This window comes from Dermacentor andersoni, chromosome 11 (assembly GCF_023375885.2).
Source record: "Dermacentor andersoni chromosome 11, qqDerAnde1_hic_scaffold, whole genome shotgun sequence".
NCBI lineage: Eukaryota > Metazoa > Arthropoda > Arachnida > Ixodida > Ixodidae > Dermacentor > Dermacentor andersoni.
In genome coordinates, this window is record NC_092824.1 from 76615251 (window position 1) to 76759429 (window position 144179).

Genomic DNA, 144179 nt, shown 5'->3' on the forward strand with positions numbered 1-144179 from the left:
TATTGTTGTTTCTTCAACTTCTCCGTCATCATCTGATCAAAGCGACGTCTTCGGGTCACAAGAATTGCATTGCTCTATAGGCGGCACTTGCCCTGCATATCAGTCCTTCTGATTCGCAGTTCAGCTGCAGGCTCAGGAAGAACCGCGATGTCCACACTACTTCACAGCGACAAAGCAGTAACTCATCTTTCCAAGCGCCGATACAGAATTGATCACGTGCCTCTCTGAGCACCGAGTTATGTCGGCCGTTGAAGCTATGCGGTCCACGCCTCGCTATCTGGGCGAGTTGGCGCCACGTCAGCTGTGCCGATGACGTAATTCGCAGCACTGCTCGCCTACTCTTATTTAGGTCACCCATCATGCGACGTGACAGCTGCGCCACTCATCTCATTCTTTGTGCTGGGCCAACTTTTATCGCCGAGCTTCATGCACACGCATTGAGAAAGTTCAAAAGTGGGGCTTATACGTTCACCTGTAAAATGCCTGGTGGCAACCTGTGTTCGGTCAAAGTCCTTCAATAGTTTCAATAGAAAACGGTATTCGGAGACTTTGGTTCGGTTAAGAGTACACGTGAAAAGTGAAAGAGCATGCATGCACATACGTTTAAAAAAAAGTTGTGATTAAGGGCTACTAGGTACATTTGTGTGATTAGTACAGCGAATGGATTCAATACGGTCCTCGGAAACGTTTATACATGTTGGCTGGAGCGTACTAAACGCGTGAACGAGATATACCTCTGTATATTTTCTATCTCTGGGAGGCCATAAGTTTCGAAATTCATCGGAAGCGTCGAAATTGTGACTGCACAATAATAAAGGGCTGTTCCACTTCACTAGGAAGGATTTTGGCTGTGTCAGCACCGTCCCCACTTTGTCTAACATTACCTGGCGCTCCTGGTTTGTCTGCGTCTGTCGCACGGTCCCTAAGACTTTTCTGCGCTAAAAGGCCAAAGGGGAATACGAAAATGACCAAAATTACGTTTTTTTATATGGCACACCAGGAAAAGACGTCTAACTTGGAAACATACTTCCCGCCCGTGTTCTGTTCGTCTGCATGTCCTGAAGAACTACATGCCTTTAATACCTCTTTCTTTTTACACTTGCTAATTCTGCAGGCCTCCTTAAGCTGACGGAAGAGGGCGCTTCAAGGGTCCGCCTCCAAACCGGGCGTCGGAACGAATACGGTGGTGACGTGATGTCAAGTCTACTGTACATGCGGCAGTGACTGCGCTGGCATCGATGTCCACAGGTAAGGTGTGATGAGGCGTCTCTAAGTAGGCCGGTTTTACGCGATGCCGACTGACGACCTCTTCGCGACCATTCTGAAGAATCGTTGCCGACTTAACTGTTCGTCGTAGGTAGCTGCATCCGTTTCGACGACCCGTCTAGGCGTGAGGCCCTGTAGCGCCCTCTGCCGACAGCTTTGCCGAATGAACAAGCATAAGAGGATCAAGACAAAGTTGAAAGACACTTTAGCATACGCTAGAAAAGGTGAAGGTGAAAGCCCGCGGGTTCACGAGACATTCATTACAGTACTTGACATCTTAATTCGAATGCGTTAGTTCCTGTTTTCTCCCACCGAAGGTCGAGGGTGCGACTCCCAGCAGAGGCAGTGTGGTCGACGCTCGTCCTCTGCAATGTCAATTGGAATCCGACTTGGCGATGTGGCCAGTTCGGCCATATCTCCAAGTGAGTTCGAGTCCCACCAAAGGTCGTGGGTTCAATTCCCTATGAATTCTGGTGCCATAACGCCGGACGGCGTACCGCCGGACATCGGATTTTTCTTCCCATGAGCCATCTTAGCCTTTCGCCTTAATAAAGATCCGCGCATCATGGTGTGCGGATTAATACGACAAGTGCCTCTTCATTGTCTTCTTTTGCAATGACTGCTAATTCTGCAAGCCTCGTTTAGCTGTTGGAGCATGGCGCTACATGTGCATTCAAAGTTAATTTCATTATTTCAATCGCATCACAGCTGGCCTTTCCATCTTATGCAGCTCAGCCTAATCTGACTCTACTTTCGTTGCTACTGCCTGTGGCAGTAGCAGAGAGGATCCGTAATTTCCAGTTGTTTTCTTTAAGAAAACGCTTTTTATTAATTGTAGCACAGAAGTACCTGGAACACCATTGCAGTTCATCGGACACTTTCAAAATTAACATCTCGACGTTAGTGCAGTCCAGAGAATTCGTCCTAAGTGAACACGCCTTGTGAACTCACCGGCTATATTTCGTAGATTGATATAGGGGCCGTAATGGTAATAATTAAAAAGTTTATTAACGTAATTATGTTCATTATTTAATTAGGTATTTTGATTTCTCGTAGAAGTAATGGCTGCCTGATCGAGTAATTTAGATCAAGGAATAGAATTGTGCTATCTCCCGCAAGTAATTTTCTATTGTTTTTTACAGCTAAAGAAAAACTATGTTCATTAAACTGTGATGTGTGCTTATTCGTACCGTAAATAAAAGAAACAGGAAATGCTTAAAACCCTATACGCTGCACTATTGCAAACTATGGAGTAATTTTGGCACATCCTGGGCGGCTTTTTTTTTTCTCTTCGGCTTGCTATAGTTGCACGGGCGTACAGCAGTTTATCGGCGCCACTCGTGTTGGTTGAATCTGCAGATTTTCGGCCGGCCGACAACTAACAAGAGTAATATTTTTGTTCACTTACTTGAGAATTTGCGGGGCAATGAGGGAATGTCATCCTTGTGTGTAACCTTGCCCAGCCCAAAGTCGATGAAATGAGCGGCGCTCGTCATACTAGGCAAAAAGATTGGGTCGATCGAACGATGCTTAACTAACTGAGCGCGCCGACTGAAAGCACTGCAGAGACGCATGCATCGTAGCTAGCGAGAATGACTTCCGAAATCTCTGTACCTTTCTCCAACTGTTGCCGAGGTATGGCACTTGAGATCGCACGCCTTCCGTGCCTCTCCGAGAGACGATCGTGAATGGGACAGACTAGAACTCATTGCCAAACAGTTTCCGCCATCCTGCAACATTTCAGGCTTGAAAGAACCAACTTCCCCCGCATCACTCGCGTGCGATGAGGCAGTCTCAAAGAGGCAATTACGAGCAAGCACACTCCCACATCGCACGCTATATCGTGCGACGAATGCCACGCAACTCCAACACACTTGTCCCGGTTGCATCGCACCGGCCATGCGTTACCATGTAACATGGGCATGTCAGTTAACAGAATCGGCACTTCGTAACTTGCCCCAAGCTGCACAGCAGTGGGAATTGCTTTGCTGTCCAGCGTCGATTCGAGGGACCAGCTTGATCTGGTCAGGAAAGCGCGTCGGGTGGCTACGGCTCCTCATGGGGTCCTGGACTGCATGAGGGTTGCCCAGGGTCCCACAGCCCCACATTCTGACAGGCTGTTATTTTCAGTTCATTTCCTCCGTTGCTTCAAATTGACGCTAAACATAATGCACATTTTAGCTGCATTAGTAAATTAACTTGCCAGGATACTGAACAAGCCAATTCTAGCGTGGAGAGCGGTTTGGTAAGTCTAAGCAACCTAAAACAACAACCAATCTTTAGGCCGAGATTTTGGCCAGGTTTCATTAAGGCTAAGCCTTGCGTAGGATGTGCTGCATTTTAGCACATAACCCCTTACTGATATTGTTCATATATACACTTAGAGTACATTTTGCATTTCTGGATTGGGGCGGGGAGGGAGGGTATGTGAGGTGTCACGATGAACCTTTCTGTAGGTTTCATTTGTGTTCCCCTACGGTGCACGTCACTGGTTCCGCTGTAAGAAAATGACGATGAAAAGGCTTCTGAATGAAGGTCGCTCACAGTTGCGTATTGCGTATTTACCTTTCATTTTTTGTTTCTCTTGTGGTTAGCTTGTCAGCCATGTCACAGACATTATGACGACTCACGGTAATCACGCTGCATATTCTCTTCGTGCACTAAATACGTTGAACTTGCGTTAAATGTATCAAACATACGCATTTTCATCGTTGAGGCGCTGGAACATCCAATCGACGAAGGACAACAAGTGATGCATGGCGCTTAATCTAGTGAGTCCTCATAATTTAAGAGCCTTTTAATATGGGCCTGATACAGTCAGGTATTTGCGTTTCTTAAATATCAAAATGACGGAATCGAGTAAGTGCGATTCCATGATTCAGTCATTTTCTCAAGGACCGCGAACAAGCTGATTACTGGTTTCAGGCATTACGAGTTAGTAAATACTTTCCTTTGCCGCCGTTTCCGCCGAAACAGTCCACATCGCCAGCGCTTGTCAAGCATACGTCTAGTAAAGTAGTCGTGCGCATAACGACGCTGTATACGTTCAAGTGAAGTGGCGGCACGTTAACTATTCGCAGAGTTCAATTCACCTGAAGATGGATGCTGTGGTTCTCCTCTCACTTGGCACCAGTGCTGGACAGAACTGACACAAACCAAATGACATACAGAAATGTGCATACACCGCTGAGTGAAGGGAATGCCTTTCTTTTACTGGAAGCTTCTCCGACTACGATGTAGGAGCGCACGCCAATAACGGCGATAATAATTTATTGAAACAGGAGTATTCGTTTGCTTTAAATTTTGCTAATTACGGGAACTCTGGATACGTGTGAATGCAGAGAGTAAATTCGTCTTCTACGTGTATGGTATGTCCTGCGAAAAAAAGAAGAAAAGGATCATAAGTTACCGTCGAGAACATACAAAACTGTTTAGACTTGCACAAAGTAATAGATTGCACTGCCCAAGTGCAAACTTGACTCATACTAACCATATCGCAAGGTAGCTTAACCGGCAGTTAGTATGGTTAGTGCATGTATTTCCACAAACTTCGTTCTTTCGGATTCAAACTGCTTTGTGACTGCAAATGCATGATTTTCCAAAAAGCATTTTTGTGTTATATGCAAAACAATTGGGCATAATATTGTGCGCCTCCGCAGACATATATTGCCCTCATGCAATCAAACAAATTATTGTAATAAAGCGCGGTTAGTCACCCAGCAATGACATCCGAAGCCACCATGCACTAGAACACACGGAACGGTTTGTACTTGTTCGACTTGTACATAACCGTTCCTTCAGCAATGGATCCCAAAGCAAGCAGGGCTGCAATTTTGTAGCGATGCATTCGTTCGATTCTATGCCATTATTGTAACCAAAGCGGCCAGAACATCGTTCTGTTGCCTCACGAAGCGCGAAAATGAATAGCATCGGAAAGGGCGCCGCTACAAAATCGTGGCTCTAGGTTTTCTTTGACCGCCTGAATTGTTGGGCGCAGGGACATGGAAGGCATGCTTAGCCAACCGGGAATTCGATTCAGGTTCTATGCGCTTACGTTGCTAAATTCAGACTATAGGAATTCTTTGCTCTTCGGCTAAACTGAGTTTTCATTCTGACTTTACTTTTTTTTTTCGTTTCGTTATTTATTGATTTACATTCACCAACTCCTACTACCCGGTTCTCGACTTCACCACATGGGAAGCACCATTTCCACAAAGACGACTCTCGCTAGAGTTATCACCATTTGTTTATGTTTTATTCTTTTCACTTGGTCAATCTTCCAGAATAGGTACGTTCCATTGAGAAGTGAGGTACCAGAGCTGTTTAATAATAGAACTAATGTTTTTTTTTTTTCGCGAAATGCATTGTTGTTGTTGTTGTTATCGTTGTTGGTGATGTCATTGTTGTTGTCGTCGCTGATGTCATTGTTGTTGTTGTTGTTGTCGTCGCAGATGTGTTTGTTGTTGTAGCTGATGTCGTTGTTGTTGTCGTCGCTGATGTCGTTGTTGTTGTTGTTGTCGTCGCAGATGTGTTTGTTGTTGTCGCTGATTTCGTTGTTGTTAACGAAATGATGGTATCCGGAGACATTTGACCACCGCAGGCCCAGGTGTCCAAATCATCAAATAAACACTACAGCGGCTAAAGAAAGACACAACAGCGCTATCAGCCGAATTCATACAAATATTTTTGTTATTGTTATATTGAACTACCGGTTCATGGCATGGCCGACCCCCAGAGTCGGTATGTGCCACTAACATCTGGGCTCTACATCTACATATATATGAATGATAGGAGACTAAATATGGGCCAGAGGCTGCAGCCTCGGGGCCTTCCAGGAGTTCGCGTCGCCACTGCCATTGTTACATATACGCGCGTAACCTGCTGAATTACAACCTTCGTCAAAAATTAGAGGCCACACCGCGCTTTCTCCACGTGGTCGTTTGGCTAGGCTGTATGATGCGGTACCCGTGGGGCTCTTGAAACTCCATACCTCAAGATGGCAAGCGCGATAGTTCTTTGCATTTGCCTGGGCACCGGAACTTTTGCCATAACACGGAATCTCCATCGCACAGCCTGTAGTCGTAATGACCATCGTATAGGTAACGTAAACGGTGCACTTTTGACAAAGAATACGATGGGCCTTCCATGCTACACTTTAGTACGCAGACCTGTAACTTTATTACAGCTATATTTATTATTTTAGTGTGCGTTTATAAAAAAGAATGCCTGCCAGATCCATGCAATCTTCAGTAAGCGCATGCCATAGGTAGTGTAAACTGTTAGGCGGCCCTTTGCCCAAGTTGCCCCAATATCCCCAAATCTCCCCCGACATCCGTGAAACTGCATGGAGTTCTGCTTACACACCGCATGCTGACCTTTTGTTCTTCGGTTCTTCGGGTTCAGGCTTCGGTGCCGCAGCCGTAAGGCGTATAAGCTGTTCACTTTATTGGTTCCCGTAAGCCCTTAAAGAAACCTTGACTTTTACTATACCCTTATCAAGGACAGATGCTGCGAGGGGTCTTCGTTTCCGTGCTCAAACCAAGACTGAAACCTTGTGCGACGCCCCGATTTTCTCCAACTGCCGTCTCCACTGGCTGGATCCTACATTGAAGCTGCCGATTCAATCGAATTTCTCCCGCCGTGATGCAACTTTGCAACTTTATTGTGCCGCCGCTGGTTAGGGGCGGCTTTTACGAAATCCTACTCATTTCTTATTGGAATGTCCGACACTGCGATGTCTGACTCGCGCAACTGTGAGCAGACGATCGAGCACGTGTTGTGTTTTTGTAATCTTTATGACAACGAACGCATCGTTCTTCGGAAGGTGTTAGAGCGATTAGATAACAGACCATTTTCAGAGGCGAAGATTCTCGGACCATGGCCCCACGTGTCGCAGGTTTACAAAACGGCGCGGGTACTGCTACGTTTCATGAAAGCGACTGGCCTTAGTGACTGATTATAGGCGTAAATTTATGGACATCCGCACGCATTCACACCAATAGTAGCTTCTTCTCTCCCTTTCCTTTCTTTTCGTCCCTTAAACCCATTCCCCTGTGTAGGGTAGAAAACCGGACGAGCGTCTGGTTGACCTCCCTACCTCACGAAGCGTTTTCGCTGATGCAAAGCATTCTTTTTTTGCTTTTATGTTTTAAGTGCCAGTGCTCCACTGTAGCACTGTGTCTTCATCAAGGGAACGCAGTGTGTGTACGTGTATCTCTGGGGTAGCGGCGTAGAGGGGGGGGGGGGGGATGGCTCAGTCATGTTAATATGAGCTGCAACGCCGTGCGCGTTGTTGAAGGGGCTCCGATAAAGATGATAATGACGATTGTGATGATGATTTCTTGGCATACATCTCGATCTGGCCGGTTACAAATGGTAACCCATCCTGATTGAGCTAATCATGCGTGCTATGCATGCTTTTCATTCTAGCAGTTTTGTACACGTCCTCTTTATCTTCCTCAAAACTTCTCTATCTTGTGTCGCTTGCTAAGCCTGCAATGGATCCGGCAGCACTAATCTCCTCCCTGCTTTCTTTTTTTTTTCACCTATGCTCTAAACGACTCTTACATTTATCGATGGTTCATCGGTTGATGCTTCTGGCCACTTTAAATGTAACTGTTTCTAGAAGATCTACGTTACCTACGGGTCTGACTGGGTGAATACTTGAGCAAGATTTCCGGATGGATGGATGGATGGATGGATGGATGGATGGATGGATGGACGGATGGATGGATGGATGGATGGACGGATGGATGGATGGACGGATGGACGCATGGACGGATGGATGGATGGATGCTGTCAACATCCTCTTTGGAAAGGGGGGGGGGGGCTGTAGCGCAGCCAAGCAATAATTATTATATTGCCTAATGCTCTACCTATATAAAAAAATTAAAAAAAATACACGAAGAATTCCCATTATTAAACTTTTTGAACCCCTATTGGGAACTTCGTTTTTGTACCCCTCCGTTGTTTGTCGTTTCCCTACGTATGTTCCAACAATCTTCCAATCGCCTCTTATTACTCTTTACTCCGGACATGTTTACCTTCCCCCTGCTCTCGCTGAACCCACGGGCTTCAAAGAGGCCAGAGGTGCCTAAATCGACCGCTCGGCAGATACCTTCTAATAACACATGCTCCATCGTTTGCATTTCGTTTTTGTCCTGTTAATCGGTTAGTCATGGCAGGTTTATTTGCCATTGCCGCCAACCATGAGTCTGTTTCAGCCTCTCTGACTTTCCGTTTGCCGTTCTTTGTTGCTGGGTTGCTCACCCTACAGGCTGCATACTGACTGGTAAGCTTCCTAGGTCTTTTTCTCCACTGTGAATCAATGTCTTTCCTGTACAATTACCTCAACACTGTCCCAGCCCATTTACTTTTGTCCATATTCCTCAGTCGTTCTTCATAATAAATTTTACTGTGAGCTTCACTCACTTCAAAGCTTGTCCATCCCATACAACCCTGCACACTTTCTTTTGCAGTCTCCCCGTGAGCGCCCAATGTGAGGCGTCCCACTGACATTTGGTTGTCATCCAGTATTTTTTGTACCCCTGACTTCAAGCGAACAACACCATTTCCAAATGTAGCTCCTCAAACCATTACATCTTTCCATGTACCACAGAGCACCTCGTACCTTTTGTATCCCCATAGCGCTCTGCGCTTAATTATGGCCGCATTTCTCTTCCCTTTGACGCCTAATGCTTTTTCCTGTGTTTCCATCTATCTATTGCCTTCGTTCATCCATATAGCAAGGCATTTATATTATTTTACCCGAGGTATTTTTTGGCCGTGAATTGACACTGTCTGTTCACTGTCTAATTGAAAACTTTAACGCCGTATATTTTACCGCCGAATCTCAGACCTAAATTCTCGCCTTCCTGTCCACAGATATTAGCCAGAGGTTGCATATCACTTTGCATGTTAGCTAGCAACATAATGCCGTCCGCATAAATAAAACTTACAAGCTGCTGCTCTACAATTGTACACGCCTGTTTTAATTAGATAATAAACCCAATATTACTTCCATTTGGCGCCCTTCCGATCTTTACCATGCCCATACATAATAAACATCAGTGGGGATAAAGGGCACACCAACCACAGTCCCTTGTTGATTTCAACTTTCTCCTCGATCCTCATCTTTTCCCATTCAATAAAAACGGTATCTTCTAGGTAAATCTCTCTTAACAGCTATAACCCCTTCGAGAACATATCATAAAATGTTGCTGTGAACGTTGTCATATGCTCTTCTTATGTCTAAAAAAAAGCCACAGATGTGTGCGTAAAGAGACAAAGCCGGCAATATCGTTACTAATATGGATGAGATAGTTCAAGTGGCTGAGGAGTTCTGTAGAGATTTATACAGTACCAGTGGCACCCACGACGATAGTGGAAGAGAGAATAGCCTAGAGGAATTCGAAATTCCACAGGTAACGCCAGAAGAAGTAAAGAAAGCCTTAGGAGCTATGCAAAGGGGGAAGGCAGCTGGGGAGGATCAGGTAACAGCAGATTTGTTGAAGGATGGTGGTCAGATTGTTCTAGAGAAACTGGCCACCCTGTATACGCAATGCCTCATAACCTCGAGTGTACCGGAATCTTGGAAGAACGCTAACATAATCCTAATCCATAAGAAAGGGGACGCCAAAGACTTGAAAAATTATAGACCGATCAGCTTACTGTCCGTTGCCTACAAAGTATTTACTAAGGTAATCGCAAATAGAATCAGGAACACCTTAGGCTTCTGTCAACCAAAGGACCAGGCAGGATTCCGTAAAGGCTACTCAACAATAGACCATATTCACACTATCAATCAAGTGATAGAGAAATGTGCAGAATATAACCAACCCTTATATATAGCTTTCATTGATTACGAGAAAGCGTTTGATTCAGTCGAAACCTCAGCAGTCATGGAGGCATTACGGAATCAGGGTGTAGATGAGCCATATGTAAAAATACTGGAAGATATCTATAGCGGCTCCACAGCCACCGTAGTCCTCCACAAAGAAAGCAACAAAATCCCTATAAAGAAAGGCGTCAGATAGGGAGATACGATATCTCCAATGCTATTCACAGCATGTTTACAGGAGGTATTCAGAGGCTTGGAGTGGGAAGAATTGGGGATAAAATTTGATGGAGAATACCTTAGCAACTTGCGATTCGCTGATGATATTGCCTTGCTTAGTAACTCAGGAGACCAATTGCAATGCATGCTCACTGACCTGGAGAGGCAAAGCAGAAGAGTGGGTCTGAAAATTAATCTGCAGAAAACTAAAGTACTGTTTAACAGTCTCGGAAGAGAACAGCAGTTTACGATAGGTAGCGAAGCACTGGAAGTGGAAGGGAATACATCTACTTAGGGCAGGTAGTGACCATTGATCCGGATCATGAGACTGAAATAACCAGAAGAGTAAGAATGGGCCGGGGTGCGTTTGGCAGGCATTCTCAAATCGTGAACAGCAGGTTGCCACTATCCCTCAAGAGGAAAGTGTATAACAGCTGTGTCTTACCAGTACTCACCTACGGGGCAGAAACCTGGAGGCTTACGAAAAGGGTTCTGCTGAAATTGAGGACGACGCAACGAGCTATGGAAAGAAGAATGATGGGTGTAACGTTAAGGGATAAGAAAAGAGCAGATTGGGTGAGGCAACAAACGCGGGTAAACGACATCTTAGTTGAAATCAAGAAAAAGAAATGGGCATGGGCCGGACATGTAATGAGGAGGGAAGATAACCGATGGTCACTAAGAGTTACGGACTGGATTCCAAGGGAAGGGAAGCGTAGCAGGGGGCGGCAGAAAGTTAGGTGGGCGGATGACATTAAGACGTTTGCAGGGACAACATGGCCACAATTAGTACATGACCGGGGTAGTTGGAGAAGTATGGGAGAGGCCTTTGCCCTGCAGTGGGCGTAACTAGGCTGATGATGATGATGATTGCTACGGAACAGCCGCCACAGTGTGGCTGCACTGAGGAGAAGGAAGACGACGCGTTGACGCGCTGACGTGGCCTGGTTCCTGAGCTCCCGAACACTGGTTCTGGTCAAGTAGCTGGCGGTTTTCTGTTAATCTGTGTATTTTACGTATTTGTTTTTACCTTTTCTTTCAATATCTGCTAACCTTACAGAGTAATTTCCTGTTTTTTTTTTTTGCAATGTCACTCTCATCGCCAGGCCAGGAGGCTTCCTCCTGGTCGGCTTCTGTTCCGAACTCTGATTTGCCTGTGGAGCTCTTCTTACGCAGTGGGACGAGCAGCGTACCTGTGGCTTTGGTTCCGAGTGATGGCGGTGCGATTCGCATGAAGAATCCCAAAGCGATTCAAAGCGAACTCCGGATGGCCTCGGCCAATTTTCAACAAATCCCCGAGGTTCGACAGTTCGGCCGAGGGGGGATTCTTTGCTGCTCGTCAGACCAGGCTTGTGTCCAAGATTTACTGAAGTGCGATGTTTTCGCGACACATCCGGTGAGCAGTTTCATTCCTCATCACCTTGCATGTACCAAAGGCCTAGTCCGTGGTGTCGACATAAGTCTATGTCCGGCAGAAATTTTGGAAATGTTTTCAGCAGCAGGCGTGATTTCTGTGTATCGTTGCAGCCGTGTCGTTGACAATAAGCGCATGCCCACTGAAACAGTCATTGCTACTTTCGCTGGAATTAACCGCCCATCGGAAATCAAGGCATGGCCACTGATATACCGAGTTGAGCCTCTATCACCTCGCGTCCTTCAGTGTCTAAAGTGCTGGCGGTTCGGGCACTCGATAAAAGGCTGCAGATCCAACACACGATGCCGAATTTGTGGAGAAGGCCATCACTCAAATGACTGTTCTTCCCGAAATGAGTCCTGCTGCCTTTGCAGTGGTCCCCACCCCGCAAATGAACCTAATTGCGCTGCAAGGGCAAAAGAAATGCAAATCCTCGAAATAATTGACAGACGTCGATGCTCTCGTCGTGAGGCCATTGGAGAAATTCAGAGCAGATCTCAAGGGTATGCTGGTATAACGGCCCGCCAAACATTGTCTATGGAAAACTCAATCTCTGAGGCTGTGGCTGCTTCCGTAGAAAAGGCATTGGAGAAAGCAATGGAGCGTATCATGACAAATCTCACCGACTCCCTTGTTCAGGTGCTGTCCTCCCAACTAACTCAGTGGCTTCAACTAACTAATAAAGCCAATAGTGAGGATCCGGTGTCAGATCTACCGCGGAGTCCACCAATTGGAATATCGACCGCGCAGACATCCACAATAAACGAGCCATCTAAGCCATCAACTTCTAAGAAAATCGATCAGATCTGTCTTTCTGACACAGACGGGATGGAAAATCAAGATGTAGATATAGACCCCCGATCTCTTAAATGAACAAGGTCACCGACACAGAAAAAACCTAGCTCTCCCACCAAGTCCAAGGCAAAGAAGTACGATAGAGAGATTCCTACGAATAAGGACTTTTTAAAAGAGAGCGTTTTAGACCAAGCAGTTTCTACTGCTCGGATTTATTCACCATAGGAACTTTAACAGTAATTCAGTGGAACTGTCGTTCCATACTTTCCGCTGCAACAGATTTGTTATATCTTATTTCTAAATATTCTCCAGATATTATTATTTTACAGGAAACTTGGCTTGTTGCAGGTCAGGCTTATCATTTAAAAAATTTCCGATGTTTTCGATTGGATCGCCTATACCGAGGCGGTGGTTTAGTTTTGTTTATCTCATCAAAAATCTGTCATAGAGCTACTATAACATACCAGATAATGTCCCCAGACTGTGAAATCTTAGCACTGGATATAATACTCCCTGGTTGCACACCTTTTTCTATAATTAACACGTACTTCCCCGCTGGAGTGCAAGATACCCGCTATCTGGATACCTGTATTGCACGTAGTCAGAAAAACATCCTACTGGTGGGAGACTTCAATTCTCATCATGTATCGTGGGGTTTCCGAACGGACACTTGTGTCAAACGCTTGTGGGATTGGGTCTTAACGAATCAATTCTCTTGTTTAAATTCGAGAGCACATACTTTCGTACGGGGTCAGTCGCGATCTGCCCTAGATCTTACGTTTGCTACCTCGAGCATGTCTGTCACCTCCTGGAAGACTGTAGACTCCGGAACTAACAGTGATCACCTCCCTATAATTTTTGAACGGCTTACCCCGTTAACTAGTTTAGATAGTAATGTGCGCACTTTTGTTAATTACGAAAAATTTAAAAATGCACTAAAATCAGCTTTACACGCTCAGGAGGGCATGGAGAGGGATATCAAAGCAATGAGCCTATGTTCCATTCTAAAACAGTCATCAAAAAAAGCTCAGTTTGTTGTGCAATCCACTAAGGGTGGATCATATTGTCCCTGGTGGAATTCTGACTGCGAACGAGATTTTAGACGTAGAAAAGCAGCGTGGAAGAAACTTTTATTCAACCAAAGTCCTGTTAATTGGGCTGATTATACATATATAGCTACTACATTTAAACGAACAGTCTCAAAAGCTAAGGAGGATTATGATTCCAAGCACTACACATACCTTTCAAAGTCTTGCAATAAAAAGGCCCTGTTTAAATTTCTTAGATCTCGTAAAGTTATACCGGCGCCCGTCAATGTCGATTCTGTCGTTTTAACTACAAAAGAAGTATCGGAATCACTTGAACAAATCGCTCAAGGACTTGCGCAACGTTTCAAACATAAATTGCCCTTAAACCTAAAGAAACCTCCCTTGGCAGACGACTTTGAGATAATAACAGCGACAGAGATAGAACGCATCATTAGTTCGCTGCCAGCGTCATCCCCCGGTCCAGATGGAATTACAACAGGAATGCTAAAAGTCTTATTTGATAATGCACCTCAGGACCTCCTAAACATAATAAATTTCTCTCTCAAGAATGCATGGGTTCCAAGAGAGTGGAGAGTAGCCAAAGTTATTCCACTATTAAAGAAAAAATCAGCTGGACTTGACTTAGACAACATACGACCAATTTCTCTTACTTCCAATGTCGTCAAATTAATAGAAAGAGTTCTTCACGGCCGTATAACAAATTTTATGGAGAATGACACCCTTCTCAGTCCTTGCCAAATCGGATTTCGTCCCGGTGTTACGTTTCGCCTACAACGCGCGGTAATGCCGGCGCGGATGCAACGGACGCCGGGGCTTTGTTCAAAGCGGCGGACATTTTGGCCCGTTCGACGCCGCCGCAACGCCTACCCGCCAAGCGTGTCCAGGCGTGTTTCAGTGCCACGTGTCTTCGTGTGTGCGTGTGTGTGTGTGTGCCCACGCTTGTCAAAGCGCGGCAGCCGGGGAGCGGAGCTCCCCAAGTGAAGGTTGGCGATGCGTCACTACACTCGGTTCAGCAGGTCTCTCGGCTCGGCCGTGCGCGCCGTCGTGGGCTCATGCTCCGCCGTCCCGTGACCTTCATCCCGTGACCTTCATCCCGTGACCTTCCCTTTTGGACCGCGACGCCGAGAGTATAAGAGCAGCTGCCCCCGGACGCCAGGAGAGAGACTCCGATTTCTTCTGTTGAGTTACGTGCTCTCCCGTCTCTCCACTACGGTCGACCTGACCGGCCGCTCTTTTGCTATGTTAGAATAAACAAGTTGTTCTGTTACCAGTCTTCTCATGCTTTGCCGGGACCTTCGGATGCTTCCAGTGCCCCAGGCCGCCAGGCCAATGCTACCCTTGGGGCTTGCGACCCATTGGCAATAACGGGCGTCAGCACCGAGACTCCAACAACTCGTGCCAGCGGTGCGATTCCTACATCTGGTTGCCAGCGGTGAGATCGCGACAACGGAGGCCAACAGCGAAGAGATGCGGTTGACTGTATGCTGAGCAGCACAACGACCATCCGGGAGCAGCGCAACGAGCCCTGTGTGATGACTGGTTGCCTGCAGCGGAACGACTGCGCTGAATTCTTGGCTGCGAGGTTTGGTGAGTGCGGGACTTTCTTTTTCTGAGTTTTGCCAGGCTTTTGTTAGTGTCAGAAACAGAGCTGGTAATTGTGGTTGTCGTTGCTGCCGGGTTAGTTTGCGGCAAGACAATAGTAGGCAGTAGAGAAAGCAGCATTCAGAGCAGCCATGGATTTGAAGTCGTTGCGCAAACCGAAATTGCTGGAGCTTGCAAGAGAGTTGGGTCTGGATGTCTCAGACAAACTCAGAAAACCAGAACTGCTAAGGGCTATTCTTGAGTTAGAAGCTGAGGATGACGAGCTGTCGGAATGCCTTGAGACCATTGAGGAGAGGGAGACGGCAAAAAGACAGGAGCGCGAACTTAAAGAACAAAAAGAGAAAGAAAAAGAAGAGCGCGACCGTCAACACGCTTTGGAAATGAAGCGTCTCGAGTTAGAGATGGAACGCGCTCGTAATGGAAGTCAGGCACACGGTGCAGGAGAACGAGTATTGTTCAAAATGACTGACCTGATGCGGCCGTTTAAGCTTGGAGAGGACATTGGTTTGTTCCTGGTTAACTTTGAGCGAACGTGCGAGAAGCAGGGGTTCTCTCGGGAAACGTGGCCACAGCGCTTGCTCACTTTGCTACCCGGCGAGGCGGCCGACGTAGTCGCTCGCTTGGAGAGAGAGGAGGCAGAGGATTTCGACAAAGTGAAATCGAGTCTGCTAAAAAAGTACCGGCTGTCAGCGGAGGCGTTCCGTCGGAAGTTTCGGGAAAATGAGAAAGGCAGAAGTGAGTCATATACAGAGTTTGCGTACAGGCTTATGTCAAACATGCAGGAGTGGCTCAAAGAAGAGAAAGCGTTTGGTGACCACGAGAAAGTTCTGCAGTGTTTCGGGCTAGAACAGTTTTATAGTCGGTTACCTGAGAACGTGCGGTACTGGGTCTTGGATAGGCCAGACGTTAGTACGGTGGCTAGAGCCGCTGAGTTAGCCGAGGAGTTTGTGACGCGTCGGGCTCGTGGAGCTAAGGACGGTCAAAAGGGTGAATTTGGCTCCAAGTTTGAGAGGCCAAAGTTCACGCCCATGAGAGCAAAGGGGGACACACGCAGTTCGGATGCGAGTGAAAGCAGTCCGACCGAACGTAAGGAGACGGCGGCAACCGAAGCCGAACGCAGAAAGCGGTTCGAGACGAGGCAAGCGCGCGTTTGTTATACGTGCCAGAAACCGGGTCACTTTTCGGCGCAGTGTCCAGAAACAAAACCAAAAGTCGTGTTTTTGTCATTATGCAGCACTGACGAGAACATCAAGCTTCTCGAGCCTTACATGCGAGACCTCCTCGTGAACGGGAAAGAGTGCCGAGTGCTTCGCGATACCGCAGCTACGATGGATGTCGTTCACCCCTCTTACGTAGAACCCGATATGTTCACGGGCGAGTGCGCATGGATCAAGCAAGCAGTGGAAGCTCATAGCGTGTGTCTGCCGGTAGCAAAAGTGCTTATTGAAGGACCTTTCGGAGCACTTGAGACGGAGGCCGCAGTGTCATCTATGCTGCCCCCCCAGTACCCGTACCTATTTTCGAACAGGTCCGATCACCTCCTGCGCGAGAAGGGGCTTTTGTTTGGTGAGGCTAGCGTTCAGGCCTTAACCAGATCGAAGGTTCGGGAGCTCGCTGCAAAGGCGGTAGTTGCGGGGCCGACGTTGTTGAATGATGAGAAAGGGTCAGAGGCGCAGCAAGCTGGTATTCAGGGCACGCCCGAACGGGATAAAATTGAGCCTGTAGCGTTAAAGGCACCAGATACTGGAGAGGAAATTCCCGATGCGGGAAAGTTAGAAGAGCTTCCGGTCGAGCTTCCGGGACTAGGCTCAGTGACGAACAGGAAAGACACCGATCAAGTCATTAGTGACTTAATAAGTAAAGCATCGCTGTCGCCTGAGCAGAAAACCGAACTACACCAGCTCTTACAAGAGTTTCAAGGTCTGTTCTCTGAGAGGCCTGGTAGGACTTCTGTCCTTACTCATGACATAGAACTTACCTCCCCAGAGCCAGTACGATCCAAGGCGTACCGGGTGTCACCCCGCCAGAGCGATATTATGGAGGCTGAGGTAAAGAAAATGCTACAGCTCGGTGTTATTGAAGCGGGTGAGAGTGATTATACCTCCCCTTTGATTTTAGTTGAGGTACCGGGCAAGGAACCTCGTCCTTGCGTCGACTACCGCAGGCTTAATTCCATCACTAAGGATCAAATTTATCCGATCCATAACATCGAGGAGCGCCTTGAGAGAGTGAGTAGCGCTCAGTTTATTTCCACCCTAGATCTTGTCAGGGGTTATTGGCAGGTTCCACTTACAGAAGAGGCTAGTAGGTATGCGGCATTCATTTCACCAATGGGGACATTCCGTCCTAAAGTTTTGAGTTTTGGTTTGAAGAACGCGCCATACTGCTTTTCAAGCCTCATGGATAAAGTGTTGCGGGGACAGCAAGAATTCGCTTTACCGTATCTAGACGACGTAGCGATATTCTCCGCATCCTGGCCTGAGCATATGGCGCACTTGCGGGCAGTGCTAACCCGCCTGCGCGATGCGGGCTTGACAGTCAAGGCTCCCAAGTGCCAGTTAGCACAGGCCGAGGTTGTCTACCTCGGACACGTGATTGGTCGGGGTCGACGCCGCCCCTCTGAAATAAAGGTGGCCGCTGTGCGAGACTTCCCGCAACCGCGCACGAAGACCGATATTCGGTCGTTCTTAGGTGTCGCCGGCTACTATCAGAGGTACATCCCCAGGTACTCTGATATCGCGGCTCCCCTAACGGATGCTCTAAGAAAGACAGAGCCGCAAACAGTCGTCTGGGATGAGACAAAGGAAAGAGCTTTTAGCGCCCTAAAGAGCGCCCTAACAAGCCAGCCTGTGCTACGATCGCCCGACTACACAAAAGGGTTCGTTGTTCAGTGTGATGCTAGTGAGCGAGGCATGGGCGTTGTACTGTGCCAACGGGAAAATGGAGAAGTAGAACACCCCGTCCTGTATGCTAGTCGTAAGCTGACCAGTCGTGAGCAGGCGTATAGCGCCACCGAGAAAGAGTGTGCGTGTATCGTGTGGGCCGTTCAGAAATTGTCATGTTACCTAGCCGGCTCGAGGTTTATCATTGAAACGGATCACTGCCCTCTCCAATGGCGCTGCAGACCATCTCTCCCAAAAATGGCCGCCTCCTGCGCTGGAGCCTCGCTTTGCAACAATATTCCTTTAAGGTGCGTTACAAAAAGGGGAGTCTCAACGGTAACGCCGATGGCTTAAGTCGAAGCCCCTAACGTGGGAATCAGCCTCAAAATTGCTTGTTACTGATGTTTTTCTTCCTGAGGCAGGATTTTTTTTAACTTATTGCTTTTGTGTAGTGTTTCAAAGTGATGATGTGCTTTCTAGTGCAATTTTCCGATTTGTGGACGCGTTCTGAGTGCTGCTAAACTACTGTAAGGAACTAGGCAGCAGTATAAAAAGGGAAAGAGCCTGGCAGGGCTTAGTGAGGGTTGTGCCGTGCTTGCTGACTGAGCGGTTGACTTTCGGCGTAGTTCTAACGCTTGCCGGAAACGAGAACAAAAATGTCAACTCTCCCGAAGTCACTTTGCAGTGTCCTGTGTGAACCTGAACGTGAGAACGAGGCCTTCTCTGTGCGCTGCGCTCAAGAAACGCCAACGGACGCCCGACTTCGGTTATGAGCATCATCGAGCGACATCCCTCCGGACAGCGGATGCAGTCCCCTGACCATCGGGATCTCCTTCCCCCGGCGGGGCGGTCTGTTACGTTTCGCCTACAACGCGCGGTAATGCCGGCGCGGATGCAACGGACGCCGGGGCTTTGTTCAAAGCGGCGGACATTTTGGCCCGTTCGACGCCGCCGCAACGCCTACCCGCCAAGCGTGTCCAGGCGTGTTTCAGTGCCACGTGTCTTCGTGTGTGCGTGTGTGTGTGTGTGCCCACGCTTGTCAAAGCGCGGCAGCCGGGGAGCGGAGCTCCCCAAGTGAAGGTTGGCGATGCGTCACTACACTCGGTTCAGCAGGTCTCTCGGCTCGGCCGTGCGCGCCGTCGTGGGCTCATGCTCCGCCGTCCCGTGACCTTCATCCCGTGACCTTCATCCCGTGACCTTCCCTTTTGGACCGCGACGCCGAGAGTATAAGAGCAGCTGCCCCCGGACGCCAGGAGAGAGACTCCGATTTCTTCTGTTGAGTTACGTGCTCTCCCGTCTCTCCACTACGGTCGACCTGACCGGCCGCTCTTTTGCTATGTTAGAATAAACAAGTTGTTCTGTTACCAGTCTTCTCATGCTTTGCCGGGACCTTCGGATGCTTCCAGTGCCCCAGGCCGCCAGGCCAACGCTACCCTTGGGGCTTGCGACCCATTGGCAATAACGGGCGTCAGCACCGAGACTCCAACAACTCGTGCCAGCGGTGCGATTCCTACACCGGCCACTCCATATGGTGCGCCCATGTAGACTTAGAGAGCCGCGTTAAACTGGCTCGCCGCAAACGAGAGTACGCAGCTTTGGTGACGCTAGATGTAGCAAAAGCATACGACTCTGTAGAACATTGTATTCTATTCGATAAACTTCAGTCTACGAATATCCCAAAATATATAACCGCTTGGATCTATGAATTTATAAGAGATAGAGAGTTTTATTGTTACCAACGCGGTATTTCGACGTCCAAACACAAGCAGACAAGAGGTGTACCACAGGGTTCCGTTCTTTCCCCTATATTATTTAATATTTTGCTAAGCACAATTCCTTTGTGTCCGGAAGTACATGTTTATGTTTACGCGGACGATATCGCATTTTTTACGTCCGCAAATAATATACATTCACTACAACAGTCGTTGCAGAATTACTTAGGAATGCTGGAGACATGGCTAGAGGGGTTATGCATGTCGTTAAATATTAGCAAAAGTGCAGTATTGGTATTCCCATTAACTGCACAGGTGCAAATTACTTTACAATACCGACAGGAAATCATTCCTCAAGTTGACGAAGTCAAGTACCTTGGTGTCATTTACGATGGCAAACTCACCTGGCGCAGTCACATTGAACATATTAAAACAAAGGCAGAACGAGCCGTAGCTATGCTCCGCCGGCTCAGCCACCGTCGCTCTGGACTACTCAGGGATACCTTACTGATGATCTATAAAATGTATGTTCGGCCCATATTAGAATTCGGCTGCGTGATACTTTCCGGTGGCCCCGCCTACAAAATTAAACCTCTCATACTTTTGGAAAGAGAAGCGCTACGGTCATGCCTCGGGCTTCCTAGATTTGTTGCCAATGCTGTTTTATATCAGGAAGCTCATATACCCACCCTAGATTGCAGATTCCGCATGCTTACGGTTCAGACATTTTTAAAAATTTATGAGTTTTCAAAACGACGTACGCAATATGCCTTTATCACTGAACCTGCTGAGTTTTTCCAAGTATCGTGGTCGAGATTGCACAGCCCTCAGATAGTATTCGTACAAGCACAGTTACAAAAACTGGATGTATCCATACGCCAAGTTTACCATTCAAATGATGCCTTTACAGACCTCAAAATTGAGTTCGAGGACATATTTCCTAATCATGCAAAACTATTACCAAGGCAATGTTTAATTAATATCTTACACGGCCACCTGCACCAGCTAACCACTGACAACGTAGTAGCTACTGACGCTTCTGTTTGCAATGAGAAGGCAGGAGTGGGGATCTTCTCTGAATCTCTTCAATGGTCCTACTCCCTTCGCCTTCCCGACTTCACACCTATATTTCAGGCAGAACTATTAGCGATTATATTAGCATTACGAAAACTCCCCCAAAAAGACCCATTAGCTGTTATCATGACCGACTCGCTATCTGTATGCACCGCACTAACTGCATCATTAAATTCAGCAATTCAAAGAACATTTCGTTCCATGATACCTCCGTACTTACGAAAAGTATGTTTGCTTTGGGTACCGGGACATCGTGGGTTGCACTTGAATGAAATGGCAGATTCACTCGCACGAGCATCCCTTAACGGCCCTATCATACCTGTTTTGCCGACATCAGCTTATGTCACCGCGGCAAGGTACAGAAATTTCGCTATATCTCAAAATTCTGCAATATCCATGCTAACACCGTGTTCTGAATTCCACCATCTTGGCTTCCCATGGAATATTAATTGGTGTCCTTCAAGGCAATTGGAAGTATCTTTTACAAAATTGAGATGCCGTATACCTCCTCTAAATTTTTACTTACACAGGTCTGGTCTCGCGACGTCCCCTCTATGTTCTTATTGCAGTGCACCTGAAACTATCGAACATTATTTTCTCTCATGCCGCCGCTTTCTAAGACAAAGAAGAATATTAGAATACTCATTTACCAAACTTGGCCTATCACTAACCTCGACAAACATTCTTTCTTTTGGGGCAACTTCACTGGGAACCAGCCACAGGGATGCTTTTCTTGCTGTTTACAATTTTATTAGAGAGACAAAAAGAGTACCTTGCTGATTTTCTACAATTATCCATAGTTTCTATTACTTAATTCCTTTACGTTAAATTATTTTAGCAAAATTCTTACCAATACTTTCATTGCAAGTCTAAATTACAGTTCTATCGTCCCACGCTCCACTATTCAAATCTAGTTTCTCTATACTTCTAACCTTACGGAAAACCGCCTGCTTCTTGGCCAATCCCCCATAGTGGGTACGCGCCACTGTCTGGGACACAAGACAAGACAAGACAAGCGTCGCCATCATTGCCACCGTTTGTCTAAGTGTAAATATATTGTAAATAGACTCGTACGTCAGCTACACGTAACATTAATTTGGTGGAGGTGGACGTTCCCCGTACCCGTCATGGAGCTTCGCAGCGGTCGCAACGGCGACAGTGCAACTTCGGCTCCTGCTGGCGGCACTTCATCTACGCAACTGTCTTCGCCTGCAGCCCCGACCTACGTCGCCATTTCCGCACCTCGGGATCCTGGTGTTTTCAACGGAGTCGGCAGTCCTGATGTTGACGACTGGCTCCGCTTATACGAACGTGTCAGCACCAGTCACAGGTGCGATTCGACTATTATGCTCGCGAACGTTCTTTTCTACCTCGACGGAGCTCCACTTGCATGGTTCCAGACTCACGAAGAGGAGATCTCGAGCTGGGATCTCTTCAAAGAGAAGCTCCGCGACCTTTTTGGCAATCCCTTCGGTCGTCAAGTCAATGCCAAGAAAGCCCTAGCCACACGTGTACAGACGTCGACCGAGTCGTACGTGTCCTACATTCTCGACGTCTTGGCCCTTTGTGCCAAGGCTGACCCGACCATGTCTGAGGACGATAAGGTAAATCAGGTCCTCAAAGGGATTGCTGACGACGCCTTCAATTTACTGGTGTTTACCAACGTCACCAGCATCGATACGATCCTCAAGGAGTGCCGCCGTCTTGAGCATGCTAAAAGCCGCCGGGTATCCCAGCACATCACGCGACTTCCCAACACGGCTGCTACATCTTCCTGTGACGACCTCTTCCACCAGCACTCCTTTCTTCATCGCATATTTCAATACACTGAGAACAAACAAGTTATCAACCAGACGCCTACAGATTCTGTAGCCATTCTGAAGTTCTGCCAATATGCCGTTATTCTCCGCCTATGCTGGCAGCTTTCCTTCAATCACCTACATCGCTAACCTGTATATTACCGATGTCAACGTTCTATATGAGGGAATTCTACCTTTAATATGAGTGACTCCTTAACACGAGCGAATTCTCTCTAATGCAGCGTGGTGGCGCCGCCGTGCAGAAAATTTGAAAACTAGACACCGTTTTAATTACCGCTATTGAATATCCAACTACATTGGTGGTATGCCGGGCTGCCGTGCAGTCTTGGAGTTCTTCCGACCATGCTGCAGCTCATCATGATCGCGACTGCACACCTGCGTCCTACATGTATCCTATATATATATATATATATATATATATATATATATATATCGCGACGTGATGCTGGCACCAGGATTCAGGCGGCTGCGCGCTTGTAGTACCTATCGCAATAAAATGGCGCCGAGTGTCACGTGAGGCCCTCTTCGAAATGAGTGCGCTTTCTAATTTTTTTGCGTAAGTTACAGCGTGAAATGCACAGGCATTTCTCTCTTTCTTTCTTCCTTTCTTTCTTTCTTTCTTTCTTTCTTTCTTCCTTCCTACGAGGTGTCGCACACACCACAGCAGGCAGTTTGGATTTTGTGGCGAATGGACGTGCTTTTCATGGCTCCGTGGCGGCTACGAAAGTAGTAGTTTTTGTGCACGCTTTGAGCTTGCTTCTCTTTTTTATTTGCAGATTTTTTGCCGTTAAATAGAAATTGGGTGGTTTTCTTTTTCTTTGCTTTTTTTGTCTCTCGTATTTCAGGTGCGTGGGTGTGCTTCGTGTACATTTGTTTTGCTGGATGGTTAGAGCGTCCTTTCGTGCCACGTGCTCCAACACGTGCAGCCGGGTGGGACGTTTAGTGTTTGTAGTCTTTAACTGGTAGCTTGGAAGTGGCAAGACAAATAGCTATTAGTGGTTTTACTGTGCAGGTTTTGGTAGGAAAGTGAGAGCATGGCCGCGTGGTTGAGCGCGTGCGAGAGCGTGTCATACCTTCGGTCTCCACGGCATTGATTATTTTTGAAACAGTGGTAAGAGTTGCTTGGCGACATATTGAGGATTTGGATCCTGTGCGTATCGGTCGTTGCTAAAAGGCACGCGCTCTGCATTGTATATAGTATTATAGTATTATAGTATTCGCATCAGTAGTAGCATTATTATAGTATTGTAGTATTTGCAAGAAGCCGTGCAATAACTGGCGAGAAAGACGGGAAAGCAAGAAGTGCGCGGGGGGTCCCTCAAGGCAGATGAGGAGACGCATGAGAATCGAGAGGGCGTCGAATCAACCGGCACACAGTGTGATGTCGATACTAGGCTGCAGAAAATGGAGGCTTTTCAGGAAGAGCTTCTCAAACAGGTGCAAGAGCTCAAAAATGAGCTAAACAGGGAGCATGATGCACGGAAGGTAACTGAAAAGAGACTTGAAGCAGCCGAGGAAAAGCTGAACAGGGCCACCATTGTCACCGAGAATGTGCGTGACAATGGAACGCAGACCCCCAAAGCGACAGGCGAGGGAGGGTCAATGAAATACGTGGAACGCATGCAGGGTGATGAAGGGTTAGCTGGAGAGAGCGGCGCCTTCCTTAAGGCCGCCACGCAGAAAAAGCAGGAGCCTAGGGGACAATGGCCCTTGTCGAGTCCGAATCACGCGGAAAAGGACAAATGGAAGCAGGGAGAGGTAGGAGAGAGTGAAAGGGTGATTATCACTTGCGACTCAACCTGGCTGGGTGCTCAAAAGCAATTGTGGAGAGGGTGAAAGGCGACAAAAGAGTGGCGGTAGGGACATTTCCAGGGCGGACACTGGGTTCTGTCATGGAGCGAGCAAAAGAAAAGCTCGCGGAAAATGCCCACGTGCGCAACCTTGTCATAGTAGCAGGTGGGCTAAATGACGTCCTAAACAGGAAAGGGCCAGGACTAGCCAAGCGCTTGGCGAAGGGGGTGGACGACTTGCGCGAGCTATCCCCTCAGGTGCAGATTGTGGTGTGCACGGTGCCGGAGGTTCCTGTGCGTGACAGTCACGTACAAAGAGCCGTAGTGGCTGCTAATGAGGCAATATGGAAAATGAGCCGAGAGAAAGGCTTCGAGGTTGTCGGAGAAAACAGGGAAGTGAGAAGTTGTGGTGGTTTTAAACGAGATGAGATCCACTTCAATTACAGGCTGGCACGAGAAGTGCGCTGGCGACTTGGTGGTCGCGCTGTTGCTTTTTAGGAGGCCCGCGGGCGCTCAGGAGGTCAGAGTAGATATTAATGAAGAAGGTCCACTAGGGGAACATCAGAAGAGCATCGCGGTTGATAACAGAAAAAGGAGGAAAGCAAGAAAAAGAGCTCGTCATACAACAGGATACATTAACATGCAAGGCGGCAGAAGACAGGAAAAGTGGGCAGAGATTGAGGAACAAATAGGGGTGTATGCTGTTACAGAAACGCACCTTAGAGACTCAGAACAGCCGCCAGTTATTGAGAATTATGTTTGGGAAGGGTGCAACAGAACTAAGTCGGAAAGAAAGGGAGGGGGAGTCGGAATGCTCATCCATCAGGGAGCCAAATGGAAAAGAGTAAATTCACAATGTCAAGGGCATCTTTGGTTATCAGGTACAATGAGTGGGAAAGAAACTTGGCTGGGCGTTACGTATTTGTGGACCGAAAAAAATTGCACGGAGAAGAAAAAAGAGTTAGTGGAATGCATAAGCGCTGATATTAAGGGTTTCGGGAACGGCGCTGAAATTGCCGTATTAGGTGACATGAATGCCCACATACAGGATTTAGATGGCCATACCGGCAATAACGGGAAGTCAATGCCAGACCTTTGTGAGCAACATAACCTCGTTATCATGAATACAGGGCCTAAGTGTGCAGGACAGATCACGTGGGAAGTGGGAAATCGGCAATCGACCATTCATTACTGTCTGATGACAGAAGGAATTCATGATAATTTGAGAGAAATGGTAATCGATGAGGAAGTAATTAGCAGCATAGGGAGTGACCGTAAAAGCATCCTTTTGAAAATAGGATATGTAGTTGGGAAAAAGAGCAAGGAGAGCAAAATAGCCAGTCCAAATTTGAACGCTGAACAAATAGCTAATATAGTCACTAGAGTTGAGGAAGAACTTGGCAAATGGCCAAGTAATGAGTGGGAATATGATGAGCTTCTAAGTGTAATAACGACAGAAATACGGAAAGAGAAACAACATGTACGTTGTAAAGGAAGAAGGAAACCGGAAAGCTAGTGGAACAAGGAGATACGAGAAGCGATCGTCGAACGACAAAAAGCATCCCGAGAGCATAGGCTGGCAAAGAAGGCGCAGTAGCCGAAGGTGAAGTAACCAGTAAATGGGAAATATACCGGGAGAAAAAGTCTATGGTTCAAATACTGGTGCAAGCAAAATTAAAAGGTGAAAGTGAACGTTGGTTGTCAGAAATGCGTGAGAAAAAGAAGGCCGCATCTAGAATATTTTGGAACCACATAAAATTATTAGGCAGGAAGTCAACAATACAACAACATATCCTAGACGAAGATGAACACATACTGGAAGGAGAAGCGGCAATAAATTACATCCGAAAAGTAACAGGCGAATGTTTCCAAGGCAATGACGAGGTTGTATTTGAAGAAAAAAAGCATGAAAGAGACCGAAGTGGAAAAGGAGCTGGTGCTGACATATTTAAACTGGAAGAAAGCCGAAGAGAAAATTCCTAAGCGCACAGCCACAGGGCTAGAGGAGGTTCGCGTTAGGCTGATAACTGAACTAGGACCAAAAAAGAAAGGAAGCTCTAGTTAAAGCAGTGGAAAAAAACTTTAAAAGATAGACGAATGCCAGACAGTTTGCGACAAAGTAGAATGAATTTAATTTATAAAGGTAAGGGGGAGAAAGACAGAATTCACTCGTATAGACCGTTGACTAACATCGGTAATATACAGGCTAGCAATGCAGGCAATCAAATTAAAGCTTCAAGCATGGGCAGAGCATAATGGCATTTTGGAGAAGCCTCAGAATGGCTTCAGAATAGGCAGGCGTTTGGATGATAACTTGTTTGTTCTTACTCAGTGTATTGAAATATCAAAAGCAGAAAGCAGACCGTTGTAGGTGGCCTTTTTAGACATTGAAGGAGCCTACGACAACGTAGAACGCAACTTTTTGTCGAGTATTCTGGAAGGAGACGGCTTAGGTAACGATTGTCTACAGCTTTTGAGAGAGATTCACCTAGAAAGTACCGTTTGCGTAGAATGGGAAGGGATAAGGAGCGAGGAGAAAGTTAATATCAACAGGGGACTGACGCAGGGGTGGCCTTTATCCCCGCTGCTCTTTATGATGTACATGGTGAGGATGGATAGGGCGCTAGAAGGAATTAATATTGGGTTTAATCTCTCATACAAACAGGCGGGTGCAGTAATAGAGCAGCAACTCCCAGGTTTATTTTATGCGGACGACTTTCTTTTGCTAGCTAACAAGCAAAGTGATTTGCAACGTCTGGCTAATATCCGTTGACAGGAAGGCAACTCTTTAGGTTTGAAATTTAGTGTTAGAAAATCAGGTGTTATGGTATTCATTGAAAACGGTGAACCGACAGTGGACATACAGGGCCAATAAATACCTCGGGTAACAGAATATAAATTCCTTGGTATATGGATAAACGAAGGCAATAGATATATGGAAACACAGGAAAAAACCATAACAGTAAAGGGGAAGAGAAACGCAGCCATAATGAAGCACAGAGCTCGATGGGGATACAATAGGTACGAGGTCCTCAGAGGTATGTCGAAAGGTGTAATGGTTCCAGGACTTACTTTAAGAAATGCGGTTGTTTGCTTTAAATCAGGGGTACAATCAGGACTCGACGGGAGCCAAAGGTCAGTGGGTCGCCTCGCATTGGGCGCTCACGGGAAGACTACAAATGAAGCTGTGCAGGGTGATATGGGCTGGACTAGTTTTGAAGTGAGGGAAGCTCACAGTAAAATTGAGTATGAAGAACGGCTGAGGAATATGGTGGAAAGTGAATGGGCTGGGAGAGTGTTCAGGTGTCTGTACAGAAAAAAAAATTGATTCACACTGGAGGAAAAGAACTAGGAAGCTTACCAGCAAGTATGCGGCTTGTATGGTGGGCAACACAGCAACAAAGAAGGTCAAGCGGAAACTCAGCGATGCTGAAATAATCTCATGGGTGGCGGCAATGGAAAAGAAACCTGCCATGAGTATCTACTTAAGAGGGAAAAACGAAACCAGGAAAGAAACCATTTATGATAACTCAAAGGAGAGCTGACTACTTTTTGAAGCGAGATCGGGGTGCCTTAGAACACGCACCTATAAAGCGAGATATAAGAAGGAAGAAGCATGTGCTTGCTGCAGTAAAGCTAGGGAAACGACGGAGCATGTTTTATCAGAATGTGAAGATGTCTACCCAGCGGTCGATTTAGGCACCACTGGTCTCCTTAAAGCCCTTGGGTTCAGCGGGAGCAGTCGTAAAGCAAACATGCCCGCAATAGGCATTAGTAAGAGGCGATTCGAGGATTGGTGGAAGAAAAGTGGGGAAGTGACAAAAGACGGAGATGTACAAAAGCACAGTTGCAATAGAGGATCAGAAAATTTGGGCGTGGTAGTTCATAGTGTTCTTTATTTCTTTTTTCATTTTTTAACCAAGGTAGGACAATAGGCAGTATAATAGCAAGAGCTTGATGGCGCAACCCACCGCCTGTTTTCAAAGGGGACGCTCATAATATCCATCCATCCATCCATCCATCCATCTAGCCATACGTATCAATGATGGCGCCTTTTTTAATGCTAATCAGTACAAACGCATTTACTTCGACTCGAGGAAGCAAAGTAAGAAAGCAAGAAAGGAAAGAAAGAAGGACGGAAAGAAGAAAGAAAAGAAGAAAGGAAAGAAGGAATGAAAGAAGGAAAAAACAAGGTGAGAAAGAAGGAAGAAAGGAAAAAAAATGAAAAATTTTGCTCAAAAACTTACTAGCGGGAATCCGGGGGCCGGCGTTTACAGAAGTTGCATGCATGCCGGATGAGCCGGCATGCAGTACATGTTGCATGCAAGCAGCCGCACATGGATTTCCGCAAAATTTCCTTCTTTTGTCTTCAGATCGGCTTGGGAATTTCAAATTCATAATTCGTCAAAGAATATATATTCTGTCATAACTACAACGATTTGCTGCGATTATGCGCGCGCGTCGACATACACATTGCCTTAGTGTCCTTAAAAAAATGATAGCAATAAAACACTGCAGGTTACGCCAAAGTAACGCCCGAAGCCTCGAACACTAAGATGGGAGAAATCAATGTTCTCACTACATCGAAACTTACTAGAAAAACAACTTACCACATCGAAGTTGATGATGTTCAGTGCTTTTGAAAAGTATGCGTTAATGTAGTTCGGTGCGTCGGAGTCTTGCGGAGCAATTTTCGGGTCGAAATCGGTGCTTACGATGTACTCCGAGAATGAGATGCGAATGGTGTAATGCAGTAGCGTACCATTCGGAAGGCTTCCATGGCTAAAATAATGGGAAGTTATTGTACCATTCCCGTCTGTCAATTTGATCCAGTTTCTGCATAAAAAAAGAAAGACAGAATAAGAAGTAAGCGTAAAATGTGACCCAGCAAGGCGTACTGCCGACTATTATTTCGTATGTCATTGCGTATATTATTTTGCTATGAATTTGAGACCCAGAGCTAATGCAAAAGTAATCGCAATTTGTGTTACATGCAGTCGAGGTCTCTTCAATGTCGAAATTGACAATAAATGCCTATGACTAGAGCATCCCCCCCCCCCCATTTCTGAATGCGTACCGGAGGCTTACACATCAAGGTGTCCTTATCACCATGCCAGGTGGAAAACTTGGACCACTGACTGGCGTTCATTGTCCTTTCCTCACCGTATGTATGTGCGTGTGTATGTGTGTGCGTGGATGCGTGCATGTGCTTGTGTAAACGCAGGAGCGACGAAGCGTTGTCGAAGAGGTGAGGTTTAATTTGCCAACAACACTTTCGAAAGTGATTGATCGATTGAAAACGCTTTCGTCTGACGCGAAAATTTTACGAGTCGAACGGGAAGGCATAATTGTCCTGCCGCCCTCTGGTTACCTCCGCTGCCAGGGCCCGACTGATGATCTGTTGCAGCGGGTCCGGGTCATTTCTCCGGAGGATGGCCTCACTTGCTCGAAACTAGGGAGGGGGTTCTACCTTAACCCATGTTTGGTGGTGCTTGTCCGTGAACTCTCCACGTTGAGAGCATTGCGGTCTGTAATTCAAGGGCGGAACTTTCTTCGACGGGCATACTGGTTTCTGTGCTTCTTGCTCATAGCGGTGACGTTAAGGAATGTCAACTGCGGTGTCAGACACTAGCTTCTCGAGAGAGACAGAACTGTGCGACGGCTCTTTATTAACATCTTTCGTGCCCAAATATGGTGACTGCGTGCCACTCTCCGATGAACATCTTTGCCGCCCCCTTGGGTAACTAGGTTTGTGCCACTGTCAATGTGCCACTCTACAATAACAAAAAAAAGATCCCTTAAACTTATCTGGTGCTTAGCGGAAACGGGCCCACGTCACAAGGGTTCCTCAAGACAGCGATTAGCAAGCCTCGCATTAGCAAGCGCCGCCACGAATTAACTAGGTATTTGCCGCTCTTCAGTCAACCTATCGCCAACTTGGGTTGCTGAGTATGTGCCACTAATATTGCGGCAAGCGAGGGAACAGTTCACATTGTTCCCATGCAGCAGCGCGCCACGCTACTCGTCTCGTACGCCGCTCGCTGACTTCAGGGCAGTGCTAGTAGATTGTGCAGCGTGTCGAGAAGAAGGGTGAGCGACGAGTCCGGTTCCCACTTTACGCGTTTCCCAGCGTTCACGCGCCGCAGCGCGCAATGCACTTCGGAGGGCACACGAAGATTTCGCGACCGCTTTGCTAGATGGCGTTGGGTGTTGTTAGAGAAACGTGAAGGAGGTGCCCCACTGCAGTACAAGTCTCATACATACCTCGTTCGACGGTGGCAAAGCGCTGTGTCGCTGTATAGACCCAATGCTAACGCATCACCGCCGTCAATCATTGTGTTCTGCAACTTTTTATTTCTATTTTAAAACGCCTATCGCCAACGCATTAAAAGGCTACTGGGGCTCCTATAGCTACGAGGACCCGAGGTGACGAACACGTGTCGTTCCATTAACGCTGCTTCAGCATCGCTGTGGAGAGTCGAGGGGAAGCAGCCCTTACAGGTGGCAGAAGCGGTGTGAGACGCCATGGCTGGTGTCTCCTAATGATAGGCAGCGTCCATGATATTTTTATGTTGTTGGATTTTGTTGCCTTTATTTGAGGCCATCGTAAGTGGCTTTGATCCCGCGCCAGTCTCTAAAGAAGACTGCCGTTGCCATATGTGAGGGCGTCTATCATTCACTCCTGCGCTGACGCCACCCGCATGAGTTTTGCTCGCCTTCACAACCCGTGCGATCACAATGAACCGGCAGAGGCACCTGGAAGACCAAGATGGCGTCCGCCCACCTACTCGGCATCGTTCGACGCTGTTGCACATCTCAGACGCGGGCGTGAACTCTGCATCAAACACAGGTTCCTCGCTGTATTCCGTGGCGGACCACGTCATTGCGATGGGCGGTGTCTCGTCAACCTTGATTGTGAATGCACGCGAATAGCCCGAGCGAATGAACGACCAAATGAACGATGAAATGAAAGAGCGAACGAACGAATGACCGACCGAGAAGGCGAGTTCACAAGAGAAAGTGAACAAACGAACGTTTTCCTTTCTGAGTGCGAGCGCCTACCATGGACCAACCGCGAAATCGGCCGAAAGGTCCAAAGTAAGCGATTAGCTTTAAGAGGAAGCTTTACCTCGGGTCCGCTTCCGATGGTGCCTGTTAAGATACATGGAAAACTCATAAGCGCTTTTCTAAGATCTCTACTGGGCCGCTTTTAATGAAATTTGTTGCATTTGAGAGACAGTGAGTACTGGAGGCTGCCTTTTGATTAGGACCTGAATATTTGAAAGGTAATTTCAACACATGGTAAGCTTGTAAAAAATATAGAAGCACGAAGTTTTGGTTTTGTAAACGGGGTCCGTTAAAGCGTCCAAAGCGGCCAAATTTTACATAATTTATATTTTACATGAATTTGTTACATTATTTACAAGGGTGTTGCAGATGTTCGGCTAACACATTGAGCAAAACGAGAACAACGTGGGAGCAGGAGCCAACGTTTCTGCAAGTGGACTTGTCTTTTTCAAGGTGACATATGCTCTCCTCGGCAGAGCATATACAAGGTGTCCTACAAACCTTAAGCCAAGAATTTAAAAATGAAAGGCACGTCGGAAGCGAATTGAACCGAACGCATACTATTCAGAATAGCCTATAGTATCTCAGACAATCTTTTGTTTTCCCCATAACACTCTAAGTTTAATTGCCCAACTTTCTAATTATTGGCGGAGGACCCCAAACATGATACGCAGACTTGTAGAGCACCTTCAGAGACCACCACTCTGGTTGTTTCCTTTACTATAAGTCTCACGCAGTCCTTTTTTCCGGGTTGCAAAGAAAGCCCGCGAAATATAAAGAAAGCCGCTTGGCGGAGTGCTTGCGCAGAGGTATTGTGCTGATCTCAAGCGTCCGCTCGGTGAACAAGGTCGGCTCCCGTCGGATGGCGGCGAAAATGCGTGCTGGTGGCCGAGCGCTGCCGATGAGGTAAAGAACGCCCTGCCGCTTCCTCCTCGCTCTCCGACGCGCCTTCCATTTTTAAATTCTTAGCTCAAGTTATGTGGGAAACCCTGTATATGTAAGCTTCGCGGCGTGTGCCAAGGAAAGCCGAGGGTGCTCATCTTCTCTCTTCACCTTGAGTCGGTAGAAATCCAGGGAAAACACGGGGAATGCGGGAAACGGAAGCGCATTAGTGGTTTATTTTAGAGCCATATCTAATACATCAATGATATCAGCTTTATCAGCTTTAGATGTACTGTACGTTGCAATTTACAGAATTGTGATATCGGTTTTTATTGCTGAGTGATAGAATTGTAAACTTTATGGGATTCTTTTTTCTGAATATTTGCAATTTTAAACAATTTTTATGAAATATATTGAAGCCCTAAATCGAAAATGCGCTACCGGCAGTCACTAGAGTTCATCGTTTTTTTTTTAAATGCTGCAAACCGCATCAAATGTAGTGCAGTTGTTGCCGAGAAAAACGATTTCTCCGTTCCCATGTATTTAGGTAGGAGCCCCCGAGCTCAAGCTTCCTCTAAATAGGAGAATGATGATATTGCCTGCTACCACTGAAAGGCACTGCACAATGCCTGTCTTCACTTTAGGGAGAAAGAAATTTCAGTTCACAGACTCTCCGCTAGGGAGCCGTGGAGTACTGACGTGCCTCACATGGGCTCCTGCGTCTTGCGCTCATTTCTACAGAAAGGCCACTCAGCCCTTTCATTTTGCACCGACAGAATCGGCAAGCTGCAAGGAACAAACGGATACCATCTACACTAAAGGTGAGTGCATTTTGGTCAAGATTTCGAGCTTCATCTTTACCGACCATCCCGCGCCTTGCTAAGCCTAAAGCCGCGCGAGACCCCACCGGCCCGGCGGGGGGAACCACCGTCGCACGTGCAACAGGCACACGGTGCGCGTGAAAGGAGGCCGACAGGGCTCGCTGCCGCACGTGCGTTGCACGTGCACTGTGTGTCGAAGAGGAGGCTCGGCGCTCGCAGGCGCTCCGGCTGACAAGCAGACTTGGAGATGAGCCAAGAAACACCCGCGACGGACGCAACGTCAAGCGAACGACAAGAAGAAACAAGCGCCATGCATACAGACTCAGCGGAAGAAGCCGACGTCGCGCAATCTTGGACCTACGATAATAACAGTGGCAGAACTATAGACTTCAACGACCAATGGCTGACATGGGAAAGGAAAGGCAAGAAGGAAATCACGCACATCAAAGCCCCCACAGTGACCCAATCCACACAACAGCCAGCCATGCCGCCGCCGCCGCGCAAATCCAGAATGCCACCACTACCTTTGGACAACATCAAGATTATCTACCGCCCACAAGCTGGCCTTGAATTCGCCAAATGGTCGCTCGTCGCAGTCACTCACGCAGTCGGAAGATCCAGCGGAATATTGCAAAAAGAATTTCACGACAACGTGCGAGTACAAATGCAAAAAGAAGAAAACCTCATCATTGCAAGCACAGCAAACAAGAACTACGCTCAAAACTTAGCCAAGGTCACTAACATACAGCTTGGAGGCAACATTTACAACGTAAAAGCCAACTCTCGTCTACCCGAAGATGTCAGCAAAGGTGTTATCTACGGTATCACGCCAGGGACTTGCAGTGCGGAACTAATGGATGGAATTCGAGTGCCAGCACGCTATACAGTCCTCAACGCCCGCATGCTACCGATGCAAGCCCTACCGCAAATCAGTTCAGTATTGCCGAACCTGTTGCAACCTCGGACATGTACCGTCAAGACGTTTGCCCAAAACCAACCCCAAATTTCTGCTACAAATGTGGCAAACAAACCAACCCCCGAACCATGACTGCCATCCCACGTGCAAGATTTGCGGAGAAGGACACGAAACGGCTGGGAAAGAATGCAAGAAAAAGCTCAAGCCCAACCCACCGCCTTACCAAGTAAGACGGCAATGGCAAAATAGGATCCAAGAGCAAGACAGTCGATGGAGCTCCAACCGCGATGAGTTCCCTCAACTAGGGGCTGCCAATGAATGCGCCGCCAACTCAAGTGATGCCTCCAGTAGTACCGCAAGAACTAGCAGACCCACGTCAAGATCACGATCAAGATCGCGGTCGCGTTCCCGAAAACGCGTGAATTACGCTGAAGTGGCCAGTAGTGCATGCGCCGCAAACTCAAGTAACGCCTCCAGTAGCACCGCAAGAAATAACAGACCCACGTCAAGATCACGATCGCGATCGCGTTCCCGAAAACGCCTGAATTACGCTGAAGTGGCCAGCAGCTCAGGCAGTGCAGGCGTCAGATCGGCGGAAGTGGTAACCGTAAGAGCCCTCGACAGCAAGCTACAAAATAAACAATATCTCATAGACAGACTATTCCAAAGATGCAAAGAATATGAACAGGGAAGCAAACAATCATTTACAGAGCTAACCACGGAGGCAGTTGATTCCGCTATCAAAGCTAGAGTTCAAAAGCACCTCCAGGCTTTCGAGGACGTCTTCACAAAGAACATCCTTGCCCTTATTGAAAACATCACCAAGCCTATTGTTGAGAAGATTGCGACCCTTAACACCCAAGTGACCACCCTCGCAAATCAAGTCACCACTGTCACAAGCCAGATTACCGGCCTAGCAGCCCAGGTCAACAATCTTATAGCACACGCAAAGAACAATTATGTCACCAAGTCCTATATCGACAGCCTTCTCAACACGACCGAGCAGGGTAGAAAGAAGGCTCGCACGAACAGTCGTAATGCCTCCCGCTCGATCTCACCCAACCATGAAGATGCCTGTGAAGCTGAAGATCCTCATGATGGCGACACCTAAAACCACAACAAAGAACCCGCAAAATACTCTGCGCATCTGGCAATGGAACTATCGATCCTTCCGTCCCGGTATGCAAACCTACAAGAGCTCGTCAAACTGCACCACCCTGATGTAATTGCCCTGCAGGAAACCAATACCCACAACGTCCGACTTCAAGGATACATCGCTCATGCACAAACTCAACGCACAGCCATCCTTACCAAGAAAACTCTCACAACGCAGGAACACGAAATAGAAGACATCCCCATCGAGAACACCCTAGTGGAGATCATACCAGACAGAAAAACGTAGCAAAGTCTCTTTATCGCCAGCATATACAGCCCTCCTCGTGATCAACTTACGGAATTCAACCACTTTGTCCGTGAACTGAGGAAACGCACGAAAGGCCATCAAGTTGTTATAATGGGTGATTTCAACGCCCCACATACAGCATGGGCTTATCCAAACACCACCAAGAAGGGCGCACGAGTGCACGACACTGCTCAACACCACAGGCTGACCCTCTGCAACGACCTATTACAGGCCACGAGAGTCGGGAACAGTGTCTCCAGGGACACAAACCCGGACCTTACGTTCACAGCGACCGTCCACTGGGCCGAGTGAAGTCGACTCTCGGAGACGCTCGAAAGCGACCACCACATTATCCAACTTGACATCGCGCATAACCGGAAACCAACCAAGACTGCAGTTGCTCGACTAACAGACTGGAAATCCTTCAGAGACAACCTCAGCGGCAACACAACAATCGACGACATCGACCACTGGCTCAAGAGCCTTCTCATCACCGCAGAAAACCACACCAAGAGCATCCAGCTATGCACCAACACACCCGCAGTCGACTCGCATCTCCTTCATCTCTGGAAGGTCAAAAGAAGCCTCCTGGGGAGGTGGAAGAGACAAAAGCTCAATAGAAAATTTAAGCAACGAATCGCCCTTCTCACCATACAGGCCCAAGATTACGCGGAGCAACTTAGCAGGGAAAATTGGCACACCTTTTGTGACAGCATACAAGGGAGACTCAGCACCAAGAAAACCTGGTATCTCCTACGCGGTTTCTTAGCTACCGATCGCACCAAAACGCAACAGAGGAAAGATCTGCGCAGACTGTTCCACAATCATGCTGGATTGGAGGATGATCTCCTTCGTGAGCTTGAGCAAAAACTTAGCAGCGACAAGCCCACTTCATCAGCGAGCAGAAAGACGTACGGTGGTGCACCAAACCCAGATCTCGATCGACCATTCACCCAGACAGAGCTCCACGCAGCATTAGCCAAACTCACTAGAAACACCAGTCCCGGCAAGGACATAATAACTAATAAGCTCTTACGCAACCTCCCGCAATATTCCACTACAGCACTGCTACACTACTACAACGACTGCTGGGAAAAGGGGGACCTACCAGCAGCCTGGAAGCATTCGGAGGTCACCATGATCCCCAAACCCAAAAAACCCCTTCGCATCGAAAACCTACGTCCCATTTCCCTCACATCTTGCGTGGGCAAACTCCTCGAGCACATGGTGCACGACCGGTTAACAACATACCTCGAGGACGACGGACACTTGCCGCACACCATGTTCGGATTCCGACAGCATCTGTTCACGCAGTACGTACTCCTGCTCCTCAAAGGAGACTTGCTTGATTACCTCGATCACAGACGCAAATCATTAATCCTGGCAATCGACGTAACGGGCGCATTCGACAACGTGAGCTACGAAGCCATTCTCCGCAACCTCGAAGATACAGGCTGCGGAGCGCGGATCTATACTTATATCAGCAGCTTTTTCACACACCGAACAGCAACAGTAGGCGTCCGCAACCTCCGCAGCGATAAATTTCGGCTACCCAACAAAGGAACCCCACAAGGATCAGTTATTTCACCCCTCCTTTTCAATATCGCAATGATCAACCTACCGAAACAACTGAACGCCATCCCAAACCTATGCCATGCCCTTTACGCCGACGACGTAACGCTCTGGACCAAAGCACTTACTACTGGACAAAAGAACGCAATCTACAAGAAGCCGTCGATACTATCGCAAGATACCTCCGAAACTGCGGTCTCCAATGCGCACACAAAAAGTCGGAGCTTCTCGTCATGGGAGCACGGACACGAGGAAGACCACCTAACTATATCGAACCCGATCCTAGCGTCTAGCTCAATGGAACCAAGATCCCTACAGTCGACTCTCTTTGCGTACTCGGACTTCACATCCACAAGGACGGATCAGAGGCGGCCACTCTCCCGCGTCTCCAACGCACACTGTCACAAGTTACGCACCTCGTCAAGAGGATCACAAACCAAAGAAGCGGACTGAAGTAGCACGACACACTAAGCATAATTCAAGCTCTCCTAACTAGCCGTATCACCTACGAAACTCCCTACTTGACGCTCAAGCCGGCAGAAATAAAAAACTCAATGTTGTCATTCGAAAGGCAATCAAAGTAGCCTTGACGCTCCCACCCATGGCACCAACTGAGAAACTCATCAAGCTTGGCCTCCACAATACGTGGGAAGAGCTTGTGGATGATCATAAGATAAGCTAACTAGAGCGGCTCAAGCTCACACCCACCGGACGCGCAGTTTTGCACTACCTCAAATACAGTGAAAGCTTCATTGCAGACACACACCAGAAAGCAAGAATCCCACCTGCAGTCCGGGGCTGCATCAGCGTTGCAAGTATACCGCGCAATATGCATCCAACTTATCATAAGGAGCGTCGGCAAAGCAGAATCCACGCACTCAGCAAGAGATACGGGAGAAACCCTGATACGAGGTACACCGATGCTGCCCGGTCTATTAAACGAAACGCCTTTGCCCTAAGCGTCACGAATCACCAAGGCAAAGAACTTGCCGCTGTCACCATCCAAGCAAGAGCCCCTGAGACTGCAGAGGAACCGGCAATTGCTCTGGCAATAACAACTTGCCCGGAAGTAGCAGTAATATAACAGACTTCCAAGCAGCAGCGCGCAACTATCAAAAAGGCCGCGTATCAGAAACAGCGCTCAAAATCCTAAATCAGATCGCACACGCCCCGCTCCCCGACACCTACATCAACTGGGTTCCAGGCCATCAGGGCATGACAGGAAATGAGGCGGCACACGCTGCTGCCCGCGAGCATACCAGCCGGGCTTTCCTGCCATCCCACACTAGGCCGGCCACCAACGTTGATGACATCGCCCTAGAGTACTCGGAGCTTCTGCAACACCACCGACTCAGCAGAAGAACGTATGCTTTACCACACAAGAATCTGAGCAAAGAGGAAGAAGTCATCCTGCGCCGCCTACAGGCGAACACCTACGTGCACGGAATAATGATGCACAGACTGCATCCTACGCAGTACTCGTACGTATGCCCCCATTGCGACGTTCCAGACACCCTGCAACACATGGTCCAGGATTGCCCACTTCGTAACACATCCACAGACCCTACCTCACAAGCTCCACAAGACGACTCCAAAGAAAGCCGCCCCATAGAGGCACAAGAAGAGCGCCCCAACGCACCGCAGATCCATACGATAACTGAAACGCGGGAGGCCAAGCTTTCCTCCGATGACCTGGACGACCAACGCAGTCTCGTCGCCCGGGCCAAAGAGGCAGCCCAAGCCAAAGGGTTCTTGGAATAAGGAATCCTCCCACCTAGGGTGAACCGGGTTCTGACTCGGTTTACCGTTTCGGAAAATAAAAGTTTAGTTCTCTCTCTCTCACGGTTAAATGATGAAGACGACAACGATGTGGGCGTGACTGAACACTTTAGCTACGCGGAGGAATCCGGTGTGTTGTGCTTTGTAGCTTTACGAGCACAAACTAGCTACTGCCGATTGGATACTTCCCGTAACAGAACAAACATAAACTGAAGGAAGTGCGAGAAAGAGTGCTATGAGGAAGTATCAGCACGGCTTCACGAATGTGTTGCGCATGCGAGGAGACATTTTTTTAGTGCACTAGTCGTATTGCAACAAAACGTGAATGCCAATGTGTAACACTTTGTTCTTCTGGAGTGTTATTGCATCCTTTAGAATATTTCCGAAAGGTTGGAGACGCTATATCGACAACCTCGGAACACATCACAAAAACATATTCAAAATCCTATGTGAGAAAGAAAGCCGCCAGCAAAACCGAGATGTGGTCGCGTCCCGTTTAGCGCGGAAATGTAACGAAAAAAGAAAGCGAAGACAGAGAAACGCCGAAGGAAAGCAGCTTGAATTGGGGTTATCACAATTAAATCTAATTCCACGAATTCGCCAGGTTCGCGGACTCAAAACACTTTATCTTAAAAGCGTGCATCGCTAGCGCAGTTGCCTTAAGATAGAAAAGGGCCTAAAAAACAGCCCATAAAACCACCATGACAGGAGAAACGATAACGCGCACCACGAGTCGCTCCGTGGCGCGCGTTATCGTTTATTCTGTCGTGGTAGTTTTCCGCGGTGTTGTTACCCCCTTTTACAGTTTTATCCTTATCGAGATCGCCAGATGTATAACCTATCGCCGAAAACGATAAAAAGCGCGGGCAGCGCCACTACCTTACAGACTGCAACTCTTGAAAGAGAATATCGTCAACCAATCGAGCGTGGCAGGCAGCTGCAATGGAAACGCAATACCAGGTCAGCGAATCGAAGCCGGTACCAACTCACAGATGGGTGAAATTTCTTTTTCTTCCCATAAAAAAGCCTTCCTTTTGCTTTGCCAATTTCTGCAGAACTGATCTGACCATATTTTGGGCCCGCTGCGATTCGACCTTGGCAAATATACTTGCCTCCGTGTTTTATTTCGTAACGTCGGGCGATGCCTCCCGAAACGGTTTTGTTCGTGGGTCCAGTCCCCAGATCAGGACGAATCGTTTATCCTAGCGCGAGGATTCTTTCTTTCGGAGAAGTACGTATTTGGTTCTCTTCCTAGTTTCGCGCGATCCTATAGCGTCGATGACTGTCTTCTCTGTGACGCAAATTGCTTCGCACTATCCATTACTGCAAAACTGATCCTCAAGAATACAACACACGAGGGCGAACCAGAAAGTCTACGTCTCTATTTTTGATTAGCCAGAGTTAGGTACCATAGAGGTGATTAGAAATATGCGTACTGTTCTACGTATCTTACACTACATTTCCATATAGTCCCCACACCGATTCAGGCATATGTCCTGTCGCGGCACCAAATCTGTGGTACCCCTGTCGCAGACGTTGGAACCACCGTCGGACTGCAGTCTTTGCTTCATCGTTGCACGTGAATGGCTGTCCTGCCGGGAGCTTCTTCAGCTGACCGAAAACGTAGAAATCACTAGGGGCGAGGTCCTGACTGCATATGATGGGTGGTCCAGACTCTCCCAGGGAAATTACCCGGAGTTTGTGGGCGGTTCTGATTGCCACACTTCGTAGCTCGTACGCCATGGACGTGTGAGCCACAACCGCCATTTTCAACAACTGACAGCAGCGGCAACGATGTCAGGAAGCGGCGCTACTCCATTTGTCATTGTTTAACGAGCGGTACCCAATCTTGCCGAAGTACCGTGACTGAAGATCTTTCTTTGAAAGTTAGCGATACAACGCTGGCGCATGAGCAAATTTCTGTACGCTCGAAGAAAGCCGCCCATAACGAAATGCGCCGGTAACACGTAAGGACAGTTGCAGCAACGGTCCGCGAACTTGGCCACACAGCTTCATTCCCATTCCTTTAATATGCCATTCACTACACTTTTGAAGCCTGCACACGTCTTCAGTCCACATGATTCAATCCAGCATGATGGGAGCGCAGTGCGTTAGCGACAACTCAGTTGCATTTCCGACAGCTGATCGCACTGATGTAACATGGAAGCGGTGATGGTTTCGTATTCGTGCGCTGCCGCTGAGGTGACCTGCGGGGCGGGCGAAAGCGCCATCTCGTTTCTCTAGAACGAACTGCTCCGCGAAAAGAGTCAATAGTTTCCAATCTAACCACGGCGCTCGTTCGCAAATTCGGCGCACGATTTTCCTGAAACTCCAAAGTTTCTTTTGCTGTGCCACTGACGCATAAGACACGCTAATCCTCATTTATCATTATCATTTTTTATGCTTTTAAACGGCCCTTCTGCGGGACGGGGGGGGGGGGGAGGTGTCGGAAATATTCATTCATCAGTACAGCAAGTTTTTGAGTAATATTGTCACCCAGCTATTACAACTAAAACAGTTTGGCAAAATACAGATTGGCAAAAAACATCTGCCTTTAGCGATGGCTGGTCCTCGGAGAGCCCGCGCGCAACCACGAACTCCGTAGTTCTCGCCTTAAGGGTCCTGTGTCAACACGTGCAAACTTATTTCGCGTCATTGCTCCCCTCTCAAAAGCGACCGGCCCGGTCGCTTCGAGGGCAGCGGGCGCGCACTATGGGCAAGAGTGCCAACATGAAAAGACAAAAAAAACCATGGAGGAATGTACACAATGCTGAAGCGGTTTGTGAGGGTCGATTAGCCCTGGCGTGCGTAGTACGGCTTCATCCGTACTACGTGGACGACTTCAGTACGGGGACGGCGTCGGTTCGAACCAGGATCAGAGCTGTGAGGCACCACCTCGTAGTTCACATCACTAGGCGGCGTACAACTTCGTAGGGGCTGAAGTAGCGGCGCAACAATTTTTCTGAGAGCCCACGGCGTCGGATAGGTGTCCACACCCACACGTGGTCGCCTGGTAAGTACTGGACATTCCGTCGGGTCCGGTTGTAACGGTAGGCGTCGGTATTCTGCTGAGTGCGGATGCGATTCCGAGCAAGCTGGCGAGCTTCCTCGGCTTTCTCGACGAAATCTTCACTGGTGTGATTCCCTGTGGTTCCGAGGTCTACTGGGAGCGTGGCGTCTAAGGGGGTTGTAACGCGACGTCCGTAAACAAGCTCGAATGGTGTAACCTCAGTGGTCTCTTGCACAGCGGTATTGTAAGCAAACGTGACGTATGGCAAAATTTCATCCCATGTTTTGTGTTTCACATCAATGTACATGGAGAGCATGTCGGCTAATGTTCTGTTTAGGCGCTCTGTTAAGCCGTTAGTTTGGGGATGATAGGCTGTGGTCTCTCGGTGGTCGGTGTGCGTCAGTGTGACGACTTGTTGCAATAACTCCGCTGTAAACGCTGCACCGCGTTCAGTAATGAGTACAGCGGGTGCACCGTGGCGAAGCACGATGTTGTGGACGAAGAAGCTGGCGATTCCAAGAATTACGGCGTGCGGTCCTTGCTGTGGTGCTTCGTACTGTCTGGGAACATGGGCGGCCTGTCGGACCTCGGCGCGTACCATTTCCGCAATGGAAAGTTGTCCCACAGGGGCAGTGGTCGTCTGCATCTTCTGCAGTTCTTACTTGACGACAGCCCTGATGACTTCTCGCAAGGGGCCAACGTCGTTACCGAGGGTAACGGCAGAGAGCTCCCTTGAAGTCACGGTGTCGCGGTTGTTTTGCCTGGCCCGCTGTTGAAGGGCCTTTTCCATAGTAGTGGCTTCGTCATGGAACTCTGCAAGTGTCGACCGCGGATTTCGAGTGAGGCCAGTAAAGATTTCTTTTTTGACGCCGCGCATGAGATGGCGCACCCTCTTTGTTTCAGTCATAGAAGGGTCCGCACGTCTGAAAAGCCGATTGATGTCTTCAACGTACGCCGTCACTCGCTCATTCGGGCCTTGTTCGAATACAGCATAAGTGCTCGCAAGTTTTGTTGACAAACTTCAGCAATGAGTATCAGCACGTCCTTCAAGGTACAGCTGTGGCCTTCCTGAACGACATTGCTGACATCTCCGATATCGGCACGTTACAAGTGACTTCACCGGATGCAACAACTCACGGCAGCCTGAATACCCGCGTCCACATTAATGCTGACTTAGCAGATGTGCAGAAGGATCATCTGCTGGCAGTGGGGCAGTGGTCGTCTGCATCTTCTGCAGTTCCTCCTTGACGACAGCCCTGATGAGTTCTCGCAAGGGGCCAACGTCGTTACCGAGGGTAACGGCAGAGAGCTCCCTTGAAATCACGGCGTCGTGCTTGTTTTGCCTGGCCCGCTGTTGAAGGGCCTTTTACATAGTAGTGGCTTCGTCATGGAACTCTGTAAGTGTCGTCGGCGGATTTCGAATGAGGCCAGCAAAGATTTCCTCTTTGACGCCGCGCATGAGATAGCGCACCTTCTTTGTTTCAGTCATAGAAGGGTCCGCACTTCTGAAAAGCCGATTCATGTCTTCTACGTACGCCGTCACTCGCTCATTCGGGCCTTGAATTCTTGCCTCCAACGCTAACTCCGCCCTCTCCTTCCTCTCCGCCCTGGCGAAGGCATTGAGGAACTGCCTACGAAATTCTTCCCATGACGTCAGTGTCGCCTCGTGGTTCTCAAACCATGTTTTCGCGGAATCCTCAAGAGCGAAGTACACGTAGCGTAGCTTACGCTCGTGGTTCCAGTCGTTGAGGTTGGGAACCCGGCCAAAATGGTCAAGCCAGTTGTCGGCGTCGCCTGAAGCACTTCCGTGGAACAGATGCGGCGTCCGGATGTGATTGACGACTACGTGCGATGCTGCAGGAGTGGCCGGAGGTGGTTGGTTCGTCATTGTAGTTCGTTCGGGTAGCAGACCGGGCTGTGGCTGGACTCCCTGGAGACGTTGGCTGGCACGTACGTGCACAGGGGTAAGCTCGGCTGAAGTACTCGCCGGGCTTAGGCCTGGGGTATGCTCCGGAGATCTTAACATCGACCGTACCCCACACGTCCACCAGAAATGTCACCCAGCTATTACAACTAAAACAGTTTGGCAAAATACAGATTCGCAAAAAACGTCTGCCTTTAGCGATGGCTGGTGATGATGATGATGATGATGATGATGATGTCCTTGATGAGATTGGCGCTTACCCACTCGCGGGGATTGGCCAAGAGTCGGGCAGACTTTGCTTATGTGTTCAGAAAATGGAGGTAAAGATCTAAAATTTTGTTACATGAATTTAGGCGAGGGAAAGTCGAAACGGTTCAGTAGATTGTCATGCTACGTAGAGGAAAAAAAAAAAGAATTATCTATAATATGTCAATGAGGCAATAGAGGAGGAATGAATAGAATAATACGGTCATCAATGAAATCGGTTTGATTCAATAATAAATTTCCTCGGAGAGCCCGCGCGCAACCACGAACTTCGTCGTTCTCGCCTTAAGGGTCCCGTGTCAACACGTGCAAACTTATTTCGCCTAAATATGATGCATTTGGAAACAAGTTCTTACACGGAAATGAAAAAAGGTATGCGAACTGTACAAAATAAAAATGCAGGTAGCCAAACAGCACCATAAATAAAATAGGTATCAGTTGTTAGTACAATGCGTATTTATTTAGCAGGTCTTAAGCTTCGTTCTTCTTTTTTTGACCAGGAAAACGTGACGGTCCCTGAAATGTGGTGACGGAGAGAATGAACTCAAATGTTAGCCTTGCAAAAAAAGTATAAGTAAAATAAATAAATAAATAAATGATAAAATAAGTAAACTCGCTGCCTTTCAGAGTTGCGAAAGGGTGAGTTCAATTTCTTTTTCACCATGTCTTCTTGCTGTTATATGACGAGAATCGGACTAGTACAACAAAGCTATTACTCACTCCTGAGTGTTGTCCACCAGAGCGCATGTGTAAACACCTATGGTTCCCACTGGCATCCACAGATTCCTTAGACAACACTGTCTTCCCTGTAACAAACCGGTTAGACATGTTTAAAAAATGTTTGTTTGCATTTTTCGTATTGTCATTGTATAAGCTTCTAAGAGTCACGGTAAATGTCGTAACTCTTTCTTTCTTTTTTTGTTCTTGAGAAGGTCGCTGTTTCTTATGCAAATTTTGCTTGTAGTGTGTACAAAAGACTCATAAATTACTAGTAAACTTTAAAAAATCTATAATAACAAAACATCCGTCCAAATGTTCCAAGACTGACGACGTGATAGTAGGCTACAGGCAATCTTCTTTTTTTAAACGGGGAGCATGTCTCGTACCCAGCAGAACTCCTACCGAGCACGTCTCGAACCCAGCTCCTACCGCTGGGTGACGCTGGCGCCAACCGCAGCCGACCGCACCACTACATATCGACAAGTGTGATTCACATCGTACGAGAAAATTTGAAAAAAAAAATTCAGTTTACCACAACTCTGTGCATGTCTCGCGAAGCGTGAATCATGGTGCCCAAGCAAGCTATTAAAGCTGGTACGTCGGTGCTACAGACGTCATCTGCAACTCGTTTCTTCATTTTTTTTTATTCTCCCTCCCCTATAGTAAACAAACACTGCCAGCAGGGTTCACTTCTGACACGCGTCGGCACACGCGAATCGGTCGTGGTGCGTAATTCCAAGCTGACCTTTGGACGGTGATTTCGACTATATCCTAATAATGAGAGCGAGAGGGAGAGAGGGTTCTTGAGCTTAGTGCACTCTGCAAGGATGTGGGCTAGAGTGCCTTTTGATCGTCTGCGAAACGGGCATGAAGTGTGATGCTCTGTTGGGAACTCCTTGTGCAAGAGCACGGGATGCGCTAGCGACCCCGCTTGCGTGCGTCGCACGATCGTTTGCTGCATTCGGCTGAGTTGCGGATGCGGACGTGGAAGCCTACATCTGCCGCTTCTGTACATTTGGATGATTTCTTTGTAAACGATCACGGGGTGCGGTAGCTCTGGCTCGTCCTCGGCCAAGATTGACAGTTCTCGGGAATAGTGGTCGGCGAGTGCGTTGCCTTCCACTTGCGAGTGAGCCGGGACCCACACGAGCTCAACGGCCCGTCCCGGTGATTTGCGCTTGGTGAGGATCGCTTGTGCCGCGGGAAAGATGTTCCCCTTGCGGTAGCTTACGTAGGCGGTTTGGGAGTCTGTGACCACGGTCCTCACTCCCGGTTGTGCGAATGCGAGGGATACGGCCACTTCTTCTGCTTCGGCTGTATTCGTCTTCCATATCGACGCGCCTGTGACCAGTTTATCGATGGTGGTGACAACCGCCGTTGCTCTGGTTCCGTGCTTGGGAAGCGAGGCGTCCGCGTAGAGAACCTCGGGGTCCTCTTCCAGCTGTCGAGCCAGTGCATTGGCCCGCGCAGAGCGTCTGTCGTCGTTCCTCCCCGGCTGCATGTTCCGGGGGAGGTGCTTGGTATTAATAATGTCTCTCTACGTTGTGGGCAGCGGCTCCGTTGTCGGTTGCTGTTCAATTTGCCATCCTATCTTGCGTAGGACGGCCCGACCGTACTCTCTTCGGCTCCGCCTTACTCTCTGGTGGGATAGGTGTGCTTCCACCATCTCTTCCACCGTGTTGTGGGCACCCATGTCCAGCAGCTTCTGCGCTGGCGAATAGACTGGGATGCCCATGGTGAGCTTGACTGCTTTCCTTATCGTCGTGTTCAGCGTCTCGCGGTTCACCTTCGCAAGCTGGAGGTACGGGGCGGAGTACGTTATGCTTGACGCGACAAATGCGTGCACCAGGCGTAGTGCGTCTTCTTCTTTGATTCCTCTGTTCCGGTTGGTGACTTTCCGGATCATGCTCAGGACCTGCTCTGATGTGGTCTTGATTTTGTTGACGGCTGCGTGCGCCTTGCCGTCTCTGCGCAACAGCAGGCCCAGTATCCCGATCTGCTGCTGCTGCTGCTGCTTGATCTCTGTGCTGTCGATGGTGATAATTATGTTCGGCGGCGGCTCTTTCTTGGGTCTTGCGGGCCGTACCATGAACAGCTCCGATTTCTGTGGAGCGCAGCTCCGGCCACAGGTCATGGCATACTCGTGGACGGTCGTTGCCGCTCTCTTCAGGGCTTCCTCCCCCCAGGCACCGGACCCCGCGCGGTTCGTCCACACCGTTATATCGTCGGCACAGAACGCGTGGTCCACGCCTTCGATTTGATTGAGTAGTTCGGGCAGGGGCAGTAGTGCCAGGTTGAAAAGCAGAGGTGACAGGACCGACCCCTGTGGGTTACCCCTGTCTCCGAGCTCCACAGGCTCTGACGTTCCTTTCCTATCCGGATAGTTGCCGTTCTATTGGTTAAGAAATCATTAATATAGCTGTAGGTCTTGCGGCCACACCCCGTCTTGCGCAGGTTCTCGAGCACGCTGGCGTGGGATACGTTGTCAACGGCCGCGAGCACAGTACCCCTCTATCTGCTTCGCTGGATACCGTACATACGGTGTGAATTTATGACATATGAGTTGGCATACTTTCATACATATGCCCTTCCGGGAATACGCAATAAAATCTCAGACATGTTCGCTCCAACATTAAAAAGTCGCAGTTTCGCCAAAAAGGCAAAGCAATCGCCTGCTATAGCAAATTGCTAGATAGCTATACCAATTAAGGATAGTAGGTTTAGCCGCAGTATAAACTTAGATACATTCGCTTACCAAATGAATTAACAAGCATGATGTCAGTGCACACAAGTAAACGTGAGCACATCACAGTCGATGAGCGCAGACACTCGCTGCCAAAACGCTGGTGTGAGCAAGCACGGCAGCAGCAGCGAGCGAAGTCACCCTCATGCGGTCGGTCGCTTCAGGCCAAGAGCGGTCAGAACACAACGCGCGCAATCATGCCTCTGCAGATCCCTTTCAACATAGGGCGCGCGCCATGGCACGCGGCCATGCAATGTTGGCACTTGTTATCGGAGTCGAAGCCGCGCCACCCCCTTTCCTTCTTCGCTGCATCCCCGCTTTCCTCAATGTATGACGCTCGAGATTGAGCCTTGATCGTTAGTTTCCCTCGCGTGCTTACACTTACGTACACATAAAGCATACGACGGGCTGCGACGGTCTCATCGCCTTTGGGCTTTATACGGAACATCACAGCGACGCCGACGCCGACGACAAAAATGCGCCTGGAGTGTCCACATAATTGTCATCGCAATAAAAGTAAGTGTTCTTGGCGCGTTACGTGTGAAAACCAGAATGTGATTATGACGTAGAAATTTGGGCGAGCTGGATGATTCGGAGGCACGCCTTCGCGAGGAGTCCAGGATAATTCTGACAGCCTGGGGTTCGCCAATGTGCACCGAATGCGCAATATACGGGCTTTCTTGTTTTCCACCCACGTCGCAACGTGGCAACCAGCGCCGGGGTCTCACCCCCTACTCTGCTTCAGCAGCGCATCCCCGTAGCCGTTGGGCTTATAGAAGATTTCACCAGAGAGGAGAAACGAAACAGCATAAGTACCTAACGTCAAACTGTTATAACGAGCACTAGACTTTCCTATACATTGCGAAGCAAAGCAAATCGTTTGTCAGTACCACCAAAAAACAAACTTGAACGGTGGCCGTACAGAACAGACGTTACATTTTCCTCCCAGCGTAGCCTACGTGTCATTTTGTTTTTCATTTGTGTTTGCATTAGTTAGTGTGCCATTTATTATAACATAATTATACATGTATATATATATGCGCCCTGTCCACGTGAGTAGTGTATGCCTCACAGAGCCATTGTTAGGCAGAGATTATCTACCTTGTAGCCCTGTCATCCAAAACAAAGTGCCATCTGAAACAGTGTTGGAAATAAATAAAATAAAACATTTCTCTGCATCGCAATATTTCTGTGTAGACGGTGTGCTGAAGTGTTTAATTGTAATGTCATTCTTGCGTGGCATGACAGCCTGACTAATTCAGGCTGTCTTTCGTGATTTCATCTCAGCCGCATTTTTTTACACCTATATTTCTTTCGGTCACTTGCACCATTTGCCAATGTTGGGCAAGGTATTGGTTTATGACACAACGCCATCTTACACAATGACTCACCCAGAGATCATCCGTGCGTGCAACAGTGTCACTAGTCGTGCTCATTCCAAGCAGTATTTGGCCCTGGACTTTGATGCGGAAAGTCCACCTGTAGTCTGGGAAATGGGAAAGAAATTTAGAATTGGCAATATAAAGCCATCTCAAGAGGATCAGAATGCTCGTGGCAAGCATGTTTTATGCTAGGCAACAGCCTGCAATCGAATAGGGTATTAGCGAAGATCATTATCTATCTATCTATCTATCTATCTATCTATCTATCTATCTATCTATCTATCTATCTATCTATCTATCTATCTATCTATCTATCTATCTATCTATCTATCTATCTATCTATCTATCTATCTATCTATCTATCTATATCTATATATATATATATATATATCTTCGCAAAAACCGTATTCGATTACAGGCTGTTGTCTAGCATACAACAAGCTTGCCGGGAGCATTCTGATTCTTTTGTCAATAATAACATCGACATACGAATCAGCGTTAAGTATGCTCTAGGCGGATTCGTGCTGTGGCTTTGGCACTGTCACCAGAGTTCCGTCACGCTACCGACTGGTGCTTCCGAATAACCGTCAAACCGGCTATCCGGTTTAACTGGAGGGAAGTGAATCTAGTCTCGAAATCTGGTTATTCGGTTGTCCGACTTTGAAGAAACGGATACTTAGGATAAACGGCTTAAATACCTGGTCAGCCGGATGTTCCAATATACGGATACAGCAATTCCCAAAGAAAAATTTAAAAAGAAAGAAAGGTAAGCAGGCTAACGAGAGCAGATATCGGATTTGCACGAGCGGTAGCAAAAGTAATTGCAAATATATAAGAACAAGAGAGGGACGGAGAGGCAATTTCGGCACAAATACAGAAGAACAAGTTGTCCGGCTATCTGAATATCCCGACACTATTAAGCGAAAAAAAAACGATAGAATAACCAATCACTTCGGTTATGCGGTTTGACCAGCCTATGCATAGACTGGTCTGAACGGAGCGGGCGTGGTAACCGCAACCTTAAATCCATTGAATCGTTTGTTTGGGCGCTGGAAAAGAGCGACGGTTTTTCCTTCGGTCTCAGTGGCGATACCATGGGCGGCGAACCACACCATGCGGGTGTCCTGACATGTATTCAGCGTACCGCTAAACCAGTCTGTCTTTCATTGTTTCGCCTTGGGGTAGAGAGTTCCAGCTTTCTTTTTTGCCCTTCATTTTGTCAAAAAGAAGAAAAATGCTGAGCACGAACAGGCTTTTTTAAAAAAGGTCAAGCATTCTATATACCGACGATGCGGAAGGTTGAGTTGGAATTTGGCTGTGAACTTTTCTTCAAATCCCAGAGGCATTGGTCTACATGCTTGGTCGCTGTTTCGATGCACGCTATATATTTAGGGTTCTGAACGATGCCAGGTGAATTTTTTTGTTACAACACCTGAATATTTCTACTAAGGTGCCGGATGTTGTCTGCAATCACCGCTATCTGATACACAGTTTATTTTTTCCACGGGTTAACCTGTCAGTGTTCGGCAAGAACTGATTCCTTGCCAAATTTAGGCTGCATTTGTATGGAAAATTTGGAGTCCCATATAAGGCCGTCCAAAATTCTGAGGTTGACGCCAGTGATAAGGGGACCTCCACAATCGTTATCGCTCAACGACGCCGTGCGCCGGCGTGCTCGGTATGGAATGTCAGTCAAGGAACAGGCTGCAACGCAACCTGTGTCGGAGTCCCAGATTTTCGCTCTGAAACTACTTATCGGTTATTATGAAATAAAGGTCACCTTAGGTATGAAGCAGTCGAGGGTACAATCATCTCGCGTGACTTTTTCAGCCAGTTATCCGTTTTTTTCTCATGTCGCGTTTTCCTCACTCCACGATTCAGGTAGGCTAAGAGTGCGTGGGGCTAAGGCCCCTTAGAGATGGGGCTCGTGTTGGGCTGCAACGATGGAAGCTGGCGACGTGGTCCAGCAACGACGCTGACGTGAGAGCTCGAAATTGAGTGTGTGACTGGACCATCGGCGATCATTTATCACTAATACCACCCATGAATCCGACACCTGAAATCGGTGACAGCCTAAGGATTACAAAAAAAAAAAAAAAACTCAGACCACAAAAATTCAGTGGACCTGCCCTTCACCTTTGCAAGAGAGTCTAGCCGCACAGGCACTGGCTACTCACAGCTGCTGGAGAGCATGGATTTATTTGTGTATAATAAAACTGTATTCCAGTATGTATTCTTGTATTCCGGAACGGTAGTGCCGCGGGCTCTTGAGTGCGTCTTTCGACCCCGATCAAAGGCGCATGTTTCCTTCGTTCCAAAGGAAGCTAGCTGATCGAAAGGTTCCCCGATCGCGTGAAGCGCCTCCTTCTCGCCCTCTTTTGTCGTGGCAGCTCCGTGCCTAGGGGTCGCTGTGTTAGACTGCGCCGTCTCCGGGATTGGCCCACATTCCTCGGATCTTCGCTCGAACTGCTTTAATAACGCCATGTTGGTAGCGCGCGACGTTGTACCGCCCTCGCAACAGGCCTGATTTATGGTGTTTTAACATTTCTTCGCCAGAGTACAGATGTCATTTTAACGTAGACTACATAACCTAGAGATTCGCGCGTAAGGAATGTAAAACACTTTGTCGCAGATCACGGTAAAATCCGCGTTCCTTTCGATAACCCCCGTGCACAGCGTATGCAGAATCTAAAGAGCGGCATCTCGTTTGATTGGCGTCGAACAACCGCGGTAGAAGCCATGCCATCGCGGCCGTACGATCATCTTCACCGTCGTCATCTTTATTCTGATGTTAAATGCGCCCAAGCTCGCGTCGCACACACACAGACACTGCGTGTACTGGTAACTCTATGCAAAACGTGAAAGGATGCTCAGCAGCCAGTTACTGCGATATGTGTCGGCGTAACATCTATTCTAGCAGTGTGTGACATCAGCGAGCTTTTTGTTTTGTTCCGTATTGGTTCAGGTACCCTGGAACATCGTGTGAAAGATTACTTACTTACGGTGTCTTCCACGTCGATCTGGTAGAAAGGCTGTTCATTCAGGAGTGCCTGAAAAAGACGAATGATAACCAAAAGTACAATATTTCGGGAAATAAAGGTGCCAGAGCCTTTTAAGCAATTTCAATGCATATCTTTCGCTCGAAACAGGTATGAATGAGGTCACGCAACATTTCGTTTCTTCAAATAGCTATCGCAGAAAGCGGCATAGTTCAGTACGGCTCAAAAGCGCTGTTGAATCTTTGCCAGCTCCTGGCTTAAGGCCTTACGATGATTCATGCATGGCATTTGCCTTCCTGTGTAAATATGGCAGAGCTGGGGACAAATTGCAGCCACCTGGGACTATTATGTCGTGTACGAAAAGCTCGTTATGGTAACGTTTTTTTTTTTTTCTTCCTTTCTTTTTCTTGTATTATTTTTTTAATTCATGGCCAGCCGAATACGGTGATCTCGACCGGAAGTTGAATGCACGACCTTCTTTCAGGAAAATAAATTATTCGATTTGATTTCATTTGATTCTACTAAGCAGCAGCACGTTGTAGACGCGGAGAAATAGCGTCTGTTACAACTGTTACAATAGCGCCTGTCGATATTACAACTATATATAGTGCGAGCGTAACATCGCAGATTGCTGCGAAGATATCAGGGTGACTGGACGGGTTGAAAATAATTACTGATTACTCTTGTGCCATTCACGCCTTATAGAGGTCCTCTAGTTGGTCTTCCTGTTTACCTTTCGTGGAATTAGGAAGACTGTTGTGCTGTAACGAACGATATGCGTTTCATCTGTGTAGGGTAATTACCAACTGCGTAAGAAGTTCTTCATAAACTCGTTCCACGGTGTCATGCTGCCATTGTCCGCAATGTTTCCAGGAGTCCTGAATAATTCGACAAGACACCAAGTTCTAATTCTGTGAAAAAAATTGGGGCATGTATAATGCGTGGTGAAACTATCACACTCCTGGCTTAAATTAAAACGTTGCAAATAATTACGGAACCCTCGTGTCTTCCTATTTTCGTACGTTATACAAGGTTTGCTTTTCGTTTTTGCGTTTTTCTCTGTGAATTAAACACTGCACCTTATATATATTCACCGAACACAATGGGAACGGTATGGATGTGTACGCAAAGCTTAAGATGTGGGATTTTTATGCGGCCTTTGCAAGGTGTCACGTATTCGTGTGCTTCGGAGAGGTATGAGTGTTTTTTTTTTTTTTGTATACTCAGCGCAATATTTACCCAGCTTCCATGAGATAACTGCAAATGCCACCAAACGTCCAATTGATCGAATTTTCCAGGAACACTGTGCCATATTTACGTGCGAAATTCAATGCGGGTGCACTAAATACAGCTTTTGCGAAAACATTCCTTTGGTAAGTGCTCTAAAGCGTTATGTGGCCATATTGCAATATGCTTTTCAGTGCTCCGAGGGTACAATAAGTTCTATGAAGTATATACTCAGATAAAATAAAAATTATGTTATTCGGTTCACGTACGCAAAGGCCATAGCGTGAAAGTAAATTGCAGCGTTTGCAGTAAATCACAAATATTAGAGCGATCCAACGCGTTGTAACAAAATTTCTCAAGAGGCGCCTAATTTAGCCCGCTCACCTCGAATAAACACATCTGCCCTTAAGAACGAGTGTAAAGAACGTGTGGGAACTCTGAGAAAATTACGTACGAAGTTAAATGCGCTTAATGCGCTTCCGTGGTTTTTTTCGCGCTAGGCTACTACTTCAAAGTTAAATGCACATGCATCAAATAGTGTCATTGCAAAAAAAAATATTTAATGAAGTGCTGGAACGTGTTATACCACCACATTACAGTATATTTTCTTTTACGTTACGTCAAGTCTATAATTGGCAAAACCGAAGTCACAAACTGTGGGTTACGTGTGCAACAAGTTGAGTTTGCGTATGGTAATGGCGTCCTTAGTAATAGGTTTCGCACTGAAGCGCTCCGAAGTGTCCTAGACTTTTACAAGCGCTGCATAACTTATCCCGCTACCGTGGCTCTAATACATATGCCAGCCAGATCAGATTTAGGAAACAATGTTTAATTCTTGTGGATATATACAGCATTTGTAAAACATTCCCTTCGTAAGTGCTTGAAAGCGTTAATTACCATATTACGCTTTGGTTCTTCATGTGTTATGGTTAAATCTCTTTTATATTACGCTTTTATTCGGTAGAAATGACGGGCTGTTCGTGGGTTACGTGTAGCCACAATTCATTGACGTACGCATTGAAGTGCTCAAGAGCCTCGTGACTGTGCTTTACGAGTGGTGCCACATTTAGCATGCGGCCTTGTCATAACTACAAGTGCACCAAATAACAAGCTTAGCATAAGTGAGGAAACCACTACGGTAAATCCGTATGCGAAAGTAAATGGGCGTGAATCAAATACAGGGTGTGCAAAAACTTTTCCTAAGCAAAAGTAAGCAAGCAAATGTTGCCTAGAAATAAGTACATTACACAAAGCTTATATGTGGGGGCAAAGGGGGACATTTTAACTTTAGTGTTTGACAAAACGTTTGCATTTCTAGGGTAATAAGCACTGCAAATTATTATTGAATCCTCCTTTTTTTGCATTTTCGTGCATTAAACGTGGTTTGTGGTACCTTTTCTCGGTATCCTCAGTGAACTAGACTAGGCTCCTTGATTATATTAGGTGAAAGTAAAATTCAGGTTATGGGGGTTATCTAGGCAAAATTCAAAGAGCGAGGGAGGGTGGGGGGGAGGAGAGCGGCTGACTGCTACCTTTGCTATAGTTAAGTATGCAAAGGCCGCTGCGCGTAATGAATGTTTTACGAGAGGTGCAGAATTCCGAGCGGTTCGATGAGAAGTCTATCAGCTCAACGGACATCAACTTTTGCCACGATGGCAAGCGGTTGGGGAAGAGGACACAGGAGGGAGACATTATTCACCAACGCTTCTGCGAAGTAAAGTGTGCGTGGGTGAATTGGAACCTTCATCGGAAGAAAAAAAAAAAAAAAAAAAAGACTCCTTGACGAGTGCTCCAAAGCCGAAGTTGTGTGTAAGGCTTAAATCTTGCAGCAGCAGTGAAGAAGACGTGCCTCGCGGCACAGCCGCATCGCCGACGCGCGGCTTGGCTCGCGCTTTTGATTGCTGGCGTCTTTTTGGACAGTGCTTCGGGCTGTCTCGCCGTTCACGGTCGCTGTGCCTTTGCAATTGGTTGAGGTGCTGGGACTGAAACCATAGAGTTTCTTACTATAACACCTAAAGGGAAATCTGGCGCCGCCGTCTATGGGAGTTTCTTAAGGGGGCACCGTGCCGTCATGGGAATGACGGTATATGTGTCTGCGAGGCTCGCGTTGGCTGATGTTGCAAGAGGCTTCGTCTAAAACGTGGATATGGCTATAACAATAACGCGTTCCTCAAGTAAAATCTTCATAAAATGTTCTCATTCACGCGTGTTACATCTGCCAGTGACGTTTACTCACCTAAAATTCATAACCAAGCGAAGAAAAGCAAGATCAGGCGACAAACTTTTCCAAAGCGAGCGCGAATCTTGCCTCTGTCCTCCAGCTTTAGTGGGCCGCTGATACTTTTTACGTTTCACATAATTGCACATGCAATAACAAGTTCTCATATTTAAACAAAGCATGTTTCTGTGTAAAAAAGTAAGAGCTTTTTGCGTGCTGATTTAGCAGGAATGAATATCGTGACAGGCGGAACGGTGCTTGTCAGGCATGCGTTCGAATTCTTGTCTGTCTCCGAGAACGATGCCAACCCGAAGTCACAATATGCTGGCACTCCCATGCATACCACAGTGCAGCAGCGCTAGATTTCCCTCTAGGCAATACAATAAGAAGCTCTATGCTCGTACCCTGCCTTTTACAGCGAAGCTGTATACCTTTACCATCCAAGGATATTGTGTGGTAAGCAGAAAAACTCCCCATACGTGGGCCGATCCCGCAGATAGTGCAATAATGGCCCGACCCGCGGTCGAGATGAAGTAAGGCGTTAAGCACTCCCCATACGTGGGGCGATACCGAAGATAGTGCGATGACGGCCCGACCCGAGGCTGAGGTGAAGCAGGCGTTAAGCACTCCCCAAACGTGGGCTGATCCCGAAGATATTGCAATGCCGGGCCGACCCGCGGCAGAGGTGAAGCACGCGTTAAGCACTCTCCATACGTAGGCCGATCGCGAAGATAGTGCAATGCCGAGCCGACAGGCGGCTAATGTGCAGTTCGCCATTAAGGGGCCCACATACTGGCCCACTTCGCTGGTCATCCTTCTTCACAGAGTGAAGGGCAAAGAGATTTTTTTAGAAAATGAACCTTCCATTGCTGTTTGGTGCTTGTGCGGTCTCTTCTCTCTAGGTTCCAGTAGTGTAGTGCGCGCTACTACGTGTATTGCGGGGACGCCGCCACAGGCGAGTGCAGACAGAGACGAGGTGACGCGTAAATAATGCTGGGTAAGCTGTATATCCGGTTGCATGGTGCACGCGAGCGTCTTCTCGCTCTGGTGGCAGAGCATGTGGTACAATTGCGGATTTGGGGCGTCTCTCCGCACCTTAGAGGCATGCTCGCTCACGGAACCTGTCACCCACTGATATTCTATGTTTGGAATTCCAGATTAGAGCAACTGAAATTGTTATTGCAAGAGCTCCCCAAAAACAGCTCCGCTGGAAATTGGGTTACGATTCTGGAAGGTCGCACAAGTCTGCAGTTCTTTTTCATTTATTGTTCAACCCGTAAATAAACCACTCTGCAACGTTTGCTACATACCACCTTTATTATTTCCCGCATTCCCACGAAAATGTTCACACTGCGACTGATATTTTTTTTTTTTTTAAATACGTCATAACCAGCATATGACGGTTCTAAACCTTGTAGTGGTATTGACGGCTTCCCTTTAAAATACTTGAACTCGCACAGAAGAAACACGATGTAACTAAGGATGTAGTAATTTTTTTGTTCTAAAGCACTTTTCGCCCGCTCAAAGCAATTTCAAAACGGAAACTCACTCATTGTTAAAGCGCCACCTGTTTCCATATTAACAAGAGAACTCTCACCTGAAATACTTTGTCCGTTAAAACTCTGATGGAAAGCGTGTAGACGGAGTCGTCCGGCAGTGTACCAACAGATTTGCTATCGTCCCTTATTGTGAAACGTCTTCTTCCCGCGTACCATATGCTTTTGTCGCGAAATTCTGTCACAAGATGCCATGTCTGGCCAACGGAACTCTTCCACTCTGTCGCTAATTTTGCATAGCCTCTGAGGAAGAAAGAAAGAAAGCAAAAGATATAGAGACAATAAAAGATGCACAAATTAAGATTCAATTTCTTTAGTTTCGTTATGTCGCTGTAACAGGAACACATACAGTATATGTTCAAACCTCTATATGCGTGTTAGAAGAGAAACTTCGGCGAGTCGGTGGTGATTCATGTTTCGGAAATTAACAGCGTTAAACCGACAAAGTCATGTTCTTCTTCTCCTTCTTCCTTGTCGGTCTTGAGCTGCTAATTTCCGAAACAATAATCTATCTGCGTTATTTCATGGTAAGAAGTTAATTACCAGAAAAATCGGGCGAAACCCAACTCATGATGAATGTCCACCCACTTTCATTGAAGCAACATTTATTGAAGCAGTGTGGCGACATACCGATTGCCACCTCCAAAACGCAGCTGTGGGCTCCAGTCTCGCGCTTCTCACTAGACACGTTACGCAAGCTAGCGGCGCTGCCACGAAGTATGACATTGGCGTGTGTGCAAAGATGTGTTCACGCAGAATTTTGACGCGTGTTCTATTTCACCATGTGTGTCTCTAACCGATTTCCTGGCAGCCTAGCATACTGGGTAGTCCCTGGTCTGCTGGGTAGAGCATCGGGCTGCTGCGCTGAGAGAACCGGGTACGAAACCACCCATCAAGCCAACTTGGGTTGTGAACATGTGACATTATGTGTGTGCTGCTCTTCAATGGTCGTCTTTCCCAAGCACACACACACACGCACACACACACAAACGAACTTGGGTCACTGGGCGTAGGCAACTGATTATATGTCGCTCTTCGATGAAATTCTGCCGCTTCCTCGGGGCACTCGGTATATGCCGCTGGGTATGTGCTCCTCTTCTCTAAACCTAATTGACGCCAACTTGGGTGGCTCTTTATGTGCCACTCTTCAGTTAACTGCTTGGAGCATAACTTGGGGCGCTCGGTTTTTGTTAGTGGGCATGTGCCACTCTCGAATGAACATCGTTGAGGCTACCTTGGGGCACTCGGTGTGTGCAACTCGGTATTTGCCACGCTTCAATTAAACTCCTTGACGCCAACTTCGGTCACTCGGTATGTGCTAGTGGGCCGTGCCGCTCTTCAGCGAACAGTCTGAGGCTACCTTGCGGCACTCGATATTTGCTACTGGGTATGTACCGCGCTTCAATTAAACACTTTGACGCCAACTTCGGTCACTCGGTATGTGCTATTGGGTCGTGCCGCTTGTCAGCGAACCGTTTGAGGCTACCTTGGAGCACTCGGTATGTGCTGCACTTCAATTAAACCCTTTGACGCCAACTTCGGTCACTCGGTATGTGCTACTGGGTCGTGCCGCTTTTCAGCAAACCGTTTGAGGCTACCTTGGGGCGCTCGTTATGTGCCAGTGGGTATGGGGGGCGCTTCAAATAAACTCTCTCATGCCAACTTCGGTCACTCGGAATGTGACACTGGGTCGTGCAGCTCTTCAGCGAACCGTTTCAGGCTACCTTGGAGCACTCGGTATGTACTACAGGGTATGTGCCGCGCTTAAATTAAATACTTTGACGCCAACTTTGGTCACTCGATATGTGCTACTGAGTCGTGCCCCTTTTCGGCGAACCGTTTGAGGCTACCTTGAGGCATTCGGCATGTTTTACCGGGTGTGTGCCACGCTTCAATTAAACTGTTTGACGCCAACTTCGCTCACTCGTTATGTGCTACTTGGTCGTGCCGCTCTTCAGCGAACCTTTTGAGGGTGCCTTGGGGCATTCGGTATATTCTACTGGGTACGTGCAACGCTTCAATTAAGCTCTTTCCCGCCAACTTCGGTCACTCGGTATCTGCTACTGGGTTGTGCCGCTCTTCAGGGAACCGTCTGAGGCTACATTGGGGCACTGGCTATGGGCTACTGGGTATGTACCACGTTTCAATTAAAATTTTTGACCCCAACTTCGGACACTCGGTATGTGCTATTGGGTCGTGCCGCTTGTCCGCGAACCAGTTGAGGCTACCTTGGGGCACTCGGTATGCGCTACTGGGTCCTGCCGCCCTTCAGCCAACTGTTTGAAGCTAAGTTGGTTCGCTCGGTATTGTGCTACAAGGTATGTGCTGCACTTCAATTAAACTGTTCGACTCCAACTTCAGTCACTCGGTATGTGCTACTGGCTCATCGCGCTCATCAGCGAACCGTTTGAGGCTACCAGAGGGCACTCGATATGTGCTTCGGGGTATGTGCCGCGCTTCAATTAAACTTTTTGACGCCAACTTCCGTCACTCGATATGTGCTACTGGGTCGTGCCGCTCTTCAGCAAACCGTTCGAGGCTACCTTGGGGCACTCGGCATGTGATACTGGGTATGTGCCGCGCTTCAAATTAACTTTTTGACGCCGACTTCGGTCACTCGGTATGTGCTACTGGGTCATCCCGCTCATCAGTGTACCGTTTGAGGCTACCTTGGGGCACTCGGTATGTGCTATGGGGTATGTGCTTCGTTTCAATTAAACATTTTGACGCCAGCTTCGGTCACCCGGTATGTGCTACTGTGTCGTGCCACTCTTCAGCGAACCGTTTGAGTATACCTTGGTGCGCTCTGTGTTTAATACTGGGTATGTACCGCGCTACAATTAAACTCTTTGACGCCAAGTTTGTCACTCGGTATGTGCTATTCATTCGTGCCGCTCTTTAGCGGACCGCTTGAGGCTACCTTGGGGCACTCGGTATGTGCTATGGGGTATGTGCTTCGTTTCAATTAAACATTTTGACGCCAGCTTCGGTCACCCGGTATGTGCTACTGTGTCGTGCCACTCTTCAGTGAACCGTTTGAGTATACCTTGGTGCGCTCTGTGTTTAATACTGGGTATGTACCGCGCTACAATTAAACTCTTTGACGCCAAGTTTGTCACTCGGTATGTGCTATTCATTCGTGCCGCTCTTTAGCGGACCGCTTGAGGCTACCTTGGGGCACTCGGTATATGCTGCACTTCAATTAAACTCTTTGACACCAGATTCGGTCACTCGGTATGCGCTAATGGGTCGTGCCGCCCTTCAGCGAACCGTTTGAAGCCAATTTGGTGCGCTCGATATTGTGCTACAAGGTATGTGCTGCACTTCAATTAAACTGTTCGACTCCAACTTCAGTCACTCGGTATGTGCTACTGGGTCATCCCGCTCATCAGCGAACCGTTTGAGGCTACCAGAGGGCACTCGGTATGTGCTTCGGGGTATGTGCCGCGCTTCAATTAAACATTTTGACGCCAACTTCGGTCACTCGGTATGTGCTACTGGGTCGTGCCGCTCTTCAGCAAACCGTTTGAGGCTACCTTGGGGCACTCTGCATGTGCTACTGGGTCATCCCACTCATCAGCGCACCGTTTGAGGCTACCTTGCGGCAGTCGGTATGTGTTATGGGGAAAGTGCCGCGCTTCAATTAAACTCTTTCACGCATACTTCGATCTGTCGGTATGTGCTACTGGCTCGTGCCGCTCTTCAGCGAACTGTTTGAGGCTACCTTGGGGCATTCCGTATTTGTTAAAGCGTATGTGCCGCGCTTCAGTTAAACTTTTTGACGCCAACTTCCGTCACTCGGTATGTGCTACTGGGTCGTTCCGCTCTTCAGCGAACCGTTTGAGGCTAACTTGGTGCGCTCTGTATGTGCTACAGGGTATGTGCTGCACTTGGATTAAACTCTTTGACGTCAACTTCGGTCATTCGGAATGTGCTACTGGGTTGGGCCGCCCTTCAGCAAACCGTTTGAGGCTACCTTGGGGCACTCGGTATGTGCCAGTGGGTATGTGCGGCGCTTCAAATAAGCTCTCTCACGCGAACTTCGGTCACTCAGAATGTGATACTTGGTCGTGCGGCTCTTCACCGAACCGTTTGAGGCTAATTTGGGGCACTCGGTATGTGCTACTGGGTATGTGCCGCGCTTCAATGAAATGCTTTGGCGCCAACTTTGGTCATTCGATATGTGCTACTGGGTCGTGCCACTCTTCGGCGAACCGTTTGAGCCTACCAAGGGGCATTCGGTATGTGTTACAGGGCATGCGCCGCACGTCAATTAAACAGTTTTACGCCAACTTCGGTCACTCGGTATGGGCTACTGGGTCGTGGCGCTCTTCAGCGAACCGCTTGAGCCTACCTTGGGGCATTCGGCATGTTTTACAGGCTATGTGCCGCGCTTCAATAAACTGTTTGACGCCAACTTCGCTCACTCGTTATTTGCTACTTGGTCGTGCCGCTCTTCAGCGAACCGTTTGAGGGTACCTTGGGGCACTCGGTATGTTCTATTGGGTATGTGCCCTGCTTCAATTAAACTCTTTCACGCCGATTTCGGTCTGTTGGTATGTGCTACTGAGTCGTGCCGCTCTTCAGCGAACAATTTGAGGATACCTTGGGGCATTCGGTATGTGTTACAGGGTATGTGCCGCGCTTCAAATTTACTTTCTGGCGCCAACTTCGGTCACTCGGTATGTGCTACTGGGTCGTGCCGCTCTTCAGCGAACCGTCTGAGGCTACATTGGGGCACTGGCTATGTGCTACTGGGTATCTGCCACGCTTCAATTAAACTTTTTGACGCCGACTTCGGTCAGTCGGTATGTGCTACTGGGTCATCCCACTCATCAGCGCACCGTTTGAGGCTACCTTGCGGCAGTCGGTATGCGCTATGGGGAAAGTGCCGCGCTTTAATTAAACTCTTTCACGCATACTTCGATCTCTCGGTATGTGCTACTGGCTCGTGCCGCTCTTCAGCGAACCGTTTGAGGCTACCTTGGGGCATCCCGTATTTGTTAAAGCGTATGTGCCGCGCTTCAATTAAACTTTTTGACGCCAACTTCGGTCACTCAGTATGTGTTACTGGGTCGTGCCGCTCTGCAGCGAACCTTTTGAGGCTACCTTGGGGCACCTGGTGCGTTCTACTAGGTATGTGCCGCGCTTCAATTAAACTTTTTGACGCCAACTTCTGTCACTCGGTATGTGCTACTGGGTCGTGCCGCTCTTCATCGAACCGTCTGAGGCTACCTTGGGGCACTCGTTATGTGCTACTGAGTATGTGCCGAGCTTCAATTAAACTATTTGACGCGAACTTCGGTAACTCGTTATGTGCTACTGCGTCGTAGCGCTCTTCAGCGAACCGTTTGAGGCAACCTTGGGGCATTCGGCATGTTTTACAGGGTATGTGCCGCGCTTCAATTAAACATTTTGACGCCAACTTCGGTCACTCGGTATGTGCTACTGGGTCGTGCCGCTCTTCAGCAAACCGTTTGAGGCTACCTTGGGGCACTCGGCATGTGCTACTGGGTCATCCAACTCATCAGCGCACCGTTTGAGGCTACCTTGCGACACTCGGTATGTGCTATGGGGAAAGTGCCGCGCTTCAATTAAACTCTTTCACGCATACTTCGATCTCTCGGTATGTGCTACTGGCTCGTGCCGCTCTTCAGCGAACCGTTTGAGGCTACCTTGGGGCATTCGGTATTTGTTACAGGGTATGTGCCGCGCTTCAATTAAAATTTTTGACGCCAACTTCGGTCACTCAGGTTGTGCTGCTGGGTCGTGCGGCTCTGCAGCGAACCGTTTGAGGCTACCTTGGGGCACCTGGTATGTTCTACTTGGTATGTGCCGCGCTTCAATTAAACTCTTTCACGCCGACTTCGGTCTCTGGGTATGTGCTACGGCTCTCATAAATTACTAAAAGGCATTTATTCAGCACATATACCAGCAGTCCTAGGTATTGTGTAATCAAGGAGTACAAGAGGCATACATGAATATCTTGCGAAATATCTACAAAGACAACTACGCAAATTGTGCACACAGTGAAAGAATAAACAGGTTTTTCAACGGCACCGTCTGCCTCCATAGCGAACTGACTACAACAGTATTCGGGCTTCCTCCTTTTGCCAGAATGAGTGCTGCAGTGTTGTGCGGTCATCATTTTCTGTCATCTGCTAGCCGCGTTGCTTGCCTGTCAACACAGCTTCCATGTCCGGTGACAAGCCTTCACAGCGATCCTTCTGAACGGCAAAGGTGAAGCCTTGAACTCGGTTTCCACGTACACTACACGAACAGAAACTACAGAACAGGTAGACATTGCAATGGTACTTTTACACCCAAATAGACCAAAGATCCACAGTGATTCTAGAGCAGCCGTCCGAGCACTTTCCAAAAGAGTCATCTCTCGACTGGCCCTGGCAATTCTCGGCAGAAAGATCGTCAAGCCCCGCGCGATCATCTGGTTTCCTGCTCATATGGGAGAAATCACCGGTGCTCCCCGAACCTCAACGAATCTGCCCACACTGCTGCACGAGGACTTGCCAACCGTGCAGGGACAAGGCAAGAAGGCACTGAGTTTCCAGACTGCAGAAGCCACCTCCTCACGTACAACGAGCTAGCTAACGGCTTCTACCTAGGGCGCACGGTCTTCCCCCCTCCGCACAGTAAACCAAATAGAGCTCAGGCCATTACACCAAGGCTCCTGCAAACAAGAACCTATCCGAACCCGCTATTATTCAAAAATACCTATCCGCAGTTCTCTACACCCAAAACATGCGATAAATGTAATGACACCATAGATCTTAGTGTTATGCTCTGGCGTTGCTCCATGTTACGCAGTGGCAAAGACAACATTGAAGAACGGTGGGACGCAACTCTACGCAGTCTCACATTAGAACAGCTATGGGCAGTCCAAGGGGATTGCGAGGCGGCCGAAAGGCTGGGCTTTTTGGGCCCCAACGTGGGAGTGACCCGTTTCGGGATAGGAAACTAGCGCGACCTAATGACCTTATTAAAGTTTTTCCATCCATCCCCAGTGATGAATAGTCTCTACAGTGGACTTTCACGAGTTGCGAAGCCTGTTTAGGTGTCGCTAGCAATACTAAGCTTAGGTATTCAAGAGGATATATACCTAACTTCGCTTCCGAAAGGTTCGCCAGGCGCTTAGACTAGTGCACAAACATATACGACACAATTGCCTAGCGCTACCTTTATTCGCGCGCATGTTCGAGGAGCCCAGCGCGCCGGGCCTGCTGCTCTGGTCGACGATGGATGGATGAATGGATGGATGTTATGAGCATCCCCTTTGGAACGGGGCGGTGGGTTGCGCCACCAAGCTCTTGCTATTATACTGCCTAAAGTCCTACCGAAGTTAAAAAAGAGAAAAAAGAAAAAAAGAAAAAAAAAACCTACGAACTCTTACAACCTCATTGCGAACTTTGCTTTTGTACGTCTCCGTTTTTTGTCGTTTCCCTACTTTTCATCCACCAATCTTCCAATCGCCTCTCACTAATCTCTATAGCGGACATGTTTACTTTGCCCCTGCTTTCGCTGAACCCAAGCGCTTCAAGGAGGCCAGTGGTGCCAAAATCGACCGCTCGGCAGATGTCTTCACATTCTAATGAAACATGCTCCATGGTTTGCCTAGCTTTACTGCAGCAAGCACATGCTTATTCTTCCTTTTTATATCTCGCTTTATAGGTGCGTGTTCTAAGGCATCCTGATCTCGCCTCGTAAAGTATTGAGCTTCCCTTTGAGTTATCATAAACTGTTTCTTTCCTGATTTCGTTTTTTCCTCTTAAGTAGTTACTCATGGCAGGTTCCTTTTTAATTGCCGCCACCCATGAGATTATTTCAGCGTCTCCGACTTTCCTCTGGACGTTCTCTGTTGCTGTGTTGACCACTCTACAGGCCGCATACTTGCTGGTAAGCTTTCTAGTTCTTTTCCTCCACTGTGAATCAATGTTTTTCCTGTACAGATACGTCAACGCTCTCCCAGCCAATTTACTTTCTTCCATATTCCTCAGTCGTTCTTCATATTGAATTTTACTGCGAGCTTCCCTCACTTCAAGACTACTCCAGCCCATATCAGCCTGCACAGCTTCATTTGTAGTCTTCCCGTGACCACCCAATGCGAGGCGACCCACTGACCTATGATTCCCGTCGGGTCCTGATTGTACCCCTGATTTAAAGCAAACAACCGCATTTCCGAATGTAAGTCCTGGAACCACTACACCTTTCCACATACCTCGGAGCACCTCGTACCTATTGTATCCCCATAGCACTCTGTGCTTCATTATGGCTGCATTTCTCTTCCCCTTCACTGTTATTGTCCCCCCCCCTATTACCCACGCCGTCTGCCGAGAGAGACGTGAACCACGACCGGAAAAATCGTCGGCGCGGCAGCCTCGTTCTGACACGTTGTCTATTTTTCCACCCTGATTCTGCGAAATATGCAGGAGACAAAAATAGTGTGCAATAGCCTGGCAAGTAAACAAGAATCCATGATCGTCAGCCGGTCTCAGTCTGTGCCAGAGTACGTTTATCTAGGTCTTTATCTCACAGGGGACCGTGATCAATAGAAGGAAAATTATAGAAGAATAAAAATGACTTGGAGTGCGTACGGCAGGCATTGCAGCATCATGACTGGGAGCTTACCACTGTCATTGAAAAGAGAAGTGCATGCAATCATTGCATTCTACCCTTGCTAACATATGAGGTAGATACTTGGTGTTTAAAAAGGGAGCTTGAAAACGAGTTATAGGACTGCGCAGAGAGTTATGGAACGCAAAATGTTAAGCGTAACGTTAAGAGACAGTAAGAAAGAGATGCGGATCAGTAAGAAAACGGGGACAGCCGACATTCAAGTTAACATTAAAAGAAAATATAGGAGCTGGGCAATCTATGTGATGTGTAAGGCAGATAACCAGAAGGTTATTAGTTTTATAGAGTGGTTTCGCAGGAAAGGGAACCGCAGTCCAGGATGGCAAAGAGTTAGGTGAGGTGATGAAATTAGGAAATTTGCAGGTGCAAGTTGGAGCCAGCTAGCGTGACAGGTATAAATGGAGATCGTTAGAAGATGCCTTCGTATTGCAACTGAGATAAATGTAGGATGATTTGACAATGATGATGATGATGATGATGAGATAATTAAGCAGGCTCGAAGCGCGTGCTTCATGATAACGCTGTTAGGTGGAAGCGTGTCCAACGGGAAGCACGAGGCGGGAGCCCAGCTGCTTACACGCTTCATGCATGACGCGTTTTGGCGGTGGCAAACTGTAGCGCTGCATTGCTCAATGTCAAACGCATTAACGTTCGGCACTCATCGTGAGGTGGGTTCTGCCGAACTTTTCGTTGTCACTGGGGAGTGGCGCATACCCAGTAGCACATGCGGAGTGACCCAAATTGGCAGTAGATGTACTCACTGAAGAGCTACACATGTCCGGTGGCCCATATCCAGCGGAACGTACATGAATGGGACGCATGCGGTGACCCAAGTTGGCGTGAAACACGTTCACTCAAAAGCGGCACATTCCAAGTGGCACATAGCCAGTGACTAACCTAGCGGGAAAGCGGTTACAGACAGACACAGACAGACACAGACAGACACACAGACAGACGTGTTTTCATTTCGCAGTATATTGGCTGGCGCGGACAATCTGTATCACGTGGCACGTTGCAAACGCACTGGCTCTCGCTAATCTGGAGCTCGCGAGAGGCGGCGCGTTGGTAACGCGTGGACGCGCTTCACACCAGCTGCCGCCGATAGGTCTCCCAGACGACGCGCGCTACTCTGGCGCCATCTCGTAGCCATTGTCGCCGCACTTCTTCTCACGCTTTCACCATACCCTCCTCCTCCACCTTCCTCCTCGCATCTTTTATCCCCAGCTGCGCTTCGGGTTCGCTCTTTCATTCTTCGTTGTGCTCGTTCGCTCGGTTACGCCGACGCTCGCCACTGGAAGGGGCGCCTAAGAGCTGCGCTCTAAAACTGCGCTGATCTCGGAAGCTGTGTAACGAAAGCTGGTGACTTCGTGGGCCTATTCCTGACATCAGCGGAGCATGTGTGTCGAAGCGCCAATATGAATTTGGTTTAGACCGTAAGCGGATCCGGAAAGCAGTGCAATTCTTGTTCTCTTAAGACAGCGGTATCGCAGTCGCTCGAGTGTGGCCTGTGGACAAAGTATATTTAACAGGGAGAGGCAGGCTAGTTGGTAGATCCAGGTGCATATCCATTGGCCGAAGAGCCGAGGCCTAGGTCGTTGTGGTGCCGACGTCGAACGACATTGCGCTGAGTGAACGTGGACACTGAAATGCTCACAAATTCGGCATTCTTTCATGATTCTGTGTGTCTTTTCTTAACGAGCGACTTCTCTGTGACATCACTGGGAATTTCGGGGAGCGGCATTCCTTATGGCGGCTTGTGTTGTTCATCTCTCCCTCTCATCGCTGGCGCAATGAGTAAGGTGTACGCGCTTCCTCTTTCCGCGAGCATCTCAAATCGTGAATGTACAGCACGAAGGTTAAACATGTACGAAACTAGAAACAAGAACAAGTATGAATTCGGCGCATTGATAATAGAACTTCATTTGGCAGTCGGCGCTTGCCCTTGTCACTTGTCTTGTCCACGTGTAACCTTCACGCTGTACACTTACGATTATCAGTCACCAAGATGTCCAATTATCCATCCTACTAAGCATCTCAAAGCCATCATTTTGCTCAATAAAGTTGTTTTCAATATCTCAAAGGCGGCGCGATTGCTTTATGTTGACCTACTCCTCCTCGCCGTCTGCATGAACACCGTAGTGGCCGATTATGACGAGAACTGTTTCCTTAGCAAGTGATCGCCGGAAGATGGAGGGTCTTTAAGAGACATCCTCTGTGTGCGGTTCATGCTTTTCCAGAAATATTTAGCGTGCGCTGTACTCATGTAGAAGAGCTCCGAGGGCGATGTAGCTGCAGGCTACGCTGTTGATATGTAGAGTGCTCAACATAACTAGTTAGCTCGCTATATCTATACTCCGACAAATAGGGTCACAACAACACGAGCCGACTACGAACAGCATGCCGTTGGCTTCTTTCGCCTACGATGTAGCACTTTTTCTCAAATCTGGCATCATATTTGAGGAAAACATCTGGCACCTGGTACAGAAAACGATCATTCGAAGTAAATGTTACGCAGAAACCATCCATGATGACTGTCGGAGTAAGCGAACAGCTTTCTGAATACCCTGAATTATTTGCGAAAGTTGTTTTCGCACGTTTCTTGTCCTTCCTCGGCGGTCATTGTTGCATCCCGTTGATGCGGAGCCCGCGTTGCATTTCCAATTTCTGTTCCTATTCTGCCAGCCGTGGCAGCAGCATGCACGGCCACTGCATCACCGACACAGAGAGTTAAAGCTCTCCTGTGACGTCGGCGCCTCTTTGCCCAATCAGGGAGCTGCAAAAACATCGCCATCATTCCTTCTATCCCGTTGACCCAAATTATCCCCGCTGGCTCCACCTGCGCGACAGCCCTCTTCTCCACACCTCGCTATACTCTCTTGTTATTCTATCAGAGCAGACAGTCCGCCCGCCGGCATTGGGGAAACGGTGTAAAAATCAAAGAAAGCTATTCGCTTTTGTTTAAAGGTCCCTCGGTTCACCAAGAGCTTCCGCTGGTGCGAAACATTAACGGGCGCTTACGATTGGTCCTTGTTGTAGAGGAAAAGGCGGATTGTGAAGCCCACGAACAACTGGTCTGGCCCAATCACCACCTGCTCGTCGTTATATTGCGCGTCGTCCTGGACAAAATAGGAACGATTCATCAGAACACAAGCATACCACAATATAAGAAGCAATGCCTTGTAATAATAGACAGCTTTAGTACTGCGTACGTTGCGTACGTAACAGCGTTGCGTACGCAAGATCGCTACGTCCTGCAAAGTGCGCATATGCCGAACGCAACACGCACGGTGTGTGAGGCAAACGCGGCCGCTGCGTATACGCGTGCATCCTATTCTTGCTTGCGTACGTGGGGAGCCATGCGTGCTGCTCTCATGATTCTCGTTTGTTCGGGAGTGCACGAGACAAAAGAGTTTGCTATGTCGCGTGGATAGGCGACAAGACGTCACAGCTAGGCATGCGCCGTGGTAGCGGCGCAAGCGTTATCAGTCTCTGTTTGGTTGTGCTTAAAAGCGCCGGCATTCAAGCTGGCGCGCGCTTTCATTCCTGTTACATAGAACCGGGCAGTTCGTCCACCGCTGTTAAGTTGATGGCTAAATAAAGCCTTATTGTTTTCGCTCCACCGTTGCGCTGTCCTTCCGTCAGTCACGACAAGTTTCGCAAAATGTCGGCGTTGAAGGCGACCAACGGAAGGCTGTACTTTTGAATGGCCTACGATTTGGCTTTGCTGCGAGAAGTGAACGCTCCGAAGCCATTCCCGGATCCAGCAGGGTGGGAATTCATAGCGAAAAAAAAATATGAACTTTGTTTTTGAGAAAGTATTCAGTGTATGCTGTTCGCGCGAAAGGCTTGACCTCCTGTTGGCACAGTTCGTCGCAAATGACCGTGCCAGCCTCAGAAAGCGACTACTAGGTTTTTATTTTTCTCGATATGATTCGTGTATTTCATCCGTATTACACTTAGTCTTTTAAAAACCTAAATATAGTTCAACGTTCCGTGAACGAGCCCACATGTAACATAACGTTGACCAGATCTACAGCGTCAAGTTAGACAGACGGTTCGACGTACTTGGGGACGCGGCCAACGCGTTCCGACGCGCCCAGCGTCTAACAGCGCTCGCCCGCTTGTGAGTGAGTGAGAAAACTTTTATTGTCCGTAATGGGCGACACCGGAGCTCCGGTACCGCTCGTAGGCGTCCAGGGAGCCCGATGTCACCCTAAGGAGCAGATGTTAGTAGACGAAGCGGTTCGCCGCTTCGGCTGCCAGACGGACAATGTTGGCCTGTGCCGCCGGGTCTTCGCTATGAAGCGCGGTCTCCCATGCTTCTTCGTCGTTGAATAAATTATATCCCGTGGAGTAGCTGCACTCCCATAGGTCCATAGGAATTGGTCCTCCGGATTTCCCGTTTGCGTGACGTATCTCCATCTGGGAGACATGTGGTTCTTGGCTTGCAAGCGGCGCCAGGTGACTGCCTCTGCGGACGTGAGGGACCTATCCGGGAGTGGATATTTCCGACGTCCTAATCTGTAGTGCTCTGTGACCTCGTGGTAGGTCATGAGCGTCTCGACCTTAAAGTTAAGTTGAGGCTGCCGCCCCCCCGTTCTTATAATGAGCGCTCGGCTGAGGGCGTTGGCAGCTTCGTTTCCTGGTATGTTGGAGTGAGCGGGGTCCCAAATTATGGTGTCTATGTTATGTTACCTCTGTCTATGCCACCTTTCGATATTATGCTGTACGCGTATTCGGATATTTTGCCTTTGCAGAAATTCCTTACTGCCGATTTGCAGTCGCTAACGATCACCCTCGCGTCCGTACTAACGCACGCTAGGGCGATGGCTGCTTCCTCCGCTGTCGTGGCGTCTACTCCGTTTGTATATATCGCGCCCTGTTCTGCTCCGGACCCGTCGACTACCACTGAGACGGAGCTTCCGTCTCCACCAAGGGCGGCGTCTGTGAAGGCAACCGTCTCGGGTGGCCTTCTGCTTACCTTTGTTGCCAAGTGTTTGGCTCTGTGCTGGCGTCTTTCCTGATCGTGTTGTGGGTGCATGTTCTTGGGCATCGGTGCGACCGTGAGGGCTTTCCTAATTTTCGACTCAATGTGGAACGTCTGGTATTTGGTTCCTCTGTTCGCTTGTAGTCCTACCCAGTTTAGAATCTGCTGTCCTGTCTCAGGCGTTCGAGTTGTGCCGTTCTCGTCGCTTCCGCTAACTCCGGCCTTGTGTTATGCACCCCCATTCCCTCTAGTGCTTCAGTTGAGGTCGAGACTGGTAGTCCCAGTGCCCGTTTCGTGCATTTCCTCATTATGACGTCTAACTTGTTTCTTTCTACTTTTTTAATGTTAAGGAATGGGGTTGAGTAGCAGATGCGACTCAATATGAAGGCCTGGACCAGCCTTAACTTGTTCTTCTCCTTTAGCCCTCTGCCTCTGGCCGAGATTCTTCTAATGATGCTTACCACTTGGTTTGCTTGCGTGTCTAGCTTAGCTATAGTCGTGTGGTTGTTTCCTGTTTTGCTTATGAGCAGGCCCAGAATTCGGATCTCATCTACTTGCGGAATTTCTTTCCCGCCTAAAGCTATTGAGATTTTGGGAGGAGATGCGTTGTGTGTCCTCGTCCTGGGCCTGATGATTAGTAGTTCCGACTTCGTCGGGGAGCAGCTCAGCCCTTTACTTTTGGCATGTAAGTTGTGATGTCGGCTGACCGCTGGAGCCTTTCTTCGATAGACGCATCGCTGCCCTCATTAAGCCAAACGCTGACGTCGTCTGCGTAGACGCTCGTCTTTAGTCCTTCGATCCTTCCTAACTTGCCTGGGAGGTCTTTCGTAACCAAATTAAATAGGAAGGGGGATAGGATGGCTCCTTGCGGGGTGCCCCTGTTTCCTAATTTAATCTCTTCTGAGCTGAGGATCTGCATGTGCAGGGTCGCTGTTCTGTCCTTGAGAAAAGATTTTACGTAGGCGAATACCCTCTTCCCTACGTTAAGATGTGACAGGCCGTCGAGGAAGGCCGAGTGGCTGACATTATCAAACGCTTTGGTTAAATCTATGCCCAATATTGCTTCGTATCTTTGGTCTTTCGTTTGTCTATAATATCGTGTTGTAGTCTTAGCATGGTATCTTGAGCGCTAAGGTGCGTTCTGAAACCTACCGTCTCGTGAGGCCAGATGCTGCTTTCTTCCGCGAATTGAGCTAGTCGCGTCTGAATTACCTTCTCCATTAATTTTCCTAGACACGAGGTCAGTGAAATTGGCTTGAGATTTTGACCTTCTTGTGGATTAAAATGATGTTGGCGCGTTTCCAGTCTTTAGGGACTTCCCCTGATTCCCACACTTTGTTCACATAAGCTGTAAGGTGAACTACAGAGTTGTCGTCTAAATTCCTTAGCATACCGTAGGTGATCTTGTCTGGGCCAGGGGCTGTGTTCCTTTTGAAGTCAAAGAGCGCGGCTCTGACCTCTGCTACTAGAATCGGTTCGTCTAATAGCGGATTCTCCGCTCCCTGATATTCTTTATCCGCTGCCGGGCATGCGGGGCCTATATAAATTTCTTTAAGTCGGTCGATGAGCTCTTCATCGGTTCCGTCAAATTTGTATCTCGCCTTGATTTGCTCTATGTTGGCGTGGGTTTTGGTGTTGGTGGGGTCTATGAGGTGGCGCAGCATCTGCCACGTGTTGGGACGGCTCATATTCTTCTCTAGCTCGTCGCATGTTTGATCCCGCCTTTTCTATTCTAGTTTGAAGGCGTAGCTCTCTACTTCTTTATTGTGCTCGGCTATTTTCTTCTTTAGGTTCCGGTTCCATTTCTGGCGCTTTAGTTTATTCTCGAGGGTTGTTTTTCGATTCCACATATTTCTAAGCTTGTTGTCTAATCTGAATGGGAGCTCATCTCCCTCTCCCATTTCGGTGGCCTGTATCACGTGTTAGACGACGGTTGAGGTCCACTCTGTTGTTCGGAGGTTACTGCTGAAAGAAAATTTAACAATTATAGGCTCGGCGGAATGGCTAACATTGCCTAAGCGGTGTTTACCACTGATTTGTTACTGATTAACCAAGAAGCGACATTCTGGTGCAGCTGCATCCTTTAGTGCAATGCCATAAAACCAAATGCGATGGACACAATTGTTTCCATCGTCAACGTATGCAGCGCACAATCTCAAGCAACGCTCAGGTTTAGCACTACACCATTCACACGATAGGTCAAAATGCAAGCAGCTGTTCATTCAAGTGCGCATGGTTAGACCTCGACGGAGCGATTGGACAAGAAACAAGGCGACGTTTCATGTTTTCCCTCGAGAAGAACTGTGATTGCAGGTGTACGAAACGATAAGTACAACGCGAAAGATGGCTGGTAAGTTGACTACCATTTGACCGTTTGATTCGTGCCTCATTGGCCTAACGAAAAACTGCCACTTGTGCGCATCCAACGGTCTGCAAAATCCGGGATGGTATGCTAAGAATGCTTCGCGTAAGGACTCGCCGCCACATGTTGTATTGATCAATGTCAAAAACGTGGACGGAGTTTGCGCTTTGATGTCGCGGGTATGTCGTGTACAAATAGTTTCAGCATAACACCAAGAAAAAGCTAATTTTGCTTGGACAGAAGAGCCGAGTTTGAGAGCCAGAGGGCGGCAATCACAGCGAAAGTATCTGGTGGGAATGAAACATCATTGATAGTGCAACCATGTTCTCTCGTTATTCGCGCCTACATTCAGACATAAAGCTTTCTTTTTCTGCTTGTTGTGCTGTCATTTTTGTGTGCGAGTTAAGCGACAGACATTCAGCGCACGTCTTGCTTTGGCTTAATGCTAAACTTCCCTAGCGAACCCTCGTGGACTTTGCTGACCGCATAACGTGAGAACATGGTTGCACTATCAATGATGTTTCATTCCCACCAGATACTTTTTCTGTGACTGCCACCCTCTGGCTCTCATACTCGGCTCTTCTGTCCAAGCGAAATTAGTTTTTTTTCTTGGCGTTCTGCTGAAACTATTTGTAGACGACATACCCGCGACGTCAAAGCGCAAGCTCCGTCCACGTTTTTGACATCGATCAATACAATATGTGGCGGCGAGTCCTTACGCGAAGCATTCTTAGCATACCATCCCGGACTTTGCAGGCCGTCGGATGCGCACAAGTAGCAGTTTTTTCGTTAGGCCAATGAGGCAGGGATCAAACTGTCAAATAATAGTAAACTTACCAGCCATCTTTCGCGTTGTACTTATCGTTTCGTACACCTGCAATCACAGTTCTTCTCGAGGAAAAACATCAAACGTCGCCTTGTTTCTCGTCCAATAGCTCCGTCGAGGTCTAACCATGCGCACTTGAATGAACAGCCGCTTGCATTTTGACCTATCATGTAAATGGTGTAGTGCTAAACCTAAGCGCTGCTTGAGATTGAGCGCTGCATACGATGACGATGGAAACAGTTGTGTGCATCGTGTTTGGTTTTATGGCATTGCACTAAAGGATGCAGCTGCACCAGAACGTCGCTTCTTGGTTAATCGGTAACAAATCAGTGATAAACACCGCTTAAGCAATCTTAGCCATTCCGCCGAGCCTATGGTTGTTAAATTTTCGTTCAGCAGTAACCTCCGAACATCATCTAAGTAGAAGATGCATGCACATGGTAGTTAGCGGGTACGACGGGAGTCCCAGCCCGTTGCCTCCAAGATTTTTTCAGCGCGCCGCGGGCCGTAGCGAGTGTCGCTTCATCTCGGGGGCCATTACAAGCAGTCGCACGTTCTCAGTTATGCGTCATTGACGGCGAACCGTAACGGTCTCTTTTTTTTTCGTTCGTGTTGTCTCAGTTTCGTAAAAAAGAACGTCTACATTTCTGAGGAGTTCACGACGCAAGCGCTAGTATTTCAAACGTAAAATTTTGCAAGGAGGCTCCTCTATATCTACAGTACGTAGATTTGTCGTTGAAGCTGGCCTTGAAAGTGCTTCACGAAGACTTCGTTTCGGATGCATTTCAACGTGTACGTTGCATCTGCATAATTTTGTTTTGTTTTTCACGGGCTCTTCTAGAAGGACCTGCGTTAAGATGACGTCCACTTCGTCCGACTTAGAAAGAATCGTCATACAGTGTGATACTGTTCGCGTCCATTACACGAGCAAAGAAGGCAACTTCTCACGTCCCGTTGCATTTGTCCGGGAACATGCTTTTCGTATGCAAGTGCCGAGCACATGCTTCTCAGCTTCACAGATACCTCGCAGTGCTACGCAAGCGCCATTGGGCGCATCAAACTAACTAGCCTACCACTTAGCTATTAGAAGATTGACCACATTTAAGGCACCATCATTGTTTTTGCACTGAAATATCGACTTGAAGAGCAGATGAACGATCACATCACCGAGCCTCCGCTTATATTATTATATGATGCTTAGCAGTTGGTGTCGCCTTTGATTGGCGCCGGCTACTCCTTTTTATGTAGAGATATTAAAAATAAATCGCTTAACCACCTTTAAAGGAAACGTCACCTCCAAAACCACAGTAACATAAGTAAACGCGCATATACTGTGTCTAGCGTAACAAACCTACTTAACCGGCTCCTTCGGCCCTAAAGCTATTGCAGTGCCTAAATGCATTCCAGTCTGTTGGGTGTTTACTCTGGCGCTATAATCGATCGAGTGTTCAAGTATCAAATAAAATTTTACGTGTTCGCTTCCCAGTGTGCGCTATAGTATCGCATACCTTAGGTTCATCTGCAATGAACCCTGCTTTCCGTTTTCCACATTCCTTAACGTACAGCGCATCGCTTTTATCGTTCGCCTCCTCAATTTGCCTTGACGCCTGTTTGGAGAGAGAGAGAGAGAGAAAGAGAGAGAGGTGAACGCGATGGGAAAGGAAGTGATATTAACTGGATGAGATTCCGGTTTGCTAACCTGCACGGGGGGAAGGGTAAGGGAAAATGAAAGACGGAAAAAGGGAAAAGTAAGCATCTGTACAGCTTACGTGATAGAAATAGTGGTGTCCCTCCTTGTGCATGATGTCGACCATATATTCCAAATACTCCTGCGGAAGGTCGTGGAGCTTGAACATAGCCATGTCTACTTCGGTTTAGTATAGCCCAGTGCGCGATTTGAAAAAAACTACCCAGAAGTTTCGGGGTTCAGTAAGCTCCGCTGGCTGTTCGTGGACGGTTCTGGAAGCAGCGCTCGCGCTCCCTTGGCAGCAGCACACAATGGGGTAATTTTCTAGTTTAGATGAATGAGCATAGCTTCTCGAGCCCCATAGGTTCGTTTAGTGCATTGTGCAAGTGTAACTGTGCGGCAGGCTCATCAATTGACGCTAACCCATGGTAGTGGATGCTGCCATAACTTTTGTAGCTGCGAATAGCTCGATCTCTTTGCGTACTTCGAGCGCCAAATTTACTGATCGTTCATAGCCATAATGATGTCACTTCTCGTCTTTGTGCATTAGAACCCATGATACTAGTATGGCACTAATTATCAGTATTATTGGACTATAATGTCTCGATTTTCAATTATGGTGCAAGGTGTAGAACTTTCAAAATCATCTTTCTTTCTTTTTGCCTTTTTTTTCGATGATTTCTTCATTTATCGAGAAAGAACGCTTTGACCGGCTTTTACAGCACAAAAATCGAACAAATTTTGCAAATAGACGCACATTATAGAGTCTGTGCGAAACAAAGGTCTCGTAAAGCGGGTAATTAAACATTGTACTACTGTTTCTCTTGCGCATTGCGTTTTAGCAAAGCGATCACGTGCCTTCCCGGCCATCAGCAAGACACGGAAACTTATCACCCTCCCCACACGATCTACACTGCAAAGAAAAATTTGCCTCTTTGGAAATTTTCGTTGGTTCTGTGCCCCAAAACTGTCCATCCCTGAATGTTTACTCCCATATATGTGGCAGTATAGCAAAATTTCTGAATTTTACTGCGGTCCCTATCTGCCGTAGCATAAAAGCCAGGTGACGTGATCTTGCTACGTATTAAAATATTCTGTTTTCCTTTGTGGAAACCTAGTACAGGTGGTTTTAAAAAGCGCCCCTCACCGCATGACTTTAGAGATGGCGCGCCGCCTGGCAGGTTAGCATATTAGCTAAGGCCCGCCGAACTCGATTGGTCACGTGGCCGCTTCCCCAGAGGCTCTTCGCGGTGGCGGTGTCTAGCGTCACTGCTCACGGCTGAGGGTTCTTTCACGTATGTGAACTGCTTCACGCGCCGCAGTTTCGTTGCATTATAATTTTTTTGCCTACTGCCTTCCAAAAGGTGTTTTAGGCTTGCCTGACGCTCACGGTCTCTCAGCTTCGTGTGTGTTCGTTGTTATCACTTCCGCGACAACGATGAGTTGAGTGCAATGGCGGTGCTTGAAATCGCGGGAAAACAGTTACGTACGACGCCGAAGCTGACAGACGATTCACGATGTCAGCCCAGGTATCCGGAATTGTTTTCGCGTTGCGTGTCCATGACGTTTGTGTTTCAATGCGCGAAATGCGCCTTTTATAGTCACGTGAGCATGCTGACAGCGTACAACGTACGCTGTGGTGTTTTAAACGTGCCGCCTTGCAATGCCAGAAGCAACCACTGCTCGAGGAACGGCGTCTGCGCTAGTCGCACATTAATGCCATATTCGGATTTTCTTGTGATGCTGTGTTGCCAGTGAGGCTGACCGGAGTGCAACTTTTTTTATGTATGTGTGTACTTGCTTCCTGGCCCACTATAAATGCTAGACTGTACTGTAAAAAAAGTCCTACTGAGCCAGCTGAACCTGATGGTTGCCGCGAATTTCTATGTTAACCCCGTTGTTATTGCTTCAGCGTGCTGCTCTAAGCATGTGCGAACCCTGACTCAGAAGCATACCTTCTGGCTGCAATTGTGCGAATTTGTTTGACAGAGCAGCGATATAACTTTGTTTTATGATCGACAGGCAATCAATGTGTGCCGAACAAGCAATGTGGTCAAAAAACAAATTTATGTCTCCGCACTTTTTCATGTAACATGGTTTGTTACGTGTCATGCTCAGACGAAATGATTTTTTTTTGTTTATGCAAGGACTATATGTGCATTAATAATTTTTTTTGTTTATGCAAGGACTAAATATGCATTCGTAGCTATATAGTGGGGCTATGTGGACTTCTTCCATCGCAACATCATAGGTTGCGATGAAACAATGCTCCACGTTAGCGTGTCCTTAGCGTTTTTTCAATCGGTTTTCTTGTACATGCACAGAAAGTACGGTGTACAGGATCACCGTGGTACTGCTTTCCCTGATAGTAAGTATGGTTGTCTTTGACAGCCTGTAACTTTCCTCGAACATCTCATTTTTCTCGGAAGCTCATGTACGCACTTGATCATTGTGCTTTGAAGCACAATGACCGCCTCTTCATTACCCTTTTTTATAGAAATACCTGTTGACGGCACCGTGCTCGCCAACTAAGTTGTAAGGCTCACACGCTGGTAGAACTCGAGACGGTTATAGCGCTAGAAACACCTTCATCCAAATTTCTATTCACTTCAAATGCCTCGGATCCGTGTATACATCCAAAAGGCGTCAAAGAAGCACTTCATTCTTATATCTGCATCAAGCTCACAAATATGCTACAAAGCGGCCACTGCAGACGTACATTCAACTGAAAAAGTTTAGAAAAGCTTATACGCGGTGCTCAGCTTGAAATTGCGAAATTTAAACGCGATTACTTCAAAAGTGTTCACTTTCTCTGCTTAGGCCAATGATGCTGGCTACTGCATCCTTTTTTATTTGGGACGCTTCCTATGTAGCGGTGTCAAGTTTTCAAAAAGATATTACCCCCTACTGTCTTTTGCTCGATAGCTTCGCCTTTGCCTTCCATTGCTCTTTCATCTTCTGAGTGGCAAAATTAATCATGTTTTGCGGTACGCGGTTGGGGCGTGAGGGTAACCTGCGAATGCTGTCAGAGTAAGTAAGAGTAAGTAAGAGATGTCAGAGTAAGTAATTTCCTGCAGTCCCAGTGACTCAGCCCCAGAGCTTTTACTACGGCCAGCAAATTCTCATTTGTTGTTACTTGAATGCCGTGAACCTCTAGGTTCGGTCGGCTGCTATATTGCTAGGCTTGATTCAGCTTTTTCTTCAACCGCGGTATTCCTTCCTTAGATTTTCCGCTTCATTTTCGGTCACTATTTTCTGAAGAATACTTAATGGCTGGTCTTTCTTGTACAACCGCGTTACAAGCTCATCATATTTATCAGAGTATTAGCACAGAACTCTCAATGATATCAATCGTTTCTTTTCTTTACAGCGACACTGTTAGCCTCTAGTTGGTAGGAATTTTTCGTATCTGTGAACAAAAAGAAAGTCCTCTCTTTTGGAATTAGGTGTACAACACACAGCGCGGCATTTATTTCAATAAAAAAAGCGCAAAACAAGCATGAAATCTGCATAATGGCGCCTGTGAACAATGCGAGGCACGTTCCTTCTCCCCGCGTGTGTTTCCCGATAAAAAATTACGGTTGCATAAACTGCTCCGTATAAAGGGGCGCATTTTGCCCGAAAGCCGAAGCGTAGATTTCGATAGCAAATTAATGTACATCTGTACGAAATAAGCATAGTACATTTTTCGGCCGTAGAAACTTATAAACATAGGCATACTAACTAAATGAACAAGCATGGTGTTACGCGCGCACAAGCAAACATGAAAACATTTCGCTCGAGTACCACGCAAAGTCGCTGCCGAAACGCTGGAGTGAGGAAGCGCGGCTGCAGCAGCGAGAGAATCGACCTTCGTGCTGCCTTTCCTATCATCGCGAACACAGCAGTGAAAACACAGCTCACGGGCGGACTCTGTCCCCGTCGCAATTCACCTTTAAGATACAGCGGCCCCGCCGCCCGGGCCTCCCGGAGTAGAACGCCCCCTTCTTCCCCGCTTCTTCCCCGCTTTCCTAGATTGCGTGCCGTCTTCCGTCGCGCGCAAGGCTCTAGGGGGAGGGGAGAGAGGGGGCGTTCTACTCCGGGCTGCCCGGCACACCTGGAGTAGAACGCCCCCTCCCTCCCCTCGCCCTAGAGCCTAGCGCGCGACGGAAGACTGCACGCTTCTTCCCCACTTTCCTAGATTGCGTGCGCGAAATTGAACGGCCATTGCCGGCTCACCCTCTCACGTTTTCACTCGCACATACTGCATACGGTGCGCCGCGAAGATTTTATCACCCTTTGACTTTACATGGCACACACGTTGACGGCGACACCAGAAATGCGCCTTGGGTGTCCATTAAATGGCTATCGCAATAAAAAACAGCGGATCTTCTGTACCTACTATAGAGACCAGTAGCTTTTTTGTTAATCCATTCGCCCGTTTTCATGGTCGACGTCAGACAATTGGGTAGACAGTGGGGCTAGTTTTGGCACTGGCAATAAAGCGCCGCCATGACACTGGTAGCCAATGAAAAATTCAATACCTTTTGCATATGTGGCTCAATCTTTTCAACCTACATAACAATAAAGTGAAGCGATGCAACTATGTGTCAAAATAAAATATGTTTTTGGCTGTATTCTTTTTCGGTGACGCGACTACGTCAAGGACTTCCTAACCGACAGAACGGCAACGGTATGGCCGGGGGAGTTGAGAAGCGACACCTTCTCCACACCGTGTAAAGGCACACCCCAAGGCTCCGTGATATCGCGCGTGCTATTTAATGTGCCGATTATCGGCCTGGCAAAACGACTCGGCGAGATCCAGGGCATCCAACACGCGATGTACGCGGACGACGTCACGGTTTGGGTCACGCAAGGTGTACTGGGAGAAAAACAAGAGAAGCTACAAGAGGCTGCGCGCTGTGTCGAAAAGTACACCAGAGAGAGGGGACTGGTATGCTCGACAGAAAAGTCCGAACTACTGAGGTAGGTAGACACCCCACCCAAGCAACACTGGAAGTAACGCTTGACGGTCAAAACACCCCGGAAAAGAACATGATCAGAATCCTGGGCATGTGGCTACAGGACAGCAGAAAACGCAGCCACACCATCAGCCTGCTGAGCAAAGCTACGGAGCAGGTGGGCCGGATGATCAACATGGTCTCCCAAGAAAGATACGGCATGAAAGAGGAAGACAGACTCAAACTCGTCGGCAGCCTGGTCGTCAGCCGAGTCATCTACTCGCTACCGTACCGCGTGATGACCAAAGGAGAGAGGGAACAGGCGGACACGATACTCGGGAAAGCCTACAAGACGGATCTCCATCTGCCAAAAAACACGTCAAACGAAAAACTGCTCCAACTGGACATCAGCAACACTTTCAGCGAACTGGCGGAAGCCCTGCTCGAATCGCAAAAAGCGAGACTCAAAAGCACCCCTGCAGCGAGAGCGCTCCTGACTAGGCTGGGACGGGACACGAGTGGACACGTAGATAGATACGCACACGTGCCCGACTGCCTAAGAAAAACAATAAGCGTTAGGCCAGTACCTAACAACATGGACCCCAATCTCCACGAGAGCAGAAGGCAGGCGCGAGCCGAAGACGTGGAAAAGACACTAGCGCGACTAGACAACACGGTATACACGGATGCTGCCACGTACCCGCGAGAAGGGAAGCGCACGGCCACGGCGGTGGTGGTGGACGGCGACGGGAATCTGATCACATGTGCGACGGCAAAGGCAGCCGGCACAGCGGAGGCCGAAGAAATTGCCGTGGCGCGGGCGGCAGTAGAAGGATATAGGACAGGCAGGCCTCTAAACATATTAACAGACTCGAAGGAAGCGTGAAGAAATTGCACGAGGGGCAGGATTAGCAAAGCCGCCCTCAGAATTCTTGGCGGAGCCAACTTCGCCGAGAGGAGCGTCACGCACAAGTTGTGTGTATATAACAACGCCGTCTACATTCAAGTGAAATGGGGCCACGTTAACTACCCGCAGAGTTCAACTTACCTGAAGGTGAATGCCTGTGATTTTCCTCTCCCTTGCCACCACCGCTGGACAGAACTAACAAAACACAAATCGCATACAGAAATGTGTATACACCGCTGAGTGAAGGCAATGCCTTTCTTTTACTGGGAGCTTCTCCCGCTACGATGTAGGAACGCACGTCAATAACGGCGATAATACTTTATTGAAACAGGAGTATTCGTTTATTTGAGGAAACAGATTTTGCTAATTACGGGAGTCCTGGAAACGGGTCAATTCAGAGAGTAAACTCGTCTTCTACGTGTATGGTACGTCCTGCGACAAGAAAGAAGGAAAATGATCATAAGTTACCGGCGAGAACATACGAAACTGTTTAGACTTGCACAAAGTACTAGCTTGCACTGCCTGAGTAAAAACTTGACTCGTACTAACCATATCGCAAGGTAGCTTAACCGGAAGTTAGTATGGCTAGTGCATGGATTTCCATAAACTTTGTCCTTTCGGATTCAGACTGCTTTGTGACTTTGCAAATGCACGATTTAAACAAAAATATTGGGTTATATGCAGACGATTGGCTATAGAGTTGCGCGCGTACGCCTACATATATTGCCCTCGTGCAATCAAACAAATTATTGTAATAAAGCGCGGTTAGTTACCCAGCAATGACTTGACCCAGCAAACGCTTGTACTTGTTCGACTTGTAGATAACCGTTCCTTCAGGGATGGATCCCAAAGCAAGCAGGGCTGCAGTTTTGTAGCGATGCATTCGTTCGATTCTATGCCATTCCTATAACCAACACGGGCAGAGCATCATTATCATCACTCACGAAGCGCAAAAATGAATAGCGTAGGAAAGGGCGCCGCTACAAAATCTTAGCCCTAGGTTGATTTCTTTGACCACCTGAATTGTTGGGTGCAGGGACATAGAAGGCATGCTGAGCCAACCGGGAATTCGATTCAGGCTCCTTGCGGTTACGTTGCTAAGTTCAGAGAATATGGATTCTTTGCTCTTTGGGTAAACTTAGTTTTTATTTTGACGTCACTTTTATTTTTTCGTTTCGTGATTTATCGATTGATATTAACCATCTCCTACTACCCGGTTCTCGACTTCACCACATGGTAAGCACCCCTTCCAGAAAGACGAATCTCGCTTGTTATAAACCATTTATTTATGTTTCCTTCTTTTCACTTGATCAATGTCCCAGAATAGGTACGTCCCATTGAGAAAGGAGATACCACAGATGTTCAAAAATAAAACAATCTTTTTTTTCGTGAGGGGCGTTGTAGCTGTTTTCGTCGTCACTGATGTCGTTGTTGACAAAATCATGGGGTCCGGAGACAACAGACCACCGCAGGCCCAGATGTCCAAATCATCAAAGAAAAACTCCAGCGACTAAAATATGTCGGAATTTGTTTAAATCTGGGCGAGTTAGCGGCGGTCCCGTCTAGAAACAGCGCGAGAAGCGTGCAGTTGCAGAAGAAAGATACGGCAGTGCTATCAACCGAATTTATACAATTATTTTTCTTGTTGGTATATTGAACTACCGGTTCCTGGCCGACCCCCAGAGTGGGTATGTGTCACTAACATCTGGGCTCTACATGTACATCTATATGGATGATACAAGACTAAATACATATGTTTCAGAGGCTTGAACCTCGGGGCCTTCCAGGAATTCCCGTAGCCACGGCCATTCTTACATATACGTGCGCAATCTCCAGAATTACGACCTTTGCCAAAAACTAGAGGCCACACCGCACTTTCACCACCGGTGTCGTTTGGCGAGGCTGTGTGATGCGGTTCCCCTGGGGTTCTTTAAAGTCCATGCCTCAGAATGGCAGGTGCGATAATTCTTTGGATTTGCCTGGGCACCCGAACTTTTGCCATAGCACGAAAACACCGTCGAGCAACATGTAGTCGTAATAGCCGTCGTAGGTAATGCAATCGTAGCGCTTTTGACAAAGACTACGATGGACCTTCCTTCCTTGCTACACTTCACTACGGAGGCCTGTAACTTCATTGCAGCTATATTTATTGTTTTAGTGTGGGTTTATAAAGATCATGCCTGCCAGATCTATGCAACCTACAATATGGGCATGTCATAGATAGTGTAAGCTGTTAGACGGCCCCTTCCCCAAGTTGCCGCAATATCCCCCAATCTCCCCCAACATACGTGGAACTGCATGGAGTTCTGAATACACACCACATGTTGACCCTTTGTTCTTTGGGTTCAGGCGTCGGTGCCGCAGCCGTAAGGCGTATAGGCTGTTGACTCTATTGTATCTGGTCAGCCCATAAAGAAACCGTGACGCTTCCTATAGCCTTATCAAGGACAGATGCTGCGAGGGGTCTTCGTTTACTTGATCAAACCAAGACTGAAACCTTGTGGAACACCCCCATTTTCCCGCACTGCCATCTCCCCCGTCTAGATCCTACATTGAAGCTGCAGATTCCATCGAGCTTCTCCCGCCGTGATTACGCCGGCACTTTACTGTGCCGCCTCTGGTTAGGGGTGGCTTTTACGAAAGCCTACTCATTTCTTATTGCAATGTCCGACACACCGATCTGTGACTCGTGCAACTGTGAGGAGACGAACGAGCATGTGTTGTGTTGTTGTTATCTTTATAACAACGAACACGACGTTCTTCGGAGGATGTTACACCGATCAGATAACAGACCATTTTGAGAGACGAAGATTCTCGGGCCATAGCTCCACGCGTCGCATGTTTACAAAGCGACGCGGGCATTGCTACGTTTCCTGATCTGGGTAGAAACTGGGTAGAAAACTGGTTGACCTCCCTACCTTTCTTTCCTTTATTTTCCTCCTCCCCCTCTGTTGGGTAGCTCTGTGAGGCACGTAGGTGCTGTTGCGGAGGGACATGAAATGCAGACGGCAGGCTTTCTTCATTCTATAGCCATGCGACGAAACTAATGACGTGCTTACGCATTCCCGTTTCATGCATCTGTCGGAGCGTTTATATGGCACATAGCGGGTCCTATCGAGTTGTCGGACTGAGCTTTGCATGTCGCTCACGGAATGAAATAGGACACGGAGCATTTAGTAGAACCCTACATATCTGCAAACTACGCGAGAGCACCATGTCATGTCGCTAGGAATTTGGTCACCAAACGTGACGAGGACTCCGTTGTAAGCGTTCGCGCCAAAATTACGTCGATGTGACACGAACTGCAGCCGGTTGAAACGAAAGTATGCGCACTACTTAGTCCTAAATTGACGCGTTTCATTCCGTGAGCACTGTACATACGAACCGGTCAAGCTGAGCTAGCGTCTAGTCCAACGGCGACCATTACGCTGCACGGGTTAGGATGACTCATCCTGACCCTTGACGCTTCCGCGTTCACGGGGGGGGTTGTCATGTAGGACTCATCCTGTCCTACACGACATCCATGACATCCATGACATCCATGACATGGATGGATGCATGGATGGATGGATGGATGGATGGATGGATGGATGGACGGATGGATGGATGGACGGATGGACGGATGGACGGATGGACGGACGGATGGACGGACGGATGGACGGATGGACGGAAGGACGGACGGATGGATGGATGGACGGACGGATGGATGGATGGATGGATCGATGGATGCATGGATGGATGGATGGATGGATGGATGGATGGATGGATGGATGGATGGATGGATGCTATGAACGTCCCCTTTGGAACGCGCTGGTAGGTTGTGCCACCAAGCAGTTCTTTCCATATTGCCTAATGCCGCACCTATGTAAAAAATAATACAAAATAAAAGAAAAAGAAACACGACAAATTCCCATCATCAATCTTTTTGAACTCCTATTCGAAACTTTGTTTTTGTACGCCTCTGTTGTTTGTCGTTTCCCTACATATCGTCCAACAATCTTCCTATCGCCTCTTATTACTCCTTACTGCGGACATATTTACTTTTCCCCTGCCCTCGCTCAACCCAAGGACTTCAAGGAGGCCACGGGTGCCTAAATCGACCGCTGGGCAGATACCTTCTAATAAAACATGCTCCATCGTTTGCATTTCGTTTTTTCCTCTTCAGCAGTTCGTCATGGCAAGTTTTTTTTTCCATTGCCGCTACCCATGAGATTATTTCAGCCTCTGTGACTTTCCGCTTGACGTTCTTTGTTGCTGTGTTCTTAACCTACACACCGCATACTTGCTGGTAAGCTTCCTTGGTCTTTTCCTCCACTGTGAATCAATGTTTTTCCTGAACAATTACCTCAACACTCTCCCAGCCCATTTACTTGCCTCCATATTCCTCAGTCGTTCTTTATAATCAATTTTACTACGAGCTTCCCTCACTGCAAAACTTGTCTAGCCCATATAACCCTGCACAGTTTCATTTGCACACTTTCCGTGGGCGCCCAGTGAGAGGCGTCCCGCTGACATTTGGTTATCATCGAGTCCTTACTGTACCCCCGACTTCAAGCAAACAACAGCATTTCCAAATGTAAGTCCTGAAACCGTTACAACTTTCCAAGTACCCCAGAGCACCTCATACCTTTTGTATCCCCAGAGAGTGCCCTGCGTTTCATTATGTCCGCATTTCTCTTCCCTTTGACGCTTAATGTTTTTTATCTATTTTATTCATATATATCTTGCCTTCGTTCATCCATATAGCAAAGTATTTATATTCTTTTACCCGAGGTATTTCTTGGCCCTGAATTGACACTGTCTGTTCACTGTTTTCATTGAATACTATCACGCCATATTTATTACCACCCAAAAAATTGTTAGCTAGACATACAGTCTCGCACGCATAAAACAAACCTGGAAGCTGCTGCTCTACAACTCTACCCGTCTGTTTGAATGACGTCATAAACCGGACATTACTTCCCTCTGGCGCCCTTTCCATCCTTACCATGCACATACATCATAAACAGCAGTGGGAATACAGGTCACACCTACCACAGTCCCTTGTTGATATCAACTTTCTCCTCGCTCCTCATCTCCTCCCATTCAATAAAAACAGTATATTCTATGTAAATCTCTCTTAACAGCTATATCCCCTTCGAGAACATATAAAATGTTGCTGTGAACGTTGTGATATGCTCTTCTAATGTCTAAAAAAAGCCACATGTAAAGCACTCCTTTCTACTCCGCATATTTCAATACACTGAGAAGGACAAACAATTGATCGTCCAGACGCCTATAGATTTTGTAGCCATTCTGAAGTTCTCCCAATATGCCATTATTCTCCGCCTTTGCAGGCAGCTTTCATTCAATCGCCTGCATCGCTAAACTGTATATTACCGATGTCAACGTTCTATATGAGTGAATTCTACCTTTAATATCAGTGAATCTTTAACACGAGCGAATTCTCTCTAATGCGTCGCGGCGGCGCCGCCATGCAGAAAATTTGAAAATTAGGCACCGTTTTAATTACCGATATTGAATATCCAACCACTTTGGTGGTATGCCGGGCTGCCGGGCATGCTTGGAGCCCTTCAGACCATGCTGCAGCTCGTAATTAACGCGACTGCACACCTACATCCTATATATATATATATATATATATATATATATATATATATATATATATATATATATATATATATATATATATATATATATATATATATATATTGACACGTGTACTTATCTTTATCGGGCGATCACGTTTCGCCGCCTAACAAATATAATCGCACAGCGCTGGATGCGCCTGCATGTATCCGAATTTTCTGGAAAGTTATCGATGCTTCTATCTGCTGTCTGTTGTCGCCGAACCTTGTGTTATCTGATTTCATCGCGTGACGCGAATGGTGTAGAACTTTGTGGAAGGCACGCGGGTCCGAAGGATTAGTCTGGAACATTCGATGACTGCTGTATAAAAGCCGACGCGCTTGACCCGCTGATCAGATTTCCGACGATCGCCGACCTTGTTCGCCGCTATCGTTGTGCTATAAGTGTAGCCTGTTCTTGTGGGCACAGGTTCGCCCAATAAAAGTTAGTTTTTGCCTTTCACAGTATCGCTATTGTGTTCTTAACGTCACCACCACGTGACAATATATATATATATATATATATATATATATATATATATATCGTGACATGATGCCTACCGATATAAACTGGCGCCAAGTGTCACGGGACGCCCTCTTCGAAATGAGTGCGCTTTGCAATTTTTTTGCGTAAGTTACCGCGTGAAATGCCCAGGCATTTTTCTTTCTTTCTTTTTGTTCTTCCTACGAGAGAGAGAGAGAATCAACTTTTGTACTGAGCCCTTAGTGACGGTTGGTGCGCGCTGGCACCAGATGGGGTGGAACCTTCTTCTCAAGTCCCATATGCGTCCAGCAGTTCCTGGCCCCTAGCCACCAGCGCGAGCTGGGTCGGTAGGTCGGGGCTGGACAACAAGGTCTCCCATCGCTCGTGGGGGTTGGGGCTGGGGATGGTGGGGGGTAGGGATGGTGGGGGGTTCTTGAGCTTAGTGCACTCTGCAAGGATGTGTGCTAAAGTGCCTTTTGACCGTCTGCAAAAAGGGCCTCTTCCTACGAGGTGTCGCACAGACCACAGCAGGTATCAGTGATGGCGCCTTTTTTTAATGCTAACCAGTACAAGCGCAGTAACTTCGGCACGAGGAAGCAAAGAAAGAAAGAATGAAAGAAGAAATAGAAGAAAGAAGAAAGAGAGAAGAAAAGGAAGAAAGGAAGAAAGGAACAAAGAAAGAAAGAAAGAAAGAAAGAAAGCCAGTAAAAATGAAAAAGTTTGCTACAAAAATTGCTAGCCGGAACCCGGGGGCCGATGTTTACAGAAGTTGCATGGAGTACATGTTGCATGCATGCACCCGCACAAGGATTTCCGCGAAATTTTCTTCTTTAGACTTCAGATCGGTTTGGGAATTGGAAATTCATCATTCAACAAAGAATATGTATTGTGTCATAAGTACAACAATTTACTGCTATTATCCGCGCGCGTCGACACACACATTGCCTTAGTTCTCTTTAAAAAATGATCGCAATAAAACACTGCAAGTCACGCCACAGTAACGCCCGAAGCTTCGAACACTAAGATGGTTGAAATCAATGTTCTCACCACATCGAAACTTACTAGAAAAACAACTTACCACATCGAAATTTATGATGTTCAGTGCTTCTGAGAAGTTTGCGTTAATGTAGTTCGGTTTCTCGGATTCTTGCGCAGCAATTGTCTTGTCGAAATCGCAGCTTACGATGTACTTCGTAAATGAGATGCGAATTGTGTAATGCAGTAGCGTACCTTTCGGAAGCTTTTCATGGCTAAAATGATGGGAAGTTTTTGAACCATTCGCGTGTGTCAATTCGATCCAGTTTCTGCATAAAAAGAAAGAAAGACAGAATAAGAAGTAAGCGTAAAATCTGACCCAACAAAGTGTACTGCCGTCTATTATTTCATATTTCATTGCATATATTAGTACGGTACGAATTTTGAGACCCAGAGTTAATACAAAAGTAGCAATGGAAACGTGGACGTGCGTGTGTTAACGCTGGAACAACGAAGCGTTGTCGAATAGGTGAGGTTTCATTCACCAACAACACTTCCGAAAGTGATTGATCGATTGAAAACGCTTTCTTCTGCCGCGAAAATTTTACGAGTCGAACGGGAAGGTCTAATTGTCCTGCCGCCCTCTGGTTTCCTCCGCTACCAGGGCCCGACTGATGATCTGTTGCAGCCGGTCAGGGTCGTATTTGCTCCGGAGGATGGTCTCACTTGCTGGAAAGTGGGGAGAAGGTTCTACCGTAGCCCATTTTTGGTGGTACTTGTCCGTGAACTCTCCGCGTTGAGACAGTTGCGGTCTGTAATTCAAGGGCGGTACTTTCTTCGACGGGCATGCTGGTTTCTGTGCTCCTTGTGCATAGCGGCGACGTTAAGGAGAACGTCCACTGCAGTGTCAGGCACTAGCTTCTCGAGAGAGACAGAACTGTGCGACGAATCTTTATTAACCTCTTTCGTGCCAAATATGGTGACTGCGGGCCACTCTTCGATGAACGTCTTTGCCGCCACCTTGGGTAACTAGGTTTGTGCCACTGGGAATTTACCACTCTACAATAAAAGAAAAAGTTCCCTTAAATTCACCTGGTGCTTAGCGGAAACCGGCCCGCGTCACAAGGGTTCCTCAAGGGCAGCAATATCCGGCGCATTAGCAAGCTGCGCCATGAATTCACTAGGTATGGGCTGCGCTTCAGTGTAAACCTATCGCCTTCTTGGGTTACGGAGTATGTGCCACTAATTTTGCGGCAAGTAAGGGAACAGTTCACATTCTTCCCACGCAGCAGCGCGCCACTCCTCTCGTCTCGTACGCAGCTCGCTGACTTCACGGCAGTGCTAGTAGATTTTGCAGCCGCTCGAGAAATAAGGGTGAGCAAAGAGTCCAGTTCCCACTTTACGCGTTTCCCAGGGTTCACGCGCAGCTGCGCGCCACGCATTTCGGAGGGCACACGAAGATTTCCCGGCCGCTTTGCTAGATAGCGCTGGGTGTTGTTAGGGAAACGTGAAGGAGGTGTCCCACTGCAGTACACGTCTCATAACTACCTCGTTCGACGGTGGCAATGCGTTTTGTCGAGATATAACCCCAATGCTAACGCATTACCGCCGACAATCATTGTGTTATTACACTACTACCACTACTTTTCCACATAGTCCCCTCACCGATTCAGACATTTGTCCAATCGTGGCACCAAATTTGTGGTGCCCCTGTCGTAGAATCCGTCCGGCTGACTGTGGAACCACCGTTGGACTGCTGCCTTGACTTCATCGTTGCACGTGAATCGCTGCCCTGCCAGGAACTTCTTCAGCTGACGGAAAACATAGAAATCACTAGGGGCGAGGTTCTGACTGCATATGGTGGGCGGTCCAAAATCTCCCAGTGAAATTACCGGAGCTTGTCGGCGGTTCTGATTGCCACGCTTCGTTGCTCGTACGCTGTGGACGTGTGAAGCACAGCCGCCATTTTCAACAACTGACAGCAGTGGCAACGATGTCAGGCAACGGCGCTACTCGCTTTGCCATTGTTTAACGAACGGTACCCACTCTTGCCGACGTTCCGGGACAAAAGATCTTTCTTTGGAGGTTACCGATACAACGCTGGCGCATGAGCAAATTTCTGTATCCTCGAAGAAGGCCGCCAATATCGAAATGTGCCGGTAACGCGTACGGGCAGTTGCAGCCACGGTCCGGGGCAGTTGCAGCACACGCCTTCAATCCAGACGATTCAATCCAGCATGATGGGAGCGCAGCGCGTTAGCGGCTGCATTTCCGACAGCTGATGACACAGGAGCAACGTGGAAGCGGCGTCGTAGTGGCACGCTGTCGCTTAGGCGACGTGCGGCGTGGCCGAAAGCGCCATCGCGTTTCTCTAGAGCAAACTGCTCTGCGACAAGCATCAATGCGGTCCAATCTAACCACTGCGCTCGTTCGCAAATTCGGCGCACGATTTTCTCTAAAACCCCGAAGTTTTTTTTACATGGCCACTGACGCCTAAGACACGCTAATCCTTATTTTTCATCATTTATTATGCTCTTAAATGGCCATTGTGCGGCACGAGGGGGGGGGGGGGGGGGGGGGGGATATGGGAAATGTTCATTCATCAGTACAGCAAGCTTTGAATAACATGATACATTTGAAAACAAGTTCTGACACGGAAAAAAAATAGGGAACAGTACAAAATAAATACACGCGTAGGCAAACAGCACAATAAATGATATAGGTATCAGGTGTTAGTACACTGCGTATTTGCTTAGCAAGTCTTAAGCTTTTTTATCTTTTGACCAGGAAAACGTGACGGCTCCTGAAAAGTGGCGACGGAGACAACCAACTGAAACGTTAGCCTTGCAAAAAAGAAAATTACAATTAAAATAAATCAATAAATTTCAAAGTTAGTAAACTCGCTGCTTTTGAGAGTTGAGAAACAGTGAGTACGATTTTGTTTCACCATGTCTTCTTACTAATATATGACGAGAGAGTTGGACTAGTACAGCTAAGCTATTACTCACTCCTTAGTATTGTTCACCAGAGCGCATGTGTAAACACCTATGGTTCCCACTGGCATCCACAGATTCAATAAACAACACCGTCTTCCCTGTAACAAACCGGTTAGACATGTTTAAAAAATGTCTGTTTGCATCTTTCGTATTGTCATTGTATAAGCTTCTAAGAGTTACATTAGATGTCGTAACTCCTTTTTTCTTTTTTTTTATTGAGAAGGTCACTGTTTCTTGTGCAAATTTTGCTTGTAGTGTGTACAAAAGACTCATAAATTATTAGTAAACTTTAACAAATCTATAATAACACAACATCCGTCCAAACGTTCCAAGATTTACGACGTGATAGTAGGCTATAGGCAATCTTTTTTTAAACGGAGAGCGCTTCGCTTAGACGGCTCTATAAACCACGCCACCTTCCAAGATGCGTCCTCCGCTGGGCAGCGAATATATATATAATATATATGTATATATATTTGCTATCTGCTAAAGGTAGACAGCTCTGTACCTTTCTCGTGTGCTCGCTGTGCCTGTTGTTTCGCATGCAGCCGCCAAATATTAGAAGACGACGCACCATCTATAATAGCTCGGGTAGACACTCTCGTCCTGTGACTCAGCTAGCATGGAGACGCCCGCGTACTATGCATCAGGTGCACGTTAAGGAACCCCAGGTGCTCAAGTGAACCCCGAGACCCCCCCATGCCCTCGCTACGGCGTGCTTCGTAATCATATCGTCGTTTTGGCTAGTAAAACTCGTGAACTATTTTTTTTCTGGCACCGCGCAGCGCAACTTATTCTCGCTTTTCGTATCTGCACGCACCAGCGTCTCTTGGAGTGTCCGGTACACTGCTTAGGTACTATTCGGTTCTACTCGCGTTTGATCTGTTTCCTTTTTAACCTGTAACGGTTATACTGTTGTGTTTCTTGAAAAACAAAGCTTCAAGTGGGGCGCAAAGAAAAAGCTCAGATTGGGTCGCGATCGTCCCACAGAAAATGTACACGACGACACCGCGATAAAGACACCCGCCTCTGTGGCCCCGTGCCTATGGCGTTAAGCTTCTGAGCTCGATGACGTTGGTTTGATACGGGCCATGGCGGCCCCATTTTGAGGGGAGTGAAATACGAAAAAAGACGTTCGTGTACCTAGATTTCAGTGGAATTAAAAAGAACCTAAAGTGCCTGCCCCAATACCACCCCCCCCCCCAAAAAAAAAAATCTGTAGTCTCCCACGACGGCGCGCCTCAACATCACGTTCTGTTTTTTTGCACGTAAAGCTCCATAAGTTATTTTTTAGTTTTGTTTTGTTCCTTTCTTCTTTCTTTTTTACCTCGATTGAAACACGAGTGTTCAAGCTGCGTGCACGCTTCTGGCGCAAGTACCCAACAAGTCTCGTACCCAACAAGTCTCGTACCCAACAGGTCTCGTACCCAACAGGTCTCTTACCCAACAGGTCTCGTACCCAGTATGTCTCCTACCCCGCACGTCTCGAACGCAGCTCCTACCGCTGGGTGACGCTGGTGCCACCCGCAGCCGACCGCTCCACTACACTATCGACGAGTGTGATTCACGTCGTACGAGAGAATATGAAAAAAAAAATTCAGTTTACCACAACTTAGTGCTGGTCTCGGGAAGCCTGAATCATGGTACCCAAGCAAGCTATTAAAGCTTGTACGCCGGTGCTTCAGACGTCGTCTGTAACTCGTTTCTTCATTTTTTTTATTCTCCCTACCCTATAGAAAACAATCACTGCCAGCAGGGTTGACTTCTGACACGCGTCGGCACACGCGAATCGGTCGTTGTTCGTAATTCCAAGCTGACCTTTGGACGGTAATTTCGACTATATTCTAATAATGAGAGCGATAGAGAGAGAGAGAGAGACGAAGAGGAAAGGTAGGGAGGTTAACCAACGACGTGCCCGGTTGACTACGTTACACTGGAGGAGGATAGCCAATTTCTAGAAACCCTAGCAACAATACCCCGCAAGCGCCGGGGTGTGTAACCCCGTCACGGTTTGAGAACTTCCCGAAGACGGCGACCGTGTGGCTCCAAAGAAAACAGCTGTCACCTCGTAATGTGCTTGACTGGCCAATTGATATTCCCTACTATCTTCAACGTTGGCAGGCATTTCAGCCTTTAGCAAACGCGAAATCGATGCACCATTCCGGCTCCGCATGGGCGCTGTTCTATTCAAATAATCAAAGCTTTCAAGAGCATTACGGATATTTTCGTACAGTTTGCGGGATACTTAACGATACGGTAGTATTAAAAAAAGATCAACAGTTGCATACGCAGGAATTTGACGTCATGCAGAGAATATCATTTGGAAAGGTGCTCCTTACCTCTATGTATAGAGATACGAGGGCACTTAACCAGACGGTATATAAAGAAACAAGTAAAATTTCGTAAGGTCTCCATTCTTATTTGCCAGTGTACCAACGGCGCCAGCGTCTTATGATACCGTGAAATTCCAAATCCGAGCGGGTCACTAAAGCAAGCCAAGCGCGTCAGAGCTGTGGGAACTGCATATACTTGAGCTTGGTTATTCCTTACGAACACAACGGTAAAGTTGCAAAGTAACAGAGCCCAGCAAGCTATCTCTCGCTAGTTGCGCTAAACCATTTCATGATTCATCTGCAGGTATACTTGCCTTCAAATTAATGGCTATATGCCAAGCAAATCAGACATATTAATAATACTTCAGAAACGAGTAGTCCGGTTAAATAAGAAATTTCATCGTGGAAGTCACGCAGCACTTTTATAAGAGTGGTCTTTGAAGATGTATCACTTATTCGATCCTAAAATAATGTCGTACATAAGGGGAAAAAACGGGGAAGGCGGGAGATGGAAATTCAAGATGATAAGCAAAACGAGGACAAGGTAAAAGCAGGAGCTAAAGTTTCGACAAGAGGATTTGTCTTATTCAAGGAGACATGTTTTTGTCGGAAAAGTATATATAGGTAGGGTACTTCTAAAGAGGAGAGGGAGTAAGGCGGGTGCGTGAGGCAACGACCTAAAGTGTATTAGCAGCGAGGGTGTACAACTAAGAATAAAGGGGTTGCTATGCGGCCCGCCGGCGTGTCAACGGTCATGATCTGCTTCGCTGGATACCGTACATACGGTATGAATTTATGAGATAAGAGTAGGCATACTTTCGTACATATGCCCTTCCGGGAGCACGCAATAAAATCTTAGACACGTTCGCTTCAACATTAAAAATGTCACAGCTTCACCAGAAAGGCAAACCATCGCCTGCTATAGCAAGTTGCCAGATAGCAACAAGAAATAAAGATAGAAGTTTTAGCGGTAGTATAAACTTGGAAACATTCGCTTACGAACTGAATTATCAAGCATAGTGTCAGCGCGCACACGTAAACGTGAGCACGTCACACTCGATGAGCGCAGACACTCGCTGTCAAAACGCTGGTGTGAGCAAGCGTGGCAGCAGCAGCGAGCGAAGTCCCCTTCGTGCGGTCGGTCGCTTCAGGCCCGGAGCGGCCAGAACACAACGCGCGCAATGAGGCATCTGCAGATCCCTTTCAGCATAGGGCGCGCGCCACCGCACGCGGCCGCGCAATGTAGCCACTTGTTGGAGGAGTCGAAGCCGCGCCGCCCCCCTTGCTTCTGCGCCGCATCCCCGCTTTCCTCAATGTATGACGCTCCAGATTGAGCATTGACCGTTAGTTTCCCTACCGTGCTTACACTTACGTACACATACAGCATATGACACGCGGCGACGGTCTCATCACTCTCGGGCTTTGCACGGAACCTCACAGCGACGGCGACGACAAAAATGCCCCTGGAGGGTCCACATAATTGCTATCGCATAAAAGTAAATATTCTTGGCACTTTACGTGTAAAATCCAGAATGTGATTACGACGTGGAAATTTGGGCGAGTTGGATGATTAAGAGGCGCACTTTCGCGAGGACTCCATGTTAATTTTGACCACGTGGAGTTCGTCAATGTGCACCCAATGCACAATGTACGGGCTTTCTTGTTGTCCACCTATAGAAGCTATAGAAGATTTCACCAGAGAGGAGAAACGAAACAGCATAAGTTTCTAACGCCAAAGTGTTATGACGAGCACTAGACTTTCATAGAAATTGTGAAGCAAAGCAAATCGTTTCTCGGTCCGACCAAAAAACAAACCAGAAATGTCGGCATACAGATAAGACGTTATATTTGCGTCCCAGCGTAGCCTACGTGCCATTTTGTTTTTAATTTGTGTTTGCATTAGTGAGTGTGTCATTTGCTATAATATATATATATATATATATATATTTATATATATATATATACATGCGCGCCCTATCCATCTGAGTAGTGTATGCATCACAAAGCCATTGTCAGGCAGAGATTGTCTAACTTGTAGCCCTGTCATCCAAGGCCAAGCGGCATCTGAAACAGTGTTGGAAATAAATAAGAAAAAAACTTCCCTGCATCGCAATGTTTCTGCGTAGACGGTGTGCTGAAGTGCTTAATTGTAATGTCATTCTTGAGTGGCATGACAGCCTTTCTCTAATTCAGGCTGTCTTTCGTGATTTCATCTGAGCCGCCTTTTGTTACACCTATATTTCTTTCGGTCGCTTGTACCATTTGGCAATGTTGCGCAAGGTAATGGTTTATGACACAATGCCAACTTGCACAATAACTTACCCAGAGATTAGCCGCCCGCGGAACATTCTCACTAGCGATGCTCATCCCCAGAAGCAGTTGCCCATCGGCTTTGATATGGAAATTCCATATGGGGTCTGGGAAATGGGAAAGAAAGTTAGTATTGGCGATTGAGACCCATCTCAAGAGGATCAGCATGCTCGCGGCTAACATGTTTTATGCTAGGCAAGAGCCTGTTATGGAATAGGGTGTTAGCAAAGATATATATATATATATATATATATATATATATATATATATATAATCTTCGCAAAAACCCTACTCAATTACACGCTGTTGCCCAGCATAAAACAAGCTTGCCTGGAGCATTCTGATTCTCTTGTCAATAATACCATCGAGTTACGAATCAGTGTTATGTATGCTCTAGGCGGATTCGCGCTGTGACTTTGGTACTGTCGCCAGAGTGCCGTCACGGTATCGACTGGTGCTTGCGAATAACCATCAAACCGACTATCCGGTTTAACCGGAGGGCAGTGAATCCAGTATCGAAAACTGGTTATGCGGTTGTCCAAATTCCAAGAAACGGATACTTAGAATATACGGTTTAAATACCTGGTTAGCCGGCTGTTCCAATATTCGTATACAGCAATTCCCAAAGAAACATTTAAAAAGAAAGAAAGGTAAGCAGGCTAACAAGAGCAGATATCGGTTTTGCACGAGCGGTAGCAAAAGTAATTGCAAATATATAAAAACAAGTAACAGACGGAGAGGCGATTTCGCCACAATTACAGAAGAACAAGTCATCCGGCTATCTGAATATCCGGACACTATTAAGCGAAAAAAAAACCGATAGAATAACTGATCACTTCGGTTATGCGGTTTTGCACGAGCGGTAGCAAAAGTAATTGCAAATATATAAAAACAAGTAAGAGACGGAGAGGCGATTTCGCCACAATTACAGAAGAACAAGTCATCCGGCTATCTGAATATCCGGACACTATTAAGCGAAAAAAAAACCGATAGAATAACTGATCACTTCGGTTATGCGGTTTGACCAGCCTATGCATAGGCTGGTCTGACGGATCGGACGTGGTAATTAACCGCGACCTTAAATCCATCTAATCGTTTGTTTGGGCGCTGGCAAAGGGCTACGGTTTTTCCTTCGGTCTCAGTGGCGATACCGTGGGCTGCGAACCACACCATGCGGGTGTCCTGACACGCATTCAGCGTACCGCTAAACCAGTCTGTCTTTCATTGTTTCGCCTTGCATGGGGTAGAGTTCCAGCTTTCTTTATTGGCCCTTCTTTTTGTCAAAAAGAAGAAAAATGCTGAGCACGAACAGGCTTTCCTTAAAAAGGTCAAGCATTCTATATACCGACGATGCGGAAGGTTGAGTTTGGAATCTGGGTGTGAACTTTTGTTCAAGTCCCACAGGCATTGGCCTACATGATTGGTCGCCGTTTCGATACACGCTACATATTTAGGGTTCTGAACGATGCCAGGTGAATTTTTTTGTTACAACACCTCAATATTTCTACTAAGGTGCCGGACGTTGTTTGCAATCACCGCTATCTGATACACAGTTTAACTTTGACACGGGCTAACCAGTCAGTGTTCGGCAAGAACTGATTCCTTGCCCAATTTTTGCTGCATTTGTATAAAAAATTTGGAGGCTCATATAAGGCCATCCAAAATTCAGAGGTTGACGCCACTGATAGGGGGACCTCCGCAATCGTTATCGCTCAACGATAACGTGCTCGATAACGTGCTCGGTATGGAATGTCAATCAAGGCACAGGCTGCAGCGAAACCTGTGTCGGAGTCCCAGATTTTCGCTCTGAAACTACTTATCAGTTCTTTTGGAGTAAGGGTCACCTTAAGTATAAAGCAGTCGAAGGTACAATCCTTTCCCGTGGCTTTTTCAGCCAGTTATCCCTCTTTTCTCATGTCGCTTTTTCCTCACTCCACGCTTGAGGTCGGCTAAGAGTGCGTGGGGCTAAGACCCCTTAGAGATGGGGATCATGTGTGGCTGCAACGATGGAAGCTGGCGACGTGGTCCAGCAACGGCTCCGGCGCGAGAGCTTCAAATTGACTGTGTGACGGGACCGTGGGTGATCATTCATCCCTTATACCAGCCATCAATCCGCCCCTAAAATCGGTGACAGCCGAACAATTACAAAAACAAAAAACTCAGACTACAAAAATTCAGTGGACCTGCCCTTCACCTTTGCAAGAAAGCCGAGCCGTCTGGAGTCCACTCACAAAATTTATCAAAAATAAATTATGGGGTTTAACGTGACAAACCCACTTTCTGATTATGAGGCCCGCCGTAGTGGAGGACTCCGGAAATTTCGACCACCTGGGGTTCTTTAACGTGCACCAAAAATCTGAGTGCGAGGGTGTTTTTCGCATTTCGCCCCCATCGAAATGCGGCCGCCGTGGCCGGGATTTTATCCCGCGACCTCGTGCTCAGCAGCCCAACACCATAGCTACTGAGCTACCATGGCGGGTAGTCCACTCACAGCTTAACGACAGCGGTCTGGGGTGCTTAACGTAAAGCTTTTCCCGACTTTTCTATTCCATTTCTGCAATCAGTCCTCCACGACCGGAAAAAAATTTTTGTGGCCACACCCATTTTGCCTGTCTATCATACGACGTCATGAAACCGTGATAGCTCCCCATGGAATATGATGTGCACTCATTATATCTAATTAGACTGAAGGAGCAAAAATAATTATTTCTGATTCGGCGCCTTTTCTCCATTGGCCCTGTGCTGTTGGAGATGCGGATATGAGCCATGGTATGAGCTGACGTGTCTCACATCTGCTCCTCGATTTCTCGGCAAAAGGCCCGGTAATTCACCCCAGCTCATGCAAGTTCTGACACAACGGCATCCGTGAAGTTACAAGGACCGTGTGGATACCAAGATTTGATGTGGGAAACCATTTTAATCCGATTTCATCATCATCATCATCATCATCAGCCTGGTTATGCCCACTGCAGGGCAAAGGCCTCTCCTATACTTGTCCAACTACCCCGGTCATGTACTAATTGTGGCCATGTTGTCCCTGCAAACGTCTTAATCTCACCCGCCCACCTAACTTTCTGCCGCCCTCTGCTACGCTTTCCTTCCCTTGGAATCCATTCCGTAACTCTTAATGACCATCGGTTATCTTCCCTCCTGATTACGTGTCCTGCCCATGCCCATTTCTTTTTCTTGATTTCAACTAAGATATCATTAACTCTTGTTTGTTCCCTCACCCAATCTGCTCTTTTCTTATCCCTTTACGTTATACCAATCATTCTTCTTTCCATAGCTCGTTGCGTCGTCCTCAATTTAAGTAGAACTCTTTTCGTAAGCCTCCAGGTTTCTGCCCCGTACGTGAGTACTGGTAAGACACAGCTGTTATAAACTTTTCTCTTGAGGGATAATGGCAGCCTGCTGTTCATGATCTGAGAACGCCTGCCAAACGCACCCCAGCCCATTCTTATTCTTCTGATTATTTCAGTCTCACGCTCCGGATCCGCAGTCACTACCTGTCCTAAGTATATGTATTCCCTTACCACTTCCAGTGCCTCACTACCTATTGTAAACTGCTGTTCCCTTCCGAGACTGTTAAACATTACTTTAGTTTTCTGCAGATTAATTTTTAGACCCACCCTTCGGCTTTGCCTCTCCAGGTCAGTGAGCATGCATTGCAGTTGGTCCCCTGAGTTGCTAAGCAAGGCAATATCATCAGCGAATCGCAAATTACTAAGGTATTCTCCATTAACATTTGTGGCATTCACAAACTCCTATTCATTCCGCATTGGAATGGCCGACAGCCCTACTTGTGACACCTGCGGCTGCGAGGAGACGATTGAACACCTCCTTTGTGACTGTCCCCGTTACGCAGTGCGAAGAAAAGTGCTCGTGACCGCTCTCGCAAAACTGGACAATCGCCCCTTTACAGAGGAAAAAGCTCTAGGACACTGGTCCAGACGGGCTTCGGCACTCAAGGCCTTAAGGGCTTTGTTGAAGTTTTTAAGGACATGCCAATTGTGTGACCGCCTCTGAACGTTGTAGCGCGTAGTTTCGCGTTACTGTGTCAATTTTCTTTTTTTTTTCCATTTTTTTTTCCTCTTCTTCTTCTTTCTCCTTTTATTCCCTTTACCCCTTTCCCCAGCACAGGGTAGCCAGCCGGGACTTACACTGGCTAACCTCCCTGTCTTTCCTCTCCTTTGTCTCTCTCTCTCTCTTATCCCCAATTCTTCCCAATCCAGGTCTCTGAATACCTCCTGTAAACACGCTGTGAATAGCATCGGAGAGATCGTATCTCCCTGCCTGACGCCTTTCTTTATTGGGATTTTGTTGCTTTCTTTATGGAGGACTACGGTGGCTGTGGAGCCGCTATAGATCTACAGCCGCTCCCAGACAAGGCGAGGGAGAAGCACGAGCGATACCAGGTCACCATCGGCAGCTGAGGCTCGCAGGCGCGAATCTCGTTCGAGGTCCAAGTCGAAGACCCGGTGGTGCAACGGCGCCGAGAAACAGGTGGGCTGGGCAGCGGAGTCTCCCGCAGCTCTTGACAATAGCAATTTCCCTCCCCTCCGTTCCTCCCGCCCTTCCAAAGAGAACGAGTGTAGACACTGCTTAGAACTCAAGGAGATGATAGAGAGGCAGAACAATCAAATCAATAGCCAAAACAATCAGAGAAAAGCAATGATGGAGCGTATTGAGACGCTCAGTAGAACAAAGAACACTGATAATGATGTCAGTGTAGTTAAAGGGAAAGTACCCAAGAGAGAGACCACCAGCTCTGCTCTAGTGGCGACGGAGCTGATCCCGCCACCGGCGCTGATCACGTCACTGGCGTTGACGCAGTCAATAACGCAAGCTCCACACACATAAACGGCAGTTGTGGCCATGGAGGAAGTGAAGGCCGAGGCCGCAGTTCCTCCGACAATCTCAAATGTCTGCGCAAGTGAACAGTCTAAAAGTAAGAATGGATAATGTGGATGCCAAATGCACCCAACTCTCCGTTAGAGCCATGACGTTGGAGACGAAAAATAAGCATCTCACCGTTGCCAAGATGAAGGCATCGCGACGTTATCTACGAGTCAGGCCGCGAAACGTTTGTTCCGTGCGTAAATCTACCGCTCAAGAAGTAGGAAATGACAAAGACTAAAGAAAAGCAGAAAGACTGTGACGTTATTTCAATGGAACTGTAGGGGTATTAGAAACAAGATAGGGGAGTTACAACTATACGTTGATAAATTGGACCAGAAACCGGATATCATAGCGTTACAAGTGACCAACGGCCGGGCCAAGCTCGCGGGATACATTACGTATGCGGGCTCTAGCGAAAGGGATAATGCGATCTTGGTCCGCAGCAACATGACGGCTACACAGCACGTGACCGCTCATCGAGGCTGCGAACATACGCCCATCGAAATTGACAGCAGAAGAGTGGGGGGTGACAAGAACATTGTCGTCTTGAATGCTTATTGCCGACCGTCCCGCAGGGTCATTGACTTTGAAGGCACCATATTGGACTGCATTAAAGAAACAGGAACAAGACCGATTTTAGTGCTAGGAGAAAACAACGCCGCCCACACGATGTGGGGTGTCAAATTTTCGTCCAAAAGAGGAAACCAATTGGTAAAAGCTATAAAGGATCACGACATGCAGGTGTTTAACGAACTGGGCGTACCGACCAGGACAGGCACTAGCACGGTCAGAGACACCACTCCTGATCTGATGCTAGTTCGGGGGAACCACGACGTAACTTGGCGTAACACGGGGGAAAATTTTGGCTCGGATCACGATATAATTTGTTTAACCCTTTGGGGGACCGACATCAAGGCGAAACTGGGTGAAGTCAACATTACAGACTGGGACCGGTTACGTAAAAGCGCAGACAGTGAAGGCGAGGACGAGGACCAAGACACCAAAACGTATGAGGCGTGGGCCAAAAGGCAAGGCGAATTTCTAATGAAATTTACGCAGCAGATTACTACGACCACGCAAATTCCCTTCGTAGACAGCAGGCTTAGCCTCATGTGGGCGGCCATGCGCGGTCTTCCTCGAGGGTGGAAGAGGCAAAGACATAACAAGAAGCTTCGCAGACGTATACAGGCGCTCAACAAGTAGGTGATCGAGTATGCGGACGAACTATGCAGGGAAAATTGAATGAAGATGTGTGGCGACCTGCAAGGCACACTGTCTACGGGAGAAGACTTGGAAGCTGTTGCGGCACCTCATAGATCGGTTAAAAAGCAAGAGCGCATGCGCTCGAGACCTCATACGAACGATCAACAATTACGATGGGGACGGAGAGAAGCTCATTCGTGAACTCACAAGTAAATACCTCAACACCGAGAAGAGCGGTAACCCAACTCACGAATATGAAGGGGATAGCAACGTCGAGACGGAGGAAGCCTTCACCGAACTGGAGCTGGTTGCGGCCATCGACGAAAATAATCAAGGCAGCGCACCGGGAATTGACATCGTTACATACAAGATGCTAAAAATATGAGCGACAAAAGCAGAGCTGAACTCCTAACCCTCGCCAACGCGTCCTGGGAGAAGGGTTCGTTAACAAAAGAATGGAAAGAAGCGGAGGTGCATTTCATTCTCAAGCCGGGGAAACCACCCCACGTCGACAATCTGCGCCCCATCTCCCTCACGTCGTGTGTGCGGAGGTGTTCGAGCGTATGGTTTTCAAGATACTGCAGAGACATTTCAACGTCACTGATCAGATGTCACCGACCATGTAAGGATTCCAGAGGCACCTGAGCACGCAAGACGTCTTGGTGCAACTAAACGAGCTGGTCGAAGACTCCTACGCTATGAGCTATCCTGGCGCTCTACCTGAAGGGGGCTTTCGATAACGTCACACACGAAAGTATTCTCCGCTACCTGCGGCAAAAGGGGTGCGGAAAGCGAAAATTGAAATATGTGCAGCATTTCGTAAGCAATAGAACGGCAACAATCAAAATTGGAGAGGAGAAGTCGAAACCTATTGCCCTGGGAGATAGAAGCACCACGCAAGAATCGGTTCTTTCGCAGCTTCTCCTCAACCTGGCGCTCTCCCTCCCCGGCTTTGCTTCATTCCATAGAGGGCATAGATCACGCTCTCTATGCAGATGATATCACAGTGTGGACGTCGAGGGCAGGGTCGGAGAGTTGGATGGAGGAGACCCTTAAGAGAGTAGCAAAGACCGTGCACGAGTTCGCTAAATCGTGCGGCCTCAGTTGCTCGCCACAGAAGTCAGAATTACTCGTCATCAAACAAAGCAGGAAGAAAGGAGACCAAGAGAACATCCGCATCACCATCGATAGGACCACCATAATGCCCACCACGCAAGCACGTATCCTCGGTGTCATCTTCCAGAACAATGGCAAGGCGGGGGCGTCGATCGACAAAATCGAGGTTTCATCGGACCAAATTTCGAACATGATCAGAAGAGTCACAAACAGACAAACGGGATTGAAGGAGGACGATGTACTGACGCTCGTCCAGGCCTTCGTGACGTCGTGCACCGTTTACGCGGCGCCGTACCTCAAGTTACTTAAGAAAGACAGCGACCAGTTGAACGTCATTATACGCAAGGCAACCAAGATGGCGCTGGGCATGCCAAAGCATTCTTCGACCAGCAAGCTTCTCGGCATGGCCAAGCAAAGCGTCGTTGAAGAGTTATAGAAGATCATCTATCTAATCAAAGAGTTGGACACAGTCAACGTCGGCGGGATGTCGCGTTCTTGCCAAATTGGGCTGGCAAGTGGCAGAGTGGCAGGAAACGGGGCCGTTACCCAGGTTATGGGCGCATAAAACGACATTAAGCCACTTCCCCGAAACATGAGGTCGGGTCGTAATGACGGCCGCAGGGCGCCTCGTATAGCGGCCTTCACGGAGACTTTAGGCCAAATAGTAGAAGAGGAAGAGGGGGTCACTCTCTTCACAGACGCTTCGTTACCCAAGTTTTCATCGAAAGCCAAGCTGGCAGTTACGACGCGGGATGTGCTCGTAACCAGTGCCTCCATCAAGACATCTTTTCCGGAGGTGGCAGAAGAGGCCACGATAGCGCTAGCACTCGCGCAGCCCAAGGTGGGAAGAATTGCAACTGACTCGCAAAAGGCGTATAACAGCTACAGAAAGGGGGGGGGGGGTGTCTCTTGCGGCACTAGATATTCTCAAGAGTAAACGTGGCGTATCTGAAAGGAAAGTTGAGTTGATATGGACACCAGCTCACTCTGGGCTGGAGGGCAACGAACTTGCCCACCAGTTCGCCCGAGATATGGAACACCGGGTAGGGGAAGGTGAACCATTGTCCATAATTAGTTATAGGGATATTACGAATCATTACAAGACGGAGAGGCGCCGTTACCCCGATCCTCACAAATCACTTAGCAGGGAACAGCAAGCGATCTACAGGCAGATACACGCTGGAACCTTCCCGCACCCTTACCTTCAAAACAACATGTACCCTGAAAGGTACGAGAAGGAATGTAATTTCTTCAAAACTCAGTTAGGCACGCTCCGACACGTCACTGGAGTATGCGATTTCATCAAGGCAATCCCCCCCCCTCTTACCTGCCCCACTACCCTACCCCATCCCTCATCCACCCTTACCGAGCGTGGGAGACCTTGCTAATCAGCTCCGCCCTAGAAGACCTGCTCGTCCTGATCTCCAGGGGCCAGGCGGCTAGGGAAGCATATGGGTCGCGTGAAGAGGAAACCACTTCCATCGACGGCGTCTAAGATGTCGAGCTCGGCACAATAAAGTTGTTTCTCTCTCTCTCTCTCTCTCTCCCTCTGCTGTCGGTCAGAAGTTCGCGGGCTTCGCCCACTTCGCCTGACTGTCACGCGAAATCGAAAAAAACTGTGAAATCTCACAGTATTTAAATGACGTTGGCGCATTAAAGATGCAATAATATGCTGAACAAGGCTGAATTTTTTCCTGAATGGCGGGGGACTGCCCCGTTCTGAAAGGAATGGAAGACGACTGCGAGCCAATCTCTCAGGCACTGGCTACACATAGCTGCTGAAGAGCATGGATTTATTTGTGTATTATAAAACTGTATTCCTGTATGTATTCTTGTATTCCGCTACGGTAGTGCTGCAGGCTCTTGGGGGCGTCTTTCGGCCCCGATCAAATACGCACGTTTCCTTCGTTCCAAAGGCAGCCAGCTGATTGAAAGGTTTCCCGCGCGCGTCAAGCGCCTCCTTCTCGCTCTCTTTTGTCATGGCAGCTCCGTGCCTTGGGGTCGCTGTGTTAGACTGCGTCATCTCAGGGATCGGCCCACATTCCTCAGTACTTCGCTCGGAGTGCTTTACTGACACCATCTTGATAGCGTGCGACGTTGTACCGCTTCGCAACCAGCCCTGATTTATGGTACTTCAACATGTCTTCGCCAGAGTACAGATGTCATCCTCGTTTTAATGTAGACCACATGACCTAGACGGACGCGCGTAACAATGGTGAAAAAGTTCGTCGCAGATCACGTTAAAATCCGCGTTTCTTTCGATAACCCCCGCTTACTGCGTATGCAGAACCTAACGAGCGGTATCTCGTTTCATTGGCGTCAAACAACCGCGGTAGAAGTCATGCCATCGCGGCCGTACGATCATCTTCACCGTCGTCGTCTTTCTTCTGAGGTTACACACGCGTAAACTTGATGCAATATCAGGAAAACCACGAAGCAGGCCTTGGGTATTCCTATAAATTCATCCACGACAAAATTACTTAAAATGGGAGTCTGCAACACAATAGCCGAACTCGTAGAAGCCCACCTATCCAATCAAAGGGTACGCCTTAGCCAGACCAAGGCAGGGAGAAGCGTCCTCCACAAGATTGGATGCTAGGAGTCGCACTACACCCGCCACGACTAATTACTCGAAAAGTTGAGTGAGAAGCTGGAATGCAAACCACTACCACGCAACACGAACCCCACAAGGCATACCGGACGACGCGATGCCCGGGCAAGAGCCATCTCAAGGGCCCTGGAGGAAGACAACACTGTTCTATACACAGACGCCTCTCTATCCAAACGCTCCACGAGGGCAACAGTCGTGGTCACCTGCTGGTCATCAGTCTACGCGTCGTGGTCATCAAAGCTGGTCACCTGCGCATCAATCTACACTCCGTCTTCAGACGAAGCAGAAGAAGCGGCGATAGCTCTCGTACTCCTGCAACCTAACGTCACCAAATCGTCACAGACTCAAGCTGCATACAAGAACTGCAGATCTAGCTTGGTGTCCCTTGCGGCACTAAAATCCTTGAAGCTACGCCTCCTAAACAAGCAATCGAATTAGTTTGGCTTCCGGCTCAGTCTTCAATTGAGGGCAATGAATATGCTCATCAACAGGCCCGAGCGCTAAACTCCCGGGCCAACGAGGAGGAGGCAAGGGGATGGCAACCCATCACAAATTACATAGATATAGTCAAATATTACAGGGACGGCAGGAAGACATTCCAGCACCCCCACCACTCCTTGAGCGGAGCCGAACAAACTATATACAAGCAAATCCAGGCAGGATCCGTTCCCCATGGGGAAAGGATCCTGCCTGGATTTGCCTGTATATTGCCTGTATATTTTGTTCTGGAGGCAGGGGTGCACCCCTGCCTCCAGAACAAAATATACTCAGAGATATACAAGAGCACAGGTCCTCACTACAATGCATTAGGCACCCTTTGGCACGTCATAGGACAGTGCAATTTTTCCATAGACCACCCCTCACCTATACGCATAACTAACCGCCTGCTATCCCCACCCTTTACGAGCGATGGGAGATCATGCTGTCCAGGCCCGCCCTGGAAGAGCAGGTCTGACTGATCCACAGGGGCCAGGCGGCCTGGAAGCTTATGGAGCCCGCGAAGAGGCAGCCACCCCATCAGACGCTTAACGCGTTTCATTTCATAATGAAGCAGTAAAGTTGTCTCTTTCTCTCTCTCTCTATGCAAAACGTGAAAGGATCCTCCTCAGCCGGCTACGGCGATATGTTTCTGCGATATGCTACTGCGATATGCTGCGTAACATCAATTCTTGCAGTGCGTGAGATTTGCGAGCTTTTTGTTTTGATCCGTTTTGGTGCAGGTACCCTAGAACATCGTCTGAACGATTACTTACCTATGGCGTTTGTTACGTCGAGCTTGTAGAAACCCTCTTCATTCACGAATACCTGAAAAAGACGAATGATAACGAAAAGTACAATATTTCCGAAAATAAAGTGTCAGAGCCTTTGAGGAACTTTCAATGCATCTCTTCTGCTTGAAACAGGTATGAATGAGGTCCCCTAACATTTCATCTCTTCAAGAGCTATCGCAGAAAGCGGCATGGTTCAGTGTGACCGAAAAGCGCTATTGGATCTTTGCCAGCTCCCGGCGCACAAGCCTTACGATGATTCATACATGGCATTTGCCTTCCTGTGTAAATATGACAGAGCTGGGGACAAATTGCAACCACCTGGGACGTTTATGTCGTGTACAAAAAGCTTGTTATGGGAACGTTTATTTTTCTTTTTTTCTTTTATTCTTTTTTTAATTCATGGCCAGCCGAATGCGGTCATCTCGACCGGAAGTTGAACGCACGAGCTTCTTTCAGGGAAATAAATTATTTGATTTGATTTCATTTTATTCTACAAAGAAGCAGCACGTTATAGAGAGAAGCTATTGCGTCTGGGTAAAGATATTGCTATGGGACAGCCGCCCCAGTGTGGCTGCACTGTGTAGGAAGAAGACGACGTGTGCCCGCTTAATACAGCATCGTCATTCTGGCCTTCCGTCACCTTCCCTGTAAATAAATTGCATATAGCATTGGGCTTCAGCTACACGTAACATTAATTTGGTGGAGGTGGACGTTCCCCGTACCCGTCATGGAGCTTCGCAGCGGTCGCAACGGCGACATTGCAAGTTCGGCTCCTGCTGGCGGCACTTCATCTACGCAACCGTCTCCGACTGCAGCCCCGACCTATGTCGCCGTTTCCCCCCCTCGGAATCCTGGTGTTTTCAACGGAGTCGGTAGTCCTGATGTTGACGACTGGCTCCGCTTATATGAACGTGTCAGCACCAGTCACAGGTGGGATCCGACTATTATGCTTGCGAACGTTCTTTTCTACCTCGACGGAGCTCCGCCTGCATGGTTCCAGACTCACGACAAGCAGATCTCGAGCTGCAATCTCTTCAAAGAGAAGCTCCGCGACCTTTTTAGCAATCCGTTCGGTCGCCAAGTAAATGCCAAGAAAGCCCTTGCCACACGTGTACAGACGTCGACCGAGTTCTACGTGTCGTACATTCTCGACGTCTTGGCCCTTTGTGCCAAGGCTGACCCGACCATGTCTGATGACGATAAGGTTAATCACGTCCTCAAAGGCATTGCTGACGACGCCTTCAATTTACTGGTGTTTACGAACGTCTCCAGCTTCGATACGATTCTCAAGGAGTGCCGCCGTCTCGAGCGTGCTAAAAGCCGCCGGGTATCCCAGCACATCGCGCGACTTCCCAACACAGCTGCTACGTCATCTTGTGACGAGCTCTTCCACCAGCCGTCGCGATGTGACAACTTGACCCGCATCATTCGTCGTGAGGTCGAAGCGGCACAACCGGCGGCCCCTTCATTCCCATCACCTGATCATTCTCCGGTGACAATCTCCTTGATCCAGGCCGTCGTCCGTCAAGAGTTGGCCAACGTCGGCCTGCAATCCATTCATTCCGTACGCTCGGAACCTCTTTCTGCTCGCACATCCCCACCACGTTCTTCTTACTCCTCTTATGGACAGCGCAACCCCTCCAAATGGCGAACCGTGGACGACAAGCCAACATTTTTTAACTGCCGATGCATTGGACATGTCGCTCGCCACTTCCGCAGCTGCTGGACTTCACCGACGCGCTATTCTCCTGATTACCATCCTCGCCCCTGTGCCCGTCCTTTTCCTTCGCCTCTTCTATGCCAGCTCCATCATCTGACCCTGCGACACCTTTGACACGACCCTGCTACTCCCACTCGCCTTCTCCCTCCCGTCGTCATTCTCGTTCGCCCCCGTCATGCCGTGCTCCTTTTCCGACCTACTCGCCGCACCTCCGACCGGAAAACTAGACAGTGCAGCTTCTGGAGGTGAAGCTGCAATGACAACATTGGCACAAAATACTCGCTTCACCTTACCCACGAACAAGAATCTTTTGGACGTTCTCGTAGACAACATCCCTGTGTGCGCATTGATTGACACCGGGGCGCCTGTGTCCATTATGAGTGCTGCTCTTCGCCGTCGCCTCAAGAAAGTTCTGATGCCCGCCCCGAACCGAGTTGTACAAGTCGCTGACGGAGGGACTGTCACTATTGTTGGCATGTGCTCTGCCCTACTCACCATTGCTGAGAGACACACCGTCGTTCTCTTCACCGTCATTGAGCATTGCCCTCACGAACTCATTCCCGGTCTGGATTTCCTTGCCAATCATTCTGCCCTCATTGACTGTTCGGCCGGCTCACTTCGCCTTGACTTGCCTCTTCTTGCCGACCCTGTGGACCCACCTCCGAACCGTTTGAGCTGCATGGATTTTATTCACCTACCGCCTCACTCTGTGACACAGGTCGACTTGTTGTCCTGACCAGCTGTACCTGACAGTAATTACGTGGTCGCACCAATTCCGGCAGTTATACTTACACATGGTGTTACCGTGCCGCACACTGTGGTGACAATTACTGGCAACCGCACCTGCCTTCCCCTTGTCAATTTCGCGCTAACCGCGCAAGTTCTGCCTCAGGGGATTTCATTTGCTATAATTAGTGCTTTGCAGGATGATGAGATCGAGCCATTCACAGTGGAAGATCGTGACAGGTCAGCCAATACCGCGACGTCATCGCACGGTACTGACGCCGACATTGAGAAGATGGTTTCCTCTGACCTTACACCTGCTTAAGCTGAAGCTCTTTGCCGCGTTCTTGAAGGCTATCGAGATATTTTTGACTTTCACAATCGACCCTTAAGTCAAACGTCCGTCGTGACCCATCGATAAACACTGGCGATGCGAACCCTATTCACCGACGTCCATACCGTGTTTCTGCGTCCGAACTAGCTGTTATCCAACAGGAAGTGAAAAAAATGCTTGCAAAGGACATTATCGAGCCTTCCTGTAATTCCTGGGCTTCTCCCGTCGTACTTGTCAAAAAGAAGGATGGAATGTGGCGTTGTTGTGTAGATTAGCCGCCTGAACGAAATCACAAAAAGGACATGTACCCTTTGCCACGTATTGATGACGCTCTAGACTGTTTTTACAGTGCCACCTATTTTTCTTCTATCGACTTACTGTCCGGCTACTGGCAGATATCCGTCGACGACATGGACCGAGAGAAGACTGCATTTGTTACCCCTGACTGTCTTTATCAGTTCAAGGTGATGACTTTCGGTCTCGCTAACGCACCCGCCACCTTCGAACTAATGATGGACTCTTTGCTTCAGGGATTCAAGTGGTCCACCTGCTTGTGCTATCTGGATGACGTCATCGTTCATTCGCCCACATTTGACACGCATCTAGACCGCGTTTCAGCGATTCTTGACGTGTTCCGCCGCGCCGCTCTCCAGCTGAACTCGACAAAATGTCACTTCACTCGCCGCCAAATCATCGTCCTTGGACACCTCGTGGACGCCAGAGACGTGCGACCTGATCCGGACAAAATTCGCGCCTTTACGAACATTCCTGTCCCGAAGTCTACCAAGGACGTTCGTAGTTTCGTAGGGCTGTGCTCTTATTTTCGACGCTTTTTGAAGGATTTCGTGACCATCGCACGTCCGCTTACCTACTTCTTGAAGAAAGACGCCCCATTTTCTTGGAGACCTGACCACGTCACACCCTTTTCGCAGCTCACTACTCTCCTTACCACGCCTCCAATTTTGGCCCACTTTGACCCGTCTGCCTCAACAGAAGTTCGAACTGATGCCAGTGGTCATGGCATAGGAGCATTGTTCGCACAACGCCAGCGTGGACATGATCGTGTTATAGCCTATGCCAGCCGACTTCTATCACCTGCCGAGCGCAATTATTCAATCACAGAGCGCGAGTGCCTCGCTCTTGTGTGGGCTGTTGCGAAGTTTCGTTCATACTTGTACGGACGTCCCTTCTGTGTCATCACTGATCACCACGCGCTCTGCTGGCTATCCTCGCTTAAGGACCCCAGGGGACGACTCGCTCGCTGGGCATTACGCCTGCAAGAATATACCTTCTCCGTGGTATATAAAACGGGACGCTTGCACCAGGATGCCGATTATTTGTCCCGCAATCCCGTCGACGAACCGGCTGATACGGATGCTATCGCTTGCATTTTCTCTGTGTCCCAGTTGCTTAAAATCGGCAACCAGCAACGCCGCGATCCTTCATTACGAGCCCTCATCGGCCGTCTGGACTCAACGCCTGGTGACGCCTCTCTCCGGATGTTTCTCCTTAAAGAGGGGACATTATACCGCCACAATTTCAATCCACAGGGCCTTGACCTTCTGCTCGTCATTCCATCGCACCTGCGTTCGACTGTCCTCCACCAACTTCACGACGCTCCCTTGGCTGGACACTTGGACGTCTCGCGCACATACGACAGTGTACGCCGTCGATTCTTTTGGCCAACCCGCCGTGGTTGCTCAGTGGCTATGGTGTTGGGCTGCTGAGCACGAGGTCGCGGGATCGAATCCCGGCCACGGCGGCCGCATTACGATGGAGGCTAAATGCGAAAACACCCGTGTACTTAGATTTAGGTGCACGTTAAAGAACCCCAGGTGGTCCAAATTTCCGGAGTCCTCCACTACGGCGTGCCTCATAATCAGAAAGTGGTTTTGGCACGTAAAACCCCATAATGTAATTTTTTTGGCCGGGTCTTGCCCACTTAGTGCGGCGCTGCGTTGCCGCTTGTGAGCCCTGTCAGCGCCGGAGGAGCCCTCCGCACCTCCAGCTGCATGTCTCCAGCCGATCGACATCCCACCCGAATGCTTTTTCCGTGTTGGTCTAGACCTTCTTGGACCATTTTCTCTCTCGGGCTCCGGAAATAAATGGGTCACCGTCGCTACTGATCATGCTACGCGGTACGCAATCATCAGAATCTTCCCGACAAGTTGCGCTACTGACGTTGGTGACTTTCTCTTCTATTACATCATTTTAGTGCACGGTGCTCCGCGCCAATTACTCACTGACCGTGTCCGCAGCTTTCTGTTGTCGGCAGTCGTCGAGGACATCCTCCGCTCCTGCTCGACAAAGCACAAGTTCAGCACGTCCTACCACCCACAGACCAACGGCCTCACGGAGCGCCTCAACCGGACCATCACCGACATGCTTTCGAAGTACGTTGCGACCGACCACCACGACTGGGATCTTCACTTACAATATGTGGCGTTCGCGTATAATTCATCGCGTCATGACACCTCCGGCTATCCACCATTCTATCTCCTATATGGCCGAGAACCCGCGTTGCCCTTAGACACTTTGTTGTCATCGCACACGCCAACCACGCGCGCCAGCTCGCCCACACCCGTCTCGAGGCCTCACAGGAGCATCAGAGGCGCCTCTATGATTGCCACCATCGCGACGTGCACTTTTCTCCGTGTTCTCTGGCGCTTCTCTGGTCCCCCATTCGACGTGTGGGCCTTTCCGAAAAGCTGCTGTCGCGCTATACTGGCCCATACCATGTGGTGCGACTAGTGACCGATGTCACGTATGAAGTCATCCCCGCCGACCTCTCAGCGTCATCGTCGGCTGCAAGTGACATCGTTAACGTGGCGAGACTAAAGCCATACCACGCACCTTTCACCGTGGATGTGTAGATTAAGCACCGGGACGGTGCTGCTACTGCCGGGGGTGATGCTACGGAACAGCCGCCACAGTGTGGCTGCACTGAGGAGGAAGAAGACGACGTGGTGCCCGCTTGATATAGCATCGCCAATTTGGCCTTCCGTTACCTTCCATGTAAATAAATTGTATATAACATTGGGCTTTAGCTACACATAACAATACTACAACTATATATAATACGAGCGTCACATCGCAAATTACTGCGAAGGTTTCAGGGTGACAGGACGGCCTAAAAATAATTACTGATTACACTTCTGCCCTTCACGCCTTATAGAGGTCCTCTAGGTGGTCTTTCTGTTATCGTCGGTGAACTACCAATGCGAGGCACGGTGTTTACCTTTCGTGGAATTAGGAAGACTGTTTTGCTGTAGCGAACGATATGCGTTTAATCCGTGTAGGGTAATTACAGACTGCGTAAGAAGTTCTTTATAAAATCGTTCCAGGGTGTCATGCTGCCATTGCCTGCAATGTTTCCAGCAGTCCTAAATAATTCTGTAAGACACCACGTTCTAATTCTATGAAAAAATTGGGCATGTTAGGTGTAATGCGTGGCTAAGCTATCACGCTCCTTAATTAATTTAAAAGGTTGCAAATAATTACGGAACCCTCGTGTCTTCCTATATTCGTGCGTAGTACCAGGTTTGCTTCTTGTTTTTGCGTTTTGCTCTGTGAACTAAGCATTACCTTGTTTATATTCGCCGAACATAATGGGAACGTTATGGATGTGTAGCCAAAGTTTAAAATGTGGAATCTATATGCGGCCTTTGCAAGGTGTCACGTATTCATGTGCTTCGGAGAGGTATGACTTTTTTTTTTTTTTGTATATCCAGCGCAAGATTTATCCAGCTTCCATGGGATAACTGCAAATGCCACCAAACGTCCAATTGATCGAATGTTCCAGGAACACTGTATCATATTTGCGTGTGAGATTCAATGCGGGTGGAGTAAATACAGCTTTTGCGAAAACATTCCTTTGCTAAGTGCTCTAAAGCGTTATATGGCCATATTGCAATATGCTTCTCAGTGCGCCGAGGGTACAATAAGCTCTACGAAGTATATACATAGATAAAATAAAAACAATGTTATTTGGTTCACGTACGCAAGGGCCAGAGCGTGAAAGTAAACTGCAGCTTTTGTAGTAAATCACAAATATTAAAGCGATCCTACGCGTTGTAATAAAATTTCCCAAGAGGCGCTTAATTTAGCCCACTCACCTCGAATAAAGACAAATGCCAGTAAGAACGAATATAAAGAACGTGTCGGAACTCTATAAGGAAATTACGTACGAAGTTAAGTGCACATGTATGAAATAGTGTCATTGCAAAAAAAAAAAATATCTTTAATGAAGTGCTTGAACATGTTATACGGCCACATTACAGTATATACATTTTTGCCTCACGCCAAGTCCATATTTGGCAAAACTGAAATCACAAACTGTGGGTTATGTGTGCACAAAGTTGAGTTTGCACATCGTAATGGCGGCCTCAGTAATAAATTTCGCACTCAAGCACTCCGAAGCATTCTAGAAATTTAAAAGCGGTGCATAATTTAGTCCGCTGCCGTGGCATCAATACATATGCCAGTCAGATCAGACTAACGAAACAATGTTTAATTCGTATGGATATACACAGCCTTTGTAAGACATTCCCTTCGCAAATGATTGAAAGCGTTAATTACCATATTACGCTTTGGTTCTTCATGTCTTGTGGTTAATTCTTTTTTATATTACGCTCTTATTCGGTAGAAATGAGAGGCTATTCGTAAGCTACGTGCGGCCACAGTTCAATGACTTGGGCATTGAAGTGCTCAATAGCCTTGTGACTGTGCTTTACGAGTGGTGCCACATTTAGCATGCAGCCTTGTCATAAATACTAGTGCACGCAAATAACAAGCTTAACAAAAGTAAGAAAACCACTACGGTAAACCGTATGCGAAGGTAAATGGGCGCGAATCAAATATAGCCCTTGCAAAATATTTTCTTAAGCAAAAGTAAGCAAGCAAATGTTGCCTAGAAATATGTACGTTACACCAAACTTATATGTGGTGGCAAAGGGGGACATTTTAACTTTAGTGTTTGCAAAGGGGTTTGCATTTATACAATAATAAGCATTGCAAATTATTATCGAACCCTTGTTTCCTTTTTTTTTCTTTTCTTCAGTCTTTTCACGCATTATAAGCGGTTTGTGGTAACTTTTCCCGGTGTCCTCAGTGAACTAGACTAGGGTCCTCAATTATATAAGCTGAAAGTAAAAGTCAGGTTATGGGGGATATCTAGGCAAAATTCAAAGAGGAGGGGTGATGAGCGGGCTGACTGCGACCTTTGCTATAATTAAGTATGCCAAGGCCCCTGTGCGTAATGAGTGTTTTCCGAGAGGTGCGGAATTCCGCCCGGTTCAATAAGTCTATCAGCTCAACGGAGCTCAAATTTGGCGACGATGGGAAGAAGGTGGGGAAGAGGACATAGGAGGGAGAAATTACTGACCAACGTTTCTGCGAGGTAAGGTATACGTGGATGAATTGCAACCTTTGTAAAAGAAGAAAAAAAGGAAAAAAGAACTCCTTGACGAGTTCTCCAAAGCCATAGCTTCGTGTAAGGTTATAATCTTATGTGAGCAATATTTTAAAGTGCGATGTTTATAGGGAATTCCAATGGCAGACATGGAGCACTTCCGGCGAAATATTTTCTGCTCTCTTTGGAGCAAGACTGTTTGGATGGCAGATCTGGAGCAACACATGAGTGTTCCAAGGGCATGTTAAGAGCACTTGCGGAAGCGAGATCACTCCGTGGAGCAAGCAAAAGAGCACTTCTGAAATCGCCGTAGTGGGCCGGAACTCTTGGCCAAAGTATTTCCTGGTTCTTCCCAGCGTGCCTCTGGGTCTTTGTTTACGTCATTATCGACGGCTGCAATGGACGCCGCTTTATCACGCCGTGCACGTTTGGTCTGGCTGCTTAAGAGCGCGACAGCTCTCGACGTGAAAGTCCAAGTTCGACCAGTGCAAGGATGCATTGGACTGCGACGCTGATGCCACCGCTTACCAGCAAGCCTTCGAAATCCTGTTTTGCCGTCCCACTGTGCGACCAAAAGTAGTCGGTTAGGTTTAGGACGTCGTTCCTTGCCACTCGCTGTGCAGCTGCGTGTTATATTTGAGGATGCGGTGGTTGTAGGAGAGCGGACTGTTAAGTACTAGCATAGCATCCGAGGAGGCTATGCTACAAGATACTCGCCGTGATACAAACACGAGAACGAAACATTGCTCCGCCCAATTGGTGGGACTGGCCGCCCTCATCATTGGTGCTGTCAGAAGGCTAACTCCTGGCGTCGGTTTTGTTATATCTACCTCCAGAAGGGCCGTGGAATCGAAGGTTGTTGCAATGCAGGCTACTAGGTTACAACTACTACAAACATAACGTAACAACAGTGGCTGGAGCGTCACCATGGAGACAAGCGACCGGGAAGAATAAAACTGGCCCTGGAGTATGCCGTCCAACCCCGCGCGCTTCTTCTGCAGAGCCTCGTCACCGCCGTGCCAGCAGTGCTTTCTGCTGGGGTGAAACTCGCTTCCCTGCGTACAGACGTTCGAGTTTGACAGTGCCCTCTATCTTCCTAGAATATCAGCATTCGACACTGTGAACGACGGTGTCGTCATCGTATGTGTCCCATTCGCCTCGTCTCTCGTCCACCTCTGGCAATATCTTTCCCCCTCTCCCTATGCATTTCATTAGGCTTTTAGTAAGTCGTATCTTCGAATATACATGTCGCCTTCCAGAGCGTCTCCTTCACATACGCTGACAACCGTATATGCCAAGACACAACGCGGAAATGAGCAATCTTTTCAAAGCCTTTTCTCTATATTACTTATTATATTCTGTATGCTTTCAACGTGATAGCGTTGAGGGCCTCGCATCGCAGAAAATCCGGTGTCGGTGGTGTTGCCCGTCAGGGAGAAAACTTCCCGAACCAAGCACGCCTAACTACGCAGGCGCTTCGCGTAGCGCGAGGGCATCACGTAGCGCGAGGGCATCACGTAGCGCGAGGGCATCACTGAACTAAATGAATTTCTCGTAGTAAAATGCGTTAGAAAAATCGCAAAGCACGGATTACAACCTATAAACATGATAGTGCCGGATGGTCATTTGAATGTACGAGAAAACAATTTTTGTTAGGCGGATACTCGAGCACAAACACCGTTTCCAGCGTTTCAACCATTCACGGAGGGGCGCACCCCCTTGATTCCTTTTACCAGCATCCAGATTGCCCTCCTCTCCACGCGTCCGCAGCGCCGGCACAGGGAGGCGAAGGAGGAAACAAACAAAAACCTCAAAGGTCGCTTTCGTACCTAGCTTTCGCCACCAGCGTTTCCTGGTAAACATTAAGGTTACATTAGCTCCAGAAAAGAAATGGCCATGGGCAGGACATGTAATGAGGAGGGAAGATAACCGATGGTCATTAAGGGTTACGGATTGCATTCCAAGGGAAGGGAAGCGTAGCAGGGGGCGGCAGAAAGTTAGGTGGGCGGATGAGATTAAGAAGTTTGCAGGGACGACATGGCCACAATATAGTATAGGAGAGGCCTTTGCCTGGCAGTGGGCGTAACCAGTCGGATGATGGTGATGATGATGATTAATATTATTATTATGATGATGATGAACAAGATCACGAAGAAGGTTAGTCGACGCATTGGATCGGCTCTGCAAGGCTAAATTGTTCTCGTCGATGGACCTCAAGTCTGGCTACTGGAAAATAGAAGTAGACGATAGAGATCGCGAAAAGACCGCCTTGATCACGCCAGACGGCCTCTACGAGTTCAAGGTCATGTCATTCGGACTATGCTCGACACCTGCAACGTTACAGCGCGTCATGGACACAGTGTTAGCAGGATTGAGGTGGCAGACGTGTCTTGTTTATTTAGATGACGTCGTTGTCTTCGCCGGAAATTATGACGATCACCTTGGTCGGCTTGCGACAGTATTAGAGGCGATCAAGTCATCAGGGCTCACTCTGAAGCCGGAAAAGTGCCGCTTCGCTTACGATGATCTTCTATTCCTAGGCCACGTCATCAGCAAATCTGGAGTGCGCCCCAAACCGCAGAAGACAGCTGCCATTGCAATGTTCCCGCAGCCAATCGACAAGAAGGCAGTGCGCAGATTCCTTGGCATGCGTGCCTACTATAGGCGCTTTTTCAAGGACTTTTCGCGCATCGCGAAGCCGCTAACACATCTAACCAAACGTGATGTGTAGTCCAAGTCGGAAACACCGCAGGCCGACGCATTTCAAGAACTCAAATATGCATGCAGTCGCCGCCGGTACTTGCACACTTCAACGAGGACGCCGATACCGAAATCCACACTGACGCCAGTAGCCTAGGCCTCGGTGCCGTCCTAGTCCAGAGGAAAGAGGGACTTGAACGGATGATATCTTATGCTTGCTGGTGGCTGTCAAAAGCGGAAGGCAGTTATTCTACGACTGAAAAGGAATCTCTCGCCATTATTTGGAATACAGCAAAATTCCGCCCTTACCTCTATGGCAGGCCATTCAAAGTCGTCAGCGACCATCACGCGTTGTGTTGGCTAGCTAACTTAAAGGACCCTTCAGGACGGCTGGCGCGGTGGAGCCTCAGACTGCAAGAATATGACGTCAACGTAATATACAAGTCCGGAAGAAAACACTCTGACGTCGACTGCTTATCAGGCGCCCCCATTGATCCCCCGCCGCAATACGACGAGGACGACGACGCATTCCTTGGAAGGCGTCGTCGCGCCTATGGCCTTCGTCGCGCTTATGGCCGTCGCGTCGTCGCGGTTATGACCTTCCTTCGAAGGTCATAAGCGCGGATGATTCCCTAAACAGCAGCGAGCAGACCCGGAGCTAAAAGGCCTCGTCGAGTATTTGAAAGGGAACACTGACGTTGTCTCTAGGGCATTTAAGGGCGGGTTGTCTTCGCTCACGCTACAAAATAACCTGCTCGGGAAGAACTTCTCACCAGCCCGCGGCAGCTACCTTCTTGTTGTACCGTCAGCGCTGCGTCCAGAAGTACTGCACGCCCTACACGACGATCCAACCGCTGGGCACCTCGGATTTTTCCGGACGCTGTCGAGGATACAGGAAAAGTATTACTTGTCGCGTCTGACCGCCGACGTCGCCCGTTACGTCAAGACATGCCGAAACTGTCAGCGACGCAAGACACCACCGACAAGGCCAGCAGGTTTACTACAGCCGATCGAACCTCCTCGCTGACCATTCCAGCAGATTGGCATGGATTTGTTGGGGCCGTAACATGCAGGAATAAGTGGGTCGTCATGGCAACGGACTATCTCACCCTCTTCGCTGAAACTAAAGCTCTACCTAAAGGCAGCGCAGCCGAAGTGGCGAAATTTTTCGTCGAGAGCATCCTGCTGCGACATGGTGCCCCAGAAGTCCTCATCACCGACAGAGGAACGGCTTTTACAGCAGAGCTCACCGAAGCCATTCTGCAATACAGCCAGCAGGGTGCGCACAGGTCCTTAAAAACCTTGAAAACCCTTCAATTTGAATATTTCGTTTTCAAGGCCCTTGAAAATCCTAGACTTTTTGCTGCTCCTTGAAAACCCTTGAATTCCTAGCGTAGTACATGCAAATGGCTATTAATAAAATAAACGCAGTTAAAATATTTGTGTTTGCAGTATCGTGTTTCAATACATGTGTTTCAGGCGTAAAAAATCAGTTTGTGCTAATATAGCCGATGTTGCGCGACGGCTAGCCACATTGGAGCCACTCGGCTCTGAAGCCAATGTCTGAGCACCAAAGAGACACTGTACTGGGGGAGTACGCCGAGTTCCTGCAGGAATAGATGCATAACCTGTGAATGTTCGAGAAGAACGTAAACAGGTTGGAAGAGTTCTTGACTAAGCTGATGAAATTTAATGAACTGTGGAAGGTTGTCAAGCTTTTGCTCGTGCTCTGCCATGGACAGGCCACTGTGGAGCGATGGTTTAGCGTGAACCGCCAGATTGCTGTAGAAAACCTATTGTATTGTATGCGACGCTGCAACGTTTTGTATGCGACGCTGTGGACAAGGCAGGGGGCGTCCTTAACGTCCCTATTACAAAAGAGCTGAGGACTGCTGTATCAGCTGCCCGGCAGCAATCTGGAAGCAGAAAAAAAGAAGCAATGTTATGATGTAAGGGAATCAAAAAGGCCCTGCATCGACGAAGAGATCGACGCAATGAAAAAAAACAAGAAGAAACTCGAGACAACAATAGCTGACCTCCAGGATTCAGCGGATACGTATGCCGAAAAGGCATAAGCAGCTAATGTTCTGAAGTATGTGGTCGGATCATATAGTCCGAGGAAGGCTGCACGAAGCAAGACTGAGGAACTCTATAGCTTCAACCAGAAGATTCAGGAAAAGTGGCAGGAGCTCCCCTGAAGTTGCCATTAGCACTTTTGCAGAATAGATTGCTGTTCGACATTGTTGCAATGCACTGAAGGGTGTTTTTCAAGACGGAACATATTGTCACGCGCTAAGGCAAGAGTAAGCAGCAGGATCAGCAGCCAGACACAAAAAGGACGGTTCTCCAGCTGGCGCGAGATCTTTGACTTCGTCGTCTTCAATCGCCGTTCTTGCTGGGCACGCAATGCTGGCTCAAAACACCAGGTGGCATTATTCCCCCTCCCACTGGAGCATCGGCTCGATGCTCAAACACAAAACGTACACGGGAACTACACAAATTAGGTAAGACAAAAAAAAAAAGAAACGCGAGAACACATACGGAAATGCATACGGAAAAATGTGTTCTGTGGTCGGGAACAAAAGAAACGCTTCGCAGTTCTTTGGAGGACGACGCGACAACAGGAAAAAAATGGTTGTTTCACTAGTACACTTCACCGTGTAAAATAGGGCTTGAGGCGGACGACATGTACAGTCGTGGTAAACGGCGCTGGGCGATGGCCGGTCTCCGTCTGGAATCACTTCATAGTTCACGTCACTTACACGCCTTAGTACTGTGTGTGGTCCGAAGTACTTGCTCAGGAGTTTCTCGCTGAGACCTCGCCGTCTAATGGGTGGCCAAACCCAAACTTTGTCACCAGGCTCATAGGTAACTTGTCGATGGTGGAGATTGTACTTTATTGCATCTGTACACTGCTGCTGTCTTATGTGCGCACGGGCCAGTTGACGCGCTTCCTCGGCGCGCTGAATGTACTCCTCAACGTCAGAAGCTAACTGGTCGAGCTTGTCGGTATCTTCACATGGAATCATGGCGTCTAGCATAGTTTGGACATCTCGACCATAAACGAGGCGGAATGGCGTGAAGCGTGTAGTTTCCTGCGCGGCAGTGTTGTACGCAAACGTTACGTACAGTAGAATTTAGTCCCACGTTTTGTGCTGCACATCCACGTACATAGCGATCATGTCTGCCAGTGTGTGGAGCCTTTCCAGGCTCCTGCATTCGCCTTGTTCACGTTTTGCTCAGTGTTTTGTTTAGTCTTTCTGTCAAGCCGTTAGTCTGAGGGTGGTATGCAGTGGCCTTTCGATGACTCGTGTAACTCAGCTTGAAGATGTCGTCCAGAAACTTTGCCGTAAATGCCGTCCCTCGGTCAGTGATGATGAATGACGGTGCGCCATGCCGAAGCACAATGTGATGCATAAAAAACTGGGCAACTTCACATGCTGTCCCGCGTGGTAGTGCCTTCGTCTCAGCGTAACGCGTCAAGCAGTCAGTTGCGACAATGATCCACTTATTTCTGGAGGAAGACAAGGGAAATGGTCCAGAAGGTCCATTCCAACTTGATCAAACGGCGTATGCGGAGGGTCGATGGGTTGTAGAAGGCCGGCAGGCTTGAAGAGTGGTGACTTGCGGCGCTGGCATTCACGGCATCCTTTCACGTAGCGTTTGACGCAAGCAGACGCAATCGACGTGACCCCCGAGAGCTTCGAAGAAGTCCGTAGGTGAGGCAGTGTTCACTTGGCATTCGCATGATGGTGTCCGCTGGCGAAGAGTCTGCTCCATGGTGATGGCCTCGGAAATAAATTCTGACAGTCTTTGGAGGACTGCGCACGGGACCGCCGAACAGCTGCTCTTTCACTCCGCGCATCCGGTACCGCACCTTCTTTTCTTCCGACATGCTGGGGTCGGCGCGTCGAAAGAGACGCGTCATGTCCTCGACATACATTGCGACACCTTCATTCGGCATTTGTATACGGGACTGGAGATCACGCTCAGATCGCTCTCGGCGATCAGGGCTCGCATACGTCTCAAGAATCCGGCGTTTGAATTCTGCCCATGAAGTTAGGGCATCTGCACGGTTCTCATGCCAAACGCGTGCGCCATCGTTAAGGCTGAAATATACGTTTTTCAGTTTGTCTTCGTCATCCCACTTGTTGAACGCGGCAACACATTCCTGGTGCACCAGCCAATGCTCAACGTCCTCATGTATGGCGCCGTGGAAGGGATTCGGCGTTCGCGGATTGAGTAGCGTACAATGAATCGGCGTTGTGCCTTCCATACCATTTGGGCTGGTCGGAGCTGCCATTTTCTCTGGGAGGAGTCCAAACTCAGGGGCTTGTCCACGGATCCTTCTGCTGGCGTGGGGTACAGGTGTAACTACCGGTATGGGGCTGGAGCTCCTGCTCACCGGAGGGGTTTGGTGCATAGATTAGATTACCCAGCACCTACACCAGTTTGTCACGCGCTAAGGCAAGAGTCAGCAGCAGTATCAGCAACCAGACACGAAAACGTCAGACACAAAAAGGACGGTTCTCCAGCTGGTACGAGATCTTGGACTTCGTCGTCTTCAATCGCCGTTCTTGCTGGGCACGCAACGCTGGTTCAAAACACCAGGTGGCAATATATTATGTTGGTTTAGTGCAATACAATCTGTTCCTTGAAATGTTTTTCTTCGACTTTGTTCAGTAATATTATGTTGGTTTAGCGCAATGCAAGCTGTTCCTTGAAATGTTTTTTTTCCGACTTCGTTCAGTAACATTATGTTGGTTTAGTACAGTACAAGTTGTTCCTTGAAATGTTTTTCCCGACTTTATTCGGCAATGTTATGTTGCTTTAGTGCAATACAAGCTGTTCCTTGAAATGTTTTTTTCTACTTTGTTCAGTAAAATTTGTACCTGATATTTAAAACTGCTGCATTGTAGCATTGTGTTGAGCCCTCGAAAATACTCCAACTGGGCCTTGAAATTCCTTGAATATCTTTGAATTTTCCCCTTTTGAGTCTGTACAAACCCTGAGCCAGACAAGCCACAGGAGGACAACTGCCTACCATCCGCAAACGAATGGTCTCACGGAGCGCCTGAACAAGACGCTCGCCCACATGCTAGCAATGTACGTCGACGTCGAGCACAAGACGTGGGCCGGGGTCATGCCGTATCTAACCTTCGCTTACAACACGGCGGTGCGAGAAACAACACAGGTCACGCCGTTCAAGTTGGTTTATGGCAGGAACCCGACGACAACGCTCGAGGCCATGCTGCCGTACATCACTGACGAGGAGAATATTGACGTTGCTACCTATCTCCAGCACGCCGAAGAAGCCCGGCAGCTCGCCCGCCTACGGATCAAAAACCAGCAGCCTACTGACAGCCGACACTACAACCTCCGACGATGCTTCGTCCAGTACCAGCCCGGCGACCGTATTTGGGTATGGACCCCGATACGCCGACGAGGACTGAGTGAGAAACTATTGCGACGCTATTTCAGACCCTACAAGGTCATCCGACGTATTGGCGAACTGAACGTGATGAAAGGCCATAATCTTATAGGTCCGAAATGCATCGTCAGTGTGTGATAAGCACGGAATGTTTGCAATATATCGAACTATCTCTTGTGTAACATGTGGATTTTCATACTATTTGTCATAGCAGTTAACTATAATAGACTGCAGTAGTTGATAGGTGACTGGAAAAGTCCGTGATATATTTGAATTTTGACACATATCGGAAAAATTGTGCGATGACGTGCCAATGCCGGGCCCACCCACGGTGGAGGTGAAGCAGGCATTAAACACTCCCATTACGTGGGCCGATCCCGAAGATTGTACAGGGCCTGCCCGACCCGCGGCAGGTGTGAAGCAGGCGTTAAGCGCTCCCCATACTTGGGCCGATTCCGAAGATAGTGCAGTACCGGCCGGACCCACGGCGGAGGTGCAGTTCGCCATTAAGGGGACCACATAGACAGCTTCGCTGGTCATCCTTCTTCACAGAGTGGATGGTAACTGAGATTTTCTAGTAAATGAATATTCCACTGCTGTTTGGTGCTTGTGCAGTTGCTTGTCTCTAGGTCCCAGTTCTGTAGTGCACGCTACACGGTGTATCACGGAGACGCCGCCGCTGGCGAGTGCAGACGCAGACGAGGCGACGCGCAAGGGATGGTGGGTAGGCTCTTTATCCGGTTGCAGGTGCACGCGAGCGTCTTCTTGCCCTGGCGACAGGGCTTGTGGTACAATTGCGGTTTGGGGCGTCTCTCTGCACCTTAGAGGCGTGCTCGCTCACGGAATCAGTGGCCCACTGCAATTCTGTTGTTGGCAGTCCATATTACAGTAACTGAAATTGTTATTGCAAGAGCTCCACATAAACATCTCTGCTGCAAATTGGGTTGTGATTCCGGAAGGTCGCACAAATCAGCAGTTAGTTTTTCTTTTTCAATAATTTTCTAACCCGTAAATAAACCCCTCTGCAACGTTTGCCTACATAAACCCTTATTATTTCCCACATTTGCCCAAGAATGCTAACACTGCGACAGATATTTTTCGGGAAAATACGTGATAACCAGCACATAACGTTTCTGAGCGCTTGTAGTGGTATTAACGGCTTGGCCCTAAAATACTTGCATTCGTACAGAAGAAACACGTTGTAACTAAGCGTTTAATTATTATTTTTTTGTTCCGAGGCACTTTTCGCTCACTAAAAACAACTTCAAAACGGAAAATCGCTCATTGTTAAAGCGGCATCTGGTTTCATGGTAATGGTAGCAAGAGAATTCTCACCTCTAATATGTCCTCCGTTATAACTCGGACGGCAAGCGAGTATACGGCGTCGTCCGGCAATGAAATGTGAGCTCCCTTTTGTTCTCTTGGTGTGAAACGGGTTTTTCCCGCGTACCATATGCTTTTGTCGCGAAATTCGGCCGCAATTCGCCATTCATATTGACCTGAACTCCACTGGGCCGTTAATTTTGCATAGCCTCTGAGGAAGAAAGAAAGAAAGCCAAAGATATAGGGACTATAAGAGATGCACCACTCAAGAATAAATTTCTTTAGTTTCGTTATTTCGCTGTAATAGCAACAGATAGAGTATTCGCTGAAACCTCTATTTGCGTACTAGAAGACAAACTTGGGCGAGTCGGTCGTGATTCATGTTTCGGAAATTAACCGCGCAAAGCAGACAAGGTCGTGTTCTTCTTCACCTTCGCCCTTGTGCGTTTTGAGATGTTAATTTCCGAAACAAGATTCTATCTGCGTTGTTTCACGCTAAGAAGTTAATTACCAGAAGAGCCCAGCGAAACCCAACTCATTTTCATTGAAGCAGTGTGGCGACATACCGTAGTGCCACCTCCAAAACGCTGCTGGGGGCTCCTGTCTCGCGCTTCTCACTAGGCACGTTGTGCTACCTAGCGGCGCGGCCAAGAAGTACGAGATTGGCGCGTGCGCAAATATGTATTCACGCTCAATTGTCTCACTATATATGACGCGGATTCTATTTCGCCTATGCATGCCTCTAACGATTTCCCGGCAGCCTGGCACACACACACACACACACACACGCACACACACACACACACGCACACGCACACACGCACACGGGCGCACACACACAGGCACACGGGCGCACACACACACACGCACACACACGCACACACACGCACACACACACACGCACACACACACACACACACATACGAACGCACACGGGCGCACGCACACACGAACGCACGCACACGGGCGCAAGCACATACGAACGCGCGCACAAGGGCGCACGCACACACGAACGCACGCACACATACATACACACACATACACACGCACACGCGCGCACACACGCACGAACTTGGGTCACTGGGCGTGGTCAACTGAGTATGTGCCGCTCTTCAGTGAAACTCTTCGGAGTTAACTCGGGGCACTCCCCGTATGTGCCGCTGGGTATGTGCTCCCCTTCTATAAACATAATAGACGCCAACTTGGGTGGCTCGTTATGCGCCACTCTTCAGTGAACTGCTTCGAGGCTACCTTGGGGTACTCGGTTTCTGTTAGTGGGCATTTGTCGCGTTCGAGTGAACTTCGCTGACGCTACCTTGGGACAGTCGGTATGTGCAACTCGGTATGTGCTACTGGGTCGGGCCGCTCTTCAGCGAACCACTTTGAGGCTGCCTTGGGCACCTCGTTATATGCTACTGGGTATGTGCGCCGCTTCAGTGAACCTATTTCACGCCAATTTGGGTCCTCTGGGTATGTTCTGCTATTAGATTAACCTCTTTGACGCTAACTTAGGGCACTGGTTGTGTCGGCCGCTCGGTATGTGCTGTTCTTCATGACACCCACATGGTGTCGCGGCTAAGGTGGCGTTCAGGGCATGGAATTCACAAAGCCCATCGACTACTGCTTTGGATTGCAGAAAATGAAGGAAAAAGGGTTTATTTAGCTTAGTTACATGGCTCCAGTTACAGAAGCCTACTTAATGCTGGAGCAAGTTAAACGTTCAAGTTCACATCAGCACCCTCTCTCCCATTCACGAAAAGTCTCCGCTTTTAATACCGTCGTCTTCCCTAGGTGAGTCGACTAGGGAATCTGAAGACTGTCCAGCAGTAAATCATAATCGTTCACTCTGTTGCGATACCGCACACATGCTCTCAACAACCCCCAACTCTGAAGAGACAGGTCTGGAATCGGTGGCGAGAAAGCAACCGGCAACACCCAGTTCGTCGTCGTTGCCCGCCTTCTTTTCATACTTTTCTCAGGTTTCTAAGTTATGGTGGGGTGAGCGCCTTTCGTGGTACCCTTCAACAGTCGGTGTCTACGCTGCGTTGACGCCTGGATAGGAGGGATGGTGGTTTGACTCGTCGGAAACGTCTAATTAACTGCTCCTCTCAGTTCGTCGTCGTGGTTCCCTCCTTTTCCTCCTTTGCTCAGGATTGCAGGTAATGGTGGGGCGAGCGCGCTTCGTGGAACTCTTCAAAAGTCGGTGTCAACGCTGCGTTGACGCCTGGATAGCAGAGGTGGTAGTTTTATACGTGGAAAATGCCAATTAACGCCTTTGTGGTGTTGAGACGAAACAATGGGTCACTAAATCTGTGCCACTGTGCATGTCCCGCTCTTCTATTATTCTCGGGGAACCTTTATGATTCCAAATTTCTTCACTCAGCATGGGCTACTTTGTTACTCGGTGTATGCTTATGGTTATGTGCCGCTTTGCAGTGACAGCAAAAATCCTGTAAAATTTTTACGGCGCTGTGCGGAATTGAACCCGAATCTTAAATATGGATGCAATCATTATGAATATGCAGTAAAGTGGTGTCGTGGAGCAGAAGTACAACACCGGTCTTCCAATCTGAAGGTCTGTTTCGAATCCTTGTCCTGTCCACTACACTTCTTAAGCAAGGCGCGTCGCTTGATGTTGAAAAAAAAAATACTGAGGAGCCAGTGGTGCTATAATGGTACGAGTGCAACGAAATTAGGACGGCGCACTAAGCTTAAACGAGATGCTCCCTCACTCGAACAAGAATTGGCCTCTCTGCTGTAGCATTCCGCCACTACCTCCCTTATCACTCTTTGGATAAGGCACGTCCCTCGGTCCCCAGCAGCAGCGGAGCACCTGACCAAGGCGGTGGTCAGACCTGCCACACGGCAGAAGTTGCAATGATCTAGATCCGGGCAGTCCGCCTCTGGGAACTGAACCTGGCAACGTTTAACACGCGAAACCTCTCGAGTTAGGCTAGTTGAGCATGCCCAACTTGACATACACATATATATCATATATTCATCCAAGACATACATATATCCTTGGCATGGCCTGGGATATTCTTCGCCTTGGTGAAATTACAAGAACTGGTGAAGTTAATTCAGTGCTGACTAAACACCACGTCCTCTGCTACTGAGGTCTTCTAGATAAGAGAGAATACAGGGTAGGATTTCAAATTCATAATGACATATCGTGCAACTTTGTTAAATTCTACAGCCCTAATGACAGGGCAGCTGTCATTATACTAAAGCTAAATAGGGGATTTGGAATCATGGTGGCACTAGCAGACGCTCCAACCTCCATTCATGATGATGAAGAAATAGAACAGTTTTATGAAGATGTTGAATTACTATTGCAAAAGGTGCAAACTCAGTATCCATGGTCATGGGCGACTAGGATGTAAAAGTGTGGGGGGGGGGGGGGAGAAGAAGGCTTGACGACAAGCAAGTAATTGGCATTACAGCATCGCTTTTAGGAACACTAGAAGAGTGGTGTTGGTATAAATCACGGAAACGAATATACTGACTCCCAATAATAAATACCTTCTTCACGAAGCACAGAAACAGGAAGGGGACCTGGAAAAGCCCTAACGCAGAAACAAGCAATAAATGAGATTTCATACTCTCTGCCGATACTAGCATAGTGCAGGGCCATAGATAAGGGAGGTGTAACATTGCTCTCAATTAGAAGAAAGAAAGAGCAGAATTAGTCAAGAATACGTAAACCAACTTAGACGCCGTACGAGTAAAATCAGACTTATTCAGGTTGTCCTCACAAGCAAATATGCGGCTTCAGAACAGGAAGATGAAGGTAACATGGAGGTAATGGAGGTAACCCTAACTAGGCTGATTTCAGCAAGTGAATTTCAAGTTGGAGGTAGGGCTCTGAGGCAACCAAATAGTAAGCTCTGCCAAGTGCCAAAGGACCTTAAAAAACAACTATAAACTCTGAAAGTGTCTAACTTTACAAGAGGATAGATGGAATCCGCGGTACTGTCGAAGCTGATAAACTAGAAGAAAGTGAGCGATATTCGAGATTATAACGTGGGAAACATTCAGGAAGCAATACAAGATGTCCGCAGCATGAAATCTTGCGAGGAAAACTTGACATAAAACAAGGTCAGAGGTATGCAGTGAAATATAAGCAGGGTAATATCATCACCAATATCGGCGATATAGTAAAAAGAGCAGAGGAATTCGATACTGACGTGTACAGTACCCAGAGCCGCCACGCAACCTTAATTTGAAGCAGGGATCAATTATTATTATTATTAGATCATTATTAGAGATGAAAATAGAAGGACTTCCCACTACTTGTACCGGGGAAAAGCGGCAACACGGAATACCAGTCCATCTAATCAAAGATGAAGGAGATAATATACTTCAAAGGCTAGCGGCCTTTTACGTTTAAGGGGCCGCTCGCTTTTCAGTTCAAGTCGCGTGGCTTTTCACTTGTCTTGTCCCCGTGTAACCTTCCAGTTGTACATTTACGATTATCAATCACCAACTTGTCCAATCAGCCATCCTGCTAAGCATCTCAAAGCCATCGTTTTGCTCAATAATGTTGTTTTCTATCTCTCCAAGGCGGCGCGGTCGCTTTGTGTTAACCTTCTCCTCCTCGACGTCTACATGACCAACGGACCGGCCTAACATGACGTGAACTGTTTCCCTGGCAAGTGATCACGGGAAGACGGAGGGTCTTTAAGAGACCTCTGTGTGTGGTTTGTGCTCTCCGAGAAACATTTAGCGTGTGCGTTCCTCATGTACAAAAGCTCTGCGAGCGATGTAGCTGCATGCTACGATGTTATGTAGAGTACTCAACATAACGAGTTAGCTCACTACATCCACACTCAGAAAAAAAAAAAAGAAACGGTCGCAGCAACCATGCACGGGCTGCATGCCGTTGGCCTCATTCGCCTACGATGTCGCACTTTTCCTCAAATCTGGCTTCAGGTTACGTGAAACACTTGGGGCAGAAAAGAATCATTCCAAGTAAATATTACGCAGAAACCATCCATAATGACTGTCGGAGTAAGCGAACAGCTTTCTGAATCCCCTGAATTATTTCCGAAAGTTATTTTCGCAGCGTTTCCTCTCGTTCCTCGGCGGTCATTGTTGCGTCCCATTGAAACGGAGCATGCGTCACCTTTCCAATTTCTGTCCCTATTCTGCCAGTCATCACAGCAGCACGCACGGCCGCTGCATCGCCGACGCACAGAGTTAAAGCTCTCGTGTGACCTCGGCGCCTCTTTGACCAATCAGCGAGCTACAAAGACACCGCCACCATTCCTTCTATCCCGTTGACCCAAATTCTCCCCGCTGGCTCCACCAGCGCGACAGCCCTGTTCTCCACACCTCGCTATACTCTCTCGTTATTCTATCAGAGCAGACAGTCCGCCCGCCGGCATTGGGGAAACGGTGTAAAAACCAAAGAAAGCTATTCGCTTTTGTTTAAAGGTCCATCGGTTCACCAAGAGCTTCCGCTGGTGCGAAACATTAACGGGCGCTTACGATTGGTCCTTGTTGTAGAGGAAAATGCGGATCGTGAAGCCCACGAACATCTTGTCTGGCCCAGTCACCACCTGCTCGTCTTTATATTGCGTGTCGTGCTGGACAAAATAGGAACCATACATCAGAACACAAGTATATCACAATAAAAGAAGCAATGCCTTGTAATAATAGACAGTTTTAGTACTCCGTACGTTGCGTGCGTAACGGCATTCCGTGCGTAAGGTCGCTACGTCCTGCAAATTGCGCATGTGCCGAACGCAACACGCCCTTAAGAAAATATGAGATGAGTTTCACATAAAAGTCTGATGAGTTTTGACATCACAGCCATTAGACTTTCTGATGAGTTTCTTTGGAATTTTCTTATGTATTTCTGTCATTCTAAAACCACCGTCTTTCTGTTGTATTCTTGATGAGTGTTTTTCTTGTGACCATGAAATGTCTTCCTAATGTGCGCTCCAAAGCAGTTTTCTTGTGACTTTCTCATGTCTTCCTAATGAATCTCTAATGAGCTTATACATTAGACTGCTGGTGCTCATAGCACTCCTATAACATAATTGGCCACCACGTGTGGTAACATTTGCTCATGTGTCCCAATGGCATTCAGACCTTAAAGATGTTACCTGTGAGTGACTGTCTTTGGTGCTTGATATATGTAGCCTGTATGCATGTATGTATGTTCAGCGAAGATGCAGCACTTTTGACAACGTGTACATGGGTCCGTTCATATGCTGCATGTTAGACATTACTCAACGAAAGAAATTTATCAAAAACATTTATTGGGCATATCAAAGCTTCGTTAAATGCAGGAGGAGGTTAAATAAAAGGAAAACACAGTATCAGTCTGGTTACGGATGTGATATTTTCCTTTCATTTAATCTCGCTACTTATCATTGAGGAGAGGCTGTTCTTGAGGTGGAGGATCGTCGTCTTGAAGTGAGTGCACGTGTGCCCTGCACGGTAGAAAGGACAGAAAATTTACAAAACTTGGCAATCAACCACAGAAATTCACGCTGTATCACTTGCTGCAGAACAATCTGGAGATGTAATAGCTAGTTCTGCGAAAAATTTATCTGGTGTCGGTTTACACAAAGTTGTTGAGGAACCACTGTGTGTCCTTTGGGTTCAGCAGTATCTACAGTAAGCATAAATTGCTCTTGGCTGTACAAATGTGCAACGTGCATCAGCTTTGGCGTGTGTACATGTTGTCAACTGCTTCAGCTATATCGGTTTCCACTTGGCAAAGGACAGCATTGTCTGTGGATTGCTAACGTGAATTAGAAATTCTCACTAATTACTTGGCATGGAAATAAGCATAAGAGTGTTTGTGTACGGGCAACGCAATGCATCCCCGAGACATCCAAGTGCCAGTCGTTATAGAGTATTTGCATCAGCTACCGGCACAGTTCTCATACATTCCAAGCCTACTATGTCATGCCTGTGTTGGCTTCCGGTATGATGGCATATATCTCAATCAAGAAATACACCACACCATGTCTGGGGTTTTTTATCGTTTACACCCGAGCGCTGCCTTCAGAGGGAGGGCATAAGTTGAAAGACAAATTCGTAGAAGCATGATAAGGAAGCTTGCATAAAAAGAATTTAATAAATAAACATACTGATTGCTATCCCACGTCATTAGAGAGTATTCCTCTTTGTCGTGCAATCATAATGAGCGTTGACTGACACACGTCCCATTTTTTGATGTGGTATTCCTCACTGATTTTTTTGTATCAATCGGTTGCCATAGGTGAACAAAACAGATGAATAGTGCACAGCTTGACGTGTCAATGGATGGTCAAATGGGACCAGCACATTGCTGCTTTGAGTGAATTATGGTGCTCTCCTAGGCGCATGCTAAGGCACCCGCTAGCCTGCATGCCGGATGTACATTGGACTAAATACACACGTGATCAAAAGAATAGGCTACACTACCCCTGACAGATACGAGACAAATTTTGCGTATCTTTAACTAAGCAAGCCTCCAATGCCTGGGTGCCTTTGTCAATTCACTTCTGGACTGCAATGCACATATATTTCCAGCAAAAATAAATTAGGCAGCATATGCACAACAGTTCACAACTGAATTGAGAAAGGCAAGGAGGCAAGCGAAGCTTGCTTGGTTAAAGGTCGCACCAAATTTGTCCAGTACGTGTCAGAGACGCTGTACTGTATTCATGTCACATGTGGTCAAATGAACATAGGGCGGACTGGCTGGTGCCTAAATATGTACCTATGAGATCACCATATTTCACACAAAAGACCAGTATGCTCGTCCGACTTGGCCACACATATCCGCAATGGAGCTTCAGGCCGGACTAGGATTGTTTACCTGTTTTCACCCATGGCTGAAAATTGGCAAGAGAAATCAGTCAGGCACACTGCATAAATAATAATAAGTGTGAGCCAGCCCTCATTATCAATGCATAAAGAAAGGCGTCCTTTGTAGATTACAAGGAATATAAATTAGTATGTGCCTATTCACTTACTTCTTTTTATGCGAACACCGTTTATCATGATTTTATGCCTTTGTATTACAGCTTCTCCCATCCCTCTCAAATTAACTGATGCACAGCACAAGCGCACACCCAGTGCTATTTTTGTTAATCCTTCCATCAACTTACACAGTCAGTTGTTAGCGAAGGTCATGTTGTATGGTCTCCCTTCCCTCGCTGCGTAAATTTTGTCCTGAATAGTTAAATGAACTGACCGGCAAATTTAAAAGGACACTACAAGTTTCGCCGAGTGGACACGACTGGTTCTCAGAAATGCACAAAACAGTGATGGGTATCTGTTAGCAGCCTGTAGTGTGTGCAAACTAGCTGCGACATTGCTGCAGTAGACACACAACTGCTGCAATGCCTACCAGCATGAATAGGGGCAGCTTGCAAAGAAAAGAATATGAAGAAAGTGAGAGAAAATACACCAAGCCTACCAGAAAACACCTCACTACTTAAAGGGACACTAAAGGTTACCAGAAACTCAAGTTAAAGTGGTAGAGCAATGTTCTAGAACGTCTAAGGCGTCAATATAATCGCGAACAGAGCTTTAGTAACCGAGAAATTGAGGTAAATGCATGACACGATTTGAGACCCCCCAGCGACATTCCGGTACTAGCCCGATGACGAAAGCACTCCTCATAATTTGTGTTACTAATGCTCAACTACTCGTATTAAAAATATCATTTCATTCGATTATAAGACGGAAAAAAATGCTACTTGTCTACGTCTATTCGATTCTAAGAAAAAATAACATTTTGACGTTACCCTTCAGTAATATGGGTGTTCGAAAGGTTTCGTTTTCGCTCGACTCTGCGCGCGCGACTCTGCGCCGCGCACGCTTGGGAGTTTCAGTAGTTCCGTTATCGCGTCGTGCTGGGAGGGTTCTGCTGGCTCGCGAAACTTTCATTTGGAACAAGCAGCGAGAATGCCACGTCCATGTGATGTCGTGGGAAGCCCTCGTTGCGTTCCCGCTCCGGAGAGCCGGTGTCGAGGCCGCCGTCGTAGTACGCAACGACGCCGGCAGTGCGAGCCCTCAGCAGCAGGTCGCGCTCGTCGGTGCTCAAATCGCTGAAGTTGAGCCCACCATCGCGAGCCAATCTGTCGGTGTCAGGGTCCATTGCGACGAGCGTCGAAGTTTGCGTCATAGAATGAAGTATCAGCTTATGGGCGTCTTGCACTGGAGTTTGAGGTATAGTAGCGGCGCCTGGTGGCGGTGCGGGAAACGACATCTGGGTCGTGCCAGCTTGGGCCGTATTGAGCCCTGGTTGTGACGAAGCACGTTTCTAGGTCGAGTTTTGCGTCGAATCGCACTTTGTTGTGCCCTGTTGCGAGTGCGAAAAGGCTCGTCACTTCTCACAGACCACGCCGACCACGCTGCGAGCTCGCCGCAGCCTATAGTTTAACGAAAACGGACTCTCCGTGTGCCGTTGGACGTAATTGATTTCTCTTTCCGCTAGCCACCATACTCCCGCTTTCGCTCTGCTGTCGGCTCTGTCTTGGCTCTGTTTCTGGCCGCGCGTTTGCGTTTTGCGCAGAAAAGCCGTAGCGCCGTCTGCGGACGCCGTTCTACTCACCGATGGCGCAACGTCACTATGAGACCATGATGTCAGTACTCCTCGATCGGAGGGCGGGCGATTTGAACTGCGCTAGAGGTACGCGGACGCTTCAGAACGCATTTTCTCTTAAAATAAGTCCCTCCTTGGCACGAAACAAGCGTTTCGAGGTTTCTGTGATGGTATTTCAACAGTCCACGTTGACTTAATAGTAACCTTTAGTGTCCCTTTAAGTAACTGCAGCACAATGAATACTGGCCTTCCTATTTCATTTCTAGAAATTCGAGTTCATCAAATGTGTATTTGCCAGTGGCAGTTGTTCTGAGAACAAGACAGACATAATTGTAAATATCATTCTTAAACAATGGCATGCACACTGCGTGCTTAGACCTGTGACATACATGGCACACTACACTTCGAATTCTTACATGGACAAAAACAGCACATGTGTGCAGCATAAGAAGAAAGGAAAATATGGAAATATATGCTACAGTATAGCAAACAGTTCCAAACAAATAAAACCAAAATAAAAAAGAAACACACTGTGTAATAGGCAAAAATAAAATGGACTTGCAGCCAAGCGATTGATGCGCGAAAAATACTAAACGTCAGGACGTGCGAGGTGTAGTTTTAACAGAACAAGATAATGTGTGCATAATGCCTACAAACACAAATGAGCAGCAAGTGGAATAAAGTTGCATAAATATTTAGCCTATTTAGCAAGAAGCATTAAGTAATATGTCGATACACTTATCCACTAATGATACCGAGATCCTGCTTTTGTGAACACCTACACTTAAAGCATACCTGACATGCCCATCCAGATTACACGCCGTGCTGCTGCAGCCATCGCCTCGAGTTATGTGGACACTGTTGTGGGTCACGGCTTCACCACTACAAAGAGAATTCTGTGTCAACTTATAGCTGTGGCACAATAAGACTATCACATCCTGAACACATGCAAGGAGCGTGCAAAAACGGTCCCGAAAACAATGCTTGTATTGGTGCAGGGTGGCAACTGAGCACAAAGTCGAAGTCACTGATGAATGTCACGATAACAGGGACCCCTTTAACAAAGCAAAATTTCACACGCAGCAGCAGCAGCAGCGCATTACATCAATGTTTGTTTACATAACAATTCTAGAGTTTCTTTCATGACTTTAAATAACTATCCCTTGTAATGTTTAGTTATGGCAAAGTTATGGCAACACCCCTTCAAAACAAACCGGAACCAGTAGCACGCTGCGATTGTTTAAATTTTTTTTCCTAGTACTGCTCGTTAACCGAAAGCCTTGTAAGCAGATATTATTTACAACGTCGAATCATTTATAAGCGAGGAAACGTCATTGCAGTAAGAATCGGTCAAGAGGCAGATGAGTCGTTATGATGAGACTTCAGCAGAAAAGCGGGAGCTCACGCACAAGCGCGCCTGATGACCACGATTATTTCCGAACGTAATCTTTTTCATCAGAAGAAAACGCTTATCAAGATTTTAAATTACGCATTATTACAATAAAATCGCGCAACTAAACTCTGACACCCAGCAAGCATCGGCATAGGTTTCACTGTTGTCGTGGGAGTTCTCTTTCCTACGTTCGCAAGGCACCCTATGCCCACACGAGAAGCACGCACAACACGTGTGGTTAGCAAGCACGGTTACTCACCTTTTGAATGGCACGACGCGGTCGAAAAGCGCCCTCCATGTTGCCGGTGCATAGTGGACGAGCAGTGGCACGCTAACAATATGCATTATTTCTTTGCGACGTCCACCCAACTTTCCACGACAACCAGAGACAAAGGGAACGCACTCCATGGCATGAACATTGTTGGTCCACATTTGGCTACGCGCCACGAATACGGCGAGTTTGCAGCGAGACACAAGCTGTCTGTGGCACTTATGCGCACGTGAACTAAGTCACATTTCGTTACAGCAAACGCAAAAACACACGATCAAACAAGCACACCGCTGCAGCTCGCACGCCCGACCGACTCCTAAACGGAGCGACAGGCTGATTGAATGGATGCTTTACTAGATTCCTGGCGCGTGAGCCGAGAAGCTGGTTCCTGCCGCTAGCTGCGGTGGCCGCTGCAACCTAAATCACGTAGCCCTGCCTCCGAGATTTTAGCGGCGTCTGTTGCATAGAGTTTCTCACTACATTACTTAGAGGGAAATCTGGCGCTGCTGCGCTGTAGTATGCATGGGAATGCCGGTATGTTGTGACTTCGAATTGGCATCGTTCTTGGAGAGACCGGACACTTTGAAGACGAGCTTGGCAAGCACCGTTCCGTCTGTCACAATGATTCATTTTCTACTAAAACAGCACCTGAAAAGTTGTTTTGGCTTTATTATTACGCAAAAACATGTTTTGCTTAACTATGAGAACTTGTTATTGCATGTACGATTATATGTTACGTAAAAAGTATCAGCGGGCCGCTAAAGTTGGAGAACAGACGACAAGGTTTGCGCTCGCTTTGGAACAGTTTGTCGTCTGTTCTTGCTTTTCTTCGCTTGGTCATGCATTGTAGGTGAGCAAAGATGTAATATGCATGAATGGAAACATTCTATGAAGATTTTACTTTAAGAACGCATTATTTGTGTAGCCATATCCACGTTTTAGACGAAGCCTCTTACAACACCAGCGAACACGAGCCTCCCAGAGACATATACCATCATTCCCATGACGGCACGGTGCCCCCTTAAGAAACTCCCGTAGACGGTGGCGCCAGATTTCCTTCTAGGTGTTATGGTGAGAAATTCTATGGTCTGTTGCGATGGCGGAGGCAGAACCCGCGGTCTCTCGTCAAGCCATTGGTCGAGCGCGCGCCAGCCTAGTTATCGGGTTGCACTCCTGTCCAGTGGCGTAGCTAGTTCGTCTGGCACCCGGGGCCTATAGGTCTTCTGTCACCCCCCCCCGCACCCCCCCCCAGGTGTAGTCGAGGAAGGTGAGGATATCGACAACTTCCGGGTGTCTTTAGACGTCTATACCCCCCCCCCCCCCTGTTGGCCCCTTGCAGCCGGTGCCCAGGGCCCTCCGTAACCCCCCTCCCCCCCCATTGCTACGCCACTGCTCCTGTCGCTCATGCCTGCTGTGTTGATCGTTCTACCCACGAAGATTCCTCGAAAAACCCACATGTCTCGGCAGCGTGCATTTGTCGTATGTGGTATGTGCCAGAAATGTGCGCTAGTGTACGACGTGCTTCCAATCAAGTACTACAGTGCGTTCCAGCAAATAGACGCTGCCACTTACGCGCAGTTTTCCTTGTCATGATCATGTCAATCTGCACAATTGTCTGTCTGCCACTTAAAGACAACACAGCCGAGAGATCAAACTGCGCTGAACAAGGCATACGCTATAGGTTTGCACTGTTTACCAAATGTGATAACGGAGTAACACCAACTCACAGTGCTCTTTAAAAAGAAAATAAAATAACGTCGCCGTTTTGTGCCTAGCCCTGATAAATCGGAATCGTTTCCAGAGTACTCGGCGCTCCCGCTGTGTTATATCGTTTTCTTCACTTTTGTCTCTTTGACTGCCCCCAACGATGAATCTGAACGACTCCCACCAAAGGCCAAGGATCCGAGTGGCTTAATTAAATATATCCTAATTAACGGTACCTTAATTAACATAGCCTTCATTAATGCCAATGGTCAAGGGTTCGACTCCCACCACTAGTCATGGGTTCGAGATATTAACTATATCTTAATTAACTGTACATTAATTAGCATCGCCTTCATTAGCGCCAATGTTCGTGGGCACGACAACCGCACAAAACCATGGGTTCGAGTGCTTTCATTAACTGTAGAATAATTAAGTATGCCCTAATTAACATAATCTTTAACAACTAGGGCCGTCGGTTCGAGTGCCTTAACTGACTATATCTTAATTAACAGTACCTTAATTAACAACGCCTTCATTAACAGCAATGTCGTGGGTTCGATTCCAATCCAAGGTAATGGGTTCGAGTGACTCAATTACTTGATCTTAATTAACTGTGCATTAATTAGCACCGCCTTCATTAACAAGGGTCGCGGGTTCGAGTGCCTCAAATAGCTGTATCTTAATTGTGCCTTAATTAACATTGCCTTCATTTTTATTTATTTATTTATTTATTTATTTACATCATACTGTAGGCCATGTGGCCCAAGCAGGAGGGGCAGGGCAACAAATAAAAAATAAGCGTACAAAAGGCACAATTGCAAAAATATGAAATTCAGGACATGAAACAATATAACACGAAACAGCAATGTTAGTTAGGAAATACTGATAATATGAGTTCGAATTAATTCAGGGGACACCAGTGGTCGTGAATTCGAGTGCCTTAATTGACTATATCTTAATTAGCATTACCTAATTAACATCGCCTTCATTAACAACAAAGGTCGTGGGTTCGATTCCCAGCCAAGGTAATGGGTTCGTGGGACTTAATTACTAGATCGTAATTAACCTGCCTTAATTAGCATCGTGTTCATTAACAAAGGTCGTGGGTTCGAGTGCCTCATATAGCTGTATCTTTACTGGGCCTTAATTAACATCGCCTTCATTAACACCAAAGGCAGTGGGTACGAGTATCTTAATTAACTATATAATAATTAACTGCGCCTTAATTAAAACGATATTTAACAGGCTTCGACTTCCACTAAGGGTCGTGGGTACGAGTGCATTAATTAACTATATCATAATTAACTGTCTTAATTACCTGTGCCTTAACAGCAAAGGTCGTGTGTTCGTAGCCTTAATTACCGCCAAAGGTAGTGGGTTCGACTCCCATGAAAGGTTGAGAGTTTGTAACCTCTTTCTACATCGAGTGCTACCCGCCGTGGTTGCTCATTGGCTATGGTGTTAGGCTGCTGAGCACGAGGTCGCTGGATTGAATCCCGGCCACGGCGGCCGCATTTCAGTGGGGACGGAATGCGAAAACACCCGTGTGCTTAGATTTAGGTGCACGTTAAAGAACCCCAGGTGGTCGAAATTTCCGGAGTCCTCCACTACGGCGTGCCTCATAATCAGAAAGTGGTTTTGGCACGTGAAACCCCATAATTTAATTTTTTTTTTATTTTACTCTGGACCGCAACAACAAAACAGAAGCTTCTCTGTCCACCATAACTTTTTTTTTTAACTGTGTCTTGCGTAGACGCAATCAAACGTATTTTGAACGTAATTGTGATGGTTGCCTGCATTTAGCGGGTTTGTAGCGGAATTTGGGGGCTCGATTAGCTGGTTTTTCTTTTTGTAAGTCGGCAACACTGGTGCTCGTGCTCACAGGACCACATCGCCACCCGAGTGTAAGAAACAGAGTGTTACGAAGAGGACTCTTTACCTTATTCAAACAAGCGCGAAATGACAAAAAAAACATGCTCTCCTTACAAGGCTGCATAACCGATGTAATCGAATGGCAAAGGAAGGTTAAACTTGTTTCATATATATCAAGGCGGCAACATACCGGCTAAAACAAGATAGTAACTGGTCAAGACGCGTTGCTGGCTGGTGGGCTCATTATAGTGGCAAATGGCGCCAGAGAACAAGAAAAGAGACGGACACGATCACAAGTCTCAATAACAAAGGTTCATTTCTTGGACGCGCAGAATTTTTAATGGTTGTTCAAGAATGAACCGAATACACCTTCCGTTCCCACTTTGCAACCAGTAATTAATTTTGACCACCTGCGGTTCCTTCACGTGCACCCAATGCATGATTTAAAGGCGTTTCGAATTTCGCCCGCATGTAGCAGTGCGGCCGCCATGGCCAGGATTTGATTCCGCACATTCGGGCCAAGCATTGCAGTGCCAAGACCACTATACGCCACCAGGACGGGTTAAAGGGAAGTGAAATAGGGGGAATGGCGGCCACCGGTATATTAAGCTAGGAGACAGAGCTCAGTAGATCCATTGAATGCGCTTCACGCTGCAACGTGCCACGGTTGATATTTCTCGCTCTCAATTACCTTCTTCAAAAGAGAGGGGGGAAAGAGTTAACGTAATCCTTTAGTCAAAGAACTTCCACTAAAATGTTCAATTGAACTATGTATTTCATATGGATAGATCTAGCTCACTGGAAAACAAGGGGAGTCTCAGAGTGCTGAAGTCTCTTCCTGTAGTAGTTGTTCAAATACCATAACATGCATTACTATTCCATACAGTAAAGAAGTTGCCTACACCTCAAATAACAGAAAGTCGGAACATACGCATCTAAATAACAGTACTAAACCTATCATCATCATCATCATCATCATCATCATCATCATCAGCCCATTTTATGTCCGCTGCGGAACGAAGCCCTCTCCCTGCGATCTCCAATAGTCCTGTCCTGCGCCAACTGATTCGAATTTGCGCCTACGAATTTCATAATTTCATCACCCCACCTAGTTTTCTGGCGCCCTCGACTGCGCTTCCTTTCTCTAGGCACCCGCTCTGTAACTATAATGGTCCACCGATTACTTAATCTATGCACTACATGACATCATCATCCTCATCATCATCATCAGCCTTGTTACGCCCACGGCAGGGCAAAGGCCTCTCCCATACTTTTCCAACTACCCCGATCATGTACTAATTGTGGCGATGTTGTCCCTGCAAACTTCTTAATCTCATCCGCCCACCCAACTTTCTGCCAACCCCCCGCTACTCTTCCCTTCTCTTGGAATCCAGTCCCTAACCCTTAATGACTATCGGTTATTTTCCCTCCACATTACATGTGGAGCCCATGCCCATATCTTTTTCTTGATTACAGCTAAGGTGTCAATAACTCGCGTTTGCTCCCTCAACCAATATTCTCTTTTCGTATCCCTTAACGTTACACCCATCATTATTCTTTCCATAGCTCGTTACGTCGTCCTCAATTTAAGTAGAACCCTTTTCGTAAGCCTCCAGGTTTCTGCCCCGTAGGTCAGTACTGGCAAGACACAGCGGTTATACACTTTTCTCTTGAGGTATAATGGCAGCCTGGTGTTCATGATCTGAGAATGCCTGCCAAACACGCCCCAGTCCATTCTTATTCTTTTGATTATTTCCGTCTCATAATCCGGATCCGCGGTCACTACCTGCCCTAAGTAGATGTATTCCCTTACCACTTCCAGGGCCTTGCTACCTATTGTAAATCGCTGTTCTCTTCCCAGAGGGTTAAACATTACTTAATTTTTCTGCAGATTAATTTTTAGACCCACCCTTCAGCTTTGCCTCTCCAGGTCAGTGAGCATGCATTGCAAAGACGACGTCCACTTCGTTCGACTTAGAAAGAATCGTCATACAGTGTGATACTGTTCGCGTCCATTACACGGGCAAAGAAGGCAACTTCTCGCGTCCTGTTGCATTTGTATGGAAACATGCTTTTCGTATGCAAGTGCCGAGCACATGCTTCTGTGCTTCACAGATACCTCGCAGTGCTACGCAAGCGCCTTTGGGCGCATCAAATTAACTAGCTTACCACTTAGCACTTAGAAGATCGACCACATTTAATGCATCTTCATTGTTCTTGCAGTGAAATATCGACTTGAAAAGCAGATGAACGATCACATCACTGAGCTTCCGCTTATATTATTATATGATGCTTAGCAGACGCTCTCGCCTTTGATTGGCGCCGGCTACTCCTTTTCACATAGAGATATTAAAAATACACCACTTAAACGCCTTTAAAGGACACGTCACCTCCAAAACCACAGTAACATAAGTAAACGCGCATATACTGTGTCTAGCGTAACAGACCTACTTAACCGGCTCCTTCGGCCCTATAGCTATTACAGCGCCTAAATGCATTCCAGTCTGTGGGGTGTTTACTCTGGCGCTATAATGGATCGAGGGTTCAAGTATCAAATAAAATTTTACGTGGCCGCTTCCCAGAGTGCGCTATAGGATCGTATACCTTGGGTTCATCTGCAATGAATCCTGCTTTCCATTTTCCACATTCCTTAACGTACAGTGCATCGTTATTATAGTTCGCCTCCTCAATTTTCCTTTATGCCTGTTTGTAGAGTAGTGAGAGAGAGAGAGAGAGAGAAAGGTAAACGCGACGGGAAAGGAAGGGATGTTAACTGGATGAGATTCCGGTTTGCTACCCTGCACGGGGGAAGGGTAAGAGAAAATGAAAGACGGAACAAGGGAAAAGTAAGCATCTGTACTGCTTACGTGATAGAAATAGTGGTGTCCCTCCTTTTGCATGATGTCGACCATATATTGCAAGTACTCCTGCGGAAGGTCGTGGAGCTTGGATATAGCCATGGCTACTTCGGTTTAGTATAGAGCAGTGCGCGAGTTGAAAAACTACCAAGGAGCGTTCGGGGCTGAGTAAGCTCCGCTGGCTGTTCGTGGACGGTTCTGGAAGCAGCGCTCGCGCTCCCTTGGCAGCAGCACACAATGGGGTAATTTTCTAGTTTAGATAAATGAGCATAGCTTCTCGAGCCCCATAGGTTCGTTTAGTGCATTGCGCAAGTGTAACTTTGCGGCAGCCTCGTCAATTGACGCTAACGCATGGTAGTTGACGCTGCCGTAACTTTTCTAGCTGCGAATAGCTCGATCTTTTGCCGTACTTCGAGCGCTAAATTTACTGATCATTCATAGCCATAACGATGTCACTTCTAGCCTTTGCGCATTAGAAACCGTGATACTAGTACGGCACTAATGACTATGACTGGACAATAAAGTCTCGATTTTCAATTATGGTGCAAGGTGTAGAACTTCCAAAATCATCTGTCTATCTTTCTTTCTTTTTTACTTTTTTTCGATGATTTCTTCATTTATCGAGAAAGTACGCTCTGATCGGCTTTCACAGCGCGAAAATCGAACAAATTTTGCAGATAAACGCACATTATACACTCTGTGCGAAACAAAGGTCTCATAAAGCGGGTAATTAAACATTGTATTACTGTTTCTCTTGCGCATTGAGTTTTAGCAAAGCGATCACGTGCCTTCCCGGCCATCAGCAAGGCACGGAAACTTATCACGCGCCCCACACGATCTACACTACAAACAAAAACGTGCCTGCTTAGAAATTTTTGTGGATTTTGCGCTGCCGGACTGTCCATCCCTGAATGTTTACTCCCATATATGTGGCAGTATAGCAAAATTTCAAAATTTTACTGCGGTCCCTATCTGCCGTAGCATAAAAGCCAGGTGACGTGATCTTGCTACGTATAAAATATTTTGTTTTCCTTTGTGGAAACCTAGTACAGGCGGTTTTAAAAAGCGCCCCTCACCGCATGACTTTAGAGATGGCACGCCGCCTGCCAGGTTAGCATATTAGCTAAGGCCCGCCGAACTCGATCGGTCACGTGGCCGCTTCCCCAGAAGCTGTTCGGGGTGGCGGCGACTAGCGTCACTGCTCACGGCTGAGGGTTCTTTCACGCATGTGAACTTCTTCAAGCGCCGCAGTTTTTTGGATTGTAATTTCTTTGCCTACTGCCTTCCAAAAGGTGTTTTAGGCTTGCCTGGCGCTCACTGTCCCTCAGCTTCGTGTGTATTCGCTGTTATCACTTCGGCGACAACGATGAGTTGAGTGCAATGGCGGTGCTTGAAATCGCGGGAAAACAGTTACGTACGACGCCGAAGCTGACAGATGACTTACGATGTCAGCCCAGGTTTCTGGAAGTGTTTTCGCGCTGCGTGTCCATGACGTTTGTGTTTCAATGCGCGAAATGCGCCTTTTATAGTCAAGTGAGCATGCTGACAGCGTACAACGTGCGCTGTGGTGTTTTAAACGTGCCGCCTTGTGATGCCAGAAGCAACCACTGCTCGAGGAACGGCGTCCGCGCTGGTCGCACATGAATGCCTTATTCGGATTTTCTTGTGATGCTATGTGGCCGGTGAGACTGACCGGAGTGCAACTTTTTTATGTATGTTTGTACTAGCATGCTCGCCCACGATAAACGGTAGAGCATACTCT

The 144179-nt window shown here is 47.8% G+C and overlaps 1 protein-coding gene and 2 long non-coding RNA genes across 4 annotated transcripts; all 3 read right to left on the reverse strand.

The window, feature by feature from the left end:
• Positions 1–4521: 4521 nt before the first annotated feature.
• LOC126519816 (uncharacterized) lies at positions 4522–75728 on the reverse strand. 2 transcript variants are annotated; one of them, XM_055065425.2, is made up of 8 exons: positions 75536–75725; positions 68610–68707; positions 56984–57185; positions 51941–51992; positions 48952–49046; positions 44818–44903; positions 29070–29295; positions 4522–4641 (listed from the first exon to the last, which is right to left on the reverse strand). In XM_055065425.2, exons 1-8 carry the CDS (start codon positions 75626–75628, stop codon positions 4624–4626), a joined length of 870 nt encoding a protein of 289 aa, XP_054921400.1. In that variant the 5' UTR covers positions 75629–75725; the 3' UTR covers positions 4522–4623. The 2 variants fall into 2 exon arrangements, with proteins under 2 accessions (XP_054921400.1, XP_054921401.1); XM_055065426.2 differs by lacking the exon at positions 29070–29295 and having other exon boundaries at positions 75536–75728.
• A 5881-nt stretch (positions 75729–81609) lies between these two features.
• Positions 81610–92036, reverse strand: LOC140214039 (uncharacterized). Its single transcript, XR_011890953.1, has 3 exons — positions 91395–92036; positions 88490–88715; positions 81610–81732 (listed from the first exon to the last, which is right to left on the reverse strand). It is a non-coding gene; the product is annotated as an uncharacterized lncRNA (long non-coding RNA).
• Positions 92037–131011: 38975 nt separating this feature from the next.
• Positions 131012–142635, reverse strand: LOC126519823 (uncharacterized). The gene is made up of 4 exons (XR_008610146.1): positions 142427–142635; positions 135115–135201; positions 132878–132941; positions 131012–131206 (listed from the first exon to the last, which is right to left on the reverse strand). It is a non-coding gene; the product is annotated as an uncharacterized lncRNA (long non-coding RNA).
• Between the last annotated feature and the right edge of the window lie 1544 nt (positions 142636–144179).

Bases quoted from the DNA above. Each gene is read 5' to 3' on its own strand.
- LOC126519816 (XM_055065425.2), bottom strand. From the start codon at position 75,628: ATGGCTATGTTCAAGCTCCACGACCTTCCGCAGGAGTATTTGGAATAT. The intron at 49,047-51,940 runs GTAAGTAATCTT...CCCATTTCCCAG, and splicing joins CGACGTGGAAGACACCGTAA to ACTACAGGTGGACTTTCCGC. The intron at 29,296-44,817 runs GTGAGTAATAGC...TTTTTTATGCAG, and splicing joins CTGGTGGACAACACTCAGGA to AAACTGGATCAAATTGACAG.